The sequence below is a fragment of the Eumetopias jubatus genome, unplaced genomic scaffold (genome assembly GCF_037043125.1).
Source record: "Eumetopias jubatus isolate StellerSeaLion01/CBP00866 unplaced genomic scaffold, mEumJub1_p1.0 scaffold_4, whole genome shotgun sequence".
Lineage (NCBI taxonomy): Eukaryota > Metazoa > Chordata > Mammalia > Carnivora > Otariidae > Eumetopias > Eumetopias jubatus.
This window is the reverse complement of record NW_028274810.1, coordinates 166809289-166936771: the sequence shown is the minus strand read 5'-3', so window position 1 is coordinate 166936771 and position 127483 is coordinate 166809289. Positions and strand designations below refer to the sequence as shown.

Below are 127483 nucleotides of genomic sequence, written 5' to 3'. Positions count from 1 at the left end.
ATCAAACATGCATCTTCTCCTTCTCTTTCAAACAAACTGAGGCTGGGTTTTTAGCGGAGCATGCTGATCCCCAGCTAGAGGATGACGTGTCTCATTTTCCCTTTCAGTTAGCTGTGGCCATCAAAGTTCTGGCCAATGAGATGTTAAGCAGGAGTGTTGTGTGGGATTTCCACAAAGTTCTGTAAGTTCTGTAATAGGGAGGACTTGCACCCTCTCTCTTCCCTCTCTTCTCTCGTCCTGTTGTTTGGAAAGTGGCTAAGACGGCCGATAATGCAACTGTCACCTCAAGTGTGAGGACGCAGGCTGCATCCTAGGGAAGGTGAGGGTAAGACAAGATGGGTTTTGTGTATCTGGCAACAATGGAGTCAACCAACAAACCCTAGATGACCTGGCTCTGAACTTCTTATGTGCAAGAAAGAATTAAACTTCTATCTTGTTTCAATTTTTTTTTTGGAAGGGGGTGAGTGGGTATCTGTTATTCACAGCTGAACCTAATGTTAACTGAAAAATGTCTCTCTGTGACTGACCCATCTTTTTTTAAAGATTTATTTATTTGAGAGAGAGAGCAGGAGCAGGAGGGGCAGAGGGAGAGGGAGAGAGAATCTCAAGTAGAGGCCTCACTGAGCCTGACTCAGGGCTTGATCTCACGACCCTGAGATCATGACCTGAGCAGAAACCAAGAGTCAGATGCTTAACAGACTGTGCCACCCAGGTGCCCCTGTGACCCATCATTTTTATTTTTATTTTTTTAAAAGATTTATTTGTTTATTTGAGAGAGAGAGAATGAGAGAGAGAGAGTACATGAGAGGGGGGAGGGTCAGAGGGAGAAGCAGGCTCCCTTACTGAGCAGGGAGCCCGATGTGGGACTCGATCCCAGGATTCCGGGATCATGACCTGAGCCGAAGGCAGTTGCTTAACCAACTGAGCCACCCAGGTGCCCGTGACCCATCATTTTTAAAGACAAGTTTGAATCTCTTTCCTAAAGTAAGATGCTGGGAGGCAAAATATATGATCCCCCATGATTATTTGGCAATTTACTGATGACTTTGTGTTAAACCCCCACAACTCCCAAATCTTGGTCTTTGGCAAGCAATATGACTTACACAAATGAAAGGTTGGGCCATGTCAGCTGAAACAGAGCAGACAGAGTGTCTTTTTAAAAAAAAATCTGTCTGAAAGAACAGTGACTTAAGCAGGTCACCGTGGAGTTGCATGTCACTTGCTCATGGAGGCTGAACTGACAGAGCAGTACCCCATCCCTTGACACGGGTCTGGTGAAGATCCAGGGTGGCATGTGGAGTGAGGTAGGCGAGCACATTGTAAGTACACGGGCCTGTAATTTTGTGCACAGCACCAAGGAAATCTAGCTAAACAGCATTTATACCTGTATTTGGAAACCGATGAGGTGATTAGACAATCCATTAATATTTATTGGGCAACATGGTATTTTTGTACAGACAAAATAAACAGCCTCTTTGGGAAGGTACACCTGGCCATCTTGTTCTCAGAATGTATGGTGTTGCACTGTCTTCTTCATTCACTCACTCAGCACGTTTCCGTGGATGTCCTACTGCATACCAGACTATGGAGCGACACGGGACCACCTTGATGACACAACTCCCCCTTCTGGGATAACATCTTTTATTCTCCCTTGTCTAGGGCCAATGTGTCTCTGAGGCCCAGGTCTGGGCCAAGAAGGCTTCTCTGACCTCCACAGCCCTCAGCCTTGGTTCCCTGCTCTGCTCCAAGCTCCTGCGATGTCTTGTATCTGCACAACCAACTGGGCACTTGGCAAATGCTACCTTCAATGAGTTTACATTTATTCTACTGTAAGGTGAGTGCCTTGAGTTCAGAGACACATCTCTGGTGCCTAGTAAATGCTTGTGGGTGATATATTCGTTGAGTACTTGACAATTTCTTTGGTCAACATTCATTGGGCATCTCCTGCAGGCCTTGCGCTATACTAAGCACAAGTGGGGAGAAAAGATTAACAAAACTCGGACTCAGGGGCCACTGGAGGAAGAGAAATGTGAGCAAATCATTATAATTCAACATCATATATGTTAGAAAAAAAGCTTAGAGCAAGTGGTAGGGTAGAAGCTTCTGATTTCTTCTTGGAAAGACTTCACAGAAGAAGCAGTGTCCCACCTAGCTCTAAAGGGAGAGGAAAGGCCAGGTGGGTGAAGGAGTGGTTCACACACATTCCACCAATGGCTCTTCGGGATCTCTTGCAAAGTTGGTAGGGCACTTACTGTATCTCCACTTTTTACACGAAGAACTGGGAGCAGAACATGTCAGAGCGTGAGGTCCAGGAGCTCCTGGCTGTCAAGAGAAATGAAGTGGACCCAGAACTCAAGCTCTGGATCCCAATCCAGTGCTCTTTCTATCATGCCTCCTGGTCTCCCTAAGTAACGTGAGTTTGGCCCCGGAGGAGGTCAGGTGTTTCTTATTTTCTCAGTTAAAATGAGCTGAGCCACCCAATTAATTTAATTTATTGCATTTTCCCCTTCCATTTTTCATAATTCTCTCATTTACGAGGCCAGAATTCTTAGTAATTCCCCTTCCTGGAATCTTCCCTAAGGAAATAATCAGAGAGGCAGACATAAATTTATGTACGAAAACTTTCCTAGCCGAACTATTTATAATAACAAAAAATGGGAAACAACCTAAATTTCCAACTAAAACAGACTAGTAGGCAGGCCCTAAACATAGTTCCATATATTTTAATGACATTTTTTAAAATGCTTACAATTAATGTTATTTTAAAAAAAAAGACAGGATAAAGACCCATGATTCCAATTTTGTTGGGTATACATGCCACTATATGCATAGGAAAAAGAAAGGCTTTCAGCAAGACGCTCACCACGGCCATCTTGACGCTCTTTGTTCGTATTGCCTGTTTGCCACAGTGTGCATTTTACCATCAGAAAAATAAATAAATAAATGAATAAATATCGTTTATGAAATGCAAAAGTCATGAAGAGGGCAATAAAATGGAGACTGTATTGGTCAGGGTGTCCAGAGAAACAGAAACAGAATGAGTGAGAGAGATTGATTTGTTGTAAGGAATCAGCTCATGTGATGATTAAGGAAGCCAGCAAGTCCAAACTCTTTAGGGTGAGCAGTGGGCTGGAGACCCAGAGAAGAGTTGATGCTGCAGTTTGAGTCCAAAGGCAGTTTGCTGGTTGAATTCTGTCTTATTCACAGGTCAGTCTTTTTCTAGTAAGGCCTTCAACTGACTGAATGTGCCCCACTCACATTATGGAGGCTAACCCGTTTTACTCAATGTCTACTGACTTAAATCTTAATCTCATCTAAAAAAGACTTTCACAGAAACATCCGAATAATGTTTGACCAAATACCTAGTTACTGTGGCCTAGCTAAGCTGACACATAAAATTAACCATCACAACCCCGTAACTAAAGATTTCTCACCTGTAGATATGCAACCATTTGGAGACAGAAGCTCTGTCTCCTCCTCTCCATCCCTCTGTCACTCAGCACGGGTCTGGCTCATGGTAGATGTGCAGCAGATGTTGGATGAGTGTGTCGGCGAGTGAGGGAGCAAATTACTAAAAGGAGAGGCAACAATATCACTAAATTATCAATCCAGAATGTCACAATCTACAGTCAAGTTCCCTTAGCCTGGGACCCGGCCAGTCTTCAGAGGAAGCCATACCACACCATAAGGACAGGTCCTGGCCACCACAATTACCCCAAACCCATGATTTACCCTACTCTACCCACATTTCTAGACCTACCAGAAACTTGCCCTGAGCCCAGAAGCTACTAAGGACACACAGTCCCTCTCAGTGATGTTGCCCTGCATGAACAATGATCAGTGGGAGGCACAAGTCCTGTAGGGACCGAGATATGGCCCCTCCGGGGGTGCCTGAACATAGTCCTCACTAAACAGCCTCCTTTGCCCCAGTCCAGGCAGGTCCCAGTGACCTACAGCCAGACAGCAGCCCTTGCTGCCGCAGCCCCTGCGGAGAGTATGCAGTTTCTCCAGCCACCACAGAGTCCTCTTCCATTTTTCGATGTGGGTGTTTGTTGCCTCTGGGTTTCTTGTTTTACTGATTAGTTCAAACTTGCTTGGGCTAGAATCTTTCCTGAAACCACAGAGCCCCAGATCCTCTGACCTGCTGATATTCCACCCACTCTGGAACCTCAGAAGGGCGGAACTCTGGGTGCCCAGTCAGTTCAGAACTGCCTGGCTTAGTTAGAAACATTTCAATAGCTGTGGTCACCAAGGCACAAAGGCCAGGGAATTCCAGAGGCCCATAAAGTGATTTGAAAGAAGGAACAAGGAGCAAGGTGTTTTTTTTTTTAAATATAATGAATAAAAATCTTCTATTCAATGTGGTGATCTTGTTCTAGTCATGCAAAAGGGTTTTGTTTTGTCCTTAATGAAAGATCTACTACAAGGAATAAGTTCTAAGATCTCATGTATTTCATAGGAAAATTCAGACACAAAAGTTCTTAGTGAGGGAAGGAGACTATGATTTTATGTAGGGATGGGGATAGAAGCTGTGGTTGGTAGACATCTGATCACGTCAGAAGCAGGTTTGAGGTGGGGGTTAGAGGACCGGGCTTCACCCCACAGAGGAGTAGGCCTGTTAGGTGAACTTGTCCCTTTCTGGGCACAAAAGTGCTGACATGCAGTCTATATGGAAGGTGTTAGTTTTGTATACAGGTGAGAAGCATACCTGGTGGGCAGGGTCCCAGAAAATCATCAGCCTAAAAAGTATGGGTCATAGATGTTTTCTGATGTGATAACGCACACATTTATGGGTCACTTATGAATAGCCAGGCACTGTTCCAAGTGCTTTGCATAGATAATCTCATTTAATGCTCACAATGTCCTTACGAAGTAATTACGAAAATTCTCCCTACTTTAGAACTATGGAAACTGAGGCCTAGAGAGATGACATGACTTAATTTGCCAAATGCACAACTAGTAAGTGGTAGAGGTGGGAATTGGTCCCACAACTGTCACTCTTAAATGATATGCTACACACATACACACACACACACACACACACACATACACACACACACACACAGATTCTGGGGTGCTAAAGTCAGATACCTTACACAGAAATGACAAGCACACTCACTTTCTTACTTCCGCGATCCCTGCCTGAGCCAATTTTCTGACCTCTCTTCCTGTTCCATCTCACTCCAACATTCCAGCTGCAAATCTAAACAGCTGTATTCCAGTCTTGACCTTTCTTTCACTGTGTTCCCTGCTGTGAAGGCTCTGGACCGAGAAGTCACATACTAGGATTAATAGGCGTTCTATGCCCACTCAATGGCTGCCCCTGGACACCCGTTTCTTTGGTCTTGACAGTGATGGAGCCACGTGGAGAGGAAGCTGAAGAGCTCTGCATCAGGCCTCGGGAGACCCCAGTTCTCCCTCCAACCAACAAGGCAGCCTCCTGGGCACAGGGTTCTTATCTCAAAACTTAAGAAATTGGCATCCGCTCTCTCTGAAACACTAACAAATTGTGTTTCAGTCGTCTCTTTCCAGGAGAGCCAGACTGGTGATTCTTCTTTGGTGGCAAGCCACCAAATGGTGGCAAGCCACCATTCTTGCCCAGGCAGCTTGGTGGTCTATCTTGGGAGCAGGAATGGGACACAAGGAGATTTGTTTGAGGAAACTGGCCATCCACACAAGTGTTCATGGTGTCCTTTGGGGCATAAGAAAGCGAGACCCCAACACTGACAGCAAATGCATCTTTGCCAAGTCTTGCAGGGAAGCTTTCTGATTTACAGGATCAAATGTATTCCTCAATTCAGAACAACTTCTTCTTCCTCTCTTTTCAGGATATTTGCAGAGGAGAATTTTAGAATCACTCATAGTTGTTCAGTGAAAATAAAAATGGCATGAGACTAAATGAATAATCTTTTTAAGTCAATACTTTTGAGAAAGGTAAATATTTGCAGTTTATCCATTCTGTGCATTATACAGCATTAGGAAAGCACCAAAGAACAAAAATAGCTCCTAGGAGGCAGGCAGGTGCTTAGAGGCACTGAGACAGCTGAGTTAGCACCCAGGGGTCACGTGTAGTTAGGGAAACCACCCCTCACAGAGGTAGGGGAGAGCTCCTTTACTTTGATGCACCATACTGGCCATTGGAATTTGCTGATCTTTCCTTAGAATGTTGGGATTAATGCACTGAATCTAATCCTCTTTCAGACTTTGCTGGGATTACCCAAAGGAAGAGGGAAAATAAATATGGTTAGTGGCTTGGCAGCCAGTGAAGCGGGTGGGGTACCGATATTCTGTCATTCCTGACTTGCTGATTTCTCGCTTTATGAAACCCTTCTTCCCAAGGTAGAAACCCAGCTTCACTCATACGCGCTTGGTATAAGCATGTAACCAAGTCCAGCTATATAATTTGTGGGGCCCAGTAAAAATTGAAAATGTGGCATCCCTTATTCAGAAAGTAAGAAGGAAAGGTGCAGTTAAGGGTACTACAATATGATCCATTTTTCCTTAAAAATATTTTATTACTGGAGCACCTCTGTGGCTCAGTTGTTAAGCATCTGCCTTCGGCTCAGGTCATGATCCCAGAGTCCTGGGATCAAGCCCCACATTGGGCTCCCTGCGCAGCCGGGAAGCCTGCTTCTCCCTCTCCCACTCCCCCTGCTTGTGTTCCCTCTCTTGCTGTCTCTGTATCTCTGTCAAATAAATAAATAAATAAATCTTTAAAAAAATACTTTATTACTCATAAAATGTACTATGGGGTAATAGAGATATGTTAATAGCAACATAAATTTACAAATTGCAAAAAATTGTGTCATAATTTTAAATCAGGTAAGGAACAATACTTTATTAATGTTCTATCTTGACTGATATTATGATTCTTCTAACTTGCTTTTCCAAAAATCCGTTTATTAGGTCCTCAAAATTAATGCTTTTAGCAACATGATTTTTGACCAATATAATCAAAAGTGATGTCAATTGTTCTTATCAAATGTAAAATCACAAATAATTTTTCATAATTTTTGATTTTGAGAAGGGCTTTCCTGATGCCACTGTTACTGGAGTTAAGAATATTTTATAGTCTCTGACAACATTTTTGATGAGTTACTTCGAAATAACAAATTTTAGTACCTCTAGAGTGGATAATTCTTGCAGAATAACTTTTCTAAAAAGATTTAACTCCTCATCCAAATCAGTTTTGTGTAGGTCTGAATCTAATTTTAAATGCAAATATATACAATGACATTTTGATGTTTCCTCTGGTACTTCCTGTAATTTGTTGAGGCCATACAGGAAGCTGAAAGAGTGGTCTGGATTTGTACATGATTCAAAAGGACTGTTTATGCATTACATCACTGTATCTTCAATGACAAAGAAAAATTAACCTTAAAACGATTTTCCTTGTTGATAATTGGTTCACCTAAAGCTTCATCTGAAAACAGTTTCTTTTCCATCAAATGTGACAATATCAAAATTTGATATTTGCTTTGTGGGTATTTGCTTTGTGATGTTGCACAGTTTTAAAAACTAGAGATTCCAAACTCTTTGAAGAATTCTGATTCCCTAACATGTTTATTGCAATGTCCGTGTGTATGTGTTTATTTTGTAATAATTCACTAAGCACCAGCAGTTTCCATCCTGGCTTTTGGGCTGGAGAATATAAATTAGATTAGAGTCACTGCACTCATATTTGGATAGAGGTTGCAAGGATGCACAACCTGGCTTCCCCTTCCGGTCCCTGCTTTACCCTCTCCAGAGCCCTTTCTCTCTCCAGGGAGCAGCCACTCCCTGCACAGCTGCCGCTGCTGCCATCACCACCACCAGTCTGGGCCCAGGTCCTGGCCCAGCCACCACTTGGGAACTTCCTGGTGCCCTGGACTGTCACAGCTGAGGACGTCGGCACTGGGCATCCTCACACCTATGGGCCTGAGTGCATGTGGATGCACCACTGCCCAGTGCATCTCCTCTGTCCGTGCACATGCTCTACTGTCCCATCACACTGCACAGGAAAAACACAAGTTTAAAGATCAAATTGTTAAGAATTTCAAGACGGCAATGGTGGTAGACGAGTAAGCCAAGCACAGGCCCATTCTGAGAGAGGATACCTGTTTATCTGCATAGGCTGCATGCCCCAAAGCCGCCCTGCAGGTAAACACAGGTCTAGTGATCAGACACACGCATGAGAGTCTGATTCAGAAGTGACCTGTGCAGAGAGATGGGTGTAGCAGGGGGTGGTTCTGTCTTGCTGGCACGGTGGCCAGTGGACGCAGTATGTTTCTGGGGTAGACATAGTACTCACACTGCTGCAAATCACCGCAGCAAGGCCTTGATTAAGCCAGTGAGGCTGAATAGTACCGGGAGTTATTCTTGGAAATGTACCCCAGAGCTCACTTCTCTAAATCCTCTGGGATCCTATGAGCCATCCACTTCTCCAGTAAATCTCTTTCTGTTTAAACTAGGTCAAGTTTGCGAGTAAGAACCCTGATGATATGGTCATTTTACCCATTTTACAGATTGGGGTATTTGCAAAATGGAGTATTTTCATTTTTCTACAGATGAAGAAACTAGGTTTCGAGAGAACTTGCCTATGTCCATGGAACTAATGAATGATACAGTACAGAATTCAGACCCAAAGCCTGGACTCAGCCACCATACTGCACCAAATCTTCTTCATACAACATCAGAGAGCTCGAGAAATCATCCTCTACACTGCATCATAACTTCATGCTGAATATCTGCTCATTTTTTCCCTGGATAACATCTTTCCCTAGGGAGAACTACCTCTTCTTGGTGGTATTGTCAACCACATGCCCTAATTACCCAGTAAATGGGAGGTATGTGAACAGCCCGGGCCAGAGTATCCCATCTTTCAAAACACAATGATGGGCCTGGTGGTGGGCTCTTGACCCAGACAAGGTCATTCCGAGTCCACTTTGGAGGGACACATTCTGGGAAACTGGGTCTCTCTTCCTGAGATTACAATCACCATGTAAGTTAACTGGGACCATTTTTTCTATCCAAATGGAAGCAAGAAGCTAACAGAATAAAGCTGAGTTGAGAGACACTCTGATGATGTTACTCGAGGCACTGGATCTAGCCATTCCTGAAGCTTATAAGTGATCCAATAAATTCTTCTTTTTACCTATGCTAGTTTGAGTTGGTTTTCTGTCCCTAAACATTAAAACGACAACGATAACAACAAAAACACTACAAAGATGCTTCCCAGAGCAGAAGGGACAGCAGAGTTGTTATACTTTTTGGCCACTGTCTGCTACCTGCCTCTATAACTGCTTGTGGAGACTTCTTCTTTGACCCAAATAGCTCCTCACAAGGGACTACATCTCTCCTGTTATTTATTTTCCACTTTTGTTCACGATGGAGGTCACATTGAGCAGGAATTACTGCTACAACCACTCACTCACTCTACATGTAATTCATGAATCCTTCTTTCTCTTTACCTTCTGTCCCTGGCCGTGCCCAACTCTCAAATAAAAGGCATTTTCTATCCCTGTCAGAGACAGAGAAAGCTATGAAGGAGGAGCTTCTCTTTAAATTCTAGAAACAACGTGAAATACTTTGGATCATGTGGCTTATTATAAATAGTGTGATTAGGTTAACACCAGTGTTTGGGTTTCTTTAGAAATATAAACTAAAAGGTCCTAAAAGGAACCATGGAGATAATCTCTCTCAGTGTCAGTCAAGTGTGGGTGGTCCTCTCGGTTACATTTCATAGGAACCTGGACGATTTCATAGGAACCTGGACACAGTATTACATAATGCTAAACCAGAAGTACGCCAGTACTCCTGAATCTAATCAAGAGGAAACAACAGACAACCAGGAATTGAGGGTCAGTCTACAAAGGAACTAGCCTGCATCCTTCCAGAATGTCAACGTCATGGAATAAAAAGAAGGGTGAGGAATGGCTCCAGATTAAAAGAGATATGACTGCTACCCACAACATATGATCTGAACCGACTCCTGTACTGGGGAAACAACTATAAATGACATTCTTGGGTCAACTGACGAAAGTGAAGCACAGCCTGCAGTTAGGTAGAAGTATTGCAGTGACGTTAAATTTCCTGACTATGATCATTATACTGTGGTTATGAAGAGAATATCTTTGTTCTTCAGAAGTACATACTGGGGTATTAAGGGCGTGGTGTATGCAACCTACTCAGTGGCTCAGGCGAGAATTCTAAGTATATAGACGGAAAGAGAGGGAATGATAAAGCAAATGTGGCCAGTGTTCAAAACCAGCAGATCCAGACAAAAGATCTACTGGAGTCCTTTTGTACTATTCTTACACCTTTTATGTAAGTTTGAAATTATTTAAAAATAAAAAATTTTCTTACAAAAGAGTTAGCCAGTCTTTCCAGTTTCATTCAACCGTCGTGATTATGTCGAAGAGAAAGTATCAGTTTGGAACTAATATATCTTTAACATTTTTCTAACACTTGCTGATCTCCCTCTTTAATGACTAGAGAACAGGAGTGCCTGGCTGGCACCATCGGTAGAGCACATTATGCTTGATCTCAGGGTCTTGAGTTCAAGCCCCATGTTGGGCATGGAGCTTACTTACTTCTTTACATACACACATACATACATGCATATATAAATAAAATAGAGAGCAAGCCTCGGGTTCAGTCTTTGGCAAGCAGTAGCTAGTAGCTAGAATTTAATTGCATAATTTTGTTTTCATTGTATTTACTTTTGATTTATGGCAAGTAGGGTAGCTTTCCTTACATGGTAAGATAGAAAATACCTTTAAAATAAATTTATATAATTAAAAATGAGTTCATGTAAAGAAAGACATGAATATAAAAATGCAGGTAGCATTTGGAGGGTAAAGATATGATATTTAATCACAAATTTGCTGATGTTTAGGAAACACTGCTTTATTCTAATGGCCTGGTTTTACTGAAGGGAACCTGCAACTCTGGAAGCTAGGTGGCTCGTCTTAGATCACACAGTCCCTTGTGATGACAATGAGGCAGGAACACAGACTTGAGAGCTCTCCTGGCTATCGCCCATTCTACCACAGCCCATTGCTATGTGACTAGAGACACAAGAGTGCCAACCCTACAAAAAGAAACACACCTCAAGACACAACACACATCATCGTTATCACCACAGATATGTTAGCTACACATACACACACCACCCACACAAACTAGGTCGCCATTTTGCAAATTAGGCACTCATAGCAAATGTAACCCTCACTATTGGCTTAGACCATTGACATTGAAACAGTCTTGTTTCTTCTTTTCTAATTTCCCAAGTGATCAATGAAGCAGAGTGAGTTGTTCCTATAGAGTTTATAGACAACTTCAAAACACTCTTTAAAAAAAAAAAAAAAACCTGTACAGGTATGATCCTGGAATCCTGGAAGCTTGAAAGAACAGCTAGTTCAATCTTATAAATAATTTTAGGAATAGTTGAGGGAGGCAAAGCTGGGCATTCACATGTCCTGAGGTGGTGACTTTATATCCCAGCTCTCACACTTAAAATTCCTGTAGTCGATAGTTAAACTATTTCCTTTTTCTCTAATGTTCTTGTTCTCACTCAACATTGTTTTCCATAGGTCTGTAGGTGAATTTTATTTGTCCTTCCACAAAAAATTTGAGCTACCGTAGTGAGTGCTAATGTGTATGTTTGATCTAGTCCTTCTGCTACCGTCAGGGAATTCTGATCTCACTAGAAGAGAAGTCCCTCTGCTTACAAGGGTGCCAGAGGAGGGCATTTGACAGCTTCCTTAGAATCATTCCAAGCTTTATTGCTCTGACTGGCAGGACAGCCTTCCTCCCACTAACGGAATCCATCTGAGCACGAGTGTGTCTGCATCTCCTCGTTAACTCTGTTGTGGAGAGTAAATGACCTCAGTCTTTGCAATATAATCTTTGTGTGTTTGAAGATGATTACCAATCCTCCCTTTGACTATCTCTCCCCGATGTGAACTTACCCAGTTTTTCCATTTTCATGCATAAAATAATTTTCCCATCCACTCATCATCATGGCTCACCTCTGTGCTTTCCTGTTGTTTTTTCCTATCACTCTGAAGTTGTGGAGTCCAGAACAGAGCACAGTATTTTGAGGGTGTGTTCAGTCAGTGCAAAAAAGCCCAACATTCCTGCTTCCTTGGGAGGCCCAAACCTCCAGGGTATGCCAGGAACCCTTGGACTCTCCAGACCCCAACAAATCTATTCTGGGACCCTTGGAGTCCTAAAAGTACCTTCGGTTTTTCAAGTTCCATCCACACAACATTTTAGGTGAAAGGTTACCACTGGGAGGAAAGTTAGACCTACTCTATAACTTCATACATGGAAAGTTCTGTTTATTACTAGGATCCTGGTCTAAAGGACAACTGAAAGGTTGGCCAGGTCCTAAAGCCCCTCTAGAGAACCAAACTCACTGTTAGGGGAAATCAGGCACACTGGTCAATCTGGGGCTTGTCAAATTCCTACCAAAGTAACCTACTTATCTAAGGCTGCTATGTGGAATGATTTTAGGCACACTAGGAAATCACCGAGAGATGTCTCTCTCCCCAATACCATGGGAAGAATTCTACACTGTGCCTGAAAATTTCAATTTACCTAATGCATTTGAGTTTCATTTAGCAGTTCTGTGTAATACTCTTGCCCTGCCCATCTTGCAGTAATGTGAGAATACTATCACATATGAAATCAATCACTCTGAAAACCATAAAAACAGAAAGACAACAGAGGGAACTGGAGGTAGAGGATTTTAAGAGCAAGTTTTCACAAAGTCCTATTTGAGGCAGTCTCAGAAATGTCCCAGCACCTAACTGTCATGAGGCCAGTTCAGCACCTCAATAACCCACCTGGCAGATTTAGAATCTGGCCCTAAGTTCTGAGACACCCCCCCAACCACCACCACGGGTTGAAGGGGATGGTGGTTGTCAGATGGCTGTATATTTGGACAGTTTACCCAAATAACAAGAAAAGTACTATCTAAACAGTTTTATGCTGATGGTTGGAGGCCAGTGAGTCTAGACTTCCACTCTGTATGGGGAAACTGAGGTTCAGAAAGGGTGATTGGTCCATGGTCAGGCAACAAGTAATGGCAAAACCAGGACTAAAATTGACCTCTCTTTCCTCGGCCATTTTGGCCTTCTCTGAAAATACTATAGCATCAAACCACTAAATAGAATGGGAGAAATTCCTTCATCTCTTTATCTGGACATTTGTAATAAATGAGGGCATGTCAAGTGCCATTTTCTGGTTCAGCTCAGATGGCAAATGGAGGGTGGGTAAGTGGGAGGCAGGGTTGAACAGTGAGTGTGTGTACATTTCAGCTTCTTTCTTTGCATTTTGATTATATTTAACAATGTGTTACCTCTTCACAGAGTAGTTTATATCATTGCAGGATGCCAAGAATGACATCAACATCTGTTAAAACCTAATGTTTCACATTCTCAACTGTAAACATTAACATTGCTTCGTTTTCAGATATAAACTCAAAGTCATTCTGAAGTTGCATGGTTTCTTTCCAAGAAAGTTGGTGTTACTGTAATGAAATTTACCTAATTAATCTCCTTAAGGAGGAAAGGAATTCAATGATGATGGTTAATAAAGATCTCAACGTTCTTCTTACGATCAGAGCAAGGCAAGCTGTGGATTCATTTTGGGAGAGACCATAACTTTCCAAATAAATCTTAGTAAAGCTTTGCAGACAGGGCACTTGAGCTATTTCCCCACTTGGCTGGCTTGCTTTCAGCCTTAACTAGTCCTGTGTAAACTTCTCTAGAACCTCTGGGTGTATTTATATCCCAATGTCCAGGGTCACTGTTCTTGAAGCCAGAACTCATATAAAAGGTAAATTTGAATGAGTCATTGATGGAAACTCTTGGTCTGCCATATTTCAAAGCCCTTCCTGGGCATTACCTGCTTGCTGTGTGCATGGGCCCACCCCTTGATACCTGCATAACATTTTGGTTGCACCAAGCAAGTGAGTATGAAGAAAAGCAGCAGTCACCCTCTGCCAGGGCCTCATCTGAGGAGCTGTCTACATATATGTCACCCATAATTTCACCATTCAAAGGAGGATAGAATGTCACAGCTGGGTATAGGAAACCATACTGGGGAGTAAGGAGAACATTCCCGAGTCTCCTGGTCCTGACTTCAAGAGGGCTGGAGAAATGGCACCCACAAGAAGGAGTCTTCTGAGAGCTTTCTGTGAAGATGCTGAAGGAGTAGTTGGGCCTATTAACCCTGGAACTTGGGGGGGGGGCGGTCCAACAGGTATAAAGGGAATCACTGGGTGGGAACCTTGGGAGGTTGGGTCAAAGTATGGGCATGAGTGTAGAGAAGAACATTGAGGGTAATAGAGAAGGCCTAGGAATATGCCGGAATTAAGTTTTCCAAGTTCGGGCAGCTGGTCATCAGGAGACAAATAGCCCAGGGTAACTTCATCCTCAGTCCCCAAACACAGAGCTGGATCTGTTTAAGTCCTTACTGATTCAGGACATGACTCTACAGGGAAATGAGATGGGGTTGGGTTTGCAGGTGGCAAGTGGGACAAAAAATGTCAAGATAGGTAACCTTTTAGGCCTGACACCATCTCAATAAAGAAGGTCATAAGGAGTCCCAGGAAGCCAGTGACCTGAGTCGAATTTTTGAGAACAGACTCTCCCCACTATTTCCCACCCCATCCATGGAAGAGTACTGTTTAGGCCTTGATGTGGTAACAGAGCGTTCTGTGCTCTGCAGCTTCCACTGCCCTTGAAAGAGGTCTGAAATCTGAGACTGGGCTCTGGCTTTATTGAAATTACTGGCTTTATCATTTGTGTCCCACACTGGGTTATAAACTCCATGGGGGCAGGGAACAGATCTAATTCTATAGATCAATTTCTAGTACAAGGCTGACACTCAATAAATATTTGACAAAAGAATGAATAACTCTATCCCATGGTATTACTATGCTCAAGTATTCACTTCCTCCTTTCCTACAACACATCCCTTTGGGCTTGGCCACGTGACCTGCTTTTGCCAATGGAGTACAAGTGGGCGTGACACAAGCCACTTTTGAACAGCCGATGGAAGTGGGATTGCATGGCTTGGCTCAGCCTTGTGCTTCTGCACTCTGCCACAAGGCTGCATGTTGCAGGTGAGGACTGCTTTTGTGGCCTGAGCCCCAGAAGAAAATGTGAGATGCTAACCCAGAGTCAGCCCACATCCTTGAAAAGAGCCAAGGTCAATCCACCGCTCTCGTGTTGCATTATGGAGAAATGAATGTTTGCTGGTATAAGCCACATGGATTTGGGAGTTGTCTATTACCATGGCAAAAGCCCTGAGATTGGAGGAATAAGGTATATCATTTACTTTCACCTAAGTGCTGGCACAGCTGCCTTCGATTTCTCTTTTTTGCCAAAGCTGAGAGCAGATGGCAAACCCATTTGCCTTGCCCCCGTACCATCTAGCAAGTGACCTTTCTGCTTCCGCTTTTCCAAAAGAACACACAGGCTTTCCTCCCCCCTCGAGAAACCTAATGGTTAACCATGAAGGCTACTTTGTAAAAGAAAGTTTACATATCATATTTTAAACATTTACACGGTTTTAAAATAAATACAAGTCTGAAGCCAGCTCCAACCCTCTCCCTTTCTTTACCTGCCATGGAAGCCTGTTCTTCCAGTTCTTCAAAAAGCCAGAGTGCTCCTCAGGCTCTGATGGGGAATGCTGTCTAGAATCTGCAGATGATCTGGGTGAAATCTCCAGGGCTTCTCCTTCTGCACCCATCTTAGATTTATTTTGGGAAGAACTTTGAGTATAAAATGTGCATGGGACTTTGGGCACAAGAAAAAGCAGACTGAGGGAAATCCTGGAGACACTGTATTCCTTGCTTAGTTCTGTTATTACCCCCTGAAGCTCTCTCTATGGTATTTAAACTTTTGAAGAAAGATGAAAAACTGCAGAGAGTTCTATGAGATACTGGTCATCAAGAGACAAATAGCCAAGGGTATTTGTAAACATCTGCAAACAACTTAATGGTTCATCTTTTTATCAGAGTCTGGAATGACATCTACCCTCCACCAATACGCTGAGAATTCCAAATTCTGCATTTTCGACCTCAGCTTTGCTCACAAAGTGCAGGTTCCTGGTAGCCACTTGATGGTATGTAACACTTCAGATGCCATATGTTTGAAATCAAAAGTTGGACAAGCCCCTGAGCATGGGCTCCTGTCCCTTCATTTCCTGTATTGATGAATTGCCCTCTGTTCACCCCATCATCCAATCCAGAGACTGGGAATCTTATCGGGTGCTTTCCTCTCCCTCAGCCCCTGCACTCATCTGATCATCAAGTCCAGCAGTGCAACTTCAAATCCTTTTCAGGAGAAAGTTCTCTATAAATTATTCATACCTACATATATAAATAAAGGTCTTACTTACAGTGTCTCTGAAATGTCCCTAAAACTCCCTCCCTCCCACCCCTCAGCGTGCCCCACCCTAATTGTCTCAGCTCATCCCTACAGTTGCCAAAACCTCCTAACCGGGCTCTGCATCCAGTTTAGCTACTGTCCCCCCGACCCACCCACCCACCCACAGTCCGTCCTTCGGACCAGAGTCCACTTCCTAAAACACAAGCCTAATGGTATCATTCCCTTCCTGGAAAGCTCACTGTGACTTTCCATGGGCTACAGAATAAAGTTCCAACTTGACTGACTCAGGAAGAATGTGGTGACTGGCTTCTGGGAATTTTCCATGTTCATCTCCCACAGTGTCCAAACTTTTTCCCTGGGAACACCGTGTTTACCTACGGGACCCCTGCTTGTCCATCACGATTCAGCCCAGGGTTCCTGTCCCCAGGCCCTGAAGAGCTAGGCAACCCTGTCCCCCGACAAGTGTCCAAAGCTCTTCTACAACACCAACAGCATTGCTGTCCATGGAGTGTTCACGTGTTTGTCTCCTCTCTCAAAGGGTGACTGATGTGAAAGTGGCTAACCTGCCCAAGGTCTCTCTCTAACCTCAGGACCAGGCGCATTGCATGTGCTCTGTAACGTCATTGAATAAATGGAAGAATAAATTCTCTAGCCATGGCCTTAGTATCCTTAAATGGATAAATGACTTGGCATATTCATTTCCCTATCTGTAAATAAAAATGATAATGAGAATCAGCAGCCTGATATATTCTTCTAAATAGAAGGACAAAAAATTATGGTATCCCAGCATTATTTCTGTAAGGATGATGACATTTGCTGTCAAACTAGAACATGAAAACGTGGATACACTGACGTCTAGCATGATGTCTCCCACGCAGTAATGTTAAAGGGGGGATATTAAGGAGGAAGATGTTTAAAATCTAAGGTTTTTTCTTTGTATTGAGGAAGCATAAAAAGCTTATTTTGCAGAGTTCCCCAGACTTTTCTTTTGTGGATTGCATAGTCACTAAGAACATGAACTTTGGCGCCCAAACTCTCAAGGTTTCAGTCTCAGCTCCAGCACTTAATAGCTCTGGGACTGCAAGCTTTCCTTCCCGTGCCTCAGTTTCCCTGTCTTCAAAGTTCGTATGTTAATAGCACCTATCTCATAAATTATTATAAGGATTAAATGAATGAATGCATATAAAGCACTCAGGACAATGTGGCATAATGTAAGAGCTAAGTAAGTCACATATTTTCCCCAAAATGGCAGAATGCATTTTCTAAGTATCAGAGATGATTGGATGCACATGAAGAGACACGTCTCCTACATAATCAAGCATTTTTGTACTTCTATGTTTCCTCGTCATTAGTTATTGCCCAGGGTTTTACAAAACCCACACAATTTTCATGATGTGTACATGAAAATTTAGAGAAATAGACCCAAGATATAGAACTTCAGGGAGTTTATCCCCAGCTCCCTGCCTTTACTATCCTTCAGCTTTCATTCAGGGAAGATCAAGCCAGGAACAGTGAGGGCAGGAGAACCAGAGCGCTCCATGATGTGTGAGCCCAGTGTCACTGTGCCATCTAGTGGACATAGAGCTCAGCCGCCCTTTGAAGCCCTCTCAGAGGAGCTGGATCCCAGTGAGGGGTTTAGCCATAACTGTTCTGGTCCATCTGGCCAGCTCCTGGGTGATCTCATCACACAACCCCTTGATGTGCATCATCAGCACTAAGCATCTGGGACGCCGGGAATCTATAAGCTGACAGCCCTACCGATGAATTCAGCTTGTCCATCAGCCATAACAGCCATCTTTGCAAAAAGCAGGCGAGAAGAAAGGGATGAAAATGGACACAACAGTATTTATAAAAGTGAGTAAAAAGCTAGCCAACGTTCACCTATGTTTTAATAAGGATCTACCAAACAAACCAGCCAGCAAAATGTGCCAACGCTTAGTAACTTTTTGACCTCCGTTTCTGGCTTCAGTGCATATTGGCACAAGGAAATCTGGGGCTGACAAGGGCTGAACCGACTGAGGGCTGAATCCCACTTTATTGAAATGTTTTTAGGGGAGGCCAACTGCTCTTTGTAGGTGATTAAAAGCTTATCCCCAGAAGGCAAGTAAACACTCCCCCGCCAATAACTCAGCTCTGGCATGCAGAGCAAGGGGTATTGAACACCATAACGGAGAGAGAGTATCCACATAAAAACCCAATCAAAGGCAAGGTTTGCCTTTGAGGGGTGCTTGGGGGCCAATAATCCACCTCGTCTTTATTTTCCATTCAAAGTTCTTGGCCACAGTGACGGGGCGGACCAATATTAAACTTGAAAGACAATGGGTTTGGAATCAACAACTAACTGAAATCACTTGCTTGGGCACATTCGGCACATTCCGGCAACAGAAATATTAACCAGTAAGTTGGCAATGGGTGAGTTTAGCTGCATCTTGCCCAGAATGCAAGTTCTTTGGGTAATCCATTTGTTTCATGGTCCTTCAAAAATTTTATACCATTGTTAGAAGAAAGTCTCTGGGACACTATTTGTCCCAGAACACTTCATTCTGATGAAAAGAAAAAGTCCAAATCAAGAAGATTAAAGTAGGGGGCGCCTGGGTGGCTCAGTTGGTTAAGCGACTGCCTTCGGCTCAGGTCATGATCCTGGAGTCCCCGGGATCGAGTCCCACATTGGGCTCCCTGCTCAGCGGGGAGTCTGCTTCTCCCTCTGACCCTCTTCCCTCTCGTGCTCTCTATCTCTCATTCTCTCTCTCTCTCTCTCTCAAATAAATAAATAAATCTTTTTTAAAAAAGATTTAAGTAGGAAAGATTTTTAAATATTTTAAAATAAAGTTTTTGTTGTTTGTTTTTTTTTTAAAGGGAGCTTGGAGTGGGAGTTATAGTGGTGGGAGAAAGTCTAGACACGTAGGTAGATTCTAATTACATTCTCTTTTGGCTAGTTCCAAATTTATAGAATCAAAGCACTATCCCTTTTAAATTTATTTTATTTTATTTTAAAGTTTTTTAAATTTATTTAAGTAATCTCTACACCCACATGGGACTCAAAGTCACGACCCCGAGTTCAAGCGAGGCATATTCTTCTGACTGAGTCAGCCAGGCGCCCCAAAGTATTGTTCTTTTTAAAGATCGATTAGAGAAAATAAACTGAGTCAAAGCACCATTTTGTAAAAATGCTAAAGAAGCATAGAAAGGCTACTAAACAGTCCTGTAAACTGCAAAGGTTTACAGGAGGGAGGACGTCTTGCCCCATCTCTTTGATGACTAGCCATCCTGAGCCAGGAAGCCCTGTTTAGGTCCTCTGATGGCCATATGTGGATGCAGGTCCTTGAGAGTCTAGAGCTAAGAAAGCAGAACCTCAGGCCACATACCCTCCAACCCCTAATCCTTCAGCCCACCCAACAAAAAATGCAGGCCCCAGAGAAATCAGGGTTACTCAGCTAGTGAGTGGCAGAGCTGCGATTCAAGAGTCTAAAGTTCATGTAAATAACCATTTCATTGCTCCTGCAACAGGAACCCATCTTGGAGGGGATTCATTCACTCATATATTTTTCATTCATTCAAAAAATTTTGAGCTTCTTCAAAATGTAAAGATATCACAGTGAATAAAATATCACCCCTGCTCCCAGTGAATGTATCATCCAATAGAGAAATAAACAAATCAACAGTTACAAAGCAGTGTGGTGAGCTCTCTAGGTGGGTCATATGCTCTGAGTACAGGACAGAGGTCATCCAAATCAGCTGTCTAGGGTAGGGGAAGTCTTCATTAAGACACTTGACTCTGAATCCCAAAGGGTGACTAGGAGTCAATCAGAAGAGAGAGGGAACGGTGTTCTAGAAAGGCCTCCAGACATGGGAGAATATGATAAATGCAGAAGACTGAAAAGTCTGGACATGGTTAGAGCATAGGGTGTCTGTGTGCACATTGCGTGTGTGTGTGTGTGTGTAGGTGTGCACTGTGTGGGGAAGGAAGTAATGTGGAATGGAAGAGGAGATGAGATATTTGCAGCCAGATCATAAGGGTCTTGAATGCCATGCTAAGTAAGGAGTTAAGATTTCAGCCTGAAGGTAATGGGAAGTCACTGAAAGATTTTATCTTGATGTAATTTAATATCTATTTACAGACAACTTTCGCCGTAATGTGGAGCTTGAATTGAAAGGGGAAGGTGTAAAATTCATAGTGATTTCAAAAAAGTCCTGTTTCTCCAGTTAAAATAGTTTTCATAAATATTGACTATCATTAGACATCCTTTACAGGAAGAAGAAGAAATAAGGTATACTGAGCCAGCAAACCCTCCTGAGACCCACATATCCTCAGGGGGTGCCAAAGGGTTTTCCCTGTAGGTGCCTTAGACCTGGGACCCCTCCACCCTGGCCACAGCTTTATTGGACCAGAGCGGGGGAGACACCTGATCTAAGGCAGGCTATCCAGGACCTAAGGTGTCGCCTGTGGTGTGGTTTGGGGCGAAACTGCCTGTCAGGTATGATAATGATATAGTGTGTTCATCAAATCCTATTCTGAGGGGTTTGAACAGGAGACATGGAAAGAGGGTTGAGCAGTGGCTAAAGGAACAAATTTATCAAAATAAACACCGAGACTATCTGATCATGATTACAGGGCTCTCCTGCTACTGAGGGGGCCCCAGAATAACCTAGCCACTAGACCTTTCCATTCCCAAACCACTTCCAGTCTGGGTGAGCCCCAGCTCTCTAAGGCGGGGCTCTATGGTGGAGATTCCTTTGTCTTTGTTTCTATGGTATTCTGACAACAGTGCCCTGTGAAGCCAAGCGAGTGTGCCTCCACTCCTGGTAACCACAGAAGGGCATTGAGCACACATTGGTATCAAGGAAGACAGACCCAGGTTGAGATTTGTCGATGCAAAGTCAGACTCATGAGCAGTTTAGTGACTGCTATTTAATCTCCCATTGTGCGGTTTCCTGGTCCTGTCTCGAGGAAGACAGCACAGCGTCCACAAGTCTAGGGAAGGTGTCACAGAAGCACCTTGAGAAGGGTCAAGAAAACACGGAGCCAGTACAAGGGACTAGAAGTCAACCTGTAGGTGTCAAAACAGCAGGCCCCACTCTTGCGGCCCCTCTGCAGCTGCGAAGAGCCAAGCACAAAGGCGGTGGCCCGAAAGGTCTCTGGACTCGCACACCGGGAGCTCTTGGAGCATGGGACCCCAAGGCACCACCAGGCTGTGAGATCCTGCCTGAGTACCAGCCAGCCCTTTCTTCCACTGACATTGCTGTCTGCTGACTCTGCAGGCGGCAGTGATCAGCGCCGGCTAAACAAGAGACTTTTCTGGTATCCGAGAATAATGCCGTCTACATCGCCTCCTCCCGTCTTCAATAAATATTAAGTTCCTGCTACACCTCATGGGATTATTTCGAACCATTAAAAAGAGAACTGCCCCCCCAAAGTATGAAGGTCTTCGAAAGGACAGATATGACTAATGATCCCAAAACACAGCCGAGGACACTTTCTTCTTTAATGAAGTTATTTACTCTCATTCTTTTGGTTCTTGAAGGAAAGATAATCGCAGATTGTTTTCCTAGCCTTTCCTTCTTTTTGCCCCTTTGGATAGCAGACGCCTGTTCTGAATTACCCAAATATGCCTAGAACTCAGAAGCATGCTTCTGATTATGCCCTTTTACACATTTAATGTGGAAAAACCTCACTAACAAGAAAATAGGACGACGCAGAGATCACGAGCTTCCTTCCCCCAGCGAGCGGGCGCGGGGTGCGCCACTGTCACTCCCAGCTCTGCCGCCCAGCTGTTGGGCAGCTGCCTGGGGGTGCCCAGCCCTCCGGGGGTAGTTCTTCCCACGCTGGCAGAGCCCCTTCGCCCCCCCCCCCGAAAGGCAAGCCCTGGGTTTGCTGACATTTACTCTACAAAGGGAGGAAACATAAGTAAATCAAACGAGCAGAAGTGACTCAGCCAGCTCCAACAGCTATTTTATGACCGGGACCGCACAAACCTGAAGACGTGCAAGATGAAGCACGTTGAAGGCCACGCGGCCCCTTGGAGGGGCAGGGCTCGGACGGCTGATGCAGCATCCCGCCCTGTGGTCGCCTCCTCTTCACCCTGTGGGTGAAGGAAGGAGTCCCGCCCTAAGGCTCGGCGAGGGGGGGGGTTTGGCCACGCGCTCGCCCGCGACCCTGGACAGCTGAGATCGGCCCCAGCTTGTTCGTCAAGTGTTCTCCTCCGCGCAGGGGCGGACGACTCCACCTGCCAAACGGAGCCTTGCGGGGGCTGCCCTCAGGCGCGGTGAACCAGCGTGGGGTGGGTGCGTGGGCCCGTGGAGGCGGGCTTTGTACTATCAAGAGGGTGGGCTGTCCCCCGGTTCCCAAGGGAGGATGCCATTGGCTTGTTTGCGTAATTCCGTGGGAACCAAAGCCTGATAGTCAAGGCTAAGCGGCACTGCGCCTCGCGCGGGCGACAGTGACGCACAGGGTTGTTGGGCTAAGGCAGCTTAGCCACAGGAGCAGAATGGGGAGGGGGACTTGTGGTTAGGCCATTCAAGGCCCTTCTGGTTTCAGATGTCAAGACAGCACATAGTACTGGGCTGACTTTCAGGCCCATAGCACACACCCTTCACCACATCTTCCTTTCTGGGTTCAGGATATGGATTTCTCTGAAATCTCTTTCTATATCCTGTTGCTTGGGCGATGTCATTATTCACTGGGTATACCAGTCACTTTTGTATGAAAATTGTTTCCTACCTAAATGGCAGGATTCCAAGCCCTCGGGGCAGGAGTATTTTCTAGGGGAAATTGAGACAGATGGTATACCCAGAGACAAAAAGAAAACACCTTTAGGGCAGAATTCCACAAGGGGGCTGCATGCAGGGTTTTGCCAACTTGAAGCAACAGAATCTTTACTCTAATGTCAGGTAAGGCCCTTGCGATTCAGAGCTAAATATAGCTTTATGTGGAGGAATTGTGGGAACTTCATTAAGATGCAACATGTTTGTTGAGAATGACTTAGTCCTGCTCTATAATTAGCTCTCATTTAATTTATCGTGCTTTGTTAATTCCAATGAATTACACAGACACACACAGGGAACCAAAGGCACATGCTGCGCTATCAATGGCAAGATTTCTATGGGGTGGAATTAGGGGATTTCTTCTTTCTTTTACTTGTATTTGGAAATGATTATAGATTTGGAGGAAGTTGTAAAAATGGCACAGAGATGTCCCATGTACCCTTCACTAGGTTTCCCTCAATGGTACCCTTCTCTCTGCTTACCTTTCTTTTCTTCCCTTCTCTTTGTCGCCCCCTCCCTCCCTGCCTTCCTGCCTTCCTTCCTCCTTTCTCTCCTTTACAATCACCATATCACCTGCATAACAAGGGAAAGAAATGATTAAGAGCAATGTCAACAACGTTAATCACCCCCACATGGCTGTTAGCTTCCCCCACTAAACTCTGCACCGGGGCAGGGAGCGGCATGGTTGGGCTGGGCTCTCACAGCTTCCCTCCACCCTCGGGCCGGGGGTCTGCCACAGGCTCCGCTTGCATTTGATCCGTCCCCTAAGTGCTGAGTTGAAGGTCATCTCGCCCTTCCATGTGTCCTGCGCTTCTCCAGCTGCCTGCCCTGCTTGCTAGGCATGGTATCATGCTCTAGCTGCTGCATTTCTCAGTCCTGTGTGTCTAGGTCTCCACCCCCATGGTGGCCAGGGCTCTGTCACCAGGGCAGAGCAGAGCAGGGCAGGAAGGCTCTCAACCCCTTTCAGTGGGATCATTCACTTACAACCTAGATACTTTCTGTGCAACTTATTAAACAGACACATCCTCTTGGTCTCCAAGGCTCAGGGGAAGCTCTGTGACATGCCAGCAGGATCACTGCCTGCCCCTGACTGCGGGAGTGATGAGAGTGACAGCAAATGACAATTCTCGTTTTCTTCTCTCCATCGATACTGTGGATAGTATCACCAGTCCCTCCTGGTGTGAAATTCAGGATGTTCTTGTTACTGTTCGGTCTTAACATTTTTCTATTCTTTCTGACTTTGATAGTTCTCAGGTTTTGGAATAACTTCTTAGGGAATTGTCCAAGAATCCTCTTTTCTAGCACTCACTCAGAACAAGACAGATTACACCCTCTGGGACATCAGAGCAGCTGGTGGTCTTGGAGGATGATGCTTCAGCCCTTGCCATGTAACAACAATGCCATGTTGGCACCGACACTGGCACCAGGCCGTACCACTGCAAAATGAGCCAGAATTTTAGTCTATGAGACACTGCAGGCCAAAGCCTTAAGAGGCTGAGCTTTTCCTTCCCCACCCCTGCCAGGGCTCCTCTCACACCCACTAAAACTTGATTTGCAAAAAAGGAATTGAGAAAAAGAAAGGGGTTCTCAATTTTATTGTAAAGTGCTACAAAGTGGCTAAGTATGTCATGTGATTGACCCGCTAAGATTTTACAAAACCAAGAGCCTTGCTCTGGAAGGCATCCCGCACAATATCCCGCACCTGGTCAGAGAGAGCCTGGCTTATTGGCTAGGTTTCATCTTTCCAAGAGGATGAAAATCGCAGCCTCAGGATCAGACAGCTGGGTGACCTTGTGGACAGCACTCAAATCTCCAATTCCTCAGCCTTAAAAAGAAGCTGATAAGAATGCCCAGTGAAAGAGATTTGTACAAATCAAGGGAGATAAGCATATACTGGGCTTGATACATGGTGCCAGCACATAGCAGGCCCGTGAAAATGTTAGCTGTCACCGTCTTAATAAACACATGCTGATAACACTGATGAGAGCAAAATCATAGAAAAAACTTCTCTGCCTCTCAGCAGTCACTGTCCTCGGCCCCTCTAGGGTTGGCCAGGAGAGAGGTATTTTAGCTGGGGGCCGGAGGCAGAACTGAGCCAGGGCAGAAGCAAAGTACCACAGGGCATTCTAGCCAGCTTTCTAGGCTGCACGTGATAAACTCGCTGGATAAAAGGCAAACGTGAGTTGTACCTGTCTTTTCATTATCGATGATGCATCCTGAGAGATTGCAGGGAAAGCAAACTTTACACACAACCATATTTTAAACTCACAAGGGCATTTTCCATTTTTTAAGAAACTCTTTCCAATTAGTCTTTTTATAATATAAATTATGAATAAGTTTATTAAATGCAAGTGATTGTTCCATTTCTTTAAAAGAGGACGTCCTGAAAGATTTTTTAAATTGCCACTACACTGATAGCATTTTTATAGATGTAACTGAGTGGCGAAAGGATCATCTTAACATCTGGACCCAGTATTCCTAGGGAGGAAACATTTTGCTCAGGAAAACACAGTGGTAAGCCACTTTGGGACACAAAATTAGACTCAGAAGATTCAACCAAAAAATTTCACAGGATTAAAAATAAGCAGGCATAAGGGGCTCCTGGGTGGCTCAGTCAGTTAAGCGTCCAACTCTTGATTTCAGCTCAGGTCATGATCTCAGGGTCATGAGATCGAGCCCCATGTTGGGCTCCGTGCTGGGTGTGGAGCCTGCTTAAGATTCTCTCTCTCCCTCTCTCTGCCTTTCCTGCCACTCTTGTGTGTGCTCTCTCTCTCTCAAAAAATAAGTAAATAAATAAATAAATAGTAAACAGGTATTTTGGAGGTAGGAGAAGAGCAGGGACTCTGGGGTTGTTGAACAACTCAGTGTAGTAGGAATAGTAGGGGTGATGGTTAATTTTATGTGTCAACTTGCCTGGGCAATTGGATTCCCAGATAGGTGGTCAAACATTATTCTGGATGTTTCCGTGATGGTGTTTTGATAGATTAACATTAAAGTCAACGGGCTTTGAGTAAAGTACATTGCCCACCATAATGTGGGTGGCTCTCTTTTATCAGTTGAAGATCTGAATAGAACAAAAGACTGACAGCCCCTCCCCCACCCCAGCCAGAGAGAATTCCACCCGGTGGAATCCAGGTGGCCTTTGGACTTGAACTGCAACCTTAGTTCCTTCCTGAATCTCCAGTCTGATGGCCTTCAGGCTTAAACTGCAGATTTTGGACTTGCCAACCTCTGTAATCATATGAACCAATTCCTTAAAATAAATTTATCTCGATAGATAGATCAATTGATCCTACTAGTTTTGTTTCTCTGAAGAACTCTGACTAATACAACCAGATGTATAATATTAAATGTGAAGGTGTGCTGCTTGAAGTCTATCTCCACTCCTTTTCTCAAACACATTCAGTCTGCAACCCACCAATCCACCCGCATGCCTTGTTCAAGTGGTTTTGTGTTTATTTGTGTGTATGTGCACGTTTGTGTGAATGTGTGTGACCCAAAGGAATGAGCTAAGTTCTGTCTGGGTCATCATAGCACAGAACAAAAATAACACCTGATAGATGACAAGACGACCCTCAACCTGAACCAGTTCAGGAAAAGCAAGAATGTGAAGCCAGAAGACTTCATGAGAAAGAGCCTTTCTTTTGTCTCCCCAGGAATTTGCGTACCTTCAGGGAGAGCAATAGGTCCACAATGTTCAGCCAAATTCAAGGAGCTCTTAAAAGATGGCGCAAGAAAATTGCCCCTCCCTCCACCTCCACCCCTGCCCCCCACCAATCTGGACATCTGTGTTCCATAAAAACCAAAACATTTTTTGCTTTTAAATTCAGACTACCTTCATGTTAATCATCTTCAGCTAACATGCTAAGAAGCAAAGCTAGGTGATAAAATGTAGCTAGTGACCACAGCTTGCTTCTAATTATTCATACTCCTCTCTGAGATTAAGGGGGAAACACACCAGATAAATCAAACAAGTGAAATAAAACACGAAGAAAGGCAATGTGCAAAAAAGAATGAGTAAAGCATCTTGATTCTGTAAAAGAGGAAAGTGAAAAACGCCTCCCACTATGGTCCTGAGCACTCCACGTCAGTGGCCCCCTGGCCCAGGCAGGGGTGGAAGGAGAGGAAGAGCCATCTTGGATATTGCTGGTATGGGGCCCACCCACCGCCGGGCTAGCATGGGGGCCCATTCCCTGGGGTTAGCAGAGAGGACCAAGGTCCTTAAGACGGCATGAGACGACAGAGATGCCCAAACTAACTAAAAGTAATTATCTGGAAAAAATGACATTGTAGGTGTCAAGGGGAAGGATACAGATCAGGATGAACTTCAAATGTATGTATCTTAAGGGAGGAAGAAACAAACAGTCACCTAGGGGCTGAGCAGTGCTCTCTAGTCTAACAGAATTCATTTCTAAAGTGTGTTTTGACAGGTGCTTGGCTCAGTTTGCAGTATGCCAGGTGCCTGCCGCAACAGTGGCCTTTTCTAGTTGCTAGGAAACCAAAGTAGAAATGATGGTGTTTGGTGCTCTCAGACAAAAACTCGCCCTCCTCCTTACAGCTCGTCACATCATTCTCTCCATCCGGAAGTTTGAGAGGGGCAGAACACCGTTCTTAACTGCCTGAAGTTAAATCCAACCTCACGCTAATATTTTTTTCTCTGTATGTGACTCAGAGGCCAAATGAAAGAAATGGGAGATTTATGACTTATTTTTAAAACCCAAAACAGCACATTCGCAGGGTTAAGTAGAAAGGTCACAACCAATAAAATCATCTAATCAGTCTCATTAGTATGGTCCTTTAGCCACATTTCTCTTACTCAATAGAGCATGTCTCCCCTGAAGAACCGGATTTCACAATAACACATGCAAAGACCCGAGGAGGATTCTCTGTGATGCAGCCAGGACCCATCAAGCCCAGGGAGCTTCTGCCTCAGAGGGAGAAGGAGAGGCAAATGTTTAAAAAGGAACTTCAAGCCTCTGACATGTGCACCTACCCACCAAGCTTAATGAAGTTTCAACAAGGGGTGCCTGAGTGGCTCAGATGGTTAAGCGTCTGCCTTTGGCTCAGGTCATGATCCCAGGGTCCTGGGATCGAGCCCCACATTGGGCTCCTGGCTCAACGGGAAGCCTGCTTCTCCCTCTCCCTCTGCCTCTCCGCCTGCTCATGTTCTCTCTCTCTCTCTGTCTCTGTATCTCTGTGTTTCAAATGAATAAATAAAATCTTTAAAAAATACATAAATAAATAAAGTTTCAACAAGGTACCCTTACATGGAACTACAGGTGAGCTTGTACTGAGCTTATACTGAAGGGCCCATTCTGATCCTGTGGGAGTTGGAGCAGGGTTTCTTTCAAGAACCAACTGGACTTTGTCTAGAGTTGGTCTTGGAAAGAGAGAGGCTCTGGCCCTCCCCTCAGTGATGGTAGACTTCTGCTTGGTACTATGAAAAGTCCTGCGCCCGAGAGTCCAGAAGCAATTGGCAGTCATTTGCCTAATAATCAAAAGAGTTAATACAGTTTTATTATCTCAAGTTTCTGTGGAATGAAACAGTGTTTTTGTGACTTACGGACTCTTACCAAATCTGGATTAAAATCTTCCTCCAAGGGATCATTGAAGTCTTTCCTCTGTGTTCCTGGCCACAGCTTCTCTGTCTTCTTTATGCTCCCTCCGTCTCCTCCATCTTACGTCAAATGGGTGACCTCTTCTATCGCCATCCTTTCCCTAGGTAACCCTATCCAGGCCTGAGACCTTAAATATCATTTCTGCACTGTTAACTCCCACAGGTGAATTGTCAGACCGGACTCTCTTCTGACTTTGGCTGTGAGTATCCAGCTTCTGACTTGATACCTCTGTTTGATGTAGAACTTCACATGTCCAACACAGAACTCTTGACTTTGCCTCCAGATCTGTTCTCCTATCAGGAGGTGACATCAGCATTCATTCCATTGCTCAGACTAAGCCTGGGAGGCATCCTCGAGCCCTCCCTCTCCCTCCCTCTCTTCATCTAGTCCATCCTTAGATCCTTTCGACTCACTTCTAAAATGTGTCCGAAATCCCTCCTTTCCCTCTGGCACCACCCGAGCCCAGACCAGCATGCTTTCCCGACTAAACCGCCTTGCTAGCCTCCTCAACGGTTTCCCCACTTCCACTCTTACCCACGCTAAAATGCATTCTCCACAAAGCAGTCGGAGGGAGTTTTTAAACATGTAAATCAGATCATAACACTCTGTTGCTTACAACCCTCCAGGGAAGCTCTGTCCCCGCTGAGGATGTAGAAAGCCACGGGAGAACTGAGGTCCCCTAACAATGTGCACATGGCAGATAATCCACACAATCATAATTTTCTTGAACCCGTCAAGAAGCTGAGGTCACAAGGCAATCAAATAAATGAAATCCTAAAGAGTGACAAGCCCTGTGAGGAAGGACGAGACACAAATATTGTTTCACATTCGAAAGAGCAAGGATGGAGGAGGTGGCTGCTTTATAAGTGGGTGGGAAAAAATGATCTAAAATTGTGACATATTCTTAAAAGCCAGTGTGGGCTAGCACGTCAGTTTGGAATAAGTAGGATCACCAGACACAAGGAAAGTTGACACTCACTCATAAGCTCTTTACCACCGGGCTCCACACTGAGCTCATGAGGAAAATTGGGGAAAGAGCAAGGGACCAGAAACAGACCCTCTTTGTGGTATGAGTACAGCTGAAGTCCCAACCAAAAAGCTAAGATAACTATATGCTGTCTATAGAAACCCACTTTAAAAACAGGGAAATACAAACTGATTAAAAGTGAAAGGATGGAAAAAAAGATATACCATAAAATTACTACTCAAAATAATCAGAAGTGGTTACGTTACTATTAGAATATCAGTATTTCAGAAACAAAAGAAACTTACCTGGAATAAGGAAACACATTGCATAATGACAAAGTGGTCAATTCATCAGAAAGGTATAACAATCCCACATGCGCATGCACCTAACAGAGCTTCAAAATACAGAAGCTAATTGAACAAAAAAGAAAAAAATAGATAAGTATACAATTATACTTGGAGGTTTTGACATTCCTCTCTCAAAATTGATAGAAAAAGTAGACAGAAAATCAGTAAGGCTATAATGACCAATGCTACTAAACAAATTGGCCTAATTACATTTAGAGAACACTTTATTTTTTTTATTTTTTTATTTTTTTTAAAAGATTTTATTTATTTATTTGACAGAGAGAGACACAGCGAGAGAGGGAACACAAGCAGGGGGAGTGGGAGAGGGAGAAGCAGGCCTCCCGCGGAGCAGGGAGCCCGACGCGGGGCTCGATCCCAGGACCCCGGGATCACGACCTGAGCGGAAGGCAGACGCTTAACCAACTGAGCCACCCAGGCGCCCCATAGAGAACACTTTAACTAATAACATCTGAATACATAGTCACTTGATGTGCTTAGGAAATATTCACCAAGACAGACCATATTTGAAGTCATAAAAAAAGCCTCAACAATTTTTTTAAAATTAAAATCATATAACTGTCTGTTCTCTGACCACAGTGAATTAAAAGTAGAAATCAATAACAGAAACATATTTAGAAAAATCACACAACACATTATATTAAACAATATCCTTCTAAATAATCCTTGGTTAGGGGCTCCTGGGTGACTGAGTTGGTTAAGTGTCTGCTTTCAGCTCAGGTCATGATCCCAGGGTCCTGGGATCAAGCCCCACATCGGGCTCCCTGCTGAGTGGGAAGTCTGCTTCTACCTCTCCCAATCCCCCTGCTTGTGTTTCCTCTCTCACTGTCTCTTTCTCTGTCAAATAAATAAATGAAATCTTTAAAAAAATAAAATAAAATAAAAAATAAATAATCCTTGGTTAAAAGAGGAATTCACAAGAAATGTTAGAAAATGTTTTAATACGATTAAAAAGAAAACATATCAAAATTTAAGGGATGCAGTTCAAGTCATTCTTAGAGGGGAATTTATAACATTGAATTATATTATGAATTATATATATATAATGTTAACATTATAACATTGAATGCTTACATTAGGAAATAAAAAAGAGGGGCGCCTGGGTGGCTCAGTCCATTAAGCATCCGACTCTAGATTGTGGCTCAAGTCATGATCTCAGGGTTGTTAGGTTGAGCCCTGTGTCAGCTCCACACTGAGTGTGGATCCTGCTCAAGATTCTCTCTTTCCCTCTCTCCTGCCCTTCCCCATCCCCTCCCCACCCACACACATTCTCTTTCTAAAAAAAAAAAAAAAAAAGTTAAAAAAAGAAAAGAAGAACGATCTCAGATCAATAATGTAAGTTTTGACCTTGAGAAACTAAAGAAAGGAGAGCAAATCAAGCTCAAGCAAGCAGAAGAAAGGAAACAATAAGAGCATATATCAAGTAAAATGAAAATCAATGAAATCATCAATGAAACCAACAGCTGGCCTTTTGAGAAGATCAATAAAATTGATAAACTTTGAACCAGTCCAATTAACAGAAAACAGAGAAATTTTGAAAGACAACACAAACTGCTAATATCAGTAAAGAAGGAGAGATCACTATAGATCTTAAATATATTAAAAAGATAATTAAATATTGTGAACTACATATCAAAAAGTCTGATAAAGTCCTTGAGGGGTGCCTGGGTGGCTGAGTCTGTTAAGCGTCTGCCTTCAGCTCAGATCATGATCCTGGGGTCCTGGGATCGAGCCCCGCATCAGGCTCCCTGCTCCACGGGAAGTCTGCTTCTCCCTCTCCTCCTGCTCTCTCTCGTGTGCATTCTCTCAAATAAATAAGTAAAATCTTAAAAAAAAAAAATGGAAGTGGAAAGAATATTTCCCAAACCATTTTATGAAGCCAGAATTACCCTGATACTAACCTAGACAAAGATATTACAAGAAAAGAAAGCTACAGGCCAGTATCCCTCATGAAGATAAATCCAAAATTTTAGCAAATCAAATCCAAAAATATATAAAAGGGATAATATATCATGATCAACTAAGGTTTATCCCTAGTTAAAGGGAATGGTCTGACAATAAAAACATCAATCAACTTAATCAATGCAATATTAAAAAGAAAACTGAAACTAAAACAAATCTATGATTATCCTAATAGATGCACCCAAAAAAGGGGACAAGCACTTTACAAAATCCAATACTCACTCCTGAGAAAAGATCTCAACAATCCAGGAATAGAAGGGAACTTCCACATTCTGATAAAGGGTATCAGTGAAAGACCTACAACTAACACCAAAATGGATGATGAAAGACTGAATGTTCTCCCCATAAGGTCAGGAACAGGGCAAGAATGTCTTCTCACACCATTGCACTGCAGCCAGTTCAATAAAACAGGACAAAATATAAAAGATTGGACAAGAAGGAGCAAAAGTCCTTTTGCAAAAATGTTATTAGAATAAGTGAGTTTAGCAATGTGGCAGATGCAAAGTCAATATGCAAAAGTCAATTGTATTTCTATATCCTAGCAACGAATATCAGAAAGCAGAATTATAAAGAACAAAATCATTCACAATTGCATCCCCCAAAATGAAATATTTAGGGATAATGTGACAAAACATGTGTAAAACTTGTAACCTCAAAATTACAAAGTATTGCTGAGAGAAATTTTAAAAGGTATAAACCAATGGAGAGACATGTCTATGGATTGAAAAAAAAATTGATGTCAATTCATCCCAAATTATCTATACATTTGATGCAATCTCATTCAAAATTCCAGCAGATTTCTTTTGTAGAAATTGACAAGCTGATTCTAAAATCTATATGGAGATTTGAAGTACTTAGAATAGCCAAAAACAACTTTGAAAAAGAACAAAGTTGGAGGACTAACTCTATCTGACCTCAAGACTTATTATAAAGCTATAATAATCAAGACAGTGTGGTATCAGTGTCAACATGGACAAATAGATCAATGAAACCGAATACAAGTTCTAGATATAGGCTGCTACATATGTTTAACTGATTTTTGACAAAGGTGCAAAGGCAGTTCTGTGGAGAAAAGATAGTCTTTTCAACAAATGGATATCCATATGCAGAAATGTACTTAGATTCACACCTCAGATCATATACAAAAATTAACTCAAAATGGATTATGGATCAAAATGTAAAAACTAAGACTATAATACTGCTAGAAGAAAACATAGAAGAAAATTTTCACAACCCTGAACTAGGTAAAAAGTTCTTAGATATGATACCAAAATAATCCATAAAAGAAAAAAAAATTGTATGTTGAATGTTATCAAAATTAGGAACTGCTTTTCAAAAGACACTGGTAATAAAAAATAAAAGATAAACCATGGACTGGGAAAAATCTACACCTGATAAAAGAATTGTATGCAGAATATATAAAGAATTCTCAACACCCTATAAAAAGGAAACAATCAAAATGGGCAAGAGAGTTGAAGACCCAGTTTGCCAAAGAACAAATACGGACATCATAGAAGCACACGAAAATATGCTCAGTAACATTAGTCATTAGAGAAATGCAAATTAAAAACACAATTAGATACCACTATATACCTATCAGAATGGCTAAAATTAAAAATCTTACACAAAAAAATCTTACCAAGTGCTTCTAAAATGTGATTATCAACTGCTGATGAGAATGTGAACACCTGGAATTTTCTTACTTGCTGGTGGGTATGAAAAATGGTATAGCCACTTTGGAAAAGTTTGGTAGTTTCTTATAAAGTTAAATGAACTCTTAACAATATGCCCAAGCAATCCCAGTCTGAGGTATTTATCCTAGAGAATGGAGAGCACATGTTCACAAAAATATCTGAGTTATGTTACAGCAGCTTAAGTCACAATCAACAAAAACTGAAAGTAAAAGGCGAAAGATTTATGCGATCTGAAGAGAAACCAGAGTCAACAAAAACTGAAAGTAACAGAAATGTCCATCAACTGGTGAACAGATAAACAAATTGTGCCCTATCCATACAATGCAATACCACTAGGCAATCAAAAGGGGCAAGCATGCAACAACATGGATGAAAAGCATTATGCTGGGTGCCTGGGTGGCTCAGTTGGTTAAGTGACTGCCTTCGGCTCAGGTCATGATCCTGGAGTCCCGGGATTGAGTCCCACATCGGGCTCCCTGCTCAGCAGGGAGTCTGCTTCTCCCTCTGACCCTCTTCCCTCTCGTGCTCCCTATCTCTCATTCTCTCTTCTCAAATAAATAAATAAAATCTTTACCAAAAAAGAAAAGCATTATGCTAAGTCAAAGAAGCCAGACACAAAGGGTGACATACTGTAGGATTCCATTTATAGGACTTTCTGGAAAAGGAAAAACTAAAAAACCAGATTGCAATGGTTGCAAGGGTGAAGCTGGGGAGAGGGGATTAACTACAAAGGGTCACAAGGGAACTTTTTGTGGCAATGGAAATATATCTCTTGGTTGTGGTGATATATTATGTGACGTATGTACACTCATCAAACTTATCACATTGTACACCCCACATTTCCCAAAGAACACGATGGGTGAGGGTGGGATTGACTCCAGGTTAGCCACTTGCAAGGAGTATAAGGGACAAGAGGCTGAAACTGGGGATGCTGCCGAAGGAGAAATCCAATCAGGGCTTCTGAGAACCCAGCCCATAGCTCGTAAGATGACCAGAAGTCCTTACCAGAGTGGTACATTGGAAGCTTTGTTCCTGTGTTCCCAGTGTACTCAGAGACACCTCAACGCAAGGGAGGGAGCACTGTCCAGTGAGAGCGAGAATCACATTACTTTCCTCTTGGTCTTTGAGTCACAGTTAAATTTAATCCTAATGCTTTGATAATGTTGGTGATAAATGTGTTGTGGCCCTTTCATAAAACAGGGATCTAACTCATCTGAACTTTACTTCCCAATGTGTGGACCAACAAGACAATGGGCAACAGTGAATTGATGTCATTTCTAACCAGGATTTGTGAATTCTAAATAAGTATAAAGGATAAGATGATCTAAAAAGGAAGCCCTCATCATATCTGATGAAATTATTAATGTCTAAAAGACTACCTTTAAAAATTAATGACAATGGAGAGGTAGTTTGGTAACAACATTAGGAATCAGATGACTTGGGTTTTAGATTTGGCTCCATAATTAACAAGCTGTATGACCTTGAGAAAATCACTCATCAATATACAGAACAAAAGGATCAGGCAAGGTGCTGGTTAAAATTCCTTCCAATTTTACGGATTTATCTTTTTGAGGATTTGTATCAAATCGCAGGCCCATCTCAGTACAGACATATAACAAGCACTTCATAAATGGTACTGAACCAAACTGAGGTGAACATTAGGAAACCAAGCAGAAAACACATAGTTATCCTTGAGAGAAGTCATGGGTCACACCTGTGCCACATGTGAAGCTGGAGACCGTCACAGAGACAAGCTCCTCAGTGTCTCTCCCCCTCTCCCTCCCTCTCCCTCTTTCTCTCTCTGGTCTCTCTCTCTATCTCTCTCAGGTCTCTCTTGAAAAGCCTTCCAACTGATTAGGTCAGACCCACCCAGGATACTCTAAGTTGAAGGCAACTGATGAGATACTTTAATTGCATCTTTAAAACCTCTTCACAGCAGCTCTTTCTGTGCACAGGTCCTGTCCCCGTGCTATAGTAAAACCACCTTTGTGCACCAAAAGAAAATTTTTTTAATTAAAATAAAAAAGTAAATCTCTTCACAGTAGCATCTTGATTAGGTTTGGTTGAATAACTGGGGAGAAGTGTGTGTGTGTGTTACAGAAGTTTCCCTTCTATTTTCCAGCTCTCATGAGAGAATATCTCTTGTAACCTGCTCTACTAGAAGCATCCTAGAGAAGGAATTCTGGATATGGCCATAGTTTAGCCCAGCCAGTCTCTCTCCCACCACAGGGCCATCCCAGTGACTAGGAAAATGTCACGGAGGAAACTAATAGTCACAGCCACACCACAGCAACCACCAAAAAGCAGCACAGTGTAGATGTTAAAATACCAACGCTTGAAATCAGGTTGTCTTGGTTCAGAGCTCAGCTTGTGGGTAATATTATTCTTGGCAAGTTTCTTAATCTCTTTTTGTCTCGGTTTCTTCTTTAGTAAAATGAAAAAGGTAAAATAGCACCTAACTCGTAGAGATGCTGGGGGAGTAAATTGAAAAACTGTGTGGACCAGAAAGATGAGATTGCACACCTGGTACCGCATCAGCATGCACTATTATTATCACCGTGTGCTTCATACTTTGTATACCTTTCCTCATGTAATAGCTCACTTCATCGTCAATAAATAGTACGCATCTACTGTGCAGCCACTGGGAACAGAACAAAGGACAACAGCCTTGGTCCCTGCCCTCGAGGAGTTTGCAGTGAACAAATAAGTGGAGAACTCAGAAGTCATTCTAATGTGATAAGCACTATTAAATTCACCTTAACCCAGTGGGGTAGGTGATATTATCACTCTTTTATAGATGAATGAGCCAAAATGTTTTGAAATTAAGGAGTTAGCTCAGAATTGTAAAGCAGACCAGTTTGCCAGGGGTCCCATAACAAAGTACCACAAACTAGGTGGCATGAACAACAGAAACCTATTGTCTCACGGTTTTGAAGGCTAGAAGTCCAATGTCAAGGTGTCAGCAGGGTTGGTTACTTCTGAGGGTTTAAGAGAGAATCTGTTCCATGTCTCTCTCTGAGCTTCTGGTTTCCTGGCAATCTATGCAGCCCTTGGCTTGTAGAAACATCACCCTGATCTCTGCCTTCACCTTCATTCCGGGGTGTTCTCTGGGTGTGTGCATGTCTACGTCCAAATTTCCCTCTTTTATAAGGACACCAGCCATAATGGATTAGGGGCCCACCCTACTGCAGTATGACCTCATCTTATATAATTATATATGCCTGACTCTATTTCCAAATAAGATCACATTCTGAGGTATGGGGGTTAGGGCTTTCACATATACATCTGGGGAGGGGGGGGACACAATTCAGCCCATAACAAATAGATACAAGGTAGAAAATCAGGGGCCAACCCCAAGTCTGTCTGATCTGTCTGACTCAGAGGCCACGTACCATGCCTCTTCACTCTGGGTAACAGATGTATAATGGACTATTGAAAGAAATCTAGGGACCTCGGGGTCCATCCTTGATCTGTGAGAAAGCCCTGTGAACAACAGCCTACCTAATCTCCCAATCAACATTTTGCATGTGTATCAGACTGAATGGCCCACTGGTATTTTTGACTGATACTCTAATTTGTAAAGCAAAATGTCACTCCTCATTTGGTGAAATCTAAAGCTCATGTGCACCAGAAACTTAAGACCCATAAACGTATGAATGTAACCAATTCTGAATGTAAAGCATCAGGCTAGTTTATTTGGCAACTGTTTGCCCAGGTAAAATTAGCCTGTTCCTTTGCAAGAAAGATTAAATTGGTCAGTTAAGATGTGGAGAAAATCTAATTTCTAGTTTAGACAAATCCAAAGATGTTAGCTGAGAATACTTTGATTACATTTCAAGCATACTGGTGGTGTTTGAACCATGCTTCTGCTTCTCTCTTGAAATTGCTTCATGATTTTATTGTTACTCTCTTTTTGCCTGTACTAAATATTGGGGAGGTAGTGCTTAGGCCAGTATTTTTATGTGATTTGTAATATTCCTAACCATAATTTTAAAGCTTCAGTTCCATACTTGTGGCACATACATTTTCCTGACTTGTTATCTATGAGTCCCTAAAGAAAAGTGTTTCCAACATCCATCTCAGAGAATGCCATATGGAGGCTATCGATAAATATGTGGAGAACTGAACCATATTTCCAACATCTTTAAGTACGGAATGTATCTAAAGACTAATGAACAAATTATAATCAATAAAAATTTATTTATTAGTTTCTGTCACTTGAAAACTTTTTAGAGAAGATTAGGTTCTTTCACTTTGAAAGAACTAAAGTGTGAATTTAAAAAAATGAATAAATAAGATGTATGCACTTCTATTTTCGTATCAGTGATCATTTAACTAAAGTATTTTGCTTTCTACAAAAGTATGAATAAAGACTGCTATTCATGTTTCAAAAAAAAACCAAGCAGGATCTGGAGTTTTGTTTTATACAAGAATATCAAATTTTATGATTTTGCTAGCAAGCCTTTCCAATCGTAGATATCACCTATTGTTTTGTCTTTAACCTTGGCTCTTCATTCATTCCAGCGTGTGCACAAGGGCAGGACAAATGCTCGCTAAATGACTACATGAAGGCCAGGCCTTGCCATAGAGAAGGCCAGTAAAAATCTCACCCAATTCAGACACATGGGGAATAAGTTTAACCACGCCATGAATACAGTACATCATAGTGGCTAAACATTTTGGGTTTAGAATCAGAAGGATTCAAATTTGAATCCCAGTTCTGCCATTCACCTGTTGTGTGAGCTGGGGCAAGTTACTTAATCTCTCCGAATCTCATCTGCAATGTAAATATCGTATTTATACTTGCTTCATAGGGCTGCGAAAAAATTAAATAAGGTAATGGATATAAAGCATTTAGCATCCTAATAAAATAAGGGTTTAATAAATGATAGCTATGATTAAATACTTCATGAAGGGAAAAGTTTGAATTATGGAATTTTTCATACAGATTTATTACTTTAATATACATTTAGTAATGGGGCGCCTGGGTGGCTCAGTTGGTTAAGTGTCTGCCTTCGGCTCAGGTCATGATCTCAGGGTCCTGGGATAGAGCCCCACATCAGGCTCCCTGCTCAGTGGGGAGTTTGCTTCTCCCTTTTCCCTGACCTCTCCCCACTGCTTGTGCTCGCTCTTGCTCTCTCTAAAAAATAAATAAAAAATTTTCTTAAAAAATATACATTTAGTAACTAAATTACACACGATGTCTAATTATCATAATTTTTGACATAATTATCAACAGACATTTCTTTTTTTTTTTTAAGATTTATTTATTTGAGAGAGAGAGAGAGAGCTGGGGAAGGGGCAGAGGGAGAAGAGAGAATCCCCTGCTGAGCAGGAGCCTGACACAGGACTTGATCCCATGACACCAAAATCATGATCTGAGCCAAAACCAAGAGTCAGACGTTCAACCGACTGAGCCACACAGGCACCCCTCAAAAGACATTTCTGAAAACCTATTTAATTCAGGGCACCCAGGGCCCTGGGCTAGAGAAAAGAAGGGGTAAATAATTATTTAGTTGAAGAGATAGGTCTTATTATAACCTAGTAAAGATCTTGAAAAGATGTCCTTAAATGACTATGTAAAAATGTCTTGAATTAGCATTTCAGTTGTTTGTATGTCAGCTAGAGCTTATAAGTACCTGGGAAAAATATTTTCCTAAGTAAAATAATCTTCTACTTGTACATAAGTATATGCTACTAAAGGTCTGGGAGAACTCATTTTATTACAGAGACTACAAAATTAAATTCTAACTAGTATCTCTGCGGATGGCGCAAAATTGAAAATGAGTGGTCTGAACTAATGTGGGGTTTTCTCCTTACGTGTGTTTGTAAGCGTGCAGCATGACATTTATCTATAGCACACACAGAGACGTGAACAAGAGTGCTCACAGGAGATCCAAGCATTTGGGTTCAGTCACTTTTAATCAAATTAGTGGAAACTTAGCACAAGAAAAACCTCCACTAGGTAAAGGCATGTGTGAAAGGCTGGTGGGCCTATGGGCTACTCAGATTAGAAACATCCTTCATCCATTTTAAGACCGGTAACTTCTAAATTCTTTGTTATTTCGCATTTTAGGAGTGTAGAACTATGTTTTTTGTTCCCCCTTCTGACAATTCTGGACATATCTCTGGCACAGAACGTTTCTCTGGTTGACAGGTTGGAGCTGAGCCCTCAAGATACGTCTCTTATTTAGGACTCAGGAAATGGATCCTTTTCAGAGTTCTGGGTTATCATTAACTATGGACTGCCCCAGGATGAATAATATGGTGCTGGGCACGATGCTGTTCATTTTGTCAGTCCCCTGACATGATCTCCTCCTTTGGATGCAGTCAGCTAGTAGGCATCCAAGTCAGTGCAGAATTCAGTATTCATGAGGATTTGAGCAGGCAGCAGCATAGAGGGGATTCCAACACATTCTCATGACTGAGACACTTTGAGGGAGCCTGGCTGACTAATAGAGAACAGCCTTGACCTTCAACCCTACAAATTCAAATGCAATTTGTCATTCAATATAAAATGAATTTGGCCGTGTGTACTCCTCCATGATGGAGGGATCTTGTCCCAGAAACACTCACAAACATGAAAGAGGGGCATTGAAAAATCAAATCCACAAAATGCTTGAGAAGACTCATCGATATGCTAATAACAAATTCCTTTTCTAAAATAATGGGCAGCCCTGTGATGCCATGGGTCGTATAGACTCCATCATCACACAAAGCCTGGAAGTGGGAAATTGCTGCTCCTTTTCTTCCCTCCTTGGAATTTGAATTTTGTTTTTATATTTATTGTTCACACTCTCCTTTAATAATTTAAAATTTATCATTGAAAATTCTGTTACGATTATTGTGTTCTACCTCTCTCTGGTTAACTGAAGGAGAAAGGTTGATGTTTCTTTTTGGTGTTTCAGAAACTTCTTCTCTGAGGACTTTTCTAAGTGGAGCAGGAGCCAGGACTGGATGAAACTCATCCTCTGGGAGAGGCTCAGAGACCCAAACCTGAAATTAAAGCACCAAATCCCTCAAGCTCTGTGAGGAGGTGTCCTGGAGCTTTCAGGAATTCCACCTCGGGAGTTTTGACAGCCTCAGCATTATCTCACAGAGCATTCTCAAAGTAAATCCCCTTTTCACTTCAGTTTCTAACTGGCTTAAGTATCACCATTAATTGTATAGCAGATGTAAAGACTGGAATGGCCTGGAAGCCCCATGTGAATCATGATATGCATCAAGTTCTTTAAGTTGGTATTTGGAGTTCATTATCAATGTGCATGTGAAAGCTTACAACAATGAAATAGAGCAATCTTATATATATTAGAGCAATCTTATAAATAGCTACAAATAATTCTCCAGTGGATTCTTTGCACTTACACTTGGATGATAAGAGTAAAGAAGAAAACTCCTGTGGGTTTACTCTGTCTTATTTTAACATGAAGTGTTTTTTTTTTAATTTCTTTCCTTGCAAGATCAAGAAAATATTCAAAAGTCCCACCCCCATCTGCCAGAGACATCTCTTAAGGCATAATAAGTTATCCTCAGTCTTGTCCTCTGTAATTGTAAGAGGAGTAACTGTACTTTTCTCAAGTTCTACTAGAATGGGAAACTCAGTGGCCAAAAATTGACCGTGACCCAAAGGAATTATTATGCTGTTGAATGTGTGAAAATGTGGATCTTTTTCTAAAAAGAGCAGTTGTGAAAATTATATTGCAAAGCTTTCTTTTCCCCCTTTTATAGATATGAAGCTGACCCTAAAATATAACAGGAAGAGTTTTGCTGCATATCTTTGTCATAAACCCTATTTATGCGGGTCCTGTCTTCCTCACCTCCCCAGGCACATCTCATGCCTTTGTCACAAATTCTTCATTCCCCCATAATAACAACGTACACGCTCATACCTCCAAACCACTGAATAGACCGTCTCCTTGACTTGACCTTCTTTTCTCTTCTCTGCCTGGCAAATCCTCCTCCCAATGTTGAGAATCTCCCGTAGGCTCAGGAGCAGAATTAGCCCCTCTAACTTCTGTGCTCGTGCAGAACTGTACACACACTTCCATTGCTGCACCTGAACCTCAGTGTTAGAACTGGTGGCTTGTGGGTCTGTATTTTCCTCAGTGAAGAACAAAAGGGACAAATTATCTCTGTATTCCTAATTTCTATCCCAGTGCTTAATGATTCCCTGACAGAAGTAAATCAGTGATAATTAGGGGAAACCGTCTTTCTGTCATACTGTGGGCCCAACCTTTGACGCTCCTGGAGAAGACTGTAATTTTCATTCAATAAAAATGCTCGGATTTGTCTGCATCACTTCATAATCATTGCCAAATCATTCCGTCATACACAGCCCACTCCAGTCCCCAGCCTGATCCTCACCTAGTGGGACTGCACTGAATTTGCCATTTGTGCCTACAGAGTAAATATTCACATCTCTATACGATCCGTGCTGGGGAAAGGGAGTCTAAACCACACACTGGGATGCAAATCGATCCGTGTGACTCTTCCCTCACGTGGCAAAATCAGATGCTCCAATTGTTCTTTTAAGATTTCATTTATTTATTTGTCAGAGAGAGAGTGAGAGAGAACACAAGCAGGGAGAGTGGCAGGCAGAGGGAGAAGCAGATTCCCCGCTGAGCAGGGAGCCTGATGCGGGGTTCCATCCCAGGACCCTGGGATCATGACCTGAGCCAAAGGCAGACGCTTAACCAACTGAGCCACCCAGGTGTCCCTCCATTTGTTCTTTTTGATAAACAAATAGTGAATATAAGTTCAAATACTGCATCAAGATATAATTACACATGTTGCAGCTCATTCTAGGCTATACGTTACTTGAGAAGAGCATCTGGTCTTTTCTACCATCTCACACAGGGTCCCATATCCTGGAGTGCAGCAGAGTGGTTGAGAGCATGGGCTTTGGCACAGGACAGACATGGGCTCAAATCTCAGTTCTACCATTAACTAGCTATGGGACCTCAAGAAAGTTACCTAAATGCTTGCGCCTCATCAAAACATAGATAGAATAATAGTAACAATACCTGGATCATTGGGTCGTTGTGAAGAATCAATGAAATAAAATAATGTTTGCTAAGTACTTGGTATAGGACCTGACACAGACTGGGCGGACGACAATGATCATTACTAACCTGAGCATCCTCTAAACATTCCCTGCTTTGGTCTATCCTCGTCTCACGGGTCTCCATGGAGATGTCATTCTCCCTCTTAGCAACCTAACAACTCTTACAGTTTAGTGTTCTGACTTTGGGTACTACTTCCTTGACAACCAGGGGGCAGAGGTAGGGAGGGGACAGTGAAAGTTGCTATTTTCAAGACGGAGGCATGATACAGTAAGCCACTCACTCACGGATTATTTCAAGTGCATGATTCATAAATGTCTTTTCCTGTGCCAGTGTTGAGCATTGGACAATAGGGCTGTGAATAAAGACAAAACCACTGGGAGGGAGGGGAAAACCACCATGGGGCTGGCAGGGGTGGGTGTGTGGAAGGGAATCCTAGATTGTGTGCTCTTTTCTTGAATCAAATATTGGATATTGGTGTCCTTCACTTGGAAAATAAAGATGGAAAAGAAGGGGCCAGTGTAAAGGTTTATTTAAGAGAATATGCATCAACATTTAACGAGCATGTACTTATTATCTTTCAAAAATGTCATTTTCCCCTAAGTCGGAATTGCCAATCGTCACCAGGTAATTTAAGGAATCAGAGCTTCTACCCTGATGGGACAGAGTTCAGGAATGCTCAGAAATGTGTAGCTAAACACACTTGCACCCCCACCCCCACCTTAACAACAGCAGTTCTGGAAAAAGGACTCGAGCTGGGTTCCCCTCCCATCCCATGCCCCCGAGAGGGAATGCCGAGTCTCAGTGGAGGGCATCAGTGTCAGCCCTCCACCTCAGATTCCTTAATCTGATCCTTAAGAAGATGCAGAGAAATCACAGCGGAGGCTTGTGATTTTCATTGTTGTCAGGAGCCTGCAAGCCTTCTTTCATCTCATTAAAATTACACCCTTTCTGCTAAGATAGAAGAGAAAACCAGGAATTGGTAATTGTATCCCAGTCAACCCCTTCCAGGACAAGGGTATAGAAGGGGGACGTGGCTGATCCGTCCTTCTCGGGTTGCCTTACCATCCACGCCATGCTTCCATTTCCCACACCACCCCAACACTCCAAGTGTTTTGCTCAACCCCCGAAAGGTGGGAACCATCCTGAAGGATTAAAATAACACAATCAAACACCGTGTGGTGGCCACTGTGTTAAAAACTTTACATACGTTATTTTACTTAACTCTCCCCATATTCCCAAAGTAGTAGGTGTTGTACTTTGGTGTTTTCACAACTCCAGTTTCTAGATGATACTTGGGGAGGCAAAGAAACCAGACCACAGTTAAACAGCTAGCGAGTGTCAGAGTGGGGATTTGACCCCAGGCAGCTTGCCCACAGGCAAGAACTGTATCCTCCTTACCTTTAAATGTCTGCTGCATTGCCTTGCACATGGTCGACTCAGTGGTTGTTGAGTTGATTTAAACAACCTCTCTCTAAAAAAAAAAAAAAAATCTCTCTATAAGCAGAAACTATACACTTAGATGGAGATACTCACCCAAGGCCATCTACAACTTCTACTAAAGAATTCAGGTGGGGCCCCTGGGTGGCTCAGTTTGTTAAGCGTCTGCTTTCGGCTCAGGTCATGATCCCAGGGTCCAGGGATCGAGCCCTGGCATCAGGCTCTCTGCTCAGTAGCAAGTCTGCTTCTCCCTCTCCCTCTGTGATCTCTCTTGCTCTTGCTCTCTCTCAAATAAATAAAATCTTAAAAAAAAAAAGAATTTAGGAGTAGGCGTCTCTCTAATTTTGCCAAATTACAAGAAAAACTCCTTGAGCTATTACGGCTTTCATAGGAATTCACAGAGTTCAACTACATTGTAACAGGAATATCTTTTGTTCCCTACTTAGGGGGCCCCATGTCCAAAGCATAAGCTTGCCACATCGTACCACTTGGGTTGAATGTTCATTTCAGTATACGACTGGGATTCTATTTGTCCTTCGCCTTATCTAGTCTATACAAGCAATACCAGAGTCCCTATATTTCCCTGAGAGCTTGCAACTCCTTCTCCAGGACCAGTTTCCGTTGTTGTTGACGTCATGATAATTCTACTCTTTCCACAAGCTGTGGAGTTGAGATAGATGGATCTTCTGGAAACTACCCTTTCTAGGCACCAGCACAAGCATCCACCAGCCCTAAACGTCTTGAGACCTATGCTGACTCTCAGATGTCTTGTTGGGGCTCAAACATCTGATCCTCAGGACACAGAGACCTTTTTTTAATTCCTTCCCACCTGTTTGGATCAGAGTCCTCCACAACACAAAAGAGCTTGTTCCTCCTCTGCCACCATAGAACCTGACAGCCCATCAGCTAGAGTTTGGCAACAGAAGGATCCTGATGCATAAATAGGTCTGGTTGGCCTCCCCAGGATTAAGGAAGACCTGACCTTAGAAACAGAAATTCCTTCCACTCTGTCTTGGGAAGTTAGTATCTTCCCCTCCTCTCCACTACTGACCAGCCCATCACTGTATCCCTGCCCAGAAGAGGGGGCCTCTTACCATGGCAGTGGAAAATAATACACAAGGAAGGCCTCCACAGCTCACTCCATGACTTGTGGTTTTGCTGCGCTATCCTGCCGTGGGTGCCATGTGGATCATTCTTTTTCCCCTTTTGTACAAAGCTTCAGAATTGTTTGCCTATGTGTTGAGATGGCAGGAGTCAAGCCAAGAAGAGAAAAGTAAAGTAGGAGAGAAGAAAGGAAGTTAGTCCTGAACAAAACAAGAGAATTTAAGACTGTCAATGAGAATGTACTTAATGCCACTGAATTGTACACATAAAAATGAGTAAGGTGGTAAATGTTCTGTTATGTGTATTTCACCCAACACACAAAAGGATTATACAAACAAAACCTGTAGTGGGGGAGGGATAGTTGTCAGAAATTGTTTCAAGCGTGTGTGGCATTTCTTCTAATGTGTAAATCATCTTGTGAATATATTTAATCTGCTAAAATACATTGACATTGAGTGAAATTGACTTGTCATAAGCCAGAGGTGTCTTGTCTTTTCTTCTTTTTGTTGTTGGCATCAAAACAACACCCCATAAGCATAGACTTTAAGTCTGTCACCTACCTCAGAAATCATCACTTTTAGGATGAGGTCCCCTGAGGCATTGTTTCACCAGATCCAGTTTTTGGAAGATAGGTTTTTGATCTCTGTTCATTGTGCACATTGTCTCAGATTACACCAAGGCTTATAGCGTTGTTGAAAATTACACACTGATTATCTCTTTAGTTTCAGATAGAAACATGGCACAAGCAAAACACTCTTAATGTCTCTCATTACTGTCTGTTTTGTGTAGATATCAACTTGCATTCCCAGGAAAGGAATTGTGCTCACAGCTGGGCACGCATACACTTTCTGTGTTTAGCCGAATACCTTGGTTAAATCACCAGGTACCAGTGGCAATTTCTATACTTCTTTAAACACAGGCATCAGTCAGAGTACAGACCATAAGCACTTTGAAAAAGACATACATTAAGAGGAAAGAACTGCTCGAGAAATCACAAATATTTATTCTAAAGCAGGTCTTAGTTTAGCTTTCTTCTGACTCAGGCTGTCTGCTGACATCAGCCATTTATTCAACATCCCAAACCCATTCAAACAGGAACCAGCTCCTCCTAATTCCAGTTGGCAGTCCTCTCTTACTTTTTTTTTTTAAAGATTTTAGTTTAGTTTAGTTTTAGTTTTTATTTAAATTCCAGTTAGTTAATATACAGTGTAATGTTCGTTTCAGGTGTACAATATAGTGATTCAAAACTTCCATACATCATCTGATGCTCATCACACGTGCATTCCTTAATTCCATCACCCAGTTACCCCATCCCCCCACCCACCTCCCCTCCAGCAACCCTTAGTTTGTTCCTATAGTTAAGAGTCTCTTATGATTTGCCTCCCTCTCTGTTTTTGTCTTATTTTATTTTTCCTTCCCTTCCCCTATGTTCATCTGTTTTGTTTCTTAAATTCCACATGAGTGAAATCATATGGTATTTGTCTTTTTCTGACTTATTTCGCTTAGCATAATACTCTCTAGCTCCAACCACATCATTGCAAATGGCAAGATTTCATTCTTTTTTATGGCTGATTAATATTCCATCATGTGTGTACCTGTATATGTGTACACCACATCTTCTTTATCTGTTCAACAGTTGATGGACATTGGGGCTCTTTCCATAGTTTGGCTATTGCTGATAATGCTGCTATAAACATTGGGGTGCATGTACCCCTTCGAATCTGTACTTTTGTATCATTTGGGTAAATACCTAGTAGCGCAATTGTTGGATCATAGGGTAGTTTTCTTTTTAACTTTTTGAGGAACCTCCATACTCTTTTCTAGAGTGGCTGCACCAGTTTGTATTCCTACCAGCTTTGAAACCAAGTTCCCCTTTCTCCACATCCTTGCCAACACATGTTGTTTCTTGTGTTGTTAATTTTAGCCATTCTGACTGGTGTGAGGTGATATCTCATTGTGGTTCTGTTTGTATTTCCCTGATGATGAGTGATGTTGAGTATCTTTTCATGTGTCTGTTGACCATCTGTATATCTTCTTTGGAAAAATGTCTCTTCATGTCTTTTGCCTATTTTTTAACTGGATTATTTGGTTTTTGGGTGTTGAGTTTTATAAGTTTTTAAATATTTTGGATACTAACCCTTTATCGGATGTGTCATTTGCAAATATCTTCTCCCATTCCATAGGTTGCCTTTTAGTTTTGTTGATTATTTCCTTCGCTGAGCGGAAGTTTTTTATTTTGATGAAGTCCCAATAGTTCATTTTTGTTTCTGTTTCCCTTGCCTCAGGAGACATATCTAGTAAGGAAAAGGTATGACTGATCTCAAAGAAGTTACTGCCTGTGTTCTTCTCTAGGATTTTCATGGTTTACTGTCTCACATTTAAGTCTTTCATATAACTGTGGGTTCATTTCTGGGTTTTCTATTCTGTCCCATTGATCACTACAGCTTTGTAATATAACGTGAAGTCCAGAACTGTGATGTCTCCAGCTTTTGCATTTCTTTTACAAGGTTGCTTTGGCTATTCAGGGTCTTTTGTGGTTCCATACAAATTTTAGGATTGTTTGTTCTAGCTCTGTGAAAAACGCTGGTGGAATTTTGATAGGGATCGCATTAAATGTGTAGATTGCTCTGGGTAGTATAGACATTTTGACAATGTTTGCTCTTCCAATCCATGAGCATGGAACGTTTTTCCATTTCTTTGTGTCATCTTCAATTTCTTTCACAGTGTTTTATAATTTTCAGAGCATAGATCTTTTACCTTTTTGGTTGAGTTTATTCCTAGTTATCTTGTGGCTTTGGGTACCATTGTAAATGGGATTGATTCCTTGATTTCTCTTTCTGCTGCTTCCTTATTGGTGTATAGAAATGCAACAGATTCCTGTATGTTGGTTTTGTATTCTGCAACTTTACTGAAATCATGTATCAGTTCTAGCAATATTTTGGTGGAGTCTTCCGGGTATCATGTCATCTGCAAATAGCGAAAGTTTGATTTCTTCCTTGCTGATTTGGCTGCCTCTTATTTCCTTTTGTTGTCTGATTGCTGCGACTAGGACTTCTAGTACTATGTTAAATAACAGTGGTGAGAGTGGACACCCTTTTCTCATTCCTCACCATAGAGGAAAAGCTCTCAGTTTTTCCCCCTTGGGGATGATATTAGCTGTGGACTTTTCACATAAGGCCTTTATGATGTTGAGGTATGTTCCCTCTAACCCTACTTTGTTGAGGATTTTTATCATGAATGGTTGTTGTATTTTGTCAAATGTTTTTTCTGCATCTATTGAAAGTATCATATGGTTCTTATCCTTTCTTTTATTAATGTGTTGTATCATGTTGATTGATTTGCAAATATTGAACCACTCTTGCAGCCCAGGAATAAATCCCACTTGATCATGGTGAATGATTCTTTTAATGTACTGTTGGATTCAGTTTGCTAGTATTTTATTGAGAATTTTTGCATCCATTTTCATCAGGGATATTGGCCATAGTTCTCTTTTTTAGTGGAGCCTTTATCTGGTTTTGATATCAGGGTAATGTTGGCTTTGAATTTGGAAGTTTTCCTTCCATTTCCATTTTTTGGAATAGTTTGAGAAGAATAGGTATTAACTCTTCTTCAAATGTTTGGTAGAATTTACTTGTGAAGCTGTCTGGCTCTGGACTTTTGTTTGTTGGGAGATTTTTGATTACTGATTTAATTTCTTTGCTGGTTATCGGTCTGTTCAAGTTTTCTATTTCTTCCTGTTTGTTTTGGTAGTTTATATATTTATATTTATCCATTTCTTACAGATTGTCCAATTTGTTGGCATATAGTTTTTCATAATATTCATGTAAAATTGTTTGTATTTCTGTGGTGTTGGTTGTTATTTCCCCTCTCTCATTTGTGATTTTATTTATTTGGGTCCTTTCTTGTTTCTTTTGGATAAGTCTGGCTAGGGATTTATCCATCTTATTAATTGTTTTTGAAGAACCAGCTCCTGGTTTCATTGATCTGTTCTATTGTTTTTTTTTTTTTTAGTTTCTGTGTCATTTATTTCTGCTCTAAATTTTATTATTTCCCTTCTTCTGCAGGCTTTAGGTTTCATTTTTTTCTTTTTCTAGCCCCTTTAGGTGTAAAGTTAGGTTGTTTATTTGAGGTTTTTCTTGCTTCTTGAGGTAGGCCTGTATTGCTATATACTTCCGTCTTAAGACCACTTTTGCTGCATCCCAGAGGTTTCAGACCATTGTGTTTTCATTTTCTTTTGTTTCAGTGTATTTTTTTATTTCTTCTTTGATTTCCTAGTTGACCTATTAATTATTTAGTAAGATGTTGTTTAACCTCCATGTATTTGTGATCTTTCCAAATTTTTTCTTGTGGTTGACTTTAAGCCTGATAGTGTTGTGGTCAGAAAATATGCATGGCATGATCTCAATTCTTTTGTACTTGTTGAGGCCTGATTTGTGACCTAGTATGTAATCTATTCTGGAGAATGTCCCAAGTGCACTTGAAAGGAATGTGTATTCTTCTGCTTTAGAAAAATGTTCTTTTTTTTTTAAGATTTTATTTATTTATTTGAAAGAGGAGAGAGAGCACAAGCAGGGGGAGCAGCAGAGGGAGAGGGAGAATCAGGCTGGGGGAGGACCCTGGGATCATGACCTGAGCCGAAGACAGACACTTAACTGACTGAGCCACCCAGGCACCCCAGGAGAATGTTCTGAATATATCTGTGAAGTCAATCTGGTCCAGTGTGTCATTCAAAGCCATTGTTTCCTTGTTGATTTTCTGCTTAGATGATCTGTCCATTGATGTAAGTGTGATATTAAAGTCTCCTACTCTTATTGTATTATTATCAATGAGTTCCTTTATGTTTATTATTGTTTTATATATTTGGGTTCTCCCATGTTGGGGGCACAAATATTTACAATTGTTAGATCTTCTTGTTGGGTAGTCCCCTTTATTATGATATAGTGCCCTTCTTCATCTCTTGTTACAGTCTTTGGCTTAAAGTCTAGTTTGTCTGATATAAGTATTGTTACTCCAGCTTTCTTTTGTCATCCATTTCCATGATAAATGTCTCTCCATCCCCTCATTTTCAAGCTGCAGGTGTCTTTAGGTCTAAAATGAGTCTCTTGTAGGCAGCATATAGATGGGTCTTTTTTTTTTTTTTATCCATTCTGACACCATCTATCTTTTGATTGAAGCATTTAGTCCACTTACCTTCAGAGTTAATTATTGATATGTATGTAGTGCCATTTTATTACTTGTTTTGTCATTGTTTCTGGAGATTTTCTCTGTTCCTTCTAGTCTTTGTCACTTTTGGACTCTCCTTTTCATTCAGAGTCCCCTTTAATATTTCTTGCAGGGCTGGTTTAATGGTCATGAACTCCTTCAGTTTTTGTTTGTCTGGGCAAATCTTTATCTATCTTTCTACTTCTCCTCTCTACTTCTACTCTGAATGATAGCCTGGCTGGATAAACTATTCTTGGCTACAGATTTTTCCTATTCAGCAAGTTGAATATATCATGTCACTCCCTTCTGGCTTGCCAAGTTTCTAGGGAGAGGTCTGCTGCTAAACTTATGGGTTTTTCCTTGTCAGTTAGGGACTTCTTTTGTCTTGCTGCTTCTAAGATTTTTTTCTTTATCGCTATATTTTGCAAATTAAATTACAATATGTCTTGGTGTTGGCCTGCTTTTGTTGATTTTGATGGGAGCGTTCTGTGCCTTTTGGATCTGGGTATCTGTTTCTTTCCCCAGATTAGGGAAGTTTTCCCCTATAATTTCCTCAAATAAATTTTCTGCCCCCCTTTCTCTCTCTTCTTCTGGGACTCCTATAATACAAATGTTATTATGTTTGATGGAGTCACTGAGTTCCCTAAGTCTATTCTCGTGTTGCATAGTTCTTTTTTCTCTCTTTTGTTCAGCTTCATTATTTTCCATCATTTTATCTTCTATATCACCTGTTTGTTCCTTTGCTTCTTCCATCCTTGTGTTCACTGCATCAAGCCTGTTTGAATCTCAGTTATTGTATTTTTCATTTGTTTTTTAACCCTTTTATCTCTGCAGTAAGGGCTTCCCTGAAGTCTTCCATTCTTTTCTCAAGCCCAGTGAGTATTGTTATGATTGTTGCTTTAAATTCTCCATCAGGCACATTACTTGTATCTGTTTCACTTAGATCTCTGGCTGTGACCTTATTTTGTTCTTTCATTTCAGATGAATTCCTCCACCTTAGCATTATGTCTAAGTCTCTGCCTTCTTCTGTGTATTGGAAAAGTCCATATGTTTCCTGCCCCTGAAAGAAATGGCTTTATGAAATGCGTCATGTGTCCAGAGCCTGGCCCTTTAGGGAGTGTCTCGGTGTGTGCTGCGTGCACTCTGCTGCTGTGTTTTGACTGCTTTATCCTTCAGACCAGTCATCTGCGGAGGCTCCCCTGGCCTATAGTGGGCAGTGTTTGGTCCTTGGCCAGAGTGTGGCAAGTTTTAATTAGGTGTGCTCTGGTCTGCTTATTGAATGAGACCTGATACCACTTCCACTAGAACTGAGGCCCTGCAGAACTTTCTGGTCCGGAGACATGGTGTGGGTAGGGGTTCCTGCTGGTCTTCTGGGGGAGGGGCCTGACATGCTGGGCCTGAGGCAGACTTGACCAAAAAGGTCAGTACCACCAGAGCACAGCGGTGTGGGACTTGGTGTAAGCCAGTGTCAGCACTGTGCTGCTTCCCACAGGTGGCTCTACCTTTATGCTGAGGGGCAGGGGAGGGAAATGGCACCTGCTGGCTCCTTTGTCCCTTGAGAGGCATCTCTGTGAACACTACCTCTTAGGGACATGCTCCAAGAAGAGCAAATAATCTCCCCACTGTGTGCCCCAAGCATTCCTCAGATCGCTCTCTCTACACCACCTATCCCAGTGTTGCTTGCCTGCCTACCTTCTCTTCAGGAGTAGGGCAGCAGCCCCAGGTCTCTATCCCAGCCAAGCCCACTGACCTTTACTGTTGTTTGTAAGATTTTATTTATTTATTTGACAGAAAGAGACAGTGAGAGAGAGAACACAACAGGGGGAATGGGAGAGGAAGAAGCGGGCTTCCCGCAGAGCAGGGAGCTCGATGTGGGGCTCGATCCCAGGACCCTGGGATCATGACCTGAGCTGAAGGCAGACACTTAATGACTGAGCCACCCAGGTGCGCCCCTGCCCCCACTGACCTTTAACTCCAGTCTCTGCTGGTTTCAAGAACTCATGAAAATCAGCCCCTCTCATTTTCCCAGCCAGTGGCTTTGGGGAAATGTTCTCCTTGTGCATGTCCCTGTGCACTCTACTCTCTCTTACCTTTCTCCATGACCAGGGCTCCCTCCCCTCCACAGCACCCATGATCCATTTCTTCCCCAAACCATGTCTCTGCATTTCCTAACTTCTTTGATGTGGCTTCTTCTCTCCCTTTAGTTGTGGAGTTTGCTCTGTCAGTCTTCAGGTTGATTTCTGGCATATTTACAATGATTTGATAGTTATCTAGTTGTGTTTGTGGGACTAGATGAGCCTAGGGTCCTACTACGCCATCATCTTAGTTCCCCTCCTTCCACAGTGTAGTAAGATTTTATTTCTAAGTAATCTCTACACCCAACGTGGAACTTAAACTTACAACCCTGAGATATAGAATCATATGCTCTACTGACTGAGCCACGAGGCAACACCTCCCTTCTTATATCTAAAAGAGAAAAAGCCAGATAGAAAAACTAAATAAATGTTAAGTACTTAAGATTAGATGGCTCATTATATGAATCTATGATGGACCTAAAGGAGATTTATAAAGTGTTCCTGATGACAGGGTACTGTGGTAAGCTGCCTCTCAGTAACTGTGTGGCAGTCAGGGAGCCATTGGCTTGGGAAACCCTCTGTTGTCCTCATCCATGAAATCATCCATATGTAATGTCCCTGTGTGACCTTATCTTCCGAAGCTCTAGTGGAATCGTGTGAGTGAAAGGGCTTTGTAATCCATAAGTCACTGTACAGAAGCCAGTTATTATTAAATTTTTAAATTATTAATTAGGTTTCTACAATATGTCTATTTATTTTCCAAGATGGGGAAGCTAGACTTTCCCTCCCTTGATGCATCAAGCCCTAAATGGGGTGAGGAAGGAGGAATTAGTGATAATCAAATTTGTATCCACAGCTTTAATCCAGTGGTCAACACAAATGGCCCATCAATTACAAGTTGTTCATGAGTGAGTCTGAGTGGAGGAAACAAGGACCTGCCCATGAGCCAGGAATACAGAAGAGCACTTTTTGAACTGGAGGGACACTAACAATAATGTTCAAAGAGGAAGTGGACTTCACATGCATTCATTATGAGATGCTGGCAAGTATTTTTATAATGATGGACTGCAACTGCACCCCCGAGCCTCCTCCCTATCCAGTTAAAACTTTCCTATCTCTCTATAGCTTTTCCTTCCCCTCTCTACAGCTCAGATTTTTCAGGCTACATGATATATTCAAGCTTCCCTCCCCAAGTTCACTTGTTCAAATGCATCTGGAAGGTCCTCCATATGATCCCTGTGTTGGGAGACCTTAGTTGGAGACCAAACAAAAACAACAGGGCTTGGTGGGAGTGGAGACAAGGTCAAACGGCCTCTGAATTCTGTGAGGTTTGTTGATTTCTTGGGCTTTACATTACTCTCCATACCTTCTTTCCCTCAGTCCCTCGATCCTTCCACCATCCTTTGTTCAACCCTGCTCCCTTGCTTTAGATCCAATCTTCACATCAGAGAACCCAGACAAAACTCAGTCCCACTCCCAGACTCTAGGTCAGCCTCAGTCTTCATCAATAGAAAAGTCTGGAAGGCAGGGTGGAGCAGCATCTCAACCTTTGTCCCTGGTTGTAATCCCTGGACTGTTTTTAACTTGTGGCCTTTGTTGGTTGTTCCCCATTTTCTTACCCCAAATCCACTCTCTGTCCACCCTGCTCTGTACCGAGAAGCTGACTCCTCTGGAATGCCTTACCTAGGCTCCATTGCCAAACGACTTTCAGCTGGGTTTGACTGATGGGAGGCACTGGCAGGAGGTGGAGAGTGGTAGTAAAAAGAGGTTGGGGACTTACCTGCTCCATGGCACACCTTCGGGCATCCCTCATGACTATGGTTCCTGCCAGACAGCTGTTCTTCTACAGCTCAGCTCCCACTGGGCTCAGGTCTACTACTTCCCTCCCTTAGCCCTTCAGCCATAAGGGTGGTAACAGCCTTCTAGGGTTGGTTATCTCTGGCTACTTCATGATCTTATCTGCACATTGACCATGATATCTCTTCATTCGAACATTCTCCTAGGAGGAGCCTTACCAGTGCGTGGTCAAGTCATCTTCTCCTTTCTTAGGTGCTCATCTTCATTCCCTACCTGTTACTTTGGTTGTCTCTGGGGAAAGGGGTAGTGGGTACTGGACTGTACCACCCAGAGCTCTCTTTTAGAACTGCGGTATTCACTCCCCTGTTGGGGGGAGGGGTGTTGGTGGTGCTCATGGCTGACAGTGCTCATGGCTATGTCCTTCTTCAGGAGAGCCACTTTGCCCAGGGTCACACCCTTTGCCAAACATGGTTCACATCCAGTGATCCAATGGCTGATCAGTAAGGAGAGGGTTGAGGTTTATAAAGTGAAATCTCCTTGCTTCAGGGTTGTACAACCCTGAAAGGCCTTTCCAGCTCCAGCACTCCATGTGAGATTGGCTGAAGATTTCAATGACACTGCATTGTTGTTCAACTCCTCTGCTCTTCATTCTACCTGCTTCCCCTCATCAGTGCTGTTCCTGATTCCCCAGTGAACTTCTTGAGCACATACCTCCATCACAGTGTCTGTTTCCTAAGAATCTGTCCTGAGACAATGGGTTCCTGACTGAAGACCAAGAAGTGGTCTCTCGGCTCCATGCTGCTAGCCTTTGACAACAGTGCCTGCCAGACTAGACCAGTTTCCCTCTGTCAAGTCCTAACCACAGTTTGCCATTCACCTGTCTGGATCTCCCACTTGTTCCCCACTCCTCAGAAATTCAATTAGTTGGTCCTTTCTCCCTCTGTAACTAGAAAGTCCATTGTCTCTGGTTTGAACCATCTCATTGCCAACTGACCTCTAGCACTGACGTTCTTTCTCATAAAATAATAAAGTTCACACTATGTGCTGGGTGCAGTGCCAAGTACTAGGGACACAGAAATTGGTAAGAAGTAGTTTCTGCCTTGGAAGATTCAAATCCCAGATATGCCACTTTACTAGATGTATGACTTTGTTAAGGAGATTGAGAAGAAGTGGCTAGAAATGTAGGAGGAGGATTCAAAGAGAATGGTGCTCTGGAAACTTTTTCAGGAAGGAGGGAGAGACCAGTTGTATCAAATGCTGCTTGATATGTCAAACAACATAAAGACTAAGAATTTTCATTGGCTATGGCTATGGCTACATGGAGGTTACCAGAAAGCTTGACAAGAGCAGTTTTAGTGGAATGGTGGGGCAACGGCCTAACTGTAGAGTAGGTTCAAGAGGGAAAGGGGGTCAGTGATGTGGAGATACAGTGAATGATGTGGAGATACAGTTTTGCTTTAAAGGGAAACAAAGCAATGCAGTGGCAGACCATAAGAGGTTTATTTGTACATTTAAGACAGGAGATTTTGCAGCATGTTTTTATACTGGTGAAATGATCAAGAGGAGAAATTTCAATGATTTGGGGATACGGTTGCTGGAGTGAGAGGAGAGAGAGATGTATCTGGTGCGCAAGTGGGGATGCTGTTCTTAGGAACAAGGAGACCAAATGTAGGAGGACAGAGGCAAGTAGGTTCATAGATGAGAGGCTGCCCTTCTGATTGCTTCCATTTTCTCAATGAAATAAGGAGAATGGTCATAAGCTAAGAGTGAGAGAAGTTGGGGAAAGACACTAGTGATTTGAACAGAAAAGAAGTACATGGTCACTCAGGGGAATGGAGGCCAAAAGAGTTGACCAGGGCTTGTAAATTGGGTTGTTGGGATGATTTGATTAGATAATAAAAGAAAAGTGTTTAGCACAATGCCCTGTACATAGTGAACATATTTAAAAATAGTTATTATTAAGTCAGTCTGGTGGGGGATGACCATGATATCCCTCAAAGTACTTTCAGAACATGGAGGAAATACCCCCTCCAGGGGAGCTGGGGAGCTATCCCCAGAGGCAGTGAATTGAGAGTTGGTCATAATGAGGAGAAAAGGAATAATGTAACAAAGAACACTATGTGCCACACATACTACAGCTACTGAGAATGAACCAGCTGGTGACCTGTTTGTAAATAAAGCTTTATTGGAACTTAGTGATGTCCTTTTTATTTTTTTTTACAGATTGTCTATAACTGTTTTCATGCTACAACATCAGAGTTAAGTATTTGCAATAGAAACTGCATGGCCTGCAAAGCCTAAAATATTTACTACCTAGCCTTTTAGCAAAAAAAAAAGTTTGTTGATCCCTGAACATAGAATTAGATAACGAGTGACTGTGGACCTAAGAAAATAAATTAGAGACCAAATAATATCATTATAGAATGAATCCATTAGAAACAGTGAGGAAGAAAAGCGATACCACTAAAAACAGAATTGCTGACCTAGAGGAAACTGCTAAAATCATCAATAGCCAATGCAGTTAGGGGAGAAAAAGAACTCACGGGTTAAAGCAATCCAAAGGAAAACAGAAAAATATTGACAAATCTTATTCTCAAACTCTCCAGAAATTTAGAGCAGCTGAAGATGATCTCAAGGATATTTGGTGTTCCTGATGTAGAAAATTCAAAAATATGGAACAGAAAGAGTAAGAATTAAGATATAATCCAAGAAATTTCCAAAAATGCAGAACGAATTGAATGTGTAGAACATACCATGTTCCAGGAAGTCTTGATCTAGGATAACCCATAGTGAGTCATATTCTAATTCAGTTTCAAGAATCAAGAACATCTTCAGACATCCAGGCAGAAATTGTAAATAATCCACAAGGAATGAAAAAAGAATTGTGATGCCAGGACAAGATGGAATAATATTCATAAAGCGCTGAAGGGAAGAAAATATTCTTAATATTTTTCATAGTCTTTCAACCTCACAACAGTAGTTCTCAGACCTAGCTGCACATTGGGATCTCTGGAGAGTTTTTTAAATGTTCCATGTTTAGAGCCACCCCCCTCCCCAAACCAGCTAGATCAGAATCTCTGGGAATGGAGCTTGGACAAGGGTATTTCTCAAAAATTCACCAGGTGACTCTAAGTGCAAGTGATTCTAGGGCAGGATACTCTAAGCGTGGACCCTGGTTCAGTGGTAACAAGCATGGAGCTTGATAGAAATGCCAAGTGTCAACCCCCACCCTAGACCTATAGAAATAAATACAGATTTATCTGTATTTTAACAAGTTCTCCAGGAAATTTGGATGCCTGCTTAAGTTTTAAAAGCCTCGAAGAATCTCTCTCTCTCATAACATTTTGTTCACTTTATTGTTATAAAGACTCAGTGGTTCTGTGAAAGTGTTCATTATCTTTTGGTGTGGTGACTTACTGTCTCTTACAAGACCAGGGAATAACTTCTGTGTGAGTGACCGAATGAAGCAGAGGCCAACGCTAGGGGAGAATGCCTTTCAAGTCTCAAGGTCTCTCTCTATGACTTATGCTCAAGTTTCCTCTGCAACAAAGATCATATGTGGAAGCTTTTGTTTGTTCACTCATCTTTAGAAGACTTCATGTAGGTTTTTCTAAGTTGACAAATGTTTTAGATCAGAACCAGAAGTTTCTTGCAGAGGAATTTTTTAGGAAAGAATATCTCTTTTAGGAAAAAAGGTTTAGATCTAGATTCAGAGATAAATCTAAAGATGGATCTAAGTATAGATTAATAAAATATTTTAAAATTAGTAACATTTGGATTTTAGCAATGTCTTCGGTCGCATTTAAGTTTATTTTTCTTATAGCTGAGTAAAATTAAGTTGATTAACTTGGATATAGCATGCATAGAATGAACCCATTACAGTAAAAGTAGTTCTGTATCTATCTGCAAATATACAGAGAAAGATGCTCATCTGATGTTATTTATGACTGGTGCGATTTGAGGTACTTTTTGAATTTTCTTCTCCTGTACTGTTGAAATTCCTGAAAATGTAAATTATTTTTCCAAAAATATTGAAGTGATTTTTTAGTAAACAAAACAAACCCAAATCCTCAATTCATTAATCTGACCAGGATAATCAGGATCTGTGTACCAGCTCACACCAACCAGATTCACAGAGACTGTGAATCAGAATTGCAATACATTAATTAACATACCCACTCCTAGATCTAAGATATGTCATCCAGAGAAGGAACCTACTTTTCTGGGACTATATTTACTCAGGACTCTAAACTACGTATTAGAGGGTTGCTTGATAGAAGAGCATAGAATTAGAGAAAAGACAGTAGGTCTGATCTTTTTAGGGAATTTCTTTGAAACTATCATTGGCTAAAGATTTGTCCTTCACTGAAGCAATTATCCTTTGTCAAGAACTGTTTTCTCACCCTAAAATCAAGACTCCATCTTCCCATCCTAAGTATTTACTATAAGGTACAGTTTCTCAAGATTATGACTGATATTGCTCACACTGGAGGACTTTCCAAATCACAAATGCAAAAAGGTCATTTCTGACAAGATCGTCTTCAACTCAAACATAAATTTAACATCCATGGTAGCTATGATATCAGAAGTTGGCATCTCATACTTATCTCTGCAACCTTGGGTTTATCTCACTAGGGGGTTGTTTGAGCCTTCTGGGTACTGAATATGTCCTGTTCATGAGGAACAAAAAGAGTACATGCAATGTAAGGAAGTAGAGCCTGTGGGGCTTTTTTTTCTTTTTAAAAATTTAATGAAAAACATAAGTTAAATTCAATCCAAGGTTTAAAAAGTGATTAATTATTGTCAGTATATCTCATATCTTTCTTTATTAAAAAGAAATAAACATTCCAGTCCTTTCTTGCATTGACTTGGGTTGAACTCTTTCATGGGGGAGAGGGGGGCAGAGATTTTCCACTCCACTAATATAAATGCTGCAGGATGTGTTAGTGTCGTAACTTAGAAACTCAACTCAAGATCGGGAGATATTTTTCTCTGGGCAAGGACTGTCTTCCTCTAAATTTTAAGTAACTAAATTATGATGTATCAAATAAATTTAAGTTTTTTAAAAATTATTATTCCATTAAGTTTATGTATATGGGCTTTGAATCCTAGTAGGATAGAATTCTAGCTCTCCTGGTTTCTAGCTAGAGACCCAGTGTAAAACAAAAACCCTTTATTTACTTCATTTATAAAACAGCAAAAACATCACTTACCTACTTTTTAGGGTTTTCCTAATGCTTGCAAAGTAATATTAAATGTTGAGAGTACACACTAGGAGCTCAATAAATGAAATCCATTTGATAATCAAAGATGTTTAGAAGTGCTCATCCAAATAAGAGTTCATCAAATTTTTGTTTGAGAGTAGCTTTTCTCCTGTTTCCCATTTCTCAAATCACTGACCACACTTGGAGTAGTTGGTCAGAAGACAGAAAAAGTACAGATAATATCTAAGTCATTCTCATTTGAAATTCAGAAGTAAGCACAAACATATCCACGTACGTTTACTTGGTTATCTTCCAGGAACGAATGCATTGTGATAATGCATACAAACACATACATATTCATAATGTATTTTGCACATTAATATAAAGCATTCAAGGACATGGAACATGTTCATTCTCCTGCATCTGTTTTTGCCTTCTTCCTATTTCCTCCCATCCCTTAAGAATTTGGGCTCTCTTCTCTCTCCACTTTTTTTATCAGGAGAAACACAGGCTTAGCTAGGCAAATGTTTCTCCAAGTTCTAGTTCTTGTCAGTATCTTTTTCTGGAACTACACACCTGCTTCCAACTACCTATTTGGCATCTCTGTCCTGATGGCACCCTAAACTGACTATACCCAAAGTTGCATTCATTATCTTATTCCCCCCCCCAAATAGGACCTCCTTCAGAGAATCTTATGCTTAAAATTGGAAATGAGCTGGTTTTGACTCTCCTGATACCCTATGCTAATCAGTTAATTTGAAGTCCTTTGCCATGATGTCTTAATTACCTAGTCTCTCCTTCCCATTCCCGTTTCTACCTTTCTACTGAGAGATTCTTACCTCAATTTTTATAACAACCTAAATGCTTTCCCTACTCCAGCCCCCTCCCGTTACAACCTGGTCTACCAACACATTATACCCGAATGAACCTTCCTCAATCACAAACGCAGTAATTTACTTTCATTCTCAAAATCTGCCATTGTGAAAGAGGAAATAGAAACTCGGGCTTGGCATCTGAGGTTCCCTACCAGGTGTCATCAGGTTATCTTTTGAGCCCTATCGTCCTCGATTCTTTTGACCCTGAGGGTGCATAAATGAATGGCCCCACAAAGGCAGATCTAGTTTGCACGTGTAATTTTCTTTGACCCACACATGATTCTATACATTTGGAATTAGTTGCTTATTTCACTTAGTTGCTAACATTTACACATTGCCATGTGACACAAAGCTAGGCAGTGAGTGGCCTCTTAAATGGAGAAACATGCCCTGGTTCACCATAGCCTTCATCTGATTGGTGCTCTATCACTCGATCTGGTCCCGGCTGGGTGCCTGTAAGCACGTGAATTTATGACACTTGCCCTATACTACCTAGTGCCCCAGCCAAATGCATCATTCCCACATGCACAGCACGTCTCTGCTTATGTTATTCCATCTTTCTAGAAATGCCCTCTCCTTCCATCTTTCCTGTCTTTAAGGTTCATTTCAAACACTGTTACCTTCTGTGAAGCTTTCTTTGACCACCCCAATGGATGTTACTGCCCTGTTTGTAACACTTTGTGGTTCTCTTAGGGCCTGTATCCCACTCTTCACTGGATCAGTCATTGGTATCCTTGATTTCTTCCCATATCTCAGGGAGGTGTATTGATGGGTGCTTGTCCCCCACTCCTCAAAGCTTTCTGAAAGAGGGGTTTTCCTCTTGACCTAGACCTTCCTTTCTCCTCCCTACAGAGATGGAGCAGGTTTCCATCTCTCCCCTCTGGGGATCTTCCTGTCCACACAGTAGAAATGCCTTGTTCTACTTGGCAGGAAAGGCCCTGGAGGGTGAGCTTGTCAGGAATGACTGAATGTGTACATTTGCCCAATTCTGAAGTTCAGGATTAGGAGGCCCACTGTTGCCACACATCTAAGACAGGATTTTCCTTCCAGGTTTTACTAGCAAACAAAGCTAATATTTTCATCTGCTTGAATACTTATCTCACAACTGTTTTCAAACTCAAGCAGGGAAAAGGAGGTGTTCTCACTGGACATCTCTAAGCCCAATAATGATTCACTGTCTTGAATCCTCTGCAGCAACTAGCAAAGTCATTCACTGTACAGAGAGGCACTCAAAACACATGTATCAAATTGAATCAAAGGGTATAATCAGTATGCATAAAATTCATGGAATGTAATTTCTCCTATGTCATGTCCCCATAAAACATAACTTAAATGTCTTTTTGTAGATGTTAAAGAAATGCAAATGATTCTGTATATTACATAAAATATTTATTTCTTATTTACATTTCCATTTTTATGTAAATCATTGCACATATTACATATCAAAAAAAGAAAAAGAAAGGAAAAGATATATAAACCTTAGACATCAGTGAAGAAACCATTGCACCATGTGATACTTATCAGCAGTCTCGCAGGTATCGTTTCTTGCTCTTTTTGGATTTTCTAGTAGTTTCTTGACGAATGGTATCATACTCCAATATGGCCATTTTGGAAAGTCTCTGTAAGTATTGAGATGATGCTCCAGCAAGAGGATCGCTGAAGCCAGAACCTGTGAAGAAAAAGAAATCAGCTATTAAAATTAAGCACACTGAAATTATATTCTCTAAAATACAGGGCAAACAAAATCTCTCTTCCTCAAATGACCATTAAACACTGCTAGTTCTTGATATATCACATTAGTTGAAGTAAAAATAGAAAATATTTACTTTCTAAAGTGATTGTGATGTCAAGTCATCTCAAAAATATTTACCTAGGGGTGCCTGGGTGCCTCAGTCAGTTGGGAGTCTGACTCTTGATTTGGTTCAGATCATGATCTCAGGGTCATGGGATCGAGCCCTGCATAGGGCTCCCCTCAGCAGGGGGCAGGAGGGGTCTGCTTGAGATTCTCTCTCCCTCTCCCTCTGCCTCTCCCCCCACTCATGCTCTCTTTCTAATAAATAAATAAGTCTTTTTTTAAAATGTAACTAAAAAATCCTATAATATTTATATTTAATTATATAAAACTACATCTGAGTCTATAATGTACTTTTTAAAACATGGGATGGCTGTGGAATTTATTCCAAAGCAAAAGAAACAGTCCCCAAAAATAATAAACTTGTTTCATACCTTACATGTTCATCAAGTTATTTTCTCCAAATATACCATTTCTCATAAATGCTAAGTTTAGTAAAATAGTAAAACTGTAAAGGAAAATGAATCATTCACTAACTGAACAGCATTACTCAAGTTTCTATTATAGAGTGGTAGTAATAATAGTAATAGATAACATATATCAAATGATCTCTCTGTGCCAAGTACTTACATTTATTTCATCCACACAACACTATGAAGTAGGCAATTAGTACTATCTTGGACCACAGATATAAAAAGAAGATTTAGTGGGGTTAAAAAACTTGCCCAAGGGCAAAGGATTTGAATCCAGATTCCTCATATTCAAACTTCCCATGCAATCACTACATAGTGCCCTAAATATGTAAAGATGTATAAATACTTCTATTTTGAAACATATAAAACTTAGAAAATAATGTACTGATTCAAACTTAAAATATTATTTAATTTCAAAACAGTCAAGTGTCAAAAAAAGCTATCTACAATTCTCCACTGTGGTTATTTTTGGTTTGGTTTGTTATTTGAGTGCATAACATAAGTAGGAAGTTCAGAGAAAGAGAGAGGGTAGAGGGAAAGAATATGATCGGGATACCGGTTTTTAGCAGTACAATGACCCTGACACTTAGAAAAACTCTCTGGCTACAAATTAACTGGATTCTAGATATTAAGCAAATGTCAAAAAGCCTCAAAAAACTTCAAAACTTCATACAAACCAATGCAATTAAGTTGGAAGTTGTTAACAATAAGATAAATTTAAAATCCTCAAATAGTTAGAAATTTATACACACATTCTAGATTATTCATCAGTCAAAAAAGAAATCATAAGAAACATTAAAATATTTGTAACTAAATGATAATGAAAATATTACAAAACTTCTGTGATGCAGCAAAAGTTATACATAGAGAGGTTTATACCCCAAATTCCTATGTTAGAAAAGAAGGCTTAAAAATTAATAAGTTAGGTATAAGATACACATTAGGAAAATAATAAACCCAAAGAACATAGAAGAAAAAGATAATACAAGAAAGAGAAGAAATCAATGAAGTAGAAAACAAATTTACAATAAGAAAGATTTTTTTGGAAGATGAGTTCTTCATTGAAGATAATAATAAAGAAGAAAAGTCTTTGGTAAGATTGATTAAGATAAAAAGGCAGAAGGCACAAATAAATAACACTAAAAGAAGAGGGACACATAGAGCGTGTGACTCTTGATCTCAGGGTTGTGAGTTCTAGCCCCACATTGGGTGTAGAGATTACTTATAAATAAAATCTTTAATAAAAAAAAAAGAAGAAGAGGGATAGAAGTACAGATAAAACAAAAACTAAACTTTATGCCAATATATCTGAAAATTTAGACAAAATGCAAAAAAAATTTAGAAAATATAACTTACCAAAATTGATTGAAGAATTAGAATGCCTTAAAAATCCTAAAATTAAAATGATTGAATCAATATTAAAATAATTCCTGCCTTGCTGTCTGCTTTGTTTGATATTAGTGTAGCTACACAATCTTTCTTCTTATTAATGTTTACATGATTTGTATTTTTCCAACCTCGCACTTTTGATCTTTCTTGCCCTTAAGTTTAAGGTATGCCTCTTGCAAACAACATACAGTTAATTTTCTCAGTCTGATACTTTGTTTTTTCAATGAAATATTTAGTCTGCTTATATCTAATAAATTGTTATGTTTAATTTTAAATCTTCAATCTTGCTAATTGTTTTCTATTTGTCCTATATGTTTTATGTTTCCTTTTTCCTCCTTTCTTGTCCTCTTCTGAAATGATCAAGTGTTTTCTCATTTTATATTTTTCCCTCTCTATTAGCTTGTTACTTGTATTATTTTGTTATTCTTTTATTGGTTACCATACAGATTATCACATGTCTCTTTGACACATTACAATCTAGTTTACATTAGTTATTTTACCATTTTTCAAATAATGCGAGTATCTTACAATACTTTAACTCCACGTATGCCCCATCCTACCTCTGTGCTACTATTGTCAAGTATTTTATTTCTACACAGATTTTAAACTTCATAATAATACAGTTACTGCTTCTCATTCTTTTCCAAGTTGTTGTACTTCCTTTTTGTATAATTTCTTCCTTAGTATTTTTTAGTGAAGCTCTGCAGACAATAAATTCTCTCAACTTGTATTTGAATGAAAATGTATTTGTTTCACTTTTACTTTTAAGGGTATTTTCACTGGGTATCCAATTCAAGTTTGGCAGTTATCTCTTTTAGCCCTTGAAAATGCTATTCCAGGGGCGCCTGGGTGGCTTGGTCATTAAGCGTCTGCCTTCGGCTCAGGTCATGATCCCGGAGTCCTGGGATCAAGTCCCATGTCGGGCTCCCTGCTCAGCGGGAAGCCTGCTTCTCCCTTTCCCACTCTCCCTGCTTGTGTTCCCTCTCTCGCTGTGTCTCTCTCTGTCAAATAAATAAATAAAATCTTAAAAAAAAAAAAAAGAAAGAAAAAGAAAATGCTATTCCACTTTCTTCTTGCTTCCATTGTCTACACTTAAAAAGTCAGCTGTACGTCTTACCATTGCACCTTTGAAGGTAACATACCTTTTCTCTGTTTTCTTGTTTTGTGTTGTTTTTTTTTTTTAACTTAGTCTTTTTATTATCATGTGCCTAGCTGTGGTTTTCTTTGTTTCTATGCTGCTGAGGGCTCACAGAACTTCTTGTATTGTTGGCTTTGTATTTTTCATCAAAATTGGAAACTTATCAGCCAGTATGTAAATATTGTGTCTGTCCTACCTTGTTTATACTGGAATTAGAAGTACACGTGTGTAGGGGAACCCTCCTACACTGTTGGTGGGAATGCAAGCTGGTGCAACCCCTCTGGAAAACAGTATGGAGGTTCCTCAAACAGTTGAAAATAGAGCTACCATACGATCCAGCAATTGCACTACTGGATATTTACCCCAAAGATACAAATGTAGGGATCCGAAGGGGTATGTGCACCCCAATGTTTATAGCAGCAATGTCCACAATAGCCAAACTGTGGAAAGAGCCAAGATGTCCAACGACAGATGAATGGATAAAGAAGATGTGGTATATATACACAATGGAATATTATGCAGCCATCAAAAGGAATGAGATCTTGCCATTTGCAACGACGTGGATGGAACTGGAGGGTGTTATGCTGAGTGAAATAAGTCAATCAGAGAAAGACATGTATCATATGACCTCACTGATATGAGGAATTCTTAATCTCAGGAAACAAACTGAGTGTTGCTGGAGTGGTGGGGGGTGGGAGGGATGGGGTGGCTGGGTGATAGACATTGGGTAGGGTATGTGCTATGGTGAGTGCTGTGAATTGTGCAAGACTGTTGAATCACAGATCTGTACTTCTGAAACAAATAATGCAACATATGTTAAGAAAAAAGAAAAAGAAGAAGATAGCAGGTGGGGAAGAATGAAGGGGAGTAAGTCAGAGGAGGAGATGAACCATGAGAGATGATGGACTCTGAAAAACAAACTGAGGGTTCTAGAGGGGAGGAGGTAGGGGCATGGGTTAGCCTGGTGATGGGTATTAAAGAGGGCACATTCTGCATGGAGCACTGGGTGTTAGGCACAAACAATGAATCATGGAACACTACATCAAAAACTAATGATGTAATATATGATGATTAACATAACAATAAAAAATTTATTTAAAAAAAAGAAGTACACATGTGTGAAGCAAGTTTACTTTGTCACATAATGACTTGCACACTCTCTTCTGTATTATCTTTTTTCTCCCTTCACTTTAATTGGGTATTTTCTAATGATCTTTCATTTTACAAATCCTTTCATCTGTTGCTTTCCTTTTCTCCCCCAACTTTATTTCAGTTTATTTCACAAATAAAAGTTGTATATATTTAAGGTTTACAACACAATGACTTGATATACGTATATATTATGAAATGATTATCACAATTAAGTTAATTAACACATCCATCACCTCACAAAGTTATCTTTTCTGGGAAAGTAACTGGGTTCTCATCTGGGAAGATGAGAACACTTGAGACCTACTCTCTTAGCAGACTTCAGTATACAATTCAGTATTATTAACTATAGTCACCATGCTGTACATTGGATCCCCAGAACTTATTCATCTTAGAACTGTAATTTTGTACCAACGTCTCCCCATTTGCCCCACTCAAAACCTTGGTAACCACCATTCTATTCTGTATGTTCAACTTTTTTTTTTTTTTTTTTTAAGATTCCACATATAAGTGATTGATTCCATTAGGAACAAAATCTCATGCAGCATTTGTCTTTCTCTGTCTGGCTTATTTCACTAAGCATAATGCCCTGTGGGTTTAACCATATCGTCACAAACAACAGATTTCCTTTTTTACTGCTATATAATATAGGTATCCCAGCTTTTCAAAAGTTCACGTTAAGCCATTTTACTTCTATGAAAGACCTACATTAGTATCTGTTTTTGCTAACTGCCAAGAAATCCAATAAAGATTTTTCACTTTGATTTTAAAAAGGTAAAAACTGAAAATAGTGTTCAGTGTTTGTTTTGCAGCGAGCCATTATAGAGGTAGCATGCACCCTGAACAGTGAGGGTGGCACCATCAAGCTCCTTCCTGAACTACACTCAGCATCTCAGCATCAAGCTGCCACAGCTTTGAAAAATTTCAAAGGTCAGAAACTCAAAGCAAGACTAGTATGCAGGCCATGCAATGGCCCACATGAGAGATGATGAGGGACTATCCCAAGGTCCTGAGATAATAAATGTGTGTGTATAGTGAACATAACATCCACTATGTTTATAAAATAAACAAAGCTTAAAAGAAACATTAAAAAGAACAAAGCAGTTAAATCAGTGGAAAGAAAGAAAGTTAAAAATAATAAGTATGAGACAACCTAATAAGACACGTGGCAGGAGAAAAAAAATGAGCCAACTTACTCTTTGGTTTCTCCTGAAGTGGTACCACGGTGCAGGCCTCCTTAGTCTTCCTTATCCTAAAATTACATATTATCATAAAATCACTTTTACATAAACCCAGGGTACATTAATTTAAAAAATACAATAAGAGACAAGAAGCTGCTTTCAGCAAAACTCACTTGGTGAAGGACATCACATGGAAAGTAAATTAACATTAAAGTAAACTCATTCCATCATAACTAATCCAATCAGAAGCAGATAGGAACAACTCAACATCTCAGTTTTTGCTAATAAATTTTACCTGTAGATAAGTGTTATATCTAACTTTTCCCATATTTATCTTATCTTTATCCTAACTTTCTCTAAGTATGATTCAGGGAATGCTAAGAGGAAGGGAATCAAGATTAGATTAAGAGGGTATCTAGATAGGCCAATATCAACTACCCCCGTACTTGTGCTCATTTTGCATATTAACCACCACAATCTGAATTTTATCTTAATTAACTTTTGTTCCTACTGGAACAGACCTACATAGCAAGTGGGTTATTAGAGGAAGTATGTCTTGACCGAACCTGCTGTAGGTGAGATAATCTATAAGAATTGCAAATTTCCTGTAACTATATTAAACTTTAGAAGTCAGGGGCACCTGGGTGGCTCAGTCGTTAAGCGTCCACCTTCGGCTCAGGTCATGATCTCGGGGTCCTGGGATAGAGCCCCGCACTGGGCTCCCTGCTCCGTGGGAAGCCTGCTTCTCCCTCTCCCTCTCCCCCTCCCCCTGCTTGTGTTCCCTCTCGCTGTGTCTCTCTCTGTCAAATAAATAAAATCTTAAAAATAAATAAATAAATAAATAAACTTTAGAAGTCAGGTGGAACTTTTAAGCGCCCTTCGCTTCTAGGATTACAATTATAGTTATATTACCAGAGTGTGCCTTGAGAGTCACTGAAAGTGTATGATTATAATTAAAGAAATTTGAGGGGCGCCTGGATGGCTCAGTTGGTTAAGCATCTGCCTTTGGCTCAGGTCATGATCTCGGGGTCCTGGGATCAAGCCTCGCATTGGGCTGCCCCTGCTCTGCAGGGAGCCTTCTTCTCCCTCTCTCTCTGCCTGTCACTCCCCATGCTTGGGTTCTCTCCCTCTCTCTCTCTCTGTCAAATAAATAAATAAAAAATCTTTAAAAAAAAGAAATTTGAAAAAACAAACTTTTATCAGCATTTTAAAAACAAATATTCACATATGGAGGGAAAAGAGGGGGTAAGGGGTTGTACACAAGACAAACAAAAATGCGTTACTTCCCTGCTTTGCCATGGCTGTTCATTCATGGAATGCTGTGCAATATGCAGAGGAAAATAAAATACTTGCACGCAACTTGACATGTTCTCACTAGACTGGCTAAAATAAAGACACTTGTTTCAAAAACAGAGAAAAGAACTAACACTTACATTTGCCAAGCACTTCATAAACATTATGGCACATAGCCACCGCTCTTCCACTTTGTATATGAACAACACTTGTCATAACATGAATTTAATATATTCAAATTATCCTTCACTGGCTAGGTAAATTCACACTCAAGTTGATGTAAAATGGCGAGGAATCATTCACAAACAGCCAAATTGCAAATGAAAAAAACCAAAAAACTGAAATAGAGCAAAAACAGTAGGAAGCAAAAGGCACATTAAGAGGTAGTTGGGCTAATTTAGGGGGTGCTTTCTGGGTTTCCAGTTTCTTAAAGATGAGCATATGCAATGAAAGAAGGGTAACAAGCCTGGGCTGTACTGAGACAAGTCCATTGCCAGACTCAGCCCTACACCCTCCTCAGAGGGCCCTGAGACTCCCGATTAAAATGACAAGGTTGAGGGGACTGTTAGGGACAAAGGTGTCTCCGTAAGGATGGAAAGTCACTGTCCTTAAGTAGGTTTTATATTCATGCTCCCAACTCTCTCTGTTCTTTCTATATCCCTGCCATCCCTCCTCTGTACCTGTTACCATCTACTCCACTAGCAACTTGCTTGCTCTCTTCCACCATCCCTGATTCTGCCTTATTTCATTATAATCTCATGGAAGAAAGAGTAATTTTGCTTTTTATATTTTTACAGCTTGGAAATCTGTCCTCAGATAATATTAAGAATGATAGGGAGTGGTTAAATAAACTATGGATCCATTAATGAGATACAATGTAGCCAGTAAAGACTGTTTGAAGATTATGCAGCGACATGAAAAGAATGGCTATGTGTAATAATAAGTCAAAAAGGCAAAATAAAAAATTGTAAGTACACTAAAATCATAGCGAAAACAAAAGTTCCCAAAAATGAAGAAGAGAATGAACACCCAACAATAAAAATGGATATGTTAGGATGGGTAAATTATCGAAATATTGTTTATCTTTTTTCTCCAAATTTTCTGCAAAGTTCTTATCTGTTTTCATAATTTCATAAATTATGCACAGCTTTCCATTTTTAGTGTATTTTCATATGACCAAAACTTATTTCAAGAGTAATTAAAAAGAACAATAATACTAGTGGAAAACTCGATAAGTATATTTTAAAACTCCTATATTTGTGTGCTGTGTGTAACTGGCTGACTTTAAAGCTCAGGGAATATGAAAATACAAATTTTCCCCTAAGGAGAGTAGCAACTCAGACTACTGTAAATGCATCATCTTTTTTTTAAGGCTGGCAAAGTGAACAAGTCCTGGACATTCGATAAATCCCTGAGGAATAAATAAATAAACCAAAGCAGCCACCAAATAGAATATGAGACTGTCTTACTAACTTATAGATCCCTTTGGAGAAAGGGGTTTTCTTTTAACAGTATGTCAGCCAGTCTGATTTATAAAAAGGAAGGTAATTATGATAATGGTTTTAAATGCCAATATTCAAAGTGAGTGGGACTTTTGTGGTTGACAGACTCCTTGTCCAATTGTCAGCGCAAGTCTTCATCAGGTTGTCATCTCATTTAGAACCTCCCCTCACACTATGTCAGTCAGACTGGAAACAAAACCCAAGGTACTATATTCAGCGTACAGTAACCTGTTAATATTGCAGAGAGTTCATTTATTTTTATTGCTAAAAATTCCAATATTCTCATGGGCAATCCATACTAGGGCAACAAATATTTTTAAAAGGAAGTCCTTAAGTCCTTTCTGGCAATGTCCCTTGAAAACTGAGAAAAGGGTGTACTTGTCAAACCAAACAAAATTGCTACCTAGACTAAAACGTGAGATCCTTTATGAAAAAAATATCAGTGGGCAAGAAAGACTTCAACTCACTAGGCAAGAAAACCTCTACCTTTAGCAGTATTACTACAGATACGTGTCGAACACAAGAGAACTGAAGAGCAATGGTCTACCTGACTGGAGGCATCTCGGTGTTAGCATGAAGCAGTCTTGGATGAACTTCCAGTGGAGTTGAACTTACACTTTTTGGGCAACTCTGCAGTCTTGGTAAATATGGCATTTTGACACATTCTTTGAACTCTTCTAGACCAAATGCTGTGGTGTATTCTAATTAAAAATAGCATCATAATCAATGGTATTATTTCTTGATGAAATGTATATAACTTCTTTTACCACATACTAAAATGCATAATACAATACACTTAATCAGTCATTAAGTAAAGAAAATAAAGCTGTTGTAATTTATCTAGTATCTTTCCCAAGAGAATACCTTTCAATTCCTACCGTAGGGATTGTAGGGAAGAGTTGATTCAGGGTCTGATTAAGAAGTAGAATAAGAAAAAAGGACAGCTTCACAGATCTCCCATAGTTGTCACTGTCCTCTGCCCTCATTATTTTATATAATTAGAATTTCCAGAATATTAGAGAAATTCACATTGAAAGAGTTTAAAAGCTCTTTTAACAGTCTTGTATTATCTGCTATTTTAAACCTTTCTACCTTCCTGCTTTTATGTAAATAAGAGGTATAAATACTTGATTATTGAGTTAGCAATGAGACATAAAAGAATTTTATTTCAGCCATTGATTTTAATTTTCTCAGGGGTGCCTGGGTGGCTCAGTTGGTTAAGTGTCTGCCTTCAGCTCAGGTCATGATCCCAAGGTCCTGGGATGGAGCCCCGCATTGGGCTCCCTGCTCAGTGGGGAGTCTGCTTCTCCCTCTCTCCTTCTCCCTCTGTTGCTCCCCCTGCTTGTTCTCTCTCTCTGTGAAATAAGTAAATAAATAAAATCTTAAAAATAATAATAATAATTTTCTCTCTGCAAAATTTCACACAAATCTATAAACACTAACATTGAAGCATCAAGGTTGCTTCTCCTACTGACCTCACATAAAAGAGATTATCAAATTATTTAAAAACAAAACAAAACTTCAAAATGAAGGCAATAAATGGGCAAAAACAGATTTAGAAATTAAAGGTTCAGGTGATCTTTAAACTAATTTTAGAGAATTGTTTCTTAAGCTTTCTCTGCTAAGCAAGTCTAACATAGCAATAAAAATAGTATGGGACTGGAGTTATATTAAATGCTCCAAATGCTATTTTGCAACCTTTAATTTTTCTTCTTCTGGGGAAAAAAAAAAAAAGTTTCTCCTGATCAAAAAACATACAAATTCTCTTTTCCACAATTATATTTGGGGGTAAAGGACAGATAAATTTATGTCTTCTGAGTGTCTTTAATGGGAATCTAGTGAAAAGTTGAAAAAATAAAGCAACACACTCAAAACCAGGAGCAATGAAATGTGTTGAGGAGTTTGGATTTTACTATTTTCAAGAATTACATCTCTATTTATAAAGCTGAAGGCAGAATTCAGCATAAACAAGAAATACAATTATAATTTGAAATTTGAAATATAAATTGAGATTAAGCTATTAATATATTCATACACATGTCAAAAGTCCTCAAATTAGTCTTCATTGAGCAATGGTAGAATATAAGACACTTTCCACATAAAGTTTTGGTTAGAATTATGAATACAAAAAGATGCTGTTAAAGATTTGGCTTTCTTAAAACATAAAAACCAACTTGAGGTGTTTAAAAACAAACACAATTTGTGAAAAGTAATATGACCCAACAGAGATAGCACTGCACTGATACCAAGAGAAGTAGTTCTTTAAAATTTGTTTCCATCATGAGTTACAGAATTTCATTAAGTAAATTAATTTTAACTTGCTTCCAGTTTTATTTTCCATAAACTCAGGATATTATCCTTCCATAAATGTTACAGAAATTAAAGATGGTCTCCTGACTGTTTAAAAAAGTACATGTGTTAGTTTAAGGCACTGTTTCTATATTTTCTTCAGTAAAATAATTGTAAAAATGAAGTTACCTTTCTTCATCTTTTGTGTTTCTAAAACTGCTTTCCTCCAGCTACTCTCAAAAAGAAAACAACTGTCAAGGGAATTTCTGGTGACATTAGAAGTAGCAAATTTGATTTCCGGAGAGAGGACTGGCATTTTTTCTTCTTCTTTCAACAGTGCTGATGAAAGTGAGATGCTGCTTCAGATTCAGGACACAAAATGAAAAAAAAAAGTATTTCAGAGATAGATATTTTTTCTAATTTGTTTTCCATCATATAGATTAAATACTAACATAGGCTTACATGGAAAGTTCACTTATAACATGTAAATACATATTCTTGGGATTTTAAAGTAAGAGGCCTTTAATAATAGAGCTAAAATTGGTAGTAAGAGTTTTTTCTCTTAAATATTTTAATAAGTTCTTTCAAATCCCAGGTCACAGATATTTAGGAATATAAAAAAAAATTAAAGCCCAACAGTAAGTTATGGTGCACAAGACAATAAAATGTTTAGGATTCTCTCCAATATATTACCATTGCACACAATGACCAAATGGGACTTATCTCTGGGATGAAAGGTTAGCTCAACACACAAAAATTAATGTGATATACCACTTTAACAATAAAGGATTAAAAAGTCACATGATCATCTCAAGAGATGCAGGAAAAGCATTTGATAAAATTCAACACTCTTTCATGATAAAAACTCTCAGCAAACTAGGAATAGAGAGAAATTATCTCAACATAATAAAGGCATGTAAAGCCCACAGTTAACGTCACACTCAATGGTGAAGAATCAAAAGTTTTCCCTTTAAGATAAGGAATAAGGCAAGGATGACCACTCTTACCACTTCTATTTAACTACAAGTCCTAGCCAGAGCAATTAGGAAAGAAAAGGAGTCCAGACTGGAAAAGCAGCAGTAAAATTGTCCCTGTTTCAACAAATGTTATGATCTTAAACATGTAGAAAATCCTACAGACTCCAAAAAATCACTTGCTCTTTTATACACTAAAAATAAACTACCTGAAAAGGAAATTGGGAAAGCAGTCCAATTTACAATAGCATCAAAAAGAATGAAATACTTAGGAATAAACTTAACTAAGGAGTGAACAACTTATACACTGGAAAACACAATGAAAAATTAAAGAAGACACAAACGGAAAGATAACCCATGTTCACAAATTAGAAAACTTAATTTTGTCAAAATAACCATACTACCAAAAATGATCTACAGACTCAATGCAATTGAAATCCCAATGGCATTTTTTTTTTACAGAAATAGTAAAAAAATTCAAAAATTCATATGGATTCACAAAGGACCCCAGATAGCCAAAACAATCTTGAGAAAGAAGATCAAAGCTGGAAGGCAACAAACTTGCTAATTTCAAAATACATCACAAAGCTAAGGTAACCAAAACAATATGATAATGGTATAAAAACAGACACATAAACAACTGGAAGAATAGAATCCAGAAATAAATAGACATATACACAGTCAACTGACCTTTGACAAGGATGCCAAGGAGTACACAATGGGGGAAGTATAGTCTCTTTAACAAACAGCACTGGAAAAACTAGATATCCACATGTGAAAGAATGAAACTGAACCCTATCTTACACCGTACACAAAAATCAACACAAAATGGATTAAAGAATTAAACCTAAGACCTAAAAGTTAAAACTCCTAAAAGAAAACATAGGGGAAAAGTTTCATGACATTGGTCTTGCAATGATTTTATGGATATGATACCAACAGCACAGGAAACAAAAGCAAAAATAGACAAGTGGGACCTGCATCAAACTAAAGAGCTTCTGCATAGCAAAGAAAACAATCAACAGAGTGAAAAGGAAACCTATACGCTGGGAAAAATATTTGCAAATCATATATTTGATAAGGGGTTAATATCCAAAATATATAATTCCAGAGCAAAAAACAAAACAACAACAAAACAAAATAAAAAAAAACCCTAATAACCTGGTTTAAAAATAGGCTTAAGGACTTGAATAGACATTTCTCCAAAGAAGACATACAAATGGCCAACAGGTATATGAAAAGATGCTCTGGCCAAGGTTAAAGAGGCCTGTGTTCTCCTCTAGGATTTTGAGGTTTCCTGTCTCACACTTAGATCTTTCATCCATTTTGAATTTATTTTTGTGTATGCTGTAAGAAAGTGGTCCAGTTTCATTCTTCTGTATGTTGCTCGCCAGTTTTCCCAACACCATTTGTTGAAGAGACTGTCTTTTTTCCATTGGATATTCTTTCCTGCTTTGTTGAAGGTTAGTTGACCATACAGTTGTGGGTTCATTTCTGGGTTTTCTATTCTGTTCCATTGATCTGTGCATCTGTTTTTGTGCCAGTACTATAATGTCTTGATGACTACAGCTTTGTAATATAGCTTGAAGTCCAGAATTGTGATGCCTCCTGCTTTGTTGAAGGTCAGTTGACCATATAGTTGTGGGTTCATTTCTGGGTTTTCTAGTCTGTTCCATTGATCTATGTGTCTATATTTGTGCCAGTACTATATTGTCTTGATGACTACAGCTTTGTAATTTAGCTTGAAGTCCAGAATTGTGAAGCCTCCAGCTTTGCATTTCTTTTTCAAGGTTGTTTTGGCTATTCAGGGTCTTATGTGGTTCCATACAAATTTTAGGATTGTTCTAGCTCTGTGAAAAATGCTGGTGGTATTTTGATAGGGATTGCTTTAAATGTGTAGATTCCTTTGGGTAGTATAGACATTTTGACAATGTTTGTTCTTCCAATTCATGAGCATGGAACATTTTTCCATTTCTTTGTGTCCTCTTCAATTTCCTTCATAAGTGTTCTATAGTTTTTAAAGTACAGATCTTTTACCTCTTTGGTTAGGTTTATTCCCAGGTATCTTATTATTTTTGGTGCAATTAAAATGAGATCGATTCTTTGATTTCTTTTTCTGCTGCTTCATTATTGGTATACAGAAATGTTCCATCTATCCCTACTTTGCTGAGGGTTTTTATCAAGAATGGATGCTGTATTTTGTCGAATGTTTTCTCTGCATGTATTGAGAGGATCATATGGTTCTTACCTTTTCTTTTATTAATGTGGTGTATCACGTTGATTGATTTGTGAATACTGAACCAACCCTGCGGCCCAGGAATAAATCCCACTTGGTCGTGGTGAAGAATTCTTTTAATGTATTGTTGGATTCAATTTGCTAGTATCTTCTTGAGAATTTCTGCATCCATGTTCATCAGGGATATTGGCCTGTGGTTCTCCTTTTTAGTGGGTCTTTGTCTGGTTTTGGAATCAAAGTAATGCTGGCCTTGTAGGAGTTTGGAAGTTTTCCTTCCATTTCTATCTTTTTGGAATAGTTTGAGAAGAATAGGTATTAACTTTTCTTCAACTTACTAGACTAGTAAGTCTACTTCTAACTGACTAGACATACCACCAGAGGCAAAGAAAACAAAAGCAAAAATGAACTATTGGGATTTCATCAAGATAAAAAGCTTTTGCACAGTGAAGGAAACAATCAACAAAACTAAAAGGCAACTTATGGAATGGGAGAAGATATTTGCAAATGACTTATCTGAAAAAGGGCTAGTATCCAAAATTTATAAAGAACTTATCAAACTCAACACCCAAAAAACAAATAATCTGGGTAAGAAATGGGCAGAAGACATGAATAGGCACTTTTCCAAAGAAGACATCCAGATGGCTAACAGACACCTGAAAAGATGCTCAACATCACTCATCATCAGGAAATACAAATCAAAACCATGATGAGATACCACCTCACATCTGTCAGAATGGCTAAAATTAACAAAAGAAACAACAGGTGTTGGCAAGGATGTGGAGAAAGGGGAAACCTCTTGCACTGTTGGTGGGAATGCAAACTGGGGCAGCCACTTTGCAAAACAGTATGGATGTTCCTCAAAAAGTTAAAAATAAAACTACCCTGTACTCCAGCAATTTTACTACTGGTATTTACCCAAAAGATACAAAAAGACAGATTCAAAGGGGTACATGCACCCCAATGTTTATAGCAGCATTATCAACGATAGCCAAACTATGGAAAGAGCCCAAATGTCCATCAACTGATAAATGGATAAAGAAGATGTGGTGTAGATAAATAGATAGATAGTGTGTGTGTGTGTGTGTGTGTGTGTATATATATATATATATATAGAGAGAGAGAGAGAGAGAGAATATATATATATATAATGGAATATTAGTCAGCCATCAAAAAGAATGAAATCTTGTCATTTGTAACAATGTGAATGGAGCTAAAGTGTATTATGCTAAGCAAAATAAGTCAGAGAAAGACAAATACCATATGATTTCACTCATCTGTGGAATTTAAGAAATGAAATAGATGAACATGGGGGGGGAATAAAAAGAGAGAGGGAAACAAACCATAAGAGACTCGTAATGATAGAGAACAAACTGGGATGATGGAGGGAAGTGGGTGGGGGATGGGCTAGATGGGTGATAGGTATTAAGGAGGGCACTTGAAGTAATGAGCACTGGGTGTTGTATGTAAGTGATGAATCACTGAATTCTACTCCTGAAATCAATTATTGCACTGTATGTTAACTAACTAGAATTTAAATAAAAATTTTGTAAAAAGATGTTCAATGTTATTAACCATTGGGGCAATGCAAATCAAAACCACAGTGAGATATCACCTCACACCTGTTATGATGGCTATTATAAAAATTTTTTTAAAAGACAAGTGTTGGGCAGACCGGACTCCCCTGGAGCCGCCCACAACGCCCAGCCATGGTCAACACCCCCGTGTTCGACATCGCCGTAGGCAGGGAGCCCTTGGGCCGGGTCTCCTTCGAGCTGTTTGCAGACAAAGTTCCAAAGACAGCAGAGAACTTCGTGCCCTGAGCACTGGGGAGAAAGGATTTGGTTACCAATGTTCCTGCTTTCACAGGCTTATTCCGGGATTTATGTGCGGGGGGGGGGGGGGGGGGGGCGGGGGGGGGGAGCTTCACATGCCATAAGGGCACTGGAGGCAAGTCCATCTATGGGGAGAAGTTTGATGATGAGAATTTCATCCTGAAGCACATGGGTCCTGGCATCCTGTCCATGGCCAACGCTGGACCCAACACAAACGGTTCCCAGTTCTTCATCTGCACTGCCAAGACCGAGTGGTTAGATGGCAAGCATGTGGTGTTCGGCAAGGTCAAAGAAGGCATGAACATCGTGGAGGCCATGGAGTGCCTTGGGTCCAGGAATGGCAAGACCAGCAAGAAGATCACCATTGCTGACTGTGGACAGATCTAATAAATCTGACTTGTGTTTTATCTTAACTACCAGACCATTCCTTCTGTAGCTCGGGAGAACACCCCTCCACCCCACCTGCTCAAAATACCCCAGAATCTCTGTGCTCTCACTGCAGTTCTGCGGGCTCCAAGGTTCTTTATCCCCAGGTCTAGCTGGACTACAGAGTTCAGTTTATGATGATGAAATAAAACCTAAATCACACACACACACAAAAAGACAAGTGTTGATGAGGGTAGAGAAATTGGAACTCTTGTACACTATTGGTGGAAATACAAAATGGTGCGGCACTATGGAAAAAAGTATGGAGGTTCCTCAAAAAAGTAAAAATAGAACTACCATATGATCCAGCAATCCCACTTCTGGGTATTTATCCAAAAGAACTGAAATCAGAATCTCGAAAAGATACCAGCACACCCATATTCACTGTGGCACTTTTCACAATGGCCAAGATGTGAAAACAATCTAAATGTCCATCAACAGATGAATGAATAAGGAAAATGTGGTATAGATATACACTGAGATATTAATCAGCTATAGAAAAAGAACACAAGCCTGAAATATGTAACGACATGGATGCACCTTGAGGACACTATGCTGAGTGAAATAAGCCAATCACAGAAAGACAAATACTGAAGATCCACTCATATGAGGTATCTAAAACAGTCAAACTCATAGAAGCATAAAATGGTGGTTTCCAGGGGCTGGAGGGAGGAGGAAACAGGGAGTTGCTAATTAGTGAGTATAAAGTTTCAAGACAAGTAACTTCTAGAGATCTGCTGTTCAACATTGTACCTATAGACAACAATACTGGATCGTACACCTAAAAATATGTTAAGAGGGTAAATCTCATGTTAAGTGTTCTTGCCACAAAAAAATAAAAATTTTAAAAATTATTTCCATGATAATATGCGTTTGTGCCTGAAAAAAAAAAAGATAGTTTCTATGTCTCATGGAAAATAAGTATGTCCTCATGATAGCCATTACTTTTATTCTAAACATGAACACAGAAAAATAATTATGTATTTTACTTAATTTGCCACTGGTCAAATTAGGTTAAGGTCCATTCTAATGACCTCATATTAACTCGATTACCTCCAAGTAAGGTCACATTCTGAGGCTGGGGTTAGGACTTCAATGTATGAATTGGGGGTGGGGGGCAAAATTCAATACATAACACTACAACATAGCCTATATAAAATATGTGTTGGAGGTAATTTTTGAAATTCTATTTAAATAAGTGGAATAAAAATTTATTCGCTCTCTTAAAACCAATTTCTAAAATCAAAAAAAGGATAATATACAACAATTGAGACCTACACAATTCTACAGCACAATAATAACTGTTGATGTTCTGGGTAATATTTGAGGGGAAAAATATTCTGAAAAGCCTTCTGTATCAAAGACAATAATAAATTCAGTAAGATTTTGGTATAAAATGCATTTACCATATACTAATCCTTTAAAAATTGGAAATCCATGGTACTTCCCTGTATTATTTGGGCTTCAAAGGACAGAAAATCCAAAATATGTGCTTAAACAAGATTTGCCCTCAAATAAAAGCCTGGCCAGACACCTCAAGTCTGGTGCTAAGCTATCAGGGACCTCACCTACTTCTCTACTCTACTGCTCCATTGCCCTGAACACATACTATCTATAGTTCAAGATAGCTGATTGAGTAAATGAACATTTGTACTGGCATTGATGGGAACCAGGGTTTTCATTGAGAGAGAAAAAGATACAGATTTCACACCAATAAAGAGTAAACAAAGACTTTGAAGTCCTAACTATGAATTGGAAGTATAAGACTTTCATCTAAAAAAGAAAAAAGACCAAAAAAAAAAAGTGTTTCCTAGCTCTGTTTACTAAACCTAATAACTAAAGTTAAAAAAGAAAAAGAAAAAGAAAACCACGAAAACCAACCAGAAATAGCTGATTCCAGGTCTGTCGAAGGAAATGTACAAGATGAGCCTAGAACATTTTGTCATTCCAGAGATCTAGTAATCTATCAATGAAGACTATAACCATGGTAGTCAACAACTTAAAAAGGCTCCAAGCTGACCAATAATGAGAGTTACAAACATTAATAAAAACATTAACTGCAATGAATTGAAATGTATTAAATACACACACACACATGTACAGGCATATCTTATTTTATTGTGCTTCGCTTTATTGCACTTCACAGATAATTGTTTTGTTGGTGGTGGCTTGGGGGTGGTTTGAGGATTTCTTTGTGTGTTTTGTTGGGTTTTTTGTTTTTTACAAATTGAAGGTTTGTGGCAACCCTGCATGGAGCAAGTCTCTTAGTGCATTTTTTCTGACAGCATTTGTTCATTTCACATCTGTCACATTTTGCTAATTCTTGCAATATTTCAAACCTTTTCATTGTCATTATATTTGTCATGGTGATCTGTGATCAGTAATCTGTGATGTTACTACTGTAACTGTTTTGATGTGCAATGAAGCATGCCCATAAAGATAGCAAACTTAATCAGTAAGTGTTGTGTGTATTCTCACTGCTCCACTGACCAGCTGTTCCTCCACCCCTCTCCCTCTCCCCGGGCCTCTCTATTCCCTGAGACACAACAATACCAAAATTAAGCCAATCAATAACCCTACAATGGCCTCTAATTTTTCAAGTGAAGAGTCACATGTCTCTCACTAGAAATGATTACACTTAGTAAGGAAGGCAAGTCAAAAGCTGAGACAGGTTGAAAGCTAGTCCTCATGTGCCAAACAGTTAGCCAAGTTTAAATGCAAGGGGAAGTTCTTGAAGGAAATTAAGAGTGCTACTCCAGTGAACACACTTATGGTAAGAAAGTGAAATAGTCTTATGCTGACATGGAGAAAGTCTGAGAGGTCTGGATAGAAGATCAAACCAGCCACAACAGTCCCTTAAGCCAAATATAGAGCAAGGCCTTGACTCTCTTCAATTCTATAAAGGCTGAGGGAGGTGAGGAAGCTGCAGAAGAAAAGCTGAAAGCTGGCAGAGGCTGGTTCGTGAGCACTAAGGAAAGAAGCCATCACCGTAACATCAAAGTGCAAGGGGAAGCAGCCAGTGCTGATGTGGAGGCCGCAGCAAGTTCTTCAGAAGATCCAGCTAAGGTATGAGCGTGGCTACACTAAACAACAGATCTTCAATGGAGATGAAACAGTCTTCTACTGGGAGAAGATGCCATCTAGGACTAGATGAGATGAGAGGGGAAATCAGTGCCTGGCTTCAAATCTTCAAAGAACAGGCTGGCTGACTCTCTTGTCAGGGACTAATGCAGCTGGTGACTTTCATTGGAAGCCAATGCTCATTGACCATCCCCAAAATCCTAGAGCCCTTCAGATTTATGCTAAAATCCACTCTGTCTGTGCTCTGTAAGTGAAACAACAAAGCCTGGATGACAGCACATCTGTTTATAACATAGTTTACTGAATATTTTAAGCCCACTGTTGAGACCTACTGCTCAGGAAAAAGATTCCTTTCAAAATATGACTGCTCGTTGACAATGCACCTGGTCACCCAAGAGCTCTGATGGAGATGGACAAGGAGATTAATGTTGTTTTCATGCCTGAGTACAACAGAAATTGCTGGTTTATAGGCCTGTAAGAGAACTGATCTCTGAATTTTTTAATAAAACAACTGAGGTCTAGCAGGGTTATTAAATGGTTTGCCTCTAATGTTATACAACAAGGAACAACAAGAGTATTAATTTATCAAATTCTCTTAATGGAAAGGAGAAATGAACAAAGGAAAGCAATTAAAGAAGTGTTAAAATTGAGCTCTAACAAAATTAAAACTAAGCATGTAAAATATTAGGAAAAACAATTTTAAAAACTATAGGCAAATTTCCCATCTGGGAAATTTAGGATTCCCATATCCTAAAATCCATAAGCAGCCAATTTGCCAGTTTGTGTTTAAATATTCAATTCACAGGAAGAATTACATGGAAGCAGTCCCTAAGTTAAGAACCCCCCAGGCTGTGAATTGAGAAATGATGAAATATAGGAGCAATGGCACCTACAATACATCCCATCCACCTATACATCCCAGAGCCCTTTGTTACTTCCCCTTTCCTGTCGCCCATTCCTGGATGGGACAAAATATTTATTTTCTTGTTAACCTGTGCCTCAGTCTCCCTACCTAGGGAACTAATAAGCTCTGTCTTACAGAGTTATTATGAAGTCTGAAGGTGATTTAAGACCAGCATCTAGCTAAATGCCTAGTATGCTGCTTTAATACTCAAACAAGAATCTTCAGTTCAGACTGCAGTTTTACACACAGAGACAAATGATGGCTGCTATTATTATCATAATCATCATGATTATTACCCTAGGCCAAGAATCAGCTAATGGCTAGGTACACGAGGTACAGCTTGACTCAATGCCTCTTCCTCTCTTCCTCTTTTCCTTTCAGGGGAAAGGTGCACTCCTAGAACTCTCCTGTTTTTCTTCATACTGACCTGTTCTTGCCTTATGCTTTCCATACCCTTCATCTCCTTGCATAGTACAAATTTAAATATTTTCCCATGATGTTCTATTCAGTTTTGTGGTACTCATCTCCCACTCGCTGCATCTGCCAAGTCTCCTTCTTCGTGTTCATTTCCTCATATAATTTGTAAACTTTGACTGTGAGCTCATCTTTAGAGAGATTGCTACCTATGGGAGTCCAGTACTCCCTGAGCTCTGGAAACTTTGCTATGCAGACTTTTCCATCGGTCTCTGCTTGACCCTGGGTTTTGGAGGTGCCAGCACAGTTAGTATGTCAGTTTCTTGGATGGTGGTCCCCAAAGCATGTAGTCATGTGCATTCAGACCCCAGACTTGAGCTGTATGTGTATGCAGCTGTGCAGAGTCTATGTGCCAGATTTAACAGCTAACTCTTTTCCTGCCATAGTCCCAAGTGGATGGCAAGCTTCCTTGTAGACTCCTCAGGCCAATGGGGGCATATTTTTCTATTATCACCTCAGTGTCTGTAGCAGGTTGTATTTTTCGAAGAAGGATGCACTAATACATATCCATTCCTATACAAGTTCTTCCTTCAATGTGCTATTGACACTCCTTCAAGAAGTGAGGTCTGTGTTCCCTCTCCCTGAAACTAACTTCCTGAGTAAATAAAGTGCCCTAGAAGTGACACTGTGTGATTTCCAAGGCTAGGGCATAAAAGGCGGTACCACTGGCTCTCTCTTGGGAAACTCACCTGTGAAATCCAGCCACCATTTTGTGAGGAAGCGGGTGACAGGAAGAAGCCACCACACAAAGGATCCAGCTGACATCCACAGCTAAGGTCTCAGTCCACAGCCAGCATCAACCACCAGACATGGGAATGAATGAGCCTGCAGGTGATTCCAGCCCCAAGCTTGTGATTCTTCCATCCGAGGCCCCAGACATCGTGAAGCAGAGCCAAGCTGTCCCTGCTGTGCACTGTCCGAATTCCTGACCCACAGAGCACAATAAATGGTTGTTTGCCATGACTAAGTTTTGGAGAAATTTGTGATGCAGTCATAGTAACTGGAAACAGTACGCCTTTGTGACTTCCAGCTTTCGGCAGATGCTCAACAGTGGCTTCCTATGTGAATGTTCCTTCATTTCTGGCACCTGGGGATTTCCTTCTCTTGGTCCCTAGCTCAGCCACATTTCCATAAATTATCTTATTATATTTTACCCAGCATATGAAATATACCAAAGTAGAATGGAGTCCCATCCATGTCAGCTTCTTCTGCCACACAATCCAGAAGTTCCCATAACTTTTCAAATGAGGACATAAAAAACTGATGCTTTTAATTCCTTTTATATATATACTTAAAAATAAAAGAGAATGAACCCTATAGAAAATGTATTTATTAAAGGACAGATAATTCATTCCAGAAAAAAATACAAATGATCAATAAAAGTTCATCCTCACTAGTTCTCAAATAAAAGCAAAATAATATAATGAGCTATGATTTTGCCAATCAAAATGGCAAGGATTTTTCTTTAATACTAGATAATGTAAGATGAGGTTCAAGGAAAATAGGCACTCTCATAAGGTTTCAGTGTATATGTCAGTATCATATGTCCAGAAAGCAATTTGGCAATATATATGTCCTAATAATTTTATATACTTTTGACCCAGCAAGTCCACTTCCAGGAATTTATCCTAAATGAATAATCATTGATACATACAAATATTTATCTTCAAGGATGTTAAATCCTGTATTTTTTTATAGTAGAAAAGAAAAAAGGCTGAAAATAACCCAAACATCAAAGAGCAGTTGCTAATATTATCTTTATTTTTAGCTTTGTTTAAAGCAAAATAGCTATCAAGTGAACATAAAGCAAGTTGTGGATTCATTGAGAAAGCTAGTTATTTATTTATCCATAATGCAGGTCATTGTGCTAGGAGCTGAAATACAAAAATGATGAAGATGCAAAAGTGTACAGTATGTTGGGGGGGAACAAAGTAAACAAATAATTAGAGTTCATTATGATAAATATTAGTGATAAAGGTATGTTTCAATTCTGTGTATAACAGAGGGTTTGCTAACCTACCCAGATGGGGGAAGTAGGAGTTTTGCTTTTGTTTTTCAGTGAGGGATGTTCAAGCCAAGTCCCATGGGTTTTCATAAGTAGAAATTGGCTGTGACGGTCAGTAGGCTGAATGTTTACTAAAATTCTTGCTCCTCCAGAGAATACAGTGTTCCTAAGAAGTGCCTATCTCCCCGTGATTGGAACGTGAGTGAGTGTAATGTGTAATGCCTTTAAGAAGCAAGTCTGCTTTTTCAGATCTTCTTCTCCTTGCTACAATTAGATAATAGGGAAGTGTTAATGAATGGTAGAGCCTGGTCCTACAACCAACTGGGAGAAAGCTGCCTGCTGACCAGGACTATCTGCTTTGGAATTGTTATGTGAGCAAGAAAGAAACTGTTACACGTTAAGTCCCTAAGATGTTGAGGTCCATTTGTCATTACACCTAGGAACAGACTAATACATGCAATTTTTTATTTCCAAGGGTGATTATTAGCTCACTTACTCAAATACATTCACTAAGCATGTACTATATGCAAATCAATATTCCATGTGCCTGACACATATGAAGAACTAAACAGAGATTCTGCCTTTACAGAATTTCCAATGCAAAAGGAAAAAGAGCAGCTGTTCACACAACTGTAATATAAGGCAAAGTGTGACATTACAGCCCAAGGAGAGAGAGATGTCTCACATCAGGGGAGTTAAAAGAAGGCAGATGTTATTTTCACATGGAAGTTCAAAAAAGACTTGGAAGAAGCCAGAAAATGACAAATAGAATTTAGACAGGCAGAAATGTGGGTATAGGCATTCCAGGAAAAGATACAGATGTGAAAGATGCCACGGAGAATGGAGCGGGGTTCAGATAATGGCGCTGTGAGAGATATCGAAATGACAGTTTGGGGCGAGATCACAGACAAATCTGAATGCTAGTCAAAGTGGTTTGCACTTACTTCTTTGAGCAACGGGAAGACACTGACACGGGTTTTGAACCGAGGTGTGGCACATTCACAGGTATGCTTTAGGAAGATTAATCTGGCAGAGACTGGAACCAAGTTAAGAAGCCACTATAATTCTAATAGTCCAGAGTGCTTAAATTAGGGTAGCAGCAGTGAGAATACAACAGTTGATTGAATTTAGGAGGTTCAGCAAAGAAAAAAAGAATCAAGAGGCCTGAGACTGTGAACTAGGGTGACTAAGAGAATGATGAATTACATTCAAAGGGAAATTGCTAGTCTGGGGGTGGAGAGAAACAAAGAGCTCAGTTTGAGATAAAATGAGTGGAGGACACCCAGGTGGAGCTATAGAACCTGGATCTAAGCTGTAGGAATTGAGGACCGTAGCTTCGGTTGGGAGAAGAAATTTTAAGAGTCATCTATTCACTAGTGAGAATTAAGGCCAGAGACTAGATTAAAGTTGCCAAAGAAGACTTGAGAGGGAGAAGAAAGCCAGATTTCTTTAAAATGTCCACAAAGCAGGAAGATAAAGAAGAGGCTGAGAGGTGACTGGAGAGGCAGAGAATACAGAGGAACCAGAATCACAGGGAGCACTGGCCCGTGTCCAATTCTATAGAAGTTGGTAGTGGAAGAAACTACTAATAACACAGCAACACCAAAAGCACAATCTCATTTAATCCTCAAAGAACCCAATGAAATACAATTCCCAGTCAATTACTGACCAGGAATTCCCACCCAACAAAGAACACATTTTATTCATTGGAGTAAAATGAGCCTGGATTCTAATCTTGATTCTGCCCTTCAATAGCTGCATAACCATAGGGTCATGAAGAAAATAACAGTGCCTCTGATTCTCATAGGGTTAGTGAGGATTCAATTTCAAAATGCATGTAAAGTGTTCAGCATGGTGCTGGACATGTAATAAACACTCAATGAGTGGAAGCTATTATTTTGTTTTAAATAATAATAAACACAGATTTTTCTCAACACAGCCTGTTGATGGAAATGTAAATCAATAAAGACTTTTCAGAACACAAGATTCTATCAAAAATTTTTCACATACACACACCTGACCCCGCAATTCTGCTTCAAGGAATTCATTTTATAGAACTGTTCCCATGTATAAGAATGTTCATTGTTGCATTGTTTGCAATGAGGAAAAACTGGAACCAATCTTAATGAGGAATGGTTACATAAATTACAATACATCCATACCATATGGTCATACATCTGTATGATACATCTACTATATCAATGCAGACCTAAGTAAACTGATATGAAGTTATTTGTCAGATCCTTTTAAGTGAAAAAGACAATTTCTCAAAAGAATCCAGATATGATTCCAATGATAATAAAAAAAAACAAATGAAAAAAGAGTAGGATAAACGCTAAATTAACTCTAAGAAGTGTTAGAAAGAAAGGAGAAAAAGGTAAAGAGAGGGCTTTCACTTCTAACTCTATATTCTTGTGTTTGAATGAGAACTACTAATGTGTTATAATGTAATTTTAAAAATGTAAAAAAAGAAATGTCAAAAGTATTTTTGAAGAAATGCCACTGTAACAGAGGATTTAAACTCACCATTAGCAATGTAGATCAAAAGCCAATGAAGATGGAAGAGCAGGGATTATTGTGCTTCAGAGAGTACAATACCCTGAAAATGGTTGCAAAGTTGCATTTCTCTAGACAGAGGCTCCAGTTTTCATGTCTATGGCCCCCAAAAAGCTGTAGGGGTAGAATGATCCATACAATAGAACAGACTACCTGTATTACACAAATCTTTTCTAGTATTTGTAACCCCTCATGAAAAAAGTAATAAACACACAAACTATAGGTAAATCAGAAATGGCACAAAGCTAAATTGGCTGTGAAAACGGAGCCAGAGCTAATTAACACGGTCAGTGTCCCAAGTCCTGCTCCATATGGCTGGGTGCAAGAGTGAGGTATAGTGGCAGTCAAAGGTAGAGGGGAAACACCTAGCCCACACCCTCCTTCAGTTTAAACCCTGGACAGGTTTTAGGGGAGACCCTGTAAGGGCGTGTCCATTTGACGCAGGGATGCGCGTGCTAGCCTTGTACCCAGCTGGAGGAGTGCGGAAACATACAGATCCGGCAGGCAGGTCCTCGTGTCCGGGGTTTGTTCCCATCTCTCTGCTTCACCCGACCCCGCCCGGCAGCTCCCCTCAAAGTGCGTCAAGAGAATCCTTGGAGTGACCCATTTGCCTCACTGGGCTAGTTTCCCCTGCCTGGAAGGGGGCCTGACCAGCTGACCTCTGGGCCCCACCTCCCCTTCAGCCCTGCCCCTGCAAAGTCCCCTGGCCCCCGCCCCATCCTACCCCCCCACCCCGCTCGCGCTAGGCCGGGGGTCCTCCGGAGACCACCCGCACTCACTGTCCCCGCAGCTCCACCTCGGAGGAGAGGGGCTTCTTCGAGTGCCTGGACCGTGGCGGTGGTGCCCAGGTCTGAGGCTCCGGCAGCGGGGTCAACTGGGGCAGCGGACAGCGCGGGAGCCGGGGGCGGCCCGCAGCCGAGCCGAGCCCCCGGCCCAGTCTGGCCGGGGCGCGGGGCTGGCCGCGGCGGCGGGGCAGGGAGGGCGGCCTGGCGCTCGTACGGGCGCCGCTCTCGAGGCGAACATGCTCGGCTGCCGGCAGCCTGGCGACTTTCGGGAGCGCGGCGCTCCCGCCTTTCAGCCCCGCCCGGCCGGGCGAGCGGCTCCGATGGCTGCAGCGCCGCCCGCCCGACGCGCGCGCGTTGCCAGGCTCCAGGAGCTTCCGGAGCGCCTTCCGCGCGCGGTCACCTGCCGCAGTCTTCCCAGAGCAGGGACCGACGGTTAGGGTGCCGCGCCAGGAAGGCGCCTGGGCGGCCACAAGGCCGCTTAGGACTCACTCGACAACTAGTATAGGTGCCACCACCTTTGGGGTCACTGCTACGCGGGGGGGGGGGGGGGGCGCGCGGGATGGGAGGGTGCTTTAGAGGCTGGGTGTATAGGAGTCAGACGTGGCGCAAGTTCAGTGGGGCACGGAAGTTGCGCCATGCGCCTGTAGGGTGGGTAGTTAGACAAGGTTGATGTTCAGTTCTCTGGGCTGCATTTTTAAGATTCAAACTAACCAGGATCTCCAGAGTATTGATGAGTCTGGAACTTTCAAACAGCCCAGCGATACCTGCCTATCCCAATCTTAGGTTGTCATCCCCGAGTTCCCTCATCGTGCCCGCCCGAATTCCATGTTCTATGTCTCCTTTGTCTGGGTTCTTTGGTGAAAGGTTAGGTGCGCGTCCCCTCCCCAGTAAAGAAGCCTAGCACCCTGACTTGTGTGGGAGGACCTTAGCATCTATACTTCTGCCAAATTATGTTCGAAACCCTCTGCCTCCATTTCATGACCCCAAAGAGGGATGCAAGTTTAGCCCTAGTAACGATGGTTTCAGATCCCCGACAAAACTGAAGCTGTTTTCTGTTTTCATCAACCTCCACACTCACATTCCCTAGCTCCTCTGGTTAAGAAAACTCAAATTAGATCTGGAACCTAATACTTGCCCCACCACTTGTGTGATCCTGGGGGACGGAAAGTTAACCCCTCATCTAAAAAATGGGGATAGTGGTATACTTACCTAAGAGAATAGGCTACACATTAAAAATGACATGGAGAGTTTAAAGAGAAAGGCCTGGGACCCATCCCCCCAATTAATCGGTTCTGGGATTGCTCTCAAAGTGGAGAACCAACCAAGGATTATGTAGATTAAGTGTACACTAGCAGTCAATGCGTAATCAAATGTTTATTATTAAATGGTCTGCTTTTGAGTCTGCTTTTTCCTCTGAGCTATCACAACTGCCACTGACACTGCCTCCCAACTCTTGACTCCTGCGTTCTATCACCAGTTGTCCAAATTCTACCTCCTTTCTGAAACTTCCCAATCCGCACAGCATGAACCATCTCCTATATTCCCCTAAAATGCTATTTTCACATAATAGATTCCTACACAATAAAACTCATCTTTGAGTCTTTTACAGTAATGTGTGTATACATACATACATACATACAATCTCCATGAACCCACCACAGTGCTGCCAAATCCTCTCACCATTCACCAAGGACGATGTGCCAGCAACTGGAAAATCAAAAATTTAAGTTCCTATTGCTCTTAAGAGGCTTGATTCACTCAATCAAAATAAGGACTGCAATGCACCAGGCGTTATTCTAGGTGCTAGAACAGAGAAGGCAAACGCTCAGACCTTATAACGGTTTCAGTACATATTCTCAAAACCTTGAGGAGTGGCTGTGAAAAGCAACAAGAACAAATGGAAAAAGTATTTCCAGGAGTAAGAGATGCTGTGAAAAAATACAGGGTTATATTAAGAGATGTGTCAGAAAACATTTTTCCAGAATTAAGGGAAATACACAGACCTGAGGGCCTTGTGTTTCAGACACAAGATCACAACGGCCAAGACCCTAACAACAGAAGCTTGTCATTCTTGAGAAACAAGATCAAATATAGCTGGGAACTATAAATTAACGATCAAAGAATGGCCCTCCCTAACATTTCCCTGCCATTATTCCTGGAATATGCTGCCTACAGTAGGGACTACTAGGTAGGGATTTTGCTGACGTACTTAAAATTAAGGAATTTGAGATGGGGAGATTATCCTGGATTATCTGGGTGGCTCAATTTGATCACAAGGGTCCTTAGACTTTAAAGATGGAAGAAGGGGCTATAAGCCAAGAAATGCAAGTGGTTTGTAAACTGGAAAAAAAAAAAAAAAAAGAAAATGGATTCTCCTGTAGAGCCTTCAGAGGGCAGGAAGGCAGGCCTGATGACACCCTGACTTAGCTCAGGGAAACCAATTTTGGACTTCTTACCTCTGAAATTGTTAAAAATAAATCTGTGATTTAAGTCACTCAAGTTTGTAATTTGTTAAAACAGCAATAGGAAACAAAAACCTAGTGCCTACTCCATATAAAATACTAGGTTGAAAGGATTAAAAAGCTGACTTTAAAAAGTTTTACCCAAGCAAAGGGAGACATCTGTATGAAAACAATGTTTTGCCTGGTTCGATACCAATCTGTAAAGGAAAGCAGTGGGGGCAGAATGTTGTTCGTCTTCCCCTACAGGTGGTTCCCAGACACTCCAAAAAGCTGACACATCCTAGACATCCCTGTAGCACTTCTCTCAATTTGTGTTATGTCTAGCTTACCAATTAGACCAACACATGAAAGCATAGGCTCTTTTCCTTTGTACGACCCTGCTAGGTGCTCAAGTTACAGTATGTAGTAAATAGTATTTACTTAGTACTTTGAGCCAGAACTGCTCTGAACATCTAACATCTTCATCAAAATCCCAGATTAGGCGCAACAATCTTCCCCATTTTGCTGATAAAGATTCATTGGCCCAAGCTATTAAGTGAAGGCTGGATACAACCCATTTTGGCTCGAGTCAGCACTCAATCCAGCCTATGGTAAAGGAACTTCCAAAGGTAAGCAATATGAGGTAACACCTGCTAAAGATCAGTGAATGCAATAACTAAGCTTCATGACTTGAAAACTGGGGTAGCTAGTGTAAGATCTTATAATGCTGGAACACTGAAGGGCACAAATGTAAATTTACATAGGAGGTGAATTTTTGTAGAACCAGCTGGTTGGGGCCCAGACTTACAAAGGTTGGTTAGCCTTCTAGGGGGACAGTACCTTATAGGTGACACCATCTTTTAGGAGGTGGGTTTTCTAAACAAGGTGTTAACCTGCATTTCAGTAGGTTCTAACAGTTCACAAAACCTTTTCACACCCTTTTAGTCCTCACAATCCTGTGAAGGCAGACCAATTACCCTACTTTATTCCCTAGAATCTAACAGCAGGAATTATCACTCTGACATGCCTTCCTCTATTCCCACTCTTTGAAACTGCATAGGTTCCTTTACTCTGAAGCAAGCGCTTTAGACTTTTCTATGGCAATATTAAATGTCTGCAACTCCTCCCTACCCCCAAACTCTCACCCATTTGTTTCCCCATCCTCTGGGCCCCTGGCCCCACTCGGAAAGTAATTTATATGGAGAACTGAAATTTCCCAGACTGAAAGCAAACACGTCCACAGAGGACATGTACTGCCAATACACTTTATCCTACGTATTCCCAGATGCTCCTATCCCTCACCAGCTTCAAAAGCTTTGCTTCTTTGGGTAATGTGTCCATTCGTGGGCTATAAACAAATATACCACTAATTACTGATAGTGGGCATTTACCAGAAACACCAAATTTCTTGCAAAACATGGGCACACTCAGTGTGTAACACTGACTTTACATATAAAGAACCTTCTATATTTCCAGAATTCACTGACAATAAACTCACTAACCCAGAGAGATAGTTTCTAAGACTAGAGAATTTTAAAAAATTATTCAACGTATCTGTCTAGCAGCTTTCAAATATTAACTGTAATGATACTGGTGCAAGTGTCAAAAGAATTAACAGGGCACCTGTTTCATACTGCATCACACCACTGGCACAATCAATGGGGACTACAAAAACTTTTTATTTTTATTTATTTGAGAGAGAGAATGAGAGTACAAGAGGGAAGAGGGTCAGAGGGAGAAGCGGACTGCCTGCCGAGCAGGGAGCCTGATGCGGTACTCGATCCCGGGACTCCAGGATCATGACCTGAGCAGAAGGCAGTCGCTTAACCAACTGAGCCACCCAGGCGCCCACAAAAACTTTTTATATGTACTTCGTGTTATGTTCTACACTGAAAACTATCAGTTCACTCATCTAAGTGAGACACACATACAACACATAGAAATGTTATTTATAAGTAACAAAACGTTTCATGTTTTGCTCACTACTGCTATAGGTGCTCCAAAACAACTTGCATCTATGGGCACCAATTTCATTTCTTCGTTTATAACATATGTATAATGTATAACAATGTATAATTCCATTACACATAACAATGTATAATGGAATTATTAAAATCTCACCTAAATAAGCACAGAAGATGCAAAACAAAAAACCAAAAATGGAAATGCAAGGAAAACATGTTCACACAGTACTTTATAAAAAAGCCAAAGCCTCAGAGGACAGAATTTCAGCAACAGTATTTTTATTTGTAAATCATGCAAAGGCCTATGAAATAGGTTTTCTTGGAACAGACCCATCTTGGCTAACTCAGTGGCACAATTCAAAAGTGAAAAATTAAGATATATTCTTTGTACAGAAGAGTCTTTAATAAACCCAAGGAATGTTTTCCACCAAGATACAAACTAGACCCTAGTTTTGCACGCCAAGGCTGATGACTTTTATCACACACCAAGATTTGCTTTAATAGTTAAGGGACAGCAGTCAGGCTAGCAAAAAGTCACCAAGACAACAGAACATTTCCATGAGAGTAGTCATTTATTAACTGGCCAGATTACAAAAATAATCATGGCAGATACCTGAAAAGGAAAAAAAAAAACCTTAATAGATTACAATTAACATAAATCAAGAAATCTTAAGTGCTTCAGTTTCCATTCTTAAAAACCAGATTTTTCTTTCCTCCATGAATGCCCTCATAAGGAGTAATCAAACCAGCTGTAATCAGATGACTGCCCCCCCCAAAAATATTAGAACCCAACCCAACCCAACCCTTATCAATATTTAAAGATTACCACTTTTACTCTTATTATGAAGTAAAATCCTATCAAGACTTAGCTGCTCACCTTAGTTCATCCTTCTAATAAGCCTATTGATCTGGTCTTCCCTGTTACCAGCATCTCCACCTTCTACAAAATGGGTGGTCTTTTTCTTCATTCCCCCTCGTGGAGAAGATAATTTGAAGGGCCATAAAAAGTTGTTTGCTTCTTTGAAACGTTTTCCAACAGTATAGATCTCGTGAATCAGATCCTCCATGCAGATGATGCCATATTTACCTGAACATTTTAAGATCATTAAAATCGTTAGCTGTTTTTACAGATTTTAGGATATTCAGCAAGGACAATTACAGGCCATGAGACTTTAAAATCAAGAGTAAAGCAACAGAGAGGGAAACTCATGGCTGTATTTACAAAGATGAGGCTTGAGCCAATGAAATCATAACTTACATTTTCCACAGACTTGTGCATTGTAGGGAATATGGGAAGATTCATAATAGAATGAATGTTAAGGCCACAAGATGCCAGAAGATGTCAACTTTGTCTAATATCAAATTTCTCCTAAAATAGGCAGAACCTACCAAGAGATCGGGCAATCAATGTGTTATCTGTCAGGGCAATTCGCTTCTTGTTGATTTTGCCATAACCACGCTTGTAGATCAATTCATTCACCGACTTCAGATTTGGGTACCTCAAATAGGAAAAACCAGACATGAATGACCAAAGAATAGGGTTATCACCATCAGAACACCTAAAATCCATCTTGCTAACAGCCAGTTTAAAAGGAACTCTTAGAAAAGGACAGACTTACCCCCATGCTATATAAGGTTCCACAATCCTTAGCATGTTAACTGAAGCCTTGTTGAGCTTAACAAAGGTGCCATTGAAGATCTGGCGAAGGCGAAGAAGCTGCAACACCTTTCGAACCTTTGGGCTCACACCATTGATACTGCAGTGGGGAAAAAAAGACAAAATTTACTTAGCTCTATCAGAATTTTTATTAAGAATAGGAAACTAACCATTATAAAATTTTGGACAACACAAGTCCCACCTAAATAAATAGAAATCTTCTCATGTTACAATGACCACTGGCATTTTTCCTTTAGTTACCTACTTTGACATTTAAAACTTCCCACCCCCTTTTTTACCTCCTGAGCATTTATTTTATTTATAAAGTTTGATTTTCAAAGCAAATGTATATTTAACTATGTTCTGCAGTTTTAAGCAATGTCCTTTCAGTGTGAAATTTAATTAGAAGTGATACTTTAATTCATTCATTTTCAATAGGCTGGTTCTGAAATACTTGCGTTTCCAAAACTTTTAAGATTAGATTTAATCTATTTAAGATTAAAAACTACAAAGACTTGATTTTATCCTAGAAAACTCATTGCTTCTGAGTTGGTGCATCACAATATGGCACATTTTCTGTAAGGCGGTCTTTCCTAGGAACAATTTCAATGTACTGTGGTCTGTGCGAATACCTTGTCTAACAGATATCCTGAGTAACAATTCAACGTTGGAACCTATTTCTATTAGCCTAAAGATAAAATTTCTGTGGGTTTCTGGCTTGGTTCAGCTGCTCTTGCTTTGACCATAGCTACATCCGTGTTCAGTACACTGGCAACTTGCTGTCTTATCCCGACCCTTTTACCACTTCCTTGTTTTGTATACATCTTTGTAAGAGCACTTATGAGCCTACACCTCATCTTCTTTTGAACTTAATCTCCAGGACACTGAATTAGAATTCAAATGCTCAATTAGAGAATGGATAGGGCTTTGGGCACAGACCTTGCAACTAAACCATTAAGACACCGCCGTCCATGTTCTAGCTATACCCAAATTATCTTTATTCCAATGCTTCAGAACCAAAGCCCCCAGAAGTAATGGGAAGTCTTGCTGAGACCATGTAGCTTTCCCTTCAAAACCAGAATGCAGTTAAAACTGAACTTACCCTCTGATCCTGATGACAAATGCCAGTTTGGGTTCCGCAGGTACGTAGAAGTTGCCAGCTTTTCTTGCCATCCTTGCCATTCGAATCTCAGTTCTGTACATCTGCCTATATTCCTTGTGGTAATGCTTAGCTTTTTCATAGATGAGCTTCCTTCTTGCCTTTCGAAGCTGAAAACCAATACCAGTTATTAATCTCATTTTTAGCTCCCAAACCCAATTAGCAATACCAGTTTTTTAGCTGTCTTATTTATTGCAACACTAGTTCTATTAAAAAATGTTCCCTTGAGAACTTTTTCCTTGCCACAGCATGTATTAATATTTCAAAGTGCAGATACTATTTCATTTAATATCACTTTAAAGAGCTTATAACAAGCTTACTGGTACAGTGGGTGAAGTTAACAAGTCTTGCTGAGAAAGAACACCTATTTTCCAATTGAACCACAAGGCCTTTACATGGAAAGTGCCTCAAAAGTTTACTTACCATCTTCTGAGCAAACTTCTTCCTCAGACGCTTGATCTTCAACTCTGCGAAATTCCTTCGCTTCTTCTTAAGGGTTTCTGGCACGGCAGGAACCTTCTTTTTCTTCTCTCTGGCATCAGTGAACTGAACTTTATTAACAGTTCAAAGAGCATACACTACCACATTACTCCTAATCTGTACTGAGCACGCTTTGTCATTTAGCACCACTACTGTCACTGGCTCTAAAAGTTTGTATCTTTAGCTGCTCTAGCAGATTTTAGGAAGTTTCTGCCAGGAATCCTCGCTTTTTAATACTGACCCCTTCACTTAAGCAGCAGTCGGAGACCACAGTAAGTTCACATCTAAGGCACAATCAGCCCCGGCCTCCGATAACTAGAACATCTACAGCAAAGTTAACAAAACGTACAGACTGAGAAACTGCTGCAAGACACTATCTCTAGACTCTTAACGAGGTTGAGCGTAAGGGGACTTAAGATTCTCAGGAAAAGAAATTTTAAAACACTTCCCAACTACCACCCTGATTCAGGTCTGAAGTTCCACATGCTAAAAGCAAAGACCCGACAACAGGGACGACTGGGCCAAATACCAACTAAGGATAAACCCAACTGAGACGTTCTGCGCCTTTCTTGAAAGACAGGAATACCCACCGGTCCCGCACATATTCGGCTCTCACACCTCGTTCCCGGTTCATCTCCAGAACCTCCGCCCCAAGGCCGCCTGCATCCCATCTTAGCCTGGCGCCCCCATTAGTGTCACAGAGCGTCATAAACACACAAACAAATGGGTAAAGGTACAGGCTACCGCCGGATCGAGGGAAAATGAGACAAAAGATCTCTGGTTTCGCGGATGGAGAAGGATTCTCAAGCGGACGAAGAGCAACTTACTCTGCACCCTCCATGGTTCCAGCCGGAAAAGAGGAAGTCAGCGCATGCGCGCGGTCCACTTAAAGACGACAAGAGCGAAGCCCCACAATTCATAGGTGTCCCAGGATAAGCCAGAAAAGAACTCGGAACTGAGAACTCGTCTTGCAGACGCAAAATTAAGTACTGCCTGATTCTGTCCCTTACGGTCAAGTTTCGGGCAAAATTCGTATGAGAAAATGCATGCATTGAATAGACTCTTTAATCAATATCACAAGAGCAAAGAGTGCTGACACCTTGACTACTCGGGGTCCTAGTCCCTAGGCTGTGTTGACTAGGTACTTCTCGAATTCCACCCAGTAATGTACGCAAATGACACGCCGCACCAGCGCGAACTACAAATCCCGGCATGCAGCACTTTCATTGCCAGCCGGGAGGGAGGGCAACGCTTGACTTGGACTGTAGGCAACCAGCGGTGGTGATTTCAGCCAGGGAAAATGAGAGCCTTTCGGCCCACGTTCCAGAGGACTAGCTGTGATTCTAAGTTGCTGCCAAGATCCGGCTTTTGACGGCCTTTTCGGCTCTCTGCCAGCCCTAGCCATAAACCGGCACCCTACTGCCGCGCGGCCGAGGTCCTTCTCTTGGCTCCTCCAGCCTGCGGGCTGTCTTCCTCAGCGCCTGATCGCAGGGGGGGGCCGTCCCGAGTCCCATGCTCAACGAAAGTGGCGAGATAGGGACTAGTGAGGACTCGACGGCAGGAGGAGGATGGCCCGGACACTGCCGACCGCCAGGCCTGGCAGGCGGAGGCCGGGACACCCCACGGCAGGGGCGTAAGCTATGAAGGGAGGTGCGACGAGGGCTGGAGGCTGCGGCCACTGCCATGTGAGAGGGGCTGCCCCGCCGCGGTACGGCGGACGGCGGGCTGGGGGCTGGGCCGGGGGCGGGGTGCGCCCGGGGGCGGGGAGGGCCGAGCGGAGGGAGGGCCGATGCCGCCGCCGGCTCTTCCCGGTCGAGGGTTATATAGCGCGGAGCGTGGAGCCCGCTCAGAGGCGGCCGGGAGCGCTCCGACTTGCAAGCGGCGCTGCGCTGCGGAGCCCAGTGCCCAAGTGACAGCCGTGGGGAGTGCAGGGCAGGGGAAACGAGACCGCGGGGGCAGCTGCAAGCCGTTGGGCAGCGCTCGACTGTACGCGAGGAGTCGCCCCTTCCTGGCGCTCCCGCTGCCCCGCACCCCACTCTCCCACCCTTTCGCAACTTGGGTCAAGTTGACAACTCCCGCGGCGGCCGGCGGGCCCGTGCGGTCTCCGCTGCGCGCCCCTCCCCCGGGGTGAGAGGGAGCCGCCGCGCCGGCTCCGAGGACGCTCGGGCGGCGGCGGCTTGGCCATGAGGGCAGCGCGCGCCGCCTAACTCGCGGCTGTCACCGCCGCTGCAGCGGGACCGACCGACCGACCGGCCGGCCGGACGGGCGCTGCGGGACGGGCAGGCGGCCGCCGGCAGGAGGCGCCGAGCCGGGCGGCTGCCGCGGCGGGCACAGCCCGGGGCCACCGCGCCGAGCCCGGGCGGGAGTGGCGCCGCGCACTCCAGCCCGGAGGGCACCTCGAGGGAGGGCGCGGGGCGCAGCCCTCTGGTCTCGGAGGCTCTGACAGACGCCTGGGGGGCCGGGAGCCGGGCTGCCCTGAGCGGGGTGGGCGCGGACGCGGACGCTGGACTCGTGCGGGGTTCCGGGCGTCGCGATGAACATCGTGGTCGAGTTCTTCGTGGTCACTTTCAAAGTGCTCTGGGCGTTCGTGCTGGCCGCGGCGCGCTGGCTGGTGCGGCCCAAGGAGAAGAGCGTGGCGGGCCAGGTGTGCCTCATCACGGGCGCCGGCAGCGGCCTGGGCCGCCTCTTCGCGCTCGAGTTCGCCCGGCGCCGGGCGCTGCTGGTGCTCTGGGACATCAACACTCAGAGCAACGAGGAGACGGCGGGCATGGTGCGCCACATCTACCGCGACCTGGAGGCGGCCGACGCCGCGGCGCTGCAAGGTAACTCGGACCTGCGCCGGATCAAGCCTCTCCCCACCCCCGAGCCGTCCCCGGGAGGGCCCGAAACCCCACTGCCCGGGTCAGCCCCGCTCTCGAGGAAGAGAACCACCCCCTCGTCTCCTGCGAGTGGAATTTGCCCCGTGAGAAAGGAACACGGTCACCTCTGTTTTAGAAGGGGGAAGGTGTGGCGAACCGTCTTTACGGAGGTCCTGTCTCTGGGGACGAATGTCGGGTTTCCTCAACCCTTTGAGGATAGGGAAGGCAGAGGGAACTTGCTAGCACAGGTTTGAATCCTAAAGAAATGCCTCACTCCCGTTTGCGGTGGGGGACTAAAGTGTCTCGGAAGTTGTTCTCACCCTCGACTGATGCCTGTATCTATGTTACTGTGGTCTGAACCGCTGAGGCTCGGGCAGCATTGATGATTTCACTATAACTTTAACCACAAGAAAATAATTAACATTTTTTCACCAGAGACAAGTAGGTGCTTTAGTTATATACTCAGCCTGATTGAAAGATGTCCTACCTCTTTCAAAGCGCTTGGAAGATTTAAGCCTCATTGTAAATTTATTTCATGTTTTTGATAACCTCAGGAAATCTGCCTCACTGTATTTATTAAATAATCTGAATCTGAGGTGTTTTTTTTTAAAGCCATAGCGGAGACCATAACCAACCATAAATATTGGTCTAAGAAATTTGATAATGGCTCTTACTCTTTGGTAAAGTTTTTCATTTCCGGAGAAAACATATGAACTATACCGAGAAGATTAACTTGGGACACCACCCCTGCCCCATATCGATCATTTTTCACCAAAACCATTGGCACCTGCCTTTTAGGTCAGAAAATCAAAGGTCAAAAATGTTACATTTTCAACAGTGGTATGGAGGGGTAGCAAATACAGATTTTTGTGCTCCCTTCCAAAACCTAAGAGAGAAAGGTATTCAAAAACCAGGAAGGAGAATTTTGGTTTTTAAATTGAGATCTTATGTGGTAAAATTGCATATTTACCTTTAAGTTTGATTTATGTGAGGTGCTTCTTAGGAGAGCTCAGCTATTCCAGTTAGAAAAAACCAGTGATCTCCATTCTTTCATGAGAAACTTTAGGTTCATTTCTTGGCTTTGGCTGACTTCAGATTGTTAACAAATCAGTTTTGATTTGTGACCCTTAAGGAGAGTTTCCATTTTGAGGGTGCTGGTACTAAAAGAGTGAAAGCCGGTCCTGGCCACTGTTCCTCAAAAAAGACAGGAGTGTGTAGTGTTTGTGTTTGGGGGGCGGGGGGAGGGTGTTACTCTCTGGGCTGAGATCAGTTCTTTCCAGGTGTCTTTAGCTCCAGGAAGCTGATCCCATGAGGTCTGACTTGTATCGGGCTTGTCACAATTACATGATTTTCCCCTAAGCAAAGTTATCCAGTAAATTGCTGTAATTCCCAAAGACTTTTGGGGGAGGAAGGCAGCTGTAAGTTCAGTCATTGGCAAGCCTCAGGGTGTTAGAAATTTGAAGCTCACTGTAGTATTTTTGTTTTGTGTGATCTTTGTCCTACTGATTGCCATGTGACTCACGTTTTGCACCCCCACCCCCTTCTCTGTTCCATTTTTTTTCCCCTTCATCTGGACTTCTGAGGACAGCTGGGAATGGTGAGGAAGAAATTCTGCCCCACTGTAACTTGCAGGTTTTTACCTACACCTGTGATGTGGGAAAGAGGGAAAATGTCTACCTAACGGCTGAAAGGGTCCGCAAGGAGGTCGGCGAGGTCTCAGTCCTGGTCAATAATGCCGGTGTGGTCTCTGGGCATCACCTTCTGGAATGTCCCGATGAGCTCATTGAGAGAACCATGATGGTCAATTGCCACGCACACTTCTGGGTAAATATAAACATCCTTGTTTTTATTACTAGGCCCTCCTCAATGAGAAGGTTGGGAAGGAGCCAGACTTCAGTACCAGCCTGAAAGACACCTGTACTGTTTCACCACAAAGCTTCCTTCTAATTTGTTATTTCCCCATGGTGAATTACACTGTATTGCCAGTTACTATCAAATAATTATTTTCTACCGAATTCCATGCAGTCTTTCTGAAGAGGGTGAAGGACTGAACATTTTGAACTAGTTTTGAAAGATTGCCATAAAAATAACAAGAGGGAGCATAAAACCCTGGGTTTGTTTATTTTACTTTCTGTTGAGTTTGTAAAACATTGGTTGTTCTTATGAATTCCTGAAGTCAGAGTTTAGGCTTCCAAATTACTGCTCAGCCACATTTTAGAAAGTGCCAGAGATTCTGAGATCAGCATTTGTGGTCCATTGGGAGTGGTCAGGCCACCCTGGCAGTCACTTGACATCCATTGACCATCCACAGGGTCTGTGGCATTGTCCTGATGGAGTACATCTCAGAACTCTCTCAGTTTACAAGATGCCTCTCTTAGGAGAACAGAGGTCACCCTGATAGGACCACAGAGTCACTATATAAGGGGCAGAGGACTGTGAGACTTGGGGAACCAGGGACTTAAACCACATCAGCTTCTCACCATCAGAGCTACTACAACATCTAAGGATGAGAGGGAAGGAGGGCCTTCTTGCTCTGGGGACCAAATGGATCCCAGTTTTTCAGCTAAACTTCAGTAATGGTAGGTGTGAAGCTCTCCCCTATAACTGTACACTGTTGACCTTTTTTATTCTCTTCTTCCTCCATAGTAATTCCCCTTTACTTTTGTAGACAGGTAAGAGCCAATAAAGAAAGGGTAAGGAGATAGGATTTTTGTTTTTGTATTTTCCATAGGCGGATTAGCCTTCTAATGGAACACAACAAAGAACTGTTTCTTCTAAATAGGTCACATTAAACCTCATTAATTTTTTAGCAACTGCTTAAAAACTTAATCTGGTTTTAGAAGTACTTACTCAAATGCTGTTCCTTGAACATCAAACCATTTCTCTGATCCTGAAAGAAGCTTACTTTAATGTTTTATTTTAAAACATGAGCTTTATTTAATTCATTTCCAAACTCTAGAAATGAACACACAAGTGATATGAGCTAACTCATATGGATGTTTTAAATGAGTAAGGTGATTACCAAATACAGTTTGGGGGCATTTAAGTGTGCCTGTGCATGTGGGCATGTGCATAGGTGTGAGAGAGAAAGAAAGTGTGAGTGTGTGTGTTGTGTGCAGTGGGGATGGGGAACTGAATAGAAGTCCTTGCTACCATGGGGTCCATAAGAGCAAGTGGCAAGGGGGTGGATCAGGTGAGTAAAGGCCGGTACAAATGAATAAACTTGGCAATATGGTTTATCAAGAATCTTAGGTATTTTTAATTCTGAGTAAACCAACCACCCTTTGAAATAAGACATGTGAATTGCAGGTGAACTTGGAGTTTTCATAGTGGAGTGGTAAGGATGAAGCTGCCTTAGAAACTCCAGTTGATTTCAGTCAACCCGTCATCTTTAAATAGATATACAGCCATTGGCAGGCTAGTTGTGGACCACCTTTTTTCCAATAACCTTTGATGGAGATGATCCTCGGTTTCTGAACTGTAAATGTTTACCTATACGATGCTCTAAAGTTTAGCCATCTTGTCTACTTTCTCTGCCTGATTATTTTTCTGAATTATAAAATTTCAAATGTAACCACACTTTTAAAGAAATCCCATACAATCATCTGCAGTTAAAGACTTTTAAGAGGAAAGCAGCCTCTCTTCACTAGACATTCTATAAAATGAGAGCTAATTGAGAGTGTGTTAAGCACAGAAAAGCCATAGCTTTGGATTTGAAAACGCACATCAATTGATAAACCGTATCTTAACATTAGACTACTTTCTAACCTAAGGAGAAAATTGAATCAAATCTCCAATAGAAAAATTATTGTGGAATTGAATCTATATAGTAAGGAGGAACATACCACCTTCCCAGAGTCCTTACTTTGCTTTGAGATGTTGCTTAACTACACATTTTAGGGAGTTCTTGGAAGCTTTGACAGTAATGACGTCACTTCATATTAAAATATGGGAGGCTCCTGAATACTCCAGCTGTTTTTCCCCTAAGCATCTAAACTGAAGAATTTATTTTCAATATTGAGTCAGAAAATTCATTTTAGAGTTGGAATTTCTGACTTCTTGCCAAGCCTGACAAACCCTTTAAGAAATTGAGATCTAGCAACTAAAATTTAGAAGAAGACTTACTATAATTTTTACAGCAATTTGGTGGGGTGGGGGGTGTTAAATAATGTAAGAACTACCTGAATTCAGCTTCCCTTCCAGTAGTCCTCTTAGGCAAAAATGTCTGTGACAACTGTCTAAAGATATATTAGCATGTGCTGTTTTCCTTCCAAAGAAAATAACCAGTGTGTCTTTTTACTGTATATGGGTGGGAACAAGAAGTTGCCCCATACATTTTATTTAAAAAGTATATCAACTGAGCAAAGAGTTGTTTAGTCATTTGAATGGGTAGTCTTGAGCCAGACTTGTAAGTAGCAGTTGCTATCTGTTTTCATAAAATACTGAATGGTATGTTGATCCTGACTCAGCGTTAAAGTCCTGTGCAATGAAATAGAAAACCGTGTGGACTTCCACTGAAAAGCTGAGGGCGCTCCTACTTCCAAACCCTTCTACTACTGCCTTTGCCTTCAAGACCCTCTTCCTCCACTCCTGTACCTTTTAGGGCCTAGCACATTTCCTAATACAGTCTTCCCTCCCCACTCCAGCCCTTTTCTGGCATTTTTGCATATTAGAGCTGCAAGGATCCTTAGAGTTAATTTTGTCACATCCCTTGTTTTCTGATGAAGCTACAGTTAAATGGCTTGTCTAAAACTTTCTCTCTTCTTGCCATTAATCTCTTGCAGCATCTGTTCATTCCCACCCTCTGTGGCATAGTATGTGCTCTTTGGTATAATTTTTTTTATGCGTTGTGCCCTGAAATTCCAAAATAGATGGCAAGCTGTCTGAAGGCAGTTTGTTCTATTCTTCCTATTTGTTTTCCCCTGCTTGGACTAGAACTCCACTCCTAAGACTCAACAGTCAATAAACGAGTGTTCAATAGGCTAGACTTCTGCTTAAAGATTCAGAAGATCACCTACTTAGGATGCTCACAGAAGCCTGTCTTGTGAAATTTCAAAAGGTAAGCCTTATGGTGGACTAACTCAACGCTGTGCAAGACTGAGGAGATCTCAAAATGGGGCTGGCTCACATTCATAATGGTTTGTATCTCCTTTTGTTTTGCTACACAACTTTTCCATTCTCTCTGCCCCACCCGTGTGCTCACATTTACTGTAGCGTATTAACTCTGCTCATTGCTGCGTGCTCCCATTTACTATGGTGTATTAACTCTGCGCATTGATGCGAGGCTAGCGACTTTGAGAAGGCCGGTGTTGATAACCCGGTTGGAATCAAGCTCAAATCAAATGTATGGCAACCATTCATATGTCCCAATGGCTGGGGCTCAAGGAGAGGATTCCCACTGCAATTCCCTCCTCGATTCTTAACCTCATACGATTTCTTTCCCTGCACGTTGAAAGTTTTGGCTGTGCTCAGCATTATTCTACACAGCCCTCTGGTCTGCTGTGATGCGATGCTTCCACCTTCCAGATTCTTCTATCACCAGCAGTTTGGGGTAGACTGTAGTTAGTATAATCTGTTGTGCAACATTCACGTCAGGGTTAGCACAAGACCAAGAAGAATATATGCAACACAATGCACTTTAATGTTGGCATAATCATAGCAACCATTCACTTAGGCGCTCTCTGTGGCTCTGTGCGATACAAAAGCTTGAAAATACCTTGCTCGTCTCCTTTGAAACGTGGCAAGTTGGCCTTGCAATTCGCAAGCCTGTATTTTCCCCAAAACATTAATATTGCTTCGCTTGTTATTTTTTAAGAATCTTAGCTTGCTATTTTGACAAGACAAGAGTTTATCTGTAGATCCTTTTTGACCAAAGAGCTGCATTTGGCCTTTATACGTGAGCAGCAAATTGATCCCTGATTAACCAGAGGGGGGAAGCCAAAGCATTTAACTCCAGGCCTTTTATGTTCTGAAGAAATTTTGCATGGTAAAGGGCTAAATCTGTCAAATAGCTAGTCGGTAATTTACTTCTATTGATATGGTAGTCAGACAAGATAATTGGTAGTTAATTAATAGACCACTTAACTTAAAAGGTTTCACAGTTTTAAAATACTAATTACTGAATTAGGCATTTATCTATATCCAAATGTCTAAAGTCTATTTAGTTAAAATCCATCCAGGAAAAGTAAAAGCCCACCAGCTAGATCTGAGTAATGTAGCACTTAAAGACATTAGTGCTATGGTACCTAATATCTCATGAATGGTCCCTAATCATTAATGTTTAAGTTCCTGTGTGATTTACTGGGTTTTAATCTCAAATGCCGTATTGTTCTCTGGTTAGAGAAACCTAGTTTTGTTCGCGGCCTCTTAGATTTAGACTCTTAAGTATTCATATAAAACTACTTGGCCAGTACTTCCTCCTTCAAACCATAATATTAAGAATTGTTATACCATATATTTTATGAAGTGTTATTTTCCTATCTTAGGATAGCTACTAAAAAGTTGGAATTCACGGCCAGTTTTTAAGTCTGTACTAGAACTGGCTTCTGTTGTTAAATAAATATCATATGCATAAAAATCAAGCTTCAGGAAGACTCTCTAGGTCTTGAACTGAACTGTAATTTGACATGGAGTAAGCATACTTTATCTTATTAATTCTTGTGGTCCCATTTAAAAACATCTCTCAGGTAGCAACTACTCAGATACTTGGGACTGTATTCCTAACAGGGTCTTTTCATAGCCTTGTTTCCTAACACAAAATAAGATCACCTGCCCCTTAAACATGGCGTTTCTATATTTGGTATGTTACATGGTAGGCCCAAATTGCTTCTATTGCTACTAGAAATCAACATCTATGACATGATACAATGTCACGTTACGTAACTGGTATGAGCAGGGCACCATCCTATAAAAATCCTTGCAACATCTTTGATGTGTGTTGGAACCTGTGTCCGGTTACCTCAGTTTAGAAAATATTACTAAGTAACCAAGATCATATGAAGAAATAGCAGTGTCCCCCTCACTGCCAAATCCAGTGTGCAGCTTGAACTTGCTACAGAATGTGATCCTGTTAACCATCTCTGAAACTCCAGCCTTTAGTTTCCATGATAAGCCCACTTTCTGCTACTTCTCTTCTGTCTTCCCAGTCCTCTCGGCCTCCCTGCTTCTGAGATGGAATGACTAGTACTACATGCTCAAACCTCTTCTCACTGTGCACCCCTAGAGGGGTAATCTGTTGATTTCAGTGGCTTCATCTGATTTCTGAGACAGTTCCCAAGTTCACACAACTGTCTTGCTGTTTCACTCATTCCCTAAAATCAACAAGTTTCAAAACTGAACTAACTCCTTTTTGCCCCTTCTGGAATCCCCTGATATGGCCAGGACCAGGCTTGGGAACATCAGCAGTATCTTTAATTCCCCATCCTGCCCACATTCATGGGTCCTGACTGTTGTGTTGCTACCATGTACTTTGATCCCCTCCTTCCCAGTCCTGTGTCCTCCCCTGTGCTTCCATCACCTCTTGCCTGGACTTTGGAAAGAGTCTCTGAACTTCTTTTCCCCGTTCCCAGCTTTTGCTCTTCAACCTATGGTTATCCAAGCAGACTCGAATTTATTACCTGCATGCTTAAGGATTATGCTAAGAACCTACTCCAAACCTTTGGGTAGCCATATTGTTCACAGCATGAAGTCCAAGCTCATTAGCATGGCAGCTTAGATCTTCTAAAGCTGATTTCCACCTGCCTTCCAAATTCATCACCTATTATATCTCCTGGTCAACCCTAAACTCCCCCTGGGCTGGACACCTCACTGTGCCCTGATGGAGCCCTGTGCGCTCAGCTGTTCTGCCACCTGAGACCTGTCTTACTGGGAGACAAAAGAAGTTGAATAGTTTAAACAAAATGTATCACTACCTCTGGGAAGGGGAAAAAATATTCAAAATACTTTCATGTTGACTTAATAGTATCTTTATGGATTAAAGGGGCGGTCCCTGTAGAGTAGTTTAAAAGTTTAAAAGTTCCAGTTCAGGGAATGGCCCATTCTTGTTTGATTATGTGCTATTTATCTCAATTCCTAGAAGCGAAGTTGGTGTTTGTTCTTTTCTCCCTTGTTATTTCTACATCTAGGACTTTATCCATTATCTGTAGATAACGTAGTAGAAATTAACCTATAGGACACGTCAAAGTGAAAGCATTCTTTAACAACTGTGCTAACACTGAATAGCTTTTTCAGAAAGGCTGAATGGAGGAGTGTTCCCCACGTGGGGTCCTCAGCCATTTATTGCAGGATTGGGTGACAGGGGCCTAGAGAAGAGCTACAAGCCCCATGGCCAAATACTGAACTGTTCACATTCTCCCGATTTATTCTGTGCCCTTAAATTTGTTTTTACCCTAACCATTTTTCAGATTTTTAAGATCTTTGGCAAATTCTAGTGAATTGACTTCAGTTAACTTGAATAAAATTATTTTCAAGAAGTTTAATAACCTCATTTGGGACTTAGAATAATTTTTTGAAGTAGGAAACGCCTTGTATGTTCACTAGCTAAAATTTAAATTAAAAAAAATAAAGTAGGAAACCCCTTTTTTTTAAGTTCCTTCAGTTAAGGAATATTAATAGCAGACTCATCTAAACTTTCTGTTCTGTTTCAGAAACTGAAATTAAGCCTCATTCATTTATGATAAATAGCCTGTTTGCCTCCATTTAATCCAGATACCGGCCTATATGGATAGATGTGTAGATGACATGTTTGTTTGCTTGTTTTGGAATGCTCAATGAATAAAAGCCTCATTACTATGGTGCAGTTATAGCCAACAGACTGGTAAAAGCCAATTTGAGCCGCTGTTTTAAGTCCTAAATACCCAGGATGTTTTTGGAACCCCAAATTGTACTATGCTGAATTTCCACTAGGGGGTGTCCTGGCAGGGTGGATTTGTATCTTACTTCCTTCTGCACTCACAAGCAATAATTTTCCCAAGATAAAGGGCCTTTTGTAGCTAATCTTTGGAGTATGACAAACTCTGATAGTCCTTAAGAAATAGGGAACTACTCCCTGTCTCAACTGAATGAGTTAAATCCAATGTTTTGAGCCTGGAACTCTAGGGATCAGATTAAAATGTGTTAATCTCTTGGTTTAATTAGTGATTTTTTTATCTCAGAAGTTACTATAGGGGTTAGCTATTCACAGAACTACCCCTTTCTTATAGTTTCTATTAACTGACCTAAAAAATTCCTTTTAGGCTGCGACCTCTTGTAAACATAATGGGAAAATAACCCAGAGGATGGAATCTTGTAATTCTTTCTTTGAAAATACTGAGTGGACAGGTAGAGCATACAGCCAGCCCTTGTGGTAGGGCAGCCTTAGGGAACTTCCCTGTGTTGTGACCTAACACTGTTAAGATACCATTGTGCAGAGTAAAGGTTGTCAGAGCATGGCCTTGGGATTTAATCACGATTACCCTGACGCTTTTGGCCCGCCAGTCAGTCCCCGTCCGCCTGGGTTTGCAGGCTTACGCCATCCCAGCACTGGAGGGTATGCCTTTCAACATGAGGAATGCTAACATCATTTACTTGATTTCACCCAGCAAGGCCCATTCTTGAATTCCTTTTTCTTTTTATTTGTCAATTCTCTTAAAAACTCAAGTTCACACCTGTCAGGGACCATTTTCCTAAATGCTCTGAAACTAAAATTAAGTGAACCACGGGGAAAAATTGAATATCCTCTCATAATGATCATAAAACTTTCAACACTGCAGCAAATGCTGCTAGAATATTTAACAAGTGAGGGCAATTACTGCCGCAACCTTGAGTGCTGTCAAATTAGCGCAACTGACAAGCCACTTACAATGAATTCACATTTGGAAACAAAACATTACTTGGTCTGTGAAACTTTCAAAGATCACACAAAGTTATGTGTGAAAAGATGGCAACCATGTTAACATTGTAAAGGTTGTTTTTTTGTTGTCGTGTGTGTGTTTTTTTGGTTTTGGTTTTGGTTTTGGTTTGGGGTTTTTTGGTTTCTTGGTTTGGGGAAACCGTGGTGTTTCTCATTTGCTGCTTGCGTAAAATGTGAGTTTCTTGCCTTTCAAATAGCTTAGTACTGGAATTTTTAAATATTAACAAGGTTCAGCTTCTTAGTGTTATTCTAAACAATGGGGCTCAAAATAACACTTCCCAAATCAATGTAACTGGGAAAATATTTGTGGTGTAACTTATGGAAGCACATGGGTATTTTGAGGACAAGTGAAACTTAAAATTCAAAGCCTGAATTTTCCCACCTGCAAATTGCTCTTAACATACTGCCCCCTACTGATTTCTCAAGGATTTTTAAAAATGGGATATTTCTACAGTATCTTGGGAAAAAGAAACATCAGGTATAATAAATTACCTTAAAATAGTTCTGTGCTAACTTTTAGTATTTTTATGTCTGCTGGACTCTTCTCTGTCGAGCGTTATAATTTATATTTTAAAACTGTTGTTGTCTGCTCCCAGTAAAAGAGGACTAAAGGAAAGGATTACAGAAGAGGTGTTACTGGAAAGCGTTGTTTCCCAGCATCAGCTAGGATTCTGGATGAAAGGGGTCAGGCAGCCGAAGCAGCTGCTCAGCACTATGGTTTTGAGGCTTCTGGTTGTCAGGTAGTAGGTTTCTGCCGGAAGCGAGTCTGGCACTGCCTGGAGGGTAGGGAGGCCTGGGAGCCATACAAAAGAAGAATCAGGAATTGCAGGAACTTGAAGAAACAACATAACCAAAAATAGATAGCACTTATAACCAAAAGAGCCTATAAATATATGCTTAATGAGCCTGGAGTGCATTTACCGTACTTTTATATAGCACTTAAATTTTACAGACCCTTTCATAAACACTCTTCTCTCATTTGAGCCTCAAAGCAACTATGAATTAAGTAGAGCCATTATCCCCATTTTTATGGATGAGGAAACAAACGAGAGAGGTTATAGGAATTGCCTAAGGTCACCCCTGGGGAAAGAAGAAGCTAGGACCCAGTCCCTTATCCTAGGACTGTAGTTTAGAATCTCTACAAATACTCACCTGGGCTACATGTTCAAAGCTCCTAGTAGATTTTCCTATGAGTCACTTATGCTTTTGCCCTTTGGTATAATGAAAGAATCCACCTTCAAATGTTGATTTTTTTTTTTTTTACTAGCATAGTTCATTTAGCAATGACTAATGAACCCTAGCTTAATATCACCAGAAAGTTTGCTCCATAAATTAGACAAAAATGTAACATTCTAGACTAAAGAGCCAATACCACATTAGAATTTTATTACTAAAGGCCAATTCATGTGTTTTTCCATGCTTTTTCTGTAACTTTCCGTGGTTCACATCCGAGATGGTTACTTCATTGAGAAGACTGTAGGATATCCTTGGTCACTTAGCTTCCTTGCTTTTCCTAGTTCACATGTCAGCACTGACAAGGTGGACACAAAAAGCGAATAAACAAGGCACTTCAACAAGGATTGGCTGCACAAAGTTCTATAAATACTTGGTACCAAAATGTCAGTAACAGGATGGTTTTAGTTTTTTGTTTTTTGCTGTTTTTTTTTTTTAAAAAGCTTATCTCCTAGAAAATGTAAAACCTTTATTCTGTTACATAATAATCTTACGGAATTAGAATTCCAGATAACTCCATAAGCTTTTCCTTTGGAAATGCTAATCATGGATTTTCAAAATGATGCACTTTTGCCCAGTTGATGGCGTCCAAACTTATGGCGCAAGCATCTGATTTGTAAAGGGCTGAGTTTTTCCTAGGTATGATTTCCTCACAGGCTTACCAAAGCATGAAAGCTTCAGAAAGGTAAATGAGAAAAACGGAACAGGTAAAGGCTAAGGCTGAAAGCCCTGTCTTGAAAGCTGAGCCTTCAAAGCCTCTATGGATGTGGGGAGAGGACATTGAAGCCTCCTCGATCTGCGTCTGTGAGCTTGTTCTAATGGCTCTGGGGTATCTTAGTCCATTTAGTCCATCTGCACTACTAGAACAGAATGCTGGACACTAGCTGCATTACAGATGACAGGAATTTATGTCTCACTATTCTGGAGGTTGGAAGTCCAAGAAGATGAGGGTGCCAGCAGATTCCAAGTCTGGTGAGGACCCACTTGGTTGGTAGACTGCTGTCTGCTGAAACCTCACACGGCAGAAGGGGTGAGAGGCCTCTCTGGGGCCTCTATTAGAAGGGCACTGATCCCATTCCTGAGGGGTCCCTAAGGCCCCACCTTCTAACACCATCACAATGAGCATTAGATTTCAGTATGAATTTGGAGACAGAAGCATTCAAACCACAGCAGAGGGGCTTGCTAGTGCTAAAAATGGATCCAATGCAAATATACAGAGAATCTGTCCGTAAACTCTCATAGTTGTCCATAGAAGACTCTGGGTGAGCTTGACGTTGGTTTGAACCAGCCCTTAGCTTAATAAACATTGTTGGGGAAAGGGTGTGGAGAGTGGGGCTTCCCAACCTCTAATATGCTGGTTCAGAGAACACGGGTAGGCTAGAGGGTAGCGAAATCTTGCAGTTTTGCTGAGTTTCTAGGAGAAATTGATGTGAGGCCACTTAAGGTTTAAAGTAGACAGATTCCCCAGCCCACCCTAGAACCTTGTGCTCAGTCTGTGGGCCAGGGCAGTGGCATCAACAGCATCACCAGGCAAGCTACACGTTAGAAAAGCAGACCCTCAGGCCCCTCCCAGACCTACTGGATCAGAATCTGTAGTTGATTCCAGATCCCAGGTGATTCTTTGGCACATCAAAGTTTGAAGAGGAACTGATCTTGAATATGCATTTTCCTTTCCACTTTCTCAATATTCTCCTTCCTGCTGCCTTTTTGTTTTTCTTTCCTGAGCTAATCAGCCCTTTAGGAATCTCGTAGACAAGAAAAATGCCAGACCACACACTCTGTGTTCCAATCCTAGTCTAGGTTTATTTTTTTTTATTTGGATTCCGGTCCAGTATCTAAAAGGGAGAGTGCAGGTGCTATCTTGCTCACTATTCCCCTTGGTGGCTATGCCCAGGGTGGAGTTTCCAAAGCCATAAGCATCATGGAACAAAGTCAAGACCCTGCAGTGAAGACTACGTTCTTCCCACCCAGGAAGTAAGTACCACCTTGCCTGTCGTGTATACCCTCTTCCTCCACTCCTGGCCCCTGGCATATTGTTGGCTTCTAGTATTGGGTAACGGAGGGCATGGTGTCTCATATATACTTCGGATACCTCAGGGGAGGTCTTCCTTTTTAGTTTTCACAATTTAGTAATGTTTTAGGTGGTTTAGCCAGAATTGTGATTGACAAGTGATTATTGCTGTCTTCTATTCCACTTTAGTCCTGTTCTCCCATGAGGAAGCTAGAATATACCAGACTAGTTGCTGGATCTGCAATTATTGTCCTTGGAGATATTTCTTAATTTAGTAGTGGAGTGGTAGTTCGAAGGTATGGACATACAAACTAAAACTGATGGGCTTTTGAGCCCAAATTTAAGTTGTGAGTTTTTTAAAGCCCAGGATGCCTTCCGAACCTAGAAAAATGTCATTATGCTATGAGAACTAAAGCTTAGAAAAAATCATCACTGGACTGCATGGAACTTGATTTGCTACTGTGCATGTTCTTTCAGAAGTTCACAAAGTTTTCTCTTTAACAGTGCCTAATACAATATAGGTACTCCTCAGACTCTTATATATAATAAGTAAATTCTTTGTCACTACCATGCAAGTTTAAGAATAAAGTTTTCAGGAGTGACCGCTTGATTATTTTACCTTTCATTTAGGTAAAGATTTTAATTTTTAAATTTTTTTTTAAAGATGTTATTTATTTGTCAGAGAGAGACAGAGAGTGAGCACAAACAGGAGGAGCAACAGGCAGAGGGAGAAGTAGGCTCCCGCTGAGCAAGAAGCCCAATACGGGACTTGATCCCAGGACCCTGGGATCATGACGTGAGCCGAAGGCAGATGCTTAACTGACTGAGCCACCCAGGCACCCCGCAATCTTAATTTTTTTTAAAGACTCCACAGTAAGCAAACTAGGAAGTGAGGGAGAATTTAAACTGTTTAGACATATGAAATACAAAGGATGATGGAAGATGATCTTGAGGACACTGTTGGGCCATGCTATTGGAATAGAGGCAGGAGGGACAAAGGAGTCCTGCCCCTTCAGATGGCCTGAGCAGTGGCTGAGCTTGTGTGCAGTGTTTATTCCTCATGAAAGTGGTTACTAGTCACTAGAGCAGAACCGGAGCCTCTGCCCTTTGGAAGATCTGTCTTTATTACAGTTTCTGGGATGTGAGTTGAGTTTGGGGCAAAGCAAAGGGATTAATGACAACATGTTGTTTAGCAGACTATTTGGCTGCAATTTTGTGGGTTATTTTCATTATTCTATAAAGCATTATTAAATAGGGAAAGGGGCCTGAGCTTGAAGGAGATCATGGAACACTCCTTTGATGATCTAGGACTCAGCCAGGGGGAGGGTCCAGGAAAACAGCACTTCAGAAACCGTGTTCAGCATTCAGTTTCTTTTAACATCCTGAACTTCCATGAACTCTAAAACACAGAAATATGATTATTTTGCAGAGAATGTGCAATTTCGTTAATATGTAAGAGGCATGAATTCAAGTTACTTTATTCTAAAAGGCAGAGTCATGACATCATATAAATGTTTAATGAACAGATTTTTACTGCTTACCAGCTGCTGGCCTCTGCACTAATAATGGACCTGATACCTTGCTGAGTCATTTACGAGAGTCTTATGCAAGGTACACGTCAGTGTTACAACTTGTATTTCCAACGCGTGGTAGGAATCGAAGAAAGAATTATTGGACAGAAGTTGTCATAACATCTTTGAACAAAGAAACCTTGGAGACCTCCTCTTTTTGTCTCACAAATGAGTTAAAATCAAGATTCAAAGAAGTCAAGTAACAAGGATGGTTAGTTGATTGGCAGCTGGGACCATGTGGTTTTTGGACTCCAAAGACCAGTGTTCTTTCCAGACAGATTGAGTTTTCAGTCACCTCCTTTCCAGTGTTTCTGCATAGCAAACCCTAAAATTCAAGGGAATGTTGATGTCTGAGTGGCTGCCTTGGGCTAGATTCATCCCATGCGTTAGCAGTGGGAAGGCAAGTTAATGAAGCATTTATTTTTGCTGAATAACTAATGGTGTCATCATCTAGGTGTTCCTTTGACAAGCCTAGCTCTTTTATTAGCTTCTTGGTTGTAGGGCAACTGTAGGAGTGTACTAGTGCATGTGTGTTAAGCATTAACTGCTGATGCCTTCAAATGTTAAACTAATCCCTGTAGCCTCAAAATAATAAAAGTATGGTAGATGTCACATTGGTAAGAATTCAATAGTTAGGACATACTCTGTAGTCTCTCCTCTATGGCTAAAGACAGAGCAGTATGTGTCAATCTGATAAGAGATTTTGTGAAGTCTGAAAGAGTAGTTCCAGGCTTCACTATCTTGGGGCTGTTTTGCAGTTTGTTGGGAGACTTTTCTGTCTCCACAAACACACCCAACTAGGGAAAAAGGAAAAAAAGCTGTCATTCAGTTACATGAATTTCAGAATTTGTGCTGTCAAATGCAACTACAAGATTTAAAGTCAGTGCATTGCTAGCAAGTATAGATTTAGTTTTTACTTCCTAATTAAAGATAATTTTGTAGTGAAAAATTTCAACTATCACGTTCTGTGGTCAAAGTGAAATTTCTTAGTTTGGTGGTCCGTATGTTTACTAAGCAGATAACATTTAGATCTACAGAATTAAGAGTATTTATCTAGCCGTATGTTCCTTTCCCAGGTTAGCTTGGGGGTATGTCACCATTTTTCCATCTTTAAACACACTAATGATTTATCCTATTCGCCTTTTTTTTTTTTAAGATTTTATTTATTTATTTGACAGAGAGAGACAGTGAGAGAGGGAACACAAGCAGGGGGAGTGGGGGAGGGAGAAGCAGGCTTCCCACAGAGCAGGGAGCCCGATGCAGGGCTTGATCTCAGGACCTTAGGATCATGACCTGAGCCGAAGAAGGCAGATGCTCAATGACTGAGCCACCCAGGTGCCCCTACCCTATTTGCCTTTTTAACACCGTTCCCTGCAATAGTTTGTACTACTGAATCACAGTTTTCCAGGAGCAGTGACTGAGTGTTCGGAGAAGAGTGCCACCAGATGTCATTTTAGCCTTGTAAATAAACAGTACGTTCCTTTGTGATTCTGATAAAGATAAGTTACTCTGGTAGCAACAGAGGCAGAAGGAGCAAAACACCAAGTAGAATTATTGAACTACTTGGAGGGGTACTATAAGGATGTCCAGTTAGATGTTCTTTGTTCAATGGAGTCTTGATTGTTGTTTCTGGGTTTTGTTTTGTTTTGTTTTTTTCTTCTCAGATCGTTTATATACTGCTCTTATTTGGAGATTCTGAAAATCCTTACACATCAGAAAACTATTATACATGTGCTGATGGTGTTAATCCTTTTCCCATCATAATATGATTTATGGCCCTCCTTAGAAACAAAAGTCTCCTGTTTCTTGGGTGTTCAAATGAGAACTAAACATTTTAAAAGGATTCTTTTTAAAGGATGTCTTTTCTGGAATTGACCATAAAACAGTTACACAAACACACAAAAATACAGTATGCGGCCTTTTCCTTCTGCGAGAAATTAACTTGGCTTTTTCCTTGGTGTCCATTAACCTGGAATGGCTTACAAATACAGAGAACACATTCTGGGTGTTTTAGCTACACCTTTAAAATGTCATCAGTCTCGAACATTTCAAAGCCAGACTTTGCCGGATACCACATTTCTTCACATTCTCTTTTGTTTAACTTTAGGCTAATTTGCCCTGACAGTGCAGCTGCAGGCCCTGCATCCCAGTGTGTCATTAAAACCACCAAGAATGATCTAGAGGGTTAGAACTGTTGGAAGTTAATTTGGCGTAAACCTAACTTTCAAAGATTTCTCGAGATAGGACATGTCATGTCTATGTCCAGTCACACTTCTGTTTAAGAAATTCTTGTTCATATTAGAAATATGACCTTTACATTATCTTTCAAAGTGCCCAGGGCTTTGAAGAGGAACCCTGAGGAGCTATAGCGACATTAGACTTAAGTATGTTTCATAAGAATGTCAGGGTCCATTTCAATGTCCTTCCCCCCCTTCTTTTTTTTTCTTTTTAGTCACATAGCAACCCAGTCAGCTGGTGGCCGATTATGGTTTTGGGAGTCTTATGATAAAATTACTCATGGGTGTGCAAAGGTCTATCTCCACATTTTTTAGCCAGAGTTCATTAGTAAGAGTGCTCTCTTTTTGCAGATAAAGTGATCCCTAGGTCCATTCCAGCTTTAAATTCTCCCACTGACCATAACAATTAGTGCATATGGGTTGCTGACTCTGAGACCCCCCAGATCAAGAGTCAGCCATTTTTTCCTGATGAAGAACTACAAGACCTCTGTTTCATAGACATTTGAACAAAAGGACATAGCGAGGAGTGCAGTTCTCTGGCTTAGGTTAAGCATCTAGCTAACCTTGCCAGCCAGCTCTGGCACCAACTAACTCTGTACTTTAGAGGTCATTGTACTAGGTGGTCACTTGTGATCCAAGTAATCCATCCTTCTAGTGAAGATAACACAGCAGTCCAGGTGTTCGGTGAGTGATCTGAGTTGCCCCTCTCAGATTCACTGACGGCGGCACATGCGTGAATTTATACTTAAGCCATTTGGGTGTGCTCTTAGATTTGCCCTTGATGTTCTTTTAATGACTCTTTGAGACAAAGTTAAAGATCACGAACCTTAACTTGAACTGACTGGTGTCATGGCAACTAGCACTTCACCTTTTGCTGGTCCCCATCTCGTACATGCTGCAATATTTGTGCGCATTAATAATTCATTGCAAAGTGCCAGATTTCTTTGTGCTGTCAAACTGTGTCAGGGACGGAATATGCTGTATCTCAGATGTCATCTACCAGACTGTTGAGGGCAAGAGTAATTAGAAAAGAAAACTAGTCAGGTTTCTTGGGAAAATTCCTGAAAATGTGATGCTTTTCTAGCCACCCATTTATAGCATTTTTCCTGTAAAGTAAGGGATAGAATTAGTGTTGATCAAAGTTTATTTGGTAATGTGCCCCAGACATAAGGCAGGACTTGGGGTTGTGGAAATAAGGCGCGAGCAATAATTGCTCGCCTGCATTCAGGCAGCAAAGGAAATGATTAACAGCCTTCGTGCTCAGTCACGTGGATCCGGCTCCAGGGTGAGCCCTGAAAACCCAAGTTTAAAAAGAAACCCGAATGGTCCTGATGTGAATGCTCTTATCCCAGGCTTACCTTTGCCTGGCACACAGTAAGAGCTGAGTGTTTGACCCCAGCCTTAGAAGACAGTGAGTCTGGGTTCCCAGGCTGACCCTGGCCTTGGATGGCTTTTTTCAGCTCCTAGTTTCCTGAACCTTGTTTGTTGTGCTCAACATGGATAGCGGTTGTAATTGTGGTATTAGACCTATGATCGGTGCACTTCCTAAACAAAGAATATAGGCCTTTGTCTTAGGATGTAGAAAATGCAATGACACATTGGATTTCATTTATACAGAAAGCTGTGTTTGTCCCTTATTAGGCAAAGAAATCACATATTTTAAACTAGACACTGACCTGCCACTACCTTTTTTTTTTTAACCCTCTCTAAAGAAAGCTTTATATTAAAACAAAACTGTGTCACACTTTACTTAGTTACTCAAAGTAAAGCATATTTCCCAGAAAAATGTTTACAACCCACAACTGGAGAAGATTTTGGTCACTAAGCCATATTTGGATTCTTTTGTTTCCCTTCTCTTTTTTTTTTTTCCTTTAAGTACAAAACCAGTAGCTTAAATGTCCCTCCAAACTAATTGGAGGGAGGGCAGGGAGTGAGGAAAGCAGACCCAAGTCACATTTTTTAGAATATGCAGCCAGAGTACCCTGTGCATAAACTAGAACTGTTATACTTGATATACTGATTTAACACAATTAAGTGCTGGTAAGTGTAAATTCTGCTTAGAGACAAGTACAGAATCAGCTCCCATTTTAGCCGTCATTGCTTGGCCAGATCATAAAACAGTACCTGCATGTAATAGATGTTCAAGAAATAATCGTTGAAGGAGTAAGTTAATACCACAGACTAATTTCAGGAAAAGGGGAGGGGTCATTAATCAGTTTCAGAACCATGCAACAAATTAAACTTAAAAAACAGTTAGGAACTTGTTAATCTTCTATCACCTGCCTTTATGTGGTGCTGGGGATCTGGATTAGTCATTTAACACCTGCAGGCAACAGCATCACACACGAGTCCAGGGAAGTCATTAGCGCCAACCTGCTTGGTGCCCATGTGTTTCCAGGCAGGGCCAGCCACCAGCTAGAGCGAGTGGTCACTGGCGATGTGAAAAAACAGGATCAGGGATGCGGACTCGCCAGGTAATTAAGCAGCAAGTTCTTACGGGTGTTCTATATTGTGTGTAATTTCTTGGGATTTAATATTGAGACTCCCCACTTAAGAACTTAACGGTAGGGTCCTTTGTACTAAATCTGTCCCTGTGTTTCAAGAGTAGGCAAACTTTTAATACTGAGAAATTATCTCTGAGTTGCATCAAGAATACATTTTACACTTTTTTTTTAGCTAATCTGGGAACGGTTAATCATAACCAGATACTTAAAAGAGGACTTATAGTCTTGATTACTTAAAGATATGTTTTCTTATTTAGATTGGAATATATATCCTTCTTTATGATGTTACTTTATTGCAGTTCTGTGATATGGCCATATATAAGTTGTAGAGCTTAAAATTGAACATATAATGACCTAAAGTACCAGTTCTTGCCTTTTTTGGCTGACAAGCACACCACACTAATAATTACTATCCTAATTACCCTAACCATTCCCACTTCTGCAAAGAAGTAAAATCCAGCTGAAACATCTGCTTCTTGGAAGAGAGACACTCCAGCAGTAAGCCAGGTCTCCAGAGTTCACAAGGAACGTTATTCACATTCTCTCCTCCACAGTGCCCATCACAGGGTAGTAGTCCCGCCATAATCTTTGAAAAAATAGTCAATATCTTCCAGCTTAGTCTGAGGCAGCTGGGCAAATAAATATAAACAATTAAAATCAAAATACCACAAAACGTATAATTGCAAATGGTACTGACCACGTCTTAAAGAAATACAAGGTGGTGTAGAATTACATAAAGGCTCAACACCTTCAGTAGATAATTATTTGGAAGCTCCTGTAACATAAGCACGTTGAAAAGCGCAAGAGGCTTTGTAAACATGTGATTAATATTATACTTTTAATTACGTACGAGGGCATTGGGAGTAGACTGTCAGAGAAGAGAAGAGTTCATGGGTAAAACCTCACAGGTGAGAATAAGTGTGCCCTGGGTAACCACAGTGAGGAGGCCCAGACAGATGGGGTATGAGTCGGGGGTGGGGGGGATTACATGGTGATCAGGAATCAGACTGGGAAAGACCTTGGGACACTTCACAGATGTTCATCTGGCAACTGTGTGCATCATGGATTGGAATGCGGAGAAACTTCAAAATAAATGGAATGACTGTTTTTGATCTTGTACGTGCAAAAGTTATTGTAACAAATTAGATATTTATGCAAAAATTCAGTGATCCCTTAGCCAGGAAATCCTCAGAGAAGGGCATGCAAGTCTTCTTTAAGTCCACTGTGTATTGTTTGGGTTTTTTAACTTCATAAATCATGGGGAAACTGTGTTGGCAATGGGATATAACTCAACAGTAGACAGATTACTCTTTGCTGCTTTCTTTTAAGAAGCAGGTTATAAAACTGTTGGGAGCCTGGTAGAGTAGTTAATAGATCATCTTAAGCAATTTGAAGTAATTTTTTTTTTTTTTTTTTTTTTTTTTTAAATACAGCCTTGTGTCTTGAAGGTGAAAGAGCCAGAGGGGGGAGAAAGAGTTTAGCGAATAAGAAATAAGGGTCTATTGCCCTGGAACTGCCACATGCTCAGCTACACTGAGTGGCTGGGTACCTGCTTCTGTGGGAAAGTCACTGCCCTGTAAGCCCCCCAGTGGAGTGTGGTCATGTAGAATGCTGGAAGCTCCTGTCCATTAGCATTGGACACATTTCTCATTATAATGATCCTGTACTTTTATCCTGCATTTTTACATCCTGAAATACTATACCTCCTGTTAGTACACTTCGGTAAAGTTTTAGATGCTGGAAGATGATGCTGGACGATCTCTTCATTTGGGGGTCTCTTCCTGTTTAGACATAGCCATAAGGGAGACATTAATACAAGGCACTTACTTGTGGGTAAGCTGGAGGCCCCTCACAGACCGTGAGATAGCTGTGTTAAAGTGTCATGAGCATAAAAAGATCCCTGACCTGGGAGTAGTTTAGATTAGCAGATAACTATCACTTGAAAGGTGATAAAGAGCCTTCGACTAATGGCTTTCTTTTCATCTCTGGCGATTGTCCCCAAAAGCTCTTGTGTTACGGTCTTGTTGGTCACGGCTTCTAATAGGCCTGCCACACCAATGATATGGTGTTATGCTAACCAGACAATCAAAGGATCTTCTCTTTTAGTAAATGAGATTTACTAATTAGATTTTGAAACAAATTGGAAAGTGTACCATTATGTGGGTAAAACTGATTTTATTTGGCTAAAACATTAGGTAGGATTGGCTTTTAAATGAAATTCACAGTGTCTGTTCTAAAGCTTGACTCTTAACTTTTCTTTCAGACCACAAAGGCTTTTCTTCCTACCATGCTGGAGATTAATCATGGTCATATTGTGACAGTTGCAAGTTCCTTGGGATTGTTCAGTACTGCTGGAGTTGAGGTTTGTGAGATATAAAGCATTTCCTTCATTCAATCAGTTTATCTTGTGTCAAGTATACCAAAGTCCTCTGAAGAGTGCCTGCTGCCCATACATTCATGAAAGCACTCTGCTCGACCTGTGTGCTGTGTGTGGAATGTTCTGCAGTAACCCAGGGCCAGCTGCTAAAGTGTACCTCTAATACCTTCTGCCATAAAATCACTTATACTAGTTTGACAAAGCCGCAGCATCAGGAAAAGTAGGTGGACTGCTAGTCCTTGGTATGCCCCCTTTTCATTAGCAGTTTTGCTTAATGATGGCAGGGAGGCACAGGGTCAAGAATGAAACTGTGGAGGGCAGTGGCAGTACCACGGGAAACAGATACATGAGGCCAAAGGTTGACGTCCTGTTTGGGTCGACTTGCCAAAAGTGAACTATCTTGTATCAGTCCATCAGAGGAGATGGTTATGGCGGATGTGAGGTGTCTTTCATTGTTAAGTTTGCAGAACTGGGCTTAACCAAACCCCATTCTTTACCATATTCCAATAGTAAAGCGTGTGTATATATATCATTCTGTGCTGTTTGTCCTCTGGGTGCCTCTAGCATAAAATTGAAAACCTCACCCCCATGCAAATAGGCAAAAGGACACAGAGTAGATGGCTTCCACGTTCTGCATTTCCATTCCTACATTTAACGTGGGGTAAGGGATAAGAACTTTCTATACCATGTGTTCTTAGATTAAGGTCTGGCTTAAGTTTACAAGGTATAGTTACCATTTCCATTTTTACTTTACTCTAAAGAGAAAATCAGATCATAATAACTTATAACCTAAGCTAGAATTGCCTTTCTCTCCTAGCGATAATGAAACAAACTGGATTTTCATTCTCCTTTACTGAACAAGAGACCATTTGTGAATTTTCCAGACACTTCAAAGTGAACCTCTCCATTTTTAGCTCCAGCTTGTTAGCTTTTATAAAATCCTTTGTGGTAACTTCCACAAAGTAATATGATACTTGGTCGATGTGGCAAAAAGTGTTCGTCTGTTTCTGCTGTTGCTTTGAAAATATTATTTCTGCACTGAACCACATCAGATATCTGTCTTTGAAAATGCTTTCCTTTTCTTTGCTTAGTCACCTGTAACCTTCTGTATCAAACATACAACCAGAGTAATAGGATCAGGGAAGCTTGGGCTTGGTCGATTTGGTGGGAGATCTGTGCACATACTTAGTGTTTCTGTTCTCTTCCCCTCTAACTCAGGATTATTGTGCCAGTAAATTTGGAGTGGTGGGTTTTCACGAATCCCTGAGCCATGAGTTAAAGGCTGCTGAAAAGGATGGAATTAAAACAACGTTGGTTTGCCCTTACCTTGTAGACACGGGCATGTTCCGAGGCTGCCGAATCAGGTCAGTGAGAACCTATCTTATTACTGATAAAAAACTGTTTTAGAAACCATCTTTCCATATTGGGAGAATACGTAGAATTGTATCTTGCACTTTATCATTTGACAATTAAACCTGTTACAAACCTCACTGATCAAGGTTTGTAAAATTCAGGTGAATAAGATTAACGAGTGAGGGTCTGGTACCACGCTGATACTAATGTGAGGAAGTCAATCTGGAAGCATCAGACAGGAATTGGCCTCTGCACCGTCAAGGAGGAAACATAAATATCCAGGGTTTCCCTTAGAAGCTACTTCCTTAGGAGTTATTTTGTAAATGAATGTGACTTTGATTTGGATATGAAACAATGTGACTGTCACAAAAGAGTAAGCCTTTCTTCTGAAAAGCCCTTTGAATTTTGCCCTCCAGATTTGGGAGCTTTCTCTTCGCAGAGAGTATATGTAGGTAGATTCACTGTAACAGAATGAGAAAAACTAGATTTACTAAAAACGACATAAAATACCCACACATTTTGAAAGGAGGCATATGGGAATATAAATGTCAGGTCATGTCTGACTTGAACTAGCAGAGTAAACAAAACCAGGAATCGTTAAAAGGATACTTGTAAAGACATGCTTACTTTGAGATCTTTGCTTGGATGAATTTGAAAGGCAAGGGCAGATAACCAAACCAGTTCCCCGTTGGTCAGGGCCGTTCTTAACACATCCTGAAGCTGGCCACACTGTGAAGTAGGTGGAGCTCCATTTGAGTCATTCCAATCTCTGGCTGACTCCAAGTCTGGACTGGGAATGGACTCAAGCTCTGCCACTTTTCCCAAGTGCACGCACACGTGTGTGTGTGTGTGTGTGTGTGTGTGTGTGTGTGTGTGTTGGTTTCTTTCTTCGTCTTGTATACTTAAGAGCCAATTGCCTAGGGTCTAAGGAGCCCTGTTTCCTATTTAGCATGACAGGTGTCCAAAGCTGTGGTGGGACAATGAAAAGTGAAAGGAATAAATTATACTATTAGGTTATTTCAACGTGTCACGTAATGAATTCAGCTGAAGCTGGGATGTCTATATGCACTTCATTTCAGAGACCCCTGAGAGAAAATACCTTGGTTTTCCCTCTTGGGGCATCCAGGAAAGTATATAGCTGACTTACTTCACTTAGAAAAGTTATGCCGGTGTTACACACCATCATTCTAATAACACTCAGCACTAAAAGTCTCGTATTGTGTTTGGGTTTAGTGTTTGTTATGCCAAACACCCTCTTCTTTTTCTACTGAAAAAAAAATAGAAAAATAATATGAAATACATTTTAAGGCATTTTAAAAACATTGTCTCGGGGCGCCTGGGTGGCTCAGTCATTAAGCGTCTGCCTTCGGCTCAGGTCATGATCCCGGGGTCCTGGGATCGAGCCCCGCATCGGGCTCCCTGCTCCACAGGAAGCCTGCTTCTCCCTTTCCCACTCCCCCTGCTTGTGTTCCCTCTCTCGCTGTGTCTCTCTCTGTCAAATAAATAAATAAAATCTTCAAAAAAAAATAAAATAAAAACATTGTCTCACCTTACAGAAAAGCAGACCAATTTTGCTTTTTTTTAACCCGTTTTCTAGACTATGCAAATAAAATATATTCATAGTAGGAAAATTTGGAAAATACAGAAAAATACAATGCAGAAAACAAAATGGACCTAAGATCCTGACACTTAGATAACCTCACTGTTAATGTTTGGATGTATTTCTAGTCTTCCCTACTTTGTGTTTATTCTTAATTTCATTTTTTGAATATTTAACTTTCAGGAAAGAAATTGAGCCTTTTCTGCCCCCTCTGAAGCCTGATTACTGTGTGAAGCAGGCCATGAAGGCCATCCTCACAGACCAGCCCATGATCTGCACCCCCCGCCTCATGTACATCGTGACTTTCATGAAAAGGTAACTCTGTGGGTTCCCTCCTGGTTCGGGTCTCCCCGTGCCCACCCCCAGAACCTGCCGAGAGCCAGCGTGCACTTGCTAACAGACCCCTTTCTTTTTTCAGCATCCTCCCTTTTGAAGCAGTTGTGTGCATGTATCGGTTCCTAGGAGCAGACAAGTGTATGTACCCGTTTATTGCTCAAAGAAAACAAGCCACAAACAATAATGAAGCAAAAAATGGCATCTAAGGATCTTTTTTGTACGGATTATCATTTCTATCAGAAGACGATCAAGGTGTTTGTCCGATCCACATCAGCATTACTGACATTCTCTGGATTCTAAACCCATGTTGACTTTTTTTTTAAATCAATTTTAAAAAAAATAAATAAAGTGCAAATTAACTGACTAGAATACTTGGAAAATGTGATCAGCAAAAGTGAGCTTACGTTGTTGCCAACAGGGTCCTTTGAGGCAAAACCCTAAAACCAGTCAAATCTTTAAGACAAGCACTGTGTGACGTCTCCAGGCTACCATTATTTTTCTTAAAGAGCAGAAAGTCTAGAGATGGTAACGTCAGTGTGTTTCACCTGTGTGGTGGTTTGTGTTTTTTTAGATCTCCATAGAGTTTATTAATTCTTGTAATTAAACTCTAGCCAATTGACACCCTTGCAACTTCAAGGACTGATAGTGCTATATTTTCTCATGTTTTCTAAGTTTCAGTTTTGCAAAGCCCATGTGGCTGTTCATGGTGTTTGTGGGTACAGCTCTTTTAAAAAGGAATTTTGAAATCTCCATCAATTCAAAGTAAATGATGTTGATTGTTACAGTAGCGGGGATCAGGTCTCTTTCTTAAAGTCATAAGGACTAAGTGTTAGCCAAATTTTTAATTTTGTCTCTGAAATCTTTCCTTAAAGCTCTATTCCTCTGGAGACCTAGTTATCCACAAAGGTCATACATTTTCTACCTGTGAATTTTGCTGCATACAGAAAGTGCCCTTTCCTCAGGAAGTTGCTGTGCTTCATTTATTTGAATGGACTTTTATCTAGAATACATAGCAGCTCTGCAAAGGAACAGTTTCTAAAAATGGGAGCTTCTGCATTAAAAAAAAAAGTCCCCATTTTTGTGCCAACTATGATTAGTGAGGGGGAAAAATCATATTCTATGGAGTACGTATGGAAGGTTGTAAAGATTCTTTTGAAAGTTTTATTCACATTGTAGAACAGCAATTGACATTTTTACAGTATTTTTTTGTAAAGCAAACTATTTTGTGCCTTGAATTTGGTAAATGTGTATTAGTGAAATGTTGTTAAAGTGGACTTCTACCTCTGTATCTAAATGTATACCATCCACTTGTAAATTACTATAAACTATTATGTGATTGCTTTTTTTTTTTTAGAATGTCTTGTTTAAATAGCGACCAATGTTTAAGGCTATTAAAATAAGCCATCTTTTACTAATTAATTGGGAAGTTTTATAAAGGACTGATTAAATTTAAAGAGTTAACTTACATGCCACTGACAGTGTGATTCTTAGTGATCACCAGTATTGTAGAGAAAAGCATTGTGTTCCCTTTTTTTTCATATCACACCTTAAAAAAAATGTTTGAATGGAGTAATGTTCAGGAACAGCCATTAACAACTTAGGGTGCCATACACTCAAATTCCCATTGTTAACCATCTACTTAGATGAGATGCTGTATCAGGGGCTTGTTTATCCTGAAAGTGGGAAAATACCATCTCATTACCTCGGTTAGTTTGCCCCACAGAGCAAATCAGCACTGTAACCACATACAGGAAAGTCCTGCTCACTGTGACTGTCCCCAAAGCTGGTCTTAAGGAATCGCTTCATTTATGTTTGAATTTCTCTAAGAAGTACCACATTCTTAATATAATGCTACTTTGACGATGATTGCTGTTTTCTCTGAACATGAACTCTCCCCTCGTCAAACCTACATACTAGTGTTGATCACATAAGTATTGCCAAAGTTACTTTTCTTGCTGATTAATAATCTACGCTCCCTGCCCCCCGCCCCACCTTGTCATTCATGCTGACTCTCTGTTCTCTTTTTTTGTCATCTGGCCCCTTCAGGCCAACATTCAGGGCCACTGTGCTCAAAGCTAGCACCCAGGGAGCACTTCTGTCCCTCACCTATAACTGATTTGTGCCCTCTTCCCCACCCCCCAACCTTTCAACCAGTTTAATGATAATCATATTGAGTGGAATCAAAAGTTGTGAAGCCAGCAAAGATAAATTCCAACTATTTTTCCCCCTTGATCTACCAGGTCTGCCACTCTGTCACAAAAGATTAGATTAGCTTGACAGGATTGAACTACATAAAGCCAGCCTAGTTGGGGTAGGTGCGTGCGTGCGTGCGTGCGTGTGTGTGTGTGTGTGTGTGTGTGTGTAAGTATCCTGTTTCCTTGAAAGGCTACAGCTTTCAAATTTTTCCCAAGTTCAAAAAAAAAGTCAAATGTCATTTTCAAAGTTTTCTTTTCCAACTGGCAGAAATAATTCTAAATTGGTGTTGATCTGAATCTTGGAAATTTGCTTTTGCCTCCAACAAAATTTAAAATCAGTGGGGTTTGGAGGAGGAGGGTAGTTCTTCCCATGCCAAATTTATTGCCTGTGTCTGATTAAAAAGAGGAGGAGGGAAAGCGGGGCTGTGTTGAGCCAGAAAGGCTGGGACACGGGGCCAGGGGGCCAGGAGGAGAGTCGGCAACCACCCACAGTTGAGAGGCATCTACTAAGCCCGAGGGCCTAGCCGAGGGACTCAAGTAGCTTTCAGTTGACTCACCCTTTCAAATACCAGTAACTATGTGAGTATGCTACAAATGGAGCCTCAGCGTGTGACGAGTTCTCAGCGAGGTGGCATTTGAGAGAAGCCTTGAAGATTGAGGATGTAGCAGATGGAGATGAGAATGGGAGCTTGGGCGTTCCAAGGAACTGAAGGTCAGGAAAGGCTCAGAGGGTGAAAAAAATTATACTCATTGTGCCCGACATAGGACACACGAGAAGAGTGCCATGCGTCCCCTAAGTGGATCCCATCTTGAGGATAGCCTCCATTTCAGGCTGAGGGTGGAGAAGAGAGAAGCCCTAGGAAAGGACATGTGCAGAGTTGTGAAGTTAATAGAATCAATTCAGTTGCTATAAAGACTTTTGGAATACAGGAAAGCTGGGAGACAAGGTAGGAGGGAGGCTATTGCAAAAGGCAGGTATAAGAAGCGATGAGCATGAAAAGGAAGAGATGGCTGCTTGAGTCCCACTTTGGAGCTTAATGACTTCATAACGACTCATGAGCCGGCTTGTATTCAAGCGGCATCAGCAGAACAGTGAACCTGATCTCAGCAGCATCTTGGAGATGCTGGGTGATAGTCTCTGGCAGGTGGACATCTAGATCTGGTCCTCAGGAAGGAGGTTGGTGCTAAGATTCTGGAGACATCTGCAAAGAGGCTGTGCCATGCAGTAGAGCTGGCGTGGGGGATTGTGGGGGGGTGGAGCACAGGATGAGAAGGGCCAGGGACCACAACTTGGGGAACATGAGGGAACTGCCGAAGGAAAAGGCTTAAGAGGTGACGTTGGAGAAAAGTTAGAAGAAACCAGACTAGAAACAATTATCTCCTCTGCCTGGACCTAATCTCCAGCCTGAGTCACACTTAAGAAACCCCAGTCTGGCCCAAGAAAAAGCATCTGTGTGGCCAGCCCTGGGGCAGAGACGCAAAAGGTGAAGGGCAGTGTTAACAGATAGCACATGGGTTCTTTAAACGAGCACTCGGGTTTCTAGTAACTGAATCCATTGTTTAAATGACCAAAGGAAAATTTCTTCCTCAGTGAAACCTGGAAACCGTTGTTGGGCAGTTTTGTTTG

General features: G+C 41.2%; 3 protein-coding genes and 1 pseudogene across 6 annotated transcripts; 2 read left to right on the top strand and 2 right to left on the bottom strand.

The window, feature by feature from the left end:
- Positions 1–62032: 62032 nt before the first annotated feature.
- Positions 62033–82622, bottom strand: CUNH8orf89 (chromosome unknown C8orf89 homolog). 3 transcript variants are annotated; one of them, XM_088023132.1, is made up of 7 exons: positions 82566–82622; positions 82280–82287; positions 72908–73077; positions 70977–71130; positions 67650–67705; positions 64134–64169; positions 62033–62181 (listed from the first exon to the last, which is right to left on the bottom strand). In XM_088023132.1, the coding sequence occupies exons 1-7, from the start codon at positions 82620–82622 to the stop codon at positions 62033–62035; spliced, it is 630 nt and encodes a 209-aa protein (XP_087879258.1). The 3 variants fall into 3 exon arrangements, with proteins under 3 accessions (XP_087879258.1, XP_087879257.1, XP_027965259.2); XM_088023131.1 differs by lacking the exons at positions 82280–82287; positions 82566–82622 and adding an exon at positions 80300–80438 and having other exon boundaries at positions 72908–73081; XM_028109458.2 differs by lacking the exons at positions 82280–82287; positions 82566–82622 and adding an exon at positions 68901–69017 and having other exon boundaries at positions 72908–73034.
- On the top strand, positions 77635–78147 carry LOC114215764 (peptidyl-prolyl cis-trans isomerase A pseudogene; annotated as a pseudogene).
- A 10031-nt stretch (positions 82623–92653) lies between the features above and the next one.
- RPL7 (ribosomal protein L7) lies at positions 92654–96605 on the bottom strand. 2 transcript variants are annotated; one of them, XM_028112855.2, is made up of 7 exons: positions 96520–96605; positions 95636–95744; positions 95156–95322; positions 94016–94153; positions 93786–93895; positions 93274–93483; positions 92654–93009 (listed from the first exon to the last, which is right to left on the bottom strand). In XM_028112855.2, exons 1-6 carry the CDS (start codon positions 96531–96533, stop codon positions 93275–93277), a joined length of 747 nt encoding a protein of 248 aa, XP_027968656.1. In that variant the 5' UTR covers positions 96534–96605; the 3' UTR covers positions 92654–93009; position 93274. The 2 variants fall into 2 exon arrangements, with proteins under 2 accessions (XP_027968656.1, XP_027968646.1); XM_028112845.2 differs by lacking the exon at positions 96520–96605 and adding an exon at positions 96283–96490.
- An 868-nt stretch (positions 96606–97473) lies between these two features.
- Positions 97474–124020, top strand: RDH10 (retinol dehydrogenase 10). Its single transcript, XM_028108509.2, has 6 exons — positions 97474–98514; positions 100139–100374; positions 120259–120357; positions 121591–121736; positions 123509–123640; positions 123744–124020. The coding sequence occupies exons 1-6, from the start codon at positions 98226–98228 to the stop codon at positions 123865–123867; spliced, it is 1026 nt and encodes a 341-aa protein (XP_027964310.1). The 5' UTR covers positions 97474–98225; the 3' UTR covers positions 123868–124020.
- Positions 124021–127483: the final 3463 nt, after the last annotated feature.

Bases quoted from the DNA above. Each gene is read 5' to 3' on its own strand.
- CUNH8orf89 (XM_088023131.1), bottom strand. From the start codon at position 80,438: ATGCAGGGTTGCCACAAACCTTCAATTTGTAAAAAACAAAAAACCCAA. The intron at 67,706-70,976 runs GTAGACCATTGC...ATGTAATTTTAG, and splicing joins ACCGAGATGCCTCCAGTCAG to GATAAGGAAGACTAAGGAGG. The intron at 62,182-64,133 runs GTAAGTTATATT...TTTTCTTCACAG, and splicing joins TAATTCTTCAATCAATTTTG to GTTCTGGCTTCAGCGATCCT.
- RDH10 (XM_028108509.2), top strand. From the start codon at position 98,226: ATGAACATCGTGGTCGAGTTCTTCGTGGTCACTTTCAAAGTGCTCTGG. The intron at 100,375-120,258 runs GTAAATATAAAC...CTTTTCTTTCAG, and splicing joins ATTGCCACGCACACTTCTGG to ACCACAAAGGCTTTTCTTCC. The intron at 120,358-121,590 runs GTTTGTGAGATA...CCTCTAACTCAG, and splicing joins TCAGTACTGCTGGAGTTGAG to GATTATTGTGCCAGTAAATT.
- RPL7 (XM_028112845.2), bottom strand. From the start codon at position 96,401: ATGACGCTCTGTGACACTAATGGGGGCGCCAGGCTAAGATGGGATGCA. The intron at 95,323-95,635 runs GTAAGTAAACTT...ATTGGTTTTCAG, and splicing joins AGAAGTTTGCTCAGAAGATG to CTTCGAAAGGCAAGAAGGAA. The intron at 93,484-93,785 runs GTAGGTTCTGCC...TAAAATGTTCAG, and splicing joins ATTGATTGCCCGATCTCTTG to GTAAATATGGCATCATCTGC.